This window comes from Dipodomys spectabilis, unplaced genomic scaffold, assembly GCF_019054845.1.
Source record: "Dipodomys spectabilis isolate Male_0828 unplaced genomic scaffold, ASM1905484v1 ptg000297l, whole genome shotgun sequence".
Classification (NCBI taxonomy): Eukaryota; Metazoa; Chordata; class Mammalia; order Rodentia; family Heteromyidae; genus Dipodomys; species Dipodomys spectabilis.
The window spans coordinates 3,152,100-3,296,278 of NW_024870974.1; the positions used below are offsets into that span (position 1 = coordinate 3,152,100).

The 144,179-nt window shown below is 40.2% G+C and overlaps 1 protein-coding gene across 1 annotated transcript; it reads left to right on the forward strand.

The window, feature by feature from the left end:
• The first annotated feature begins 336 nt into the window (after window positions 1-336).
• On the forward strand, window positions 337-66,036 carry Papss1 (3'-phosphoadenosine 5'-phosphosulfate synthase 1). The gene is made up of 12 exons (XM_042701729.1): window positions 337-478; window positions 14,575-14,689; window positions 17,555-17,790; window positions 22,205-22,343; window positions 26,786-26,904; window positions 32,436-32,549; window positions 34,838-34,949; window positions 39,393-39,598; window positions 40,920-41,055; window positions 45,628-45,896; window positions 54,487-54,716; window positions 65,306-66,036. The coding sequence occupies exons 1-12, from the start codon at window positions 410-412 to the stop codon at window positions 65,442-65,444; spliced, it is 1,884 nt and encodes a 627-aa protein (XP_042557663.1). The 5' UTR covers window positions 337-409; the 3' UTR covers window positions 65,445-66,036.
• Window positions 66,037-144,179: the final 78,143 nt, after the last annotated feature.

Consider the following 144,179-nt stretch of genomic DNA (forward strand, 5'->3'; position numbering starts at 1 on the left):
GCGCGTGCACCTTCCCCGGCAGCCGAGCCCGGGAACTCGCTCCCGCCCTCTGCGCATGCTCAACGCCCGAGACGGCGTGCGCGCTCCCTAGGGTGTGGGCGTTGAAGCTCCGCCCCCAGATCCTGGCTCAGGTCGCCTCCACCCACCTATCTTCTAGGTCTCTGAGGCCCGCGCGCGCGTGCGCGCGCCTCCAGCTCGGCCCCGTTCCTCTGGCCCGCCCTCCTCCACTGAGGGGCGTGCAGAAGCTGCACTCGGGCGGGTGGGGCCGCGAGCCCGAGGGCGTGCGCGCGCGCGCGCCGCCGCCAGCTTGGCCCCGCCCTGCAGCCACGCCCCGCCTCTCCGACCTGCCTCCCGCTACCCCGAGGGCGCGCAGAGCCCCGGTGTCCGCGCGCGCGCGCGCTCTGCGGTTATGGAGATTCCCGGGAGCCTGTGCAAGAAAGTCAAGCTGAGCAACTTGACTCAGAACGCGCAGAACTGGGTGAGCGAGGGCGGCCGGGGAGTTGGGGGGGGGGCGGAGGGCGAGGAGTAGGGGGTGGTCCGGGGAAGCCCGTTGCTTTCCGCCTGCATCCTCGGCAGGCATCCTCCTGGGGGTGGGCACCGGGACCGCGTCGTGTCCTGGCGGGGACGGTGGGTGGTGGCGGGGCGCAGAGGCGTGACGGCAGCGGCCGTGGGGTGTGTGTGTGTGTGTGTGGTGGGGGTCTCGATCGGGGCCCTGCAGCGCCGCCCCTTCCTCGTCCGTGGGCAGAACTCCCCCTTTCCCCCCCTCCGCGCCTCGGTTCCCACGGAGTCCCGGCGCCCCGCGGCCCCGGCGGGGGTGGGGGCGGGGGTGGAGGGGTCGTGGTGTTTGCAGCGGTGGCGGAGGCCGGGCCCTTCCCTCTGCACGACCCTGCTTCTCCTGGCTCTGCCGGTGGGGCTGGCCCAGGTTGGGGTCGATCTCCATCCACGGCTTTCCATGGCTGAGTTTCAGTGGGCCCGGGGGAGAGGACTCCACAATGTGGCCATTCATGAGCGGAGACGGGCCCTCCACTGAGGCCCTTTGTGTCTCTGCTTGAAACTGCAATGTCTGACCAAGAAAGAACAAAAACCAAAAGCTTAGTTTTAAAGGCTTGATCGGTGGTGACAGTAAGTGTGGCAAGACGAATGGTTTATTACGTTTGGCAGCGACTCACCTCTTAGGGTTGTGGGCCAAGGCTTGTGTCTTCAGAAGGAATTCCTCCTTCCTGAGAAAGCTAAGATGATAAACTCCTGAATGGGAGAAGGCCCCGCTTTGGACTTTTTGGAAAGACCCTTGTTTTAGCTTTGGATGGAAATGTTTATTTCCCAGTCTGACAGAACCTTGAAGAATGCAGTATTAGCAAATCAGCACTTGTCCACAGTGAGCCAAAGAATTAAAAAAAAAAAAAAGCAGTTTCAGGCACATGTCCTTTGGGAATTATTTTCTTGACCAATTGTGTTGCTATGATCAAGAGTTTTCACTACTTTTCTTTCCCCTTGAGAGAAGAGGTGGACTCCTGGCCAGGGTTCAGCTGCCAGCCGTGCCAGTCACCTGAGAGTCAGGGTAGAGTGAACAAGTAAGTCATGCTGCTTTGAATCTCACCTGATCAAGGGTGCACTTTAGTGTGTCCTTCACAGGATTTTTTTCTATTTAATGAGCAGTGATGATCATAAATTTGAGTGTGGTGAAGCCAACTGCCTTGAAACCCAAACTCAGTATTGCTCCTGTTACTTTGAGGAAATACGGATGACTAAACTGGGGTATTTGCAGGGTAATTTTTATCTACATTATCTACAACTCATTAACTATCATGCCACCTGCTAAATTAAAATGTATGTGGAGGACTATTGTAGACACGGAGATAAAAAAATGTAGGATGTAGTGTGTGCCTTCTTGTTGCCCATGGCCTTATTGTTGTATTGTAAATAGCAAGTGGCATTTGCTCTCTAATAAATACCTTTTTTCCTCCCTCAGGGGGATGGAATTGAGAGCCTTTCCACACAAGCAGGCTATCACTTCAGTCACATGCTTTTGCTTTTAGTTTATTTTTCAAAAAGGGTCTCTCACTTTTGCCCAGCTGGCATCAAAACTCCCTCCTGCTGCCTCCATTACCTGAATAGCTGAGATTAAAGGCAAGTATTATCATACCCTGGGGCCCCCTATGTTTTGAAACTTGTTATCTCTCTATAGCCCAGGTTGTTCTGGTACTCTTCAATCCTGCTTCCCTAGTGCTGGGATTAACAGGTGTGCATCATCACTTTGGGCTGCTGGCTCTTTATGGACCTCACTGAATGACATGGGCAGTTTTATTGCATTGAGAAGAGTTCAGCTATTTTGAGGCCCTTGGGAACTCGTGTAAGAATTATTTACTTGAGAGAAGAGACTTGTTTGACTACTATGGAGAGTTTGTGTTAGGGAGTGGAGATAAGGTGGAGTAGGTAGGGTGGAGCTGGGTTATGTGGATATTTCACTGCAGAGTTAAGACAGGATTCTATCGGAGATGTGATGGGGACAGAATTCTTTATTTTCTGAGCCTCCTTAATAGAGCACCTGCCTTTTACATACTTAAATCACTCGATGGGTCCAAGTGTGAAGAAGCCATATACTTTTATTGTTCCCATCACAGGATAAAATTGGTCATCCAGGAAGACCAGTTTACCAAAGAAATGCAGACACCATTAGAGCCACAGAAGTCCTGGAGACTGGAAAAGGTTATAGGAAGGGAAGGGTTAAATAGATAGGAAGTATATCTGGCACATGAGCACTATTTAAAGTGTTTCATTTATTTACTTATTGTCTTTAAGCAGTTGTACAAAGGAGTTGCCTTAAAATAGTTTATGAATATAATACCTCTTGATCAATATCACTATGAAGTGTTCTTGTTGATAGATGCAGTGTGAGCAGGTGAAAGGCAGGCTAAGGAGGAAGCAGGAGGAGGAGAGCAGATAAATTGAAACTCTTCAAGAAGATCTGACTAGAGGTTCAGGGCATGGGAGGGAGAGAAGAAAAGCAATGTTGAAGTTTTGATCTCAGGAAATGGGAAATGTGTGGCTTTCTGAGGGATGTATCCTAAGAGACAGGTTTAAAGCATGAGTCCTGGCTGGGTTTTATGATGTATACCTGTAATTGGAAGACTGAGGCAGGATTGTGGGTTTTAGGACAGCCTAGGTTCCTTAGCGTGACTTTCTCAAAAACAAAAGCAGAAATAAGAGGACTGTGGAGCTCGCTGCCTGGACTCTAATCTGTGCTCCATTGTTTTAATATGATTGTCACTTGAATTCTCTCTGTATTTTATAAGCCTGCTATTTATAAAATGGGAATGATACCATCACAAGGATAGTGGAAAATGAAAAGTTACTGATACTATTATCTCCATCTATTTCAATTGGTAAAAAAACCAAAGCCTGGTGCCTTTGAGGGACAGTCTTAGTCGAGATAGTAGATATAGAGAGATGGTGTCTAGTAGAAATATCAGCCACGGGGCTAGGAAAGTGGCTCAGTGGTAGAATGCCTGCCTAGCATGCATGAGTTCCTGGGTTCGATTCCTCAGCAGTACATAAGCAGAAAAAGCCAGAAGTGGTGCTGTGGCTCAAGTGGTACAGTGCTAATCTTGAGCTGAAGAGCTGAGGGACAGTGCCCAGGCCCAGAGTTCAGGCCCCAGGACCGACAAAGAAAAAAAAAATCAGCCACATAGGCAACTCAAAATTTTCTAGAACCCACATTAAAAAATAACAAGAAGGTGGTAAAATAACACATTTTATTTGGCCAAAATACTGTCATTTGAATATAAGCATTTCTTTAAAAAATTGTTATTATAAAGGTGATGGACAGAGGGGTTATGGTTACGTAAGCCAGGTAAAGAATACATTTCTTTTTTGGACATTGTCACCCCTTCCCTTGCTCTTTCCCAGAATATCAACATTTAAAAAAATACAAATATAAGACCAATACTACTTTTAATGCTTATAAGATTATTATCAAGCTATTTCCTTTTTTTTGTACTTAAAAGCAGGAGAATTTTCACCACACATCTTAGCTAAGATTAGCTAAATTTCAACTATTTAGTAAGTACAGAAGACACCACAGTGGAGAGATGTGAGTCAGGTTGAAGCTGGAAGTAAAGACTTGGTGGTGAAATTTGAATTAGAGACTATAAAGCGAATTAACGCAGGACCAAATTCTAAGCTTTGGATGCTATCTGTTGTTAAGGAGCAGATCAAGGAATTATGGGAAATAATGGCAAGAGGTAGGAGAATGTAGTGCTTCTATGGCACTGGGAAAAGCTTCCTGTTCAGTTGGACAGATGTAAAACTCGTATCTCCATATACATAAGGCTTTAATAGTCATACATATATATGCATATATGTGTACATACACACAAACACACATATATGGATAGTAAGGCAAAATCAAGAGTCATTAGAACATTAGAACATTAGAACATCCTTGGATCCAGTCTGACAATGGATATCATTCTATTGAATTGAATTGAATTATTCTCCAGTGGGACCAGGTTTCAACTGTTTGGTGCTGGTGGTGCTGTTTGCTGGGCTGGGGAAATTTTGAGCGAATCAGTGGTAACTCAGGTGTCCTTCATCCATTCTGCAGAATCATGTTGAGCTGAAGGCCTTCTTGGACTACTTTTGTGGGGGAACTAGGTCCAAATGTTCCACCAAATAGGCTTCAAACTGGCATGGCATTCTGAAGCATGCGGTGTTTCACTATCCAGGGTCTGCCTTACCTCTCTGAACATTCAGCCCAGCTGCCCTTCCCAGGTTTTAGAGAGGCCTATAACTATTTATCAGGGGCCTAAATCTTCAGAGCCTTGAGCTATTTTACCTCAACTTTGTGAAACACGTGGCTGTCTTAGTCACACATTCACACATTCATGTCACACATTCATGGGTTGAATTGCTTGTCCACTGCTGCATTATGTTGCCCACTCTGCTATTATCGTGTATGTGTAATCGTATTTCACTCTAGATGTTTTATGTCTATGCTGAGCTAGGACAGAACGGTGATGGAGGACAGACTGTTGGATAGGTTGGGTGCTTTGGATTGTAAAAATCCTCAGATAACTTAATATCTTAGAACTTGGCTTCAGTAAGGGGATAAACTGTGTATGTGGTAGGATTTAGATTGTAGTTTTCCACTTATTCATTTAGGTCACCTTGGGCATATTCCCTGAAGTCCTTTGTGCTTCCATATTCTTATTTGCAATAATGAGCATTCATAATAGGGATTATGAAACATAGTGAAGCTAACTATTGCATACCTCATAGAGTCACAGGGGGTTTAATAAGTCAGTATATTGAAAGCATCATGGTTCTAGCACACAAGTAATATTCCTGTAATTATTACTAATTAGCCACCTATTTAAAAGCTGCTTTGTATGTGCTTTTTCCACTTGCTGTGGGTGTAGTGAAAGACAAAAAGGTCCTGCTCTTATGGATTCTGCATTCTACTTGGAGAGTTAATAAGCAAATACATGATGGAGAAAACTTCCTATTACCAATCTTCCTTCCTTTTCCCGACCGATTTGTTCTTTTACATGTTTAGTTCTCTTTCATAGAAGGCCACTAGCCCATTCTGGAGTGTGGGCAAGACTGAGATGACACAAAATGCAATGGAGTGCAGAGGTAGAACACAGAGCATTGGCTGGGCTGTGATCAGGGGCAGGTATTGATCTTCTTACCCTAGAAGCTAGGAGATGATCTTTAAACGTGTACACACACACACACACACACACACACACACACACACACACACTTCCCAAAGAAAGGGAAAGCTCAGTTCTACAGAAGAATATGCCTGGTGTGTTGACTCATGCTGTGGTTTGTACTGTTGTCCCCAAAGGCACATGTACTAGATTCTTGATCCCCAGCCTGTGGCCCCCTTGAGAAGTGGTAGAATCTTTAAGAGATGGGTCCCATCAGTGGGGGTAGGTCCTTCAAGGGATTATTGAAATGTTGGACCCTTCCAAACTCTAATTTCTAGCTGCCATGTAGTGATTGAGTTAGCTTGCTCTCCTAAATACTCCTTGCTAGGTCTGTCTTGCCACAGGCCCAAACCTGTGCAAAGCAATCATGGACGGAGACTTCCAAAACATTAACAACCCAAACCCAAACCATTCCACAAAACCTTTCCTCCTCTTCTTTAGTTGGTTATCTCAGGTATTTTGTGATAGTCATGGAAAGCTGACTAATACCTTAGAAGAAGATGGGAGCAATGTTTTTCCAGTATGGTAGCCACTATTCACATGTGGCAACTAAAATTTAGAAAAAAATTCAGTTTTCTAGTTGTACTAACCACATCTCAAGCTCTACCAGTGTGGTTAATGAGACCCCAGGAATTGGGCAGGACAGTGTAGAGCATACCAACCTTTCAGTTCTGTTGGACAGTGTAGATTAAAGGTTACTTTGGGGTGGCTACCATTTTTTTTTTTTGTTGTTGTTGTTGCCAGTCGTGGGGCCTGAACTCTGGGCCTGCGCGCTGTCCATCAGCTCTTCAGCTCAAGGCTAGCGCTCTACCACTTGAGCTACAGCACCAGTTCTGGCTTTTTCTGCTTATGTGGTGCTGAGGAATCAAACCCAGGGCCTTATGCATGCAAGGCAAGCACTCTACCACTGAACCACCTTCCCAGCCCCCAATGGCTGCCATTTTAAAAAATACTTTATCTATGCATTTGTACATTCTTGCATTTTTGCTTTCTTTCCAGGATGAGAAAATTCGAGAGAAAGATGGAGGAGTGTGTGTGTGTGTGTGTGTGTGTGTGTGTGTGTGTGACAGAGAGAGAGAGACAGAGAGAGACAGAGACACAGAGAGAAAGACAGACAGCGACAGAGAGAGACAGAGACAGACAGAAACAGAGAGAGACAGAGAGACAGAGACAAAGAGAGAAAGAACTTTGGATTCTCAGTTTGGGGCTGTTTTGTCAATTTTAACTTTGGCAAGGACTCCTAGCAATGTGAGCCTCCCTTTCACATGGTCATTGAAGTGTCAGTGATCTTCCCAACCTGACTGCATCTTACACTGTATTTTGAGAAATGATTCTATGCTTAGTGGTTCTCAACTAGGTGAGGTTTCTGCCACCCTTAGAAATGGTTGGTGATTGGAAAGGCAGTTTTGGTTATTACATTTGGCATCTATCAGGTAAAGGCCAAGGTAGGCTAAACATCCTATAATGCATAAGACAACTCTTAAAACCAAGAATTGTTTGGTTCCAGAAGCCTTTAATGCAGATGTTGAGAAACCTTGTTCTAACCTCTGCTTTGAGTCAGAAGGAGGAAGACAAAAATCACTGAAGTCCAAACTATAAAAATAATAGTTGAAAATAAAATCTAATTGAGTTAGCATTTTCTCTTTAAAGCCAGCTTATCATTTACCATTTCTTGATTTGGCATGAATCATTATCCATATGGTATCAATACCAAAATGGAAAAGGCTTCTTCCTGAATTGTTTTGAAATTGTATTATGGTTGCTGTAGAGTCCATGGGAATTGATTCTAGGACCTTTCTGGATACCAAAGTCTTCACATGCTCTTGTCCCTTAAATAAAATATACATAATCTTTGTGGGCAAAGACTTTTTCTGTAGATGGTGGAAGGGTGCTCTTTGGATATAGCGCTTTGGCTTTTTTTTTTTTTTTTTTGGTTATGGGGCTTGAACTCAGGGCTTGGGCGCTGTCCCCGAGCTCTTCAGTTCAAGGCTAGCATTCTACCACTTGAGCCACAGTGCCAATTCTGTTTTTCTGGTAGTTTATTGGAGATAAGGGTCTTATGGACTTTCCTTCCCGGGCTGGCTTTGAACTGTGATCCTCAGATCTCAGCCTCCTGATAGCTAGGATTACAGGTGTGAACCACCGGCACCTGGCTTGGCTTTGGTTTTGTGTGGGCACAGGACTAATTTCTGTATCAGTGCTTCAGCTACAGCTCATCTCACTGGTGTCTATGAACGTTGAGATGGTTCACACTACAGGTGTTTGTGGAGATAGTAGTGGAGTAGATTTTCAGTGGCTCAAAATGGCCAGGAATTCATGGCTTGAAAATGTAGGGAGGGAAATGCAGAATGCTGATTTCAGCTGGGCCTTTGGCACTGGTCTGGGGGCAGAGCTGGACGGGTATATCATCACGCCTTTCAGGGTATACTCCTGTCTGCAGTGATAGTTGTGGCATCAGGAATGTTGATGACGGAAGGCATGCGTCCTCCAGGCCTGCAGTGGTGTGCGCTAGTAGCAGCGGTGTGAGGCTGGGGCCATGGGCAGAGGATGGGGCCTTAGACCTCAGGGTATGGAATCCCTGATTCTTCACGTATCAAGGGTAGCACTCCCTGCTGCAGTGGACCCTTTGTCCCATGTTGTACAGGACACTTCAGGGGGATGTGCTAGACCACCGTTGCACCGCTGAGCCAAGTTGTGTTAGTGAGATCGCAGTCATTTGTGTGAGAGTAGTGCTGGTGTTACATAGTGATCTCTGTTCCCTAGAGCAGAATGGACTCGACTGGTGGCTCCATTTTCAAGATGGCGTCAAGCTCTAGTAGCTGTGGAGAAAGGGGAGGTGGCAGACAATACGAGTTCATTTTCTAAAACAGAGGCATTGTGGAGACGCCAGATGGGGCTTCAAGACTGAGATGCAGTGGAGCGCTCCTGTGGCTAGGATTGTTGACACATGTGGTGGTGGCATCCGCTGGACTCTTCCAAATACTTTTTCCCTTGCAACATGGAGATGCGCTAGCCTAAGGAGCCAGGTTTGTCTGGTCTCTGCTTTGCACCTCATAGTATCCTCTCATCCCAGGGCTCCTTGTATAAGGGTCCCTCCCTCTACCCCTCACTCACTTCCTTGCTTTGCTGAGGTCTTGTGCTTTCCTTCAACCACTTGCCTTGAAATGCAGCTGTTTATTTGGTTCATTTGCTTTTGTTATTTAAAAGATCTTGCATTATTATACAGGTGATGTACAGAGGGGTTTCAGTTACATGTGTAAAGATGTGATAAAGAATATATTTCTTCTTGGACAATGTCATCCCTCATTTGCTTTGAACTGTGAAAAAAAAGATACAAATAAACAAAAATTCTTCTTGTTTTCTGTTGCAATCTTTTTCAGTGTAGTAGCAAGAACAACTAAGGTGCATTCTTTCTAGTGATTGAATTACTTGTGTTTTTCTCTTATCCATAAATCTCAGCAATTTATAGCTCATCAGATAATTTTATCTCTCCTAGTTTAATTTAATAAAAAAAGGAGCGAAAAATAATTTATAGGGCCCAAACAAATTAAGATGTATTAGATACAGGTTTCCTCTTGCCCAAGAGCAGAAGAATCTGGATGCATTCCAAAACAGAATGAGCCAGTGAAACAGGTTCTGCCAGTTTAGACAGCAAAACTAGTGTGGCAGCCTCCTTACCTTCCAGCAGAGACCTAGCTCCTTTGCCTCAGCCTACGAGGTTGAGAGTTAAAGCTAGAGAGAATTCTGCTTCGCAAGAGTCTGTGTCTGGAACCTGAGGTTTGTTTAAGTTCTTGCAAATGCACAGCTGATTTGATTCATTTGCTTCATCAGTTTATTGAAGAGAAATGGGTCTAGTTTCTCGTTATAATTTTTCACAAGTAATGATTATTTTTGTTATTAATTTCGTGTGTGTGTGTGTGTATGTGTGTGTGTGTGTGTATGCTGGTCCTGGGGCTTGAACTCAGGGTGAAGATGCTTTTTTTTTATGCAAGGCTAGTACTGTACCACTTGAGTCACAGCTCCACTTTGGACTTTTTGATAATTGGTGATTAATTGGAGATAAAGAATATCACAGACCTTCATGCTTTGAATTACAATCTTTCAATCTCAGCCTCCTGAGTAGCTAGGATTATGGATATGAGTTACCAGAAAGTTCCCAGCCTTTCACAAATAACTATTAACTCTACAGAAAAGGCTTGGCTTGTGTGGTGTACCTATTAGAAACACTGCCAGATTTGTTCCTTTGGGCCTAGATGATTTTTCTACCCCAGGGCATGAGTGATAGAAAAACTGAGATGGACAAGAGAGAAGTGTGGAAGAGAGCCTTAACTTCAGGTACTATCAGAAGTAGACCACTTTTAGAAAAGAGTAGATATAAAAGTTGAAGATATAGGGGCTGGGAAGGTGGCTCAGTGGTAGAGTGCTTGCCTTGCATGCTTGAGGCCCTGGGTTAGATTCCTCAGCACCACATACGAAAAAAAAATAAGAAAAAAGAAAAAAGAAAAAAAAAGCCGGAAGTGGCGCTGTGACTAAAGTGGTAGAGGGCTAGCCTTGAGCTGAAGAGCTGAGGGACAGCGCCCAGGCCCAGAGTTCAGTCCCCACGACCGGACCCCAAAGAAGTTGAAGATATAGATGGAAATGAAAAACTTAAAAAAAAATCTACTGACTCTTGGTGGACATCGGCAAACTTGCACAGTAGGAGTTTTCTAGTGCTTTTCCTCTTGTGGAAGTATGAACTGAACAGTGATCACAGAGAAGTATTTTCACAAGAGTTGGGAAACCAGGTGAGATATTGCAGCACCTGGATATGGCACAGAAATAAGGAAAGATGCATGGGCTGGGAAGGTGGCTCAGTGGTAGAGCGCTTGCCTTGCATGCCTGAGGCCCTGGGTTCGATTCCCCAGCACCACATAAGCAAAAAGAAAAAAAAGCCGGAAGTGGCGCTGTGGCTCAAGTGGTAGAGCGCTAGCCTTGAGCTGAAGAGCTGAGGGACAGCGCCCAGGCCCAGAGTTCAGGCCCCACGACTGGACTCCCCCCCCCCCAAAAAAAAAAGAAAAGAAATAAGGAAAGATGCATTTAAGAAGGTGGAAGACAAGAGATGGTTTTTCTATTACTTACACCTTCTCTCCCCTTCCTCTAATCCCAGGCCAGCCTGAGAGAGGGGGTGGGTGGGAGGGAGAGACAAAGAGAGAGGGGAAGAGGGAGAGGGGAAGAGAGAGGGAGAGAGAAATTAAAGAGGTTGATTCTACGTGCTTGAGACAGAGGGGAGGGGGAAGTGAACATTAAACTTTGCCTCAGATCCTAACACTGGGCCTATAGGCCAGTGAGACCCAGCACTAGCCAGGCCTGCCAGCAAGCCCTGTCCCAACATCAACCAGGACCTTGTGTCTCTAGACTCCAGGCTTACTACACTGCCAAACTGACCACAATGGCTTTGGGCACTGGACTAGCCTAAGTGGGCCCAAGTACTCAGCCCATCTTAGCTCCTGGTTAGCCCTTTCAAGCTGAAGCTCCAGGCCTGTTCTGTTACCAGGACAACTTGTGTAGGTAGGCCAGACATGTTACCATGGTTCCAGACTCTAGGCTTACCCCAAGTTCCAAACCAGCCTATTCAAGGATTCTAGCAGCAGGCCTATCCACAGACAGTGCCAAGTGGCTTGCCAGATCCAAATTGCTTGACTGGTGAAGTGGTTTCCCAGACAAAATCATTCTGAGAAATTCAGTCAGACTTATTTCAGTAAGTCCCTACTTTTCAGTGTGTAGACACCAACATTAAACAAGAGGAAATTTGAAAAAAACTAAAGAGACATAACACTAGTTGACAATTCAATTATTTCTACTTCTTGATGTTTGTGAATGGGTACATCTAAATAAGTTTATGTGGTAATATGTTTTTCTGGCCTTTTGTTTTCTTCATTGGGGTTTGAGCTCAGGGTTTTGTACTTGGTAGTTGGCATTCTACCACTTGAACCATGCCTCCAGCCCTGCTGTTTTGCTAGATGTTTATAAAATAGACTCTTGCTTCCTGCTCAGGTTTGTGCCTAAACCAAGGTCTGCCTAGAAAGTTTGTTGTGGCTGGGATTGTAGACGTGTACTACCATATCCAGTTTTCCTCTGTTATGATGGAGTCTTGTAGACTTTCTTGCCTGGGCTGACCTGGAATCAGATCTTCTGATCTTAGCATCCCACATAACTTGAGGTAGCCAAGGCTACTATGCTCAACAATTGATTGGGAAGGGATCTTTTGCTTACCATGTTTCTCTAGTTCTCAGACTCCCAAGTAGCTAGGACTACAGGTGTGAGCTACCAGTATCAAGATAATGATTTTATATTTTGTGAATACATATCACTAAGTGGGATAGTCATTTGGCCATGTAGTAGTTCTGTGATTAACATTTTAAGGAACTGCTGTTTTCCCAAGTGGTTGTACTAATTTATTTTCCCACAAGCGTTTGAGGATTCTAGTTTCCCCTACATGTACTGAAGAGATTCTAATTCCTCCAATGTGAAGAAATTCCATTTTGTATTTTTTTCTTTTCTTCTTCTTTTCTTTTTTTTTGTTGGTCACGGGGTTTGAACTCTGGGTTTGGGTGCTGTCCCTCAGCTCTTCAGCTCAAGGCTACCACTTGAGCCACAGAGCCACTTTCAGTTTTCTGGTTTATTGGAGATAAGAGTCTCATGGACTTTACTGCCTGGGCTGGCTTTGAACTATGATCCTCATATTTCAGCCTCCTGAGTAGCTAGGATTATGGGCGTGAGCCACTGGCACCCGGCCATTTTGTAGTTTTGTAGTTTTGTACAATAGAAACTATATTGTACTTATTACTGGTCTTGTTTACTATTAGAACTATACTGCTGGTGGGAAGTGGTACTTCATTGTGGCTTTGCTGCTTTGATCTACACTTCCCTGATGGATAATGATACTGAATATCATTTAATGCCATTATTGGCCATTTGTATATTTTCTTTGGAGGAAAGTCTTATGTAACAGTGTTATACTTTTTTTAATAGGAGAAGCTATTGAGGAGAACATCAAGCTATAAGCAGTGCGTTTCACTTTCTTTTTCATTGCAGAAAGAGTTATTTTATGTATTTCATGCGTGTATCCCTCCCTCAGCCCACTCAGAAGGCTCCTCCTCTACCACCTTCTCAGGACTCTTCCTTTTTCTTTTTTTGTGTGCTGGTTCTGGAGCTTGAACTCAGGGCTTGGGTGTTCCTGATCTTTTTTTGTTTTGTTTTGTTTTTTCTCGAGGCTAGTGGATTACCACTTGAGCCACAGCTGTACTTCTAGCTTTTTGGTGGTCAAGTCTCAAAGACTCTCTTGTCCATGCTGGCTTTGAGCTGTGATCTCATATCTTAGCCTCTTGAGTATCTAGGATTACATCCACCAGCACCCAGCCACAGGTGTCTTTCTTTTTTTGGGGGGGGGGGTCCGGTGTGGGGCCTGAACTCTGGGCCTGGGCGCTGTCCCTCAGCTCTTCAGCTCAAGGCTAGCGCTCTACCACTTGAGCCACAGCGCCACTTCTGGCTTTTTTTCTTTTTGTTTATGTGGTGCTGAGGAATCGAACCCAGGGCCTCATGCGTGCAAGGCAAGCGCTCTACCACTGAGCCACCTTCCCAGCCCAACAGGTATCTTTTTTATTTATTTATTATTGTGAAAACACTGTACAGAGGGGTTACAATTACATGGGCAAGATGAGTACATTTCTTATCAAGCATTGTAGCCTCCTCCTTTATTTCCCCTTCCCATCCCTTCCTCTCCCCGCTCCCCCACCCAAACCTCCCCCCCCACACCAAAGTTGTAAAGTTCAGTTTTCGACATAACGACTTGTACATCTCATTGTTGCAATGAGTCCACCTGTATCCCTATTTAAAATGATTTGTTTTTCCCCTTCCCTTCCACAAATTATACCGACGTGAAATACAGTGAAAGCAGGGGTTATACTGTGGGGGAGGGACATACAAAGCAACAAAGAAATAATCTTATAAATGTGTTAGAAACAATCGCATGAAAGAAAAAAAAACATTTGAATACATATCTTAGGGTTCATTTCCCTAACATCACCTTCTCTGGCCTTTTCTGCTTGCCAACAGGTGTCTTTCTTGATACCGTATTTAAAGAGGCATTCATCTTCTATCTCTCCTCTCTTAACGCTGTTTTATTTTTTACACAGTGTACATCCTTTCTCCTTGTCTTCTTTTCCCCCTCCTTTCTCCTTCCCCCCTTCCCTTTCTCTATCTTTTCTTTCTCTTCCTTTTCCCTCTTTTTTTCCTTCCTTTTCCTTCTCTTTTGTTTTGTGGCAGCATTGGGGTTTTGAACCCAGGACCTTATACTTGCTAGGCAGATGTTCTGCCACTTGAGCCACATCTACAGCCCTCACACAGTGCACTTACTACTGTTGGATATTATAAATGAGTTTTATTGATTTGCATTTTCTTCTGATAGATGGTAAGCTCATTTGAGAGTGAAGATCTTTGTTCACTTAGCATACTAGTTGGGCCTCTCAGTATGTACTGCTTGAAAGAGTGAATGAATGAATGTATGAAAGGAATAGGCACTGGAGTCCACCACCCATTAGTTATATAGTCTTGGGCAATTAACTTTTCTCAGGTTTGACCTCTTCATTTGTAAAACATAATGGTAAGAGTACCTGTGAGTATTAAATTATGTGGTGCATGTAAACTACTAAACATGGCTGTACTCTAAAGAAGACAGAGATCATCTGTTTTATCTCTCACCCTTCTTTGAGTATGTTTAACTATATGTTGGTAAGGAGTTTGTATTTGCCTTTTGAAGGACTCAAGTGAACCACAATTTTCCTCTTTTTTCTTTCCTTCCTTTCCTTTTTCTTTTTCCCAGGGGATGCAGAGGGCAACTAATGTCACCTATCAAGCCCACCATGTCAGCAGGAACAAAAGAGGTCAGGTGGTAGGGACCAGAGGTGGCTTTCGTGGTTGCACAGTTTGGCTAACAGGTAAGGTCAAGAGAGGAAAAAAAAAACAACGAAAATTACCCCTAAAGTTCCCCAAACAAAACAAACAAAAAACCAAAAACAAACCCAATATTTGTAAGCACATTTAAATATGAACTTTCTTCTTGCAAGGACAATACATAATTAATATACTGTAATTACAGTACAGTTAGATGTAATTCTTGTTGTTCTTATAGGAATAATATTAAATGAAGTAGAAGGGAAAGGCCAGAATTCATTTTAAAGCTACCAGTTAGTAGTTACTGCATTAAATTCTCTAAACTTTTGAGTGCAAATAAGACCCAGACTTTTGGGCTGGGAAGGTGGCTCAGTGGTAGAGCGCTTGCCTTGCATGCATGAGGCCCTGGATTCGATTCCCTAGCACCACATAAGCAAAAAGAAAAGAAGCTGGAAGTGGTACTGTGGCTCCAGTGGTAGAGCACTAGCCTTGAGCTGAAGAGCTGAGGGACAGCGCCCAGGCCCAGAGTTCAGGCTCCACGACCGGACCCCTCCTCCCCCCCCCCAAAAAAAGACCCAGACTCTGTTTCAAGATGCTAACAGTGTAAACTATTTGAAGAGAAAGAATGAGGGATAGGAAGTTCATAGAATCAGTGTGTATCTTTCAGCTTTTGCTTTAGTCTCTCTGATTTTTTTCCTGTGTTGGTTTTTCTAAACATCTCCCTTTGGGCTTAGCTGTGGCAGGATGATAAGAAGATAAATTGATTCCAGTTTTTGAAGTAGCTTAGAAATGATGAATCCTTTCACATGTAAGAATTGTATTTAAAACTGTAGTAGATCTTGATACACTTCCTACTAAAATTGTATCCAGTTTACCACACAGTGTGGGAGAGAGTCCCCTTTCCAGTGTCTGTGTCAGCTCTGGATTTATTAGTCCTGGAAACTTTGTTTGATGGTCAGAAATTTTTTTCTTAAGTTGCATGTTTCACTTCCATAGCAGTCTCACATTCTCCTTACCTTTCCTTCTTAAGTCTTACCTAAATTGTTAAATTGTTGCTTTTTTATTGTTCAGGTTTGTAACGCTTATATGCATTCTCTTGTAACAAATCTCTCTCTACCTTTTAGTTAGATAACTAACTTGATTCAATATTCAGTAGCCACAGCCAGTTCTTTTATTAGGGCTTGGTAACTAAGGATCCCTTAATTAGAATAAAGATATAAGAGCTTGCATTTCCTTGGTAAATAGTCTTCAAGATGATCCTCTGTTAGGATCTGAATTCTCTCAGTTTTTATATTTTATAACCTCTGGTTATCTTTTGCACAGCTTGACTGGGTGACATACTTTCTCTGTCTTGGAATTTTTAATACAGTATTTCATTTTCTTTTGGGATTTAATGTGGTTATGAAGTAGTATGAGGCTAGTTAGATTTTTCTATTCTCTTTAGACACTTTGTTTTTCCATTTGATGCCTGAGTATTCTTTTTTTCTCTACTTTAGAAGTTTTGCCTTTCTCATTGATGCTATCACCTGTAGTTGATTTTTGTCTGTGGTATGGAGTTATCTATTATCTGTTATCTACCTGCTGCCATCTAGATGGATCAGTTCTCTCAAATGTATGTATTGATTAGAGTATCCTTTCTTTGATATATAGTGTCAGCTGTTGTATATCAGGTCTCCACATGTATGTGGGTTTGTTGTGGGGGTCTTATCTGTTCAGTGATAGATTTGCCTTAACTGATACTTCTTTCTATAAGTCTTGAGATGGCTGACACCATAAGCTGAAGCACATACTTATCATCTCTCTGGCATTGTGGCCTCAGAGAATTTAGTAGCTGTCATCTCCCAAATAAAAGGACTACAGGGAAGCCCCATAGCTTTCCAGTCCTGCAAGTTACACATCACTATTTCATTACTTTTTGGGGGGGCTATAGCTTTCATTCAGTTAGCCCAGATTCAAGAGTGGGGTTTTAGATTGTGTTTTTTTCTTCTCTCTCTTTCTCTCTCTCTTTCCTTCCTTCCTTCCTTCTCTCTCTCTCTCTCTCTCTCTCTCTCTCTCTCTCTCTCTTCTTGTGAATATTGAACCCACGGCCTTATACTTACTAGGCAAGTGATCTAATACTTGGGCGATGTCACCAGAAAATGAGTCACATTGTTGAAGAGTTCATAGAAGTAGATATTTGGCTCTAAGCATCTTTGGGAAGTACAATCCATTAAATAAATATGTACTGTGTACAGCAGCTGCTATTCTACTCTCAATGTACCCATCTTCTATATTTCGTCTTCAGTTAGCCTTCTTTGCTACCTTGACTTCTTTAAGAGCATTGATACAGGAAGCTTTAGTATTTTGTCTCTTACCTTGTAACTTCTGTGGCCATAAATTCTCCTAAGAACTCAATAAGCTGGCAAAGCATTAGTGCACGCATCAGCTCTTCCCTATTTGTTGTTGTTTAATGAATAATCACCACTGGTATAGGAGTGTGGAAATGAGGATGTTCTTTTAAGGTTATAGCATTATAAATGGGTCCTTTTATCATGGTGGTCTGTGAGGGGGTGACTGTCTTGGAATAAGGAAGTAACTCCATAATTTCATTTACTTTTATCCTTTGTTTCTCTCCCTTCATTAAATATAATTTGAGTATTAATAAAAATTGGTATGTAGCTTTAGAATAATGTTAATAAGACAACCAAGTGAATGTCTGATAGTAAGACCCCTTTTGAAGTTTTACAGTGAGGGCTAGGATACCTTTGGGCATGAATATCAATAAGTTATTATATATAAACTTTAGATAGTTTTCATATATAATAATATGAATATAATGAGTATGATGGAGCTTGTTATATTAAGTCTTCATTACTAAATAGCTGTCTTTCTAACTTTCCACATGGACACTGTCTGGCTGTTTAATGTAGGCTTGTCTGGGGCGGGGAAGACTACCGTGAGCATGGCCCTGGAAGAGTACTTGGTTTGCCATGGCATTCCATGCTACACTTTGGATGGTGACAATATTCGTCAAGGTCTCAATAAAAATCTTGGCTTTAGTCCTGAAGACAGAGAAGAGAACGTTCGGCGCATTGCAGAAGTTGCTAAGCTCTTTGCAGATGCTGGCTTAGTGTGTATCACAAGTTTTATATCACCTTACACTCAGGTATGTGTTTGGGACAATCTGTTCTGATTTCATTGATCAAAAATGCAGTAGTAAGCAAAGCACATAATATGACATGAGTGTGTGGCTAAATCCTTTTCCCCCACATATATCCAAATAACCTGAAACTTATGTGTTGTTATGTGTGTGTGTGTGTGTGTGTGTGTGTGTGTGTGTGTGCCAGTATTGGCTAATGTTATACCAGTTGAGCCATCCCTCTAATTCCAGCTTTTTGCTGTTTAATTGGAGATAAGAGTCTCATAGATTTGTCTACTTGGGCTGGTTCTGAACTTTAACCCCTCAGATCTCAGCCTCCTGAGTAGCTAGGATTATAAACATGTGCCACAGGTGCCTGGTTATGCTGTAATTTTTAAAGTAAATCCAGTTTTGCTAAAACCTGCTGTAAAGGAATTCAAAAGATAGGCAAGTTGTTGAATTCAAGTCAATGCCAGCCTGACTTTTCAGTTCAGTCAACCTAGTGGGAATATTTGGCAGGTGTCAGACACCAGGGAAAGTCCAAATGTCTTTCAGGACTTCTTCCCTCATAGTTTTTTTTTTTTCCCCCTGTCCTAAGGCTTGAACTCAGGGCCTGAGCACTGTCCCTGAGGTTGTTTTTGCTCAAGGCTAGCACTTTAACACTTGAGCCACAGTGCCATTTCTAGCTTTTTGTGTTTATGTGGCAGTGGGGAATTGAACCCAGGCCTTTGTGCATGCTAGGCAAGAACTCTACCATTAAGCCGTATTCCCAGCCCCTCATAGTTCTTTGATCAGCTCTTATCAATGCTTTCTCTTATTTTAAAGACCACAGCAATATCAGATCACTTTTTGTATTTCTCTGAAGAAAGTCATGTGGATTTTTAACACAGGATTTGTTTCTCCTCTGCTAAGAAGGCACCCTGCTTCCTTCTGCCCTTCCCTTCTCAGCATCCGTTTACTTCTGTTTATGTTTTTGTATGTACTCTGTTGAGGTTACGGATTTCTCCTCTTGAATAGCTCCCCTCCTCCCTCAGGCTGTGTGGTCCTTCTCTTTTTGTACCTTGACACACCATTTTATAAGACCCCAACTTGTTGGTGCTTCTCATACTAGCAGTGATACCTAACAATGTAATTAATATCTATCATTTATCCAACGTTATGTACTGGTAAGTGTGGTGAAGAGCTCTTCACGTGAATTGATGCCTGATTCCCATCCTGCAGTATGAAAGGTAGATGGGAGGAGAGTAAGACGTTCATTGTTCAGTCGCAAATCCTCACATGAGTGACTTGTTCCCACGTATACGTGGTTGACTCATATGAGAACTTGTACTCAGGCACTGTCTTTATGACCACACTTTATCCATTGTGCTGCGCTGCCTTCAGATCTCAGTTTTTTCTATATTATCATTCTGTCTTATTTATCTTTGTAATCTAGATACCACTCCAGTTCCTGGCAGTGGTTGGTGTCTGTTAAACAACTGACTATTTTGTAAGGAAGCTCATATATCAAACACACAGTGGTTCAAGTAGAGGTTTTGGAGCTGGACACAAATAGGCTAAGTTGTCAGCTCTGGCTTAGCTTCCTCAGCTCAGGTGATTTCTACCTTACAGGGCTGCTCTGAGAAGTTGAGTTATCTTTGCAAAGCCAAGCACAGGATCTATTTTGTGATAAGTATTTAATATTACAATAAATAATAGCACATTTCTAGCACAGTAGCAGACACATTTTGATGGTTATAGAGATGTCATTTTTAAAATAAAAATTGAACTGGGCACTTCTGGCTCATGCCTGTAATCCTAGCTACTCCGGAGTCTGAGATCTGAAGATTATGGCTCAAAGCCAGCCCAGGTAGGAAAGTCTATGAGACTTAATCTCCAGGTAACCACCAAAAAGCTAGAAGTAGAGCTGTGGCTCTAATTGATAGAATGCTAGCCTTAAGCACAAAAGCTTAAGTATAGCCCTCAGGCCCTGAATTCAAGCCCCAAGACTGGCACAGAAACAAACTATAATAACAACAATAATAATTGTCCTGGAGCTAAAAATAACTTATACAAGTTCATTTAATTGAACCAAAGCAGTAGTCCTACAAAGTTTCCTGGAGACTACTTTTTGTTTTCTTGAAACCTTGGGATCAGTGTCAATATATTATCAGTTTAAAGTGTAACAAAGGAAATAAATAAGCAGAATGAGAGTTGTTTAGGTTCCTGAATCCCTGGATGTGAATGTGTTGCAAGGTAACATAACAGTGATGTTCTTGTACCTTCTGGGCATTCATGTGGGGCTCAGAAAGTGGAAGTCACTAAGGCCTTATTTGGAGATATGTCAGATGGGTCTTGGGTATCTAAAAGTACACAATGATCTGCCGTTTGGCATTCCTTGTTTTCATAGTGTGGAACTGCATCTGTAAAAGGCCTAAGCATGAGGTTTGGACTGTAATTAGGGCTTGCTGAAATCCTTGATAAAGTCTGCATTGAACCAGTTAATACAGGGCATGCAGAAGTGCACCTAAGGTGAGCAGAGGGCTCTGACAAAGCTGAAGTGACACCAGTATTATGAACTGGGTCAAGTAGGGGGAGCAGGAATGATGTGAAGTCACATTAGAGGAGTCTGTGGGGATAATGCTGTGAAACACAGCAGGAATTCTAGACTTTTAAGCACTGAAAGATACCTATGGTAAAGGGAAGCTTAAAAAAATAACATTAGGGGTGTGTGTGTGTGTGTGTGTGTGTGTGTGTGTGTGTATGTGTGTGTTTGAGTGTGTTTGAGATAGGTACTTGCTATGTAGTCCAGGCTACCCTTTCTGCTTCTGCTCTCTGAGTTCTGGGATTACTGGTATGCACCACATTATTAGTTGAATTCATTTGTTTTGAGTGGAGGAGCATGACTTGATATTTTCAGGAGCAAGAGCCAGTGGAAAGGGATAAGGCTGAACATTTCAGATGAAGTGGAGAGAAGGGGTTGAATGAGGTCCTGTAGGAAGCCTGGAGAGGGCTTGTGATTTAGATGATGTGAAAGATCGAGTGGCACAGAGAGTGAGATTCTTCGTCTGCAGATAGAATTTGCATGGAGTTGACTGAGAGCTTTCATGCCTGGGGATTTTTCTCTTTTGAAATAGGAAGAATGGTAAGTAGGCATGGTTTGTCAGGGCGTCTATGAGGAAGGTGGCCGAAGCTAACCTGAACTCCATTGGAAACAAGAATAGGGGACGTAGGCACAGACCAGCTTTGAAAAATACTGGCTGTGCTTTGGTGTAGAGAGTATGGAGGAACAGCTTGCATTTGAGAACAGCAAGGTGAGTGATATCCTCTGGGCTGAACTAGTAGAGACCAGAAGAGGGGGTTGACTTTCAAAGGAGAGTGGGTCTCGGGATGGGGGTGGAGGTATTTTAGACAAAGTGATGAAGAGTTAGATTTAAGAGTTGTGCAGGAAAATTAAGTTTGGGTTGTGCTAGATAGGAGACATGGCTATGGGGGCTTGTATGTGGCAAGGAAATAAACTAGGATTGTGTGTGTGTGTTTGTGTGTGTGTGTGTGTGTGTGGTTGTGTGAAGTTGCTTTTTTTCTTTTCTTTTTTCTCTTTGTTTTTTATTGTAAAGATACTGTACAGAGGGGTTAGAGTTACATGAGTAAGGTAATGAGTATATTTCCTATTGAGCATTGTTTCCTCCTCCTTTGTTTTTCTCCTACTATCCCTTTCCTCCCCACCTCCCCAATGAAGTTGCTTTTATGCCAGCTGAGTCTGAACATCGTATTGAAGAGAGGCCAGATGTCATTTGCATTCTAGCTGAACCTTGGCTCAGGTTTCCATAGAATTTAGGTGAAAATGCTGGATATGGCAGCACATACCTGTAATCCCAGTCACTCTGGAAGTGGAAATAACCAAGATTGTGGTTGGAGACCATTTGGGGCAAAAAAACAAGACCCCATTATAGCAGCTGGACCATGTATGGTAGACAGGTCTGTAATCTCAACAAGGTGGGAGGCACAGGTAGAAGAATCATAGTCTGAAGCTGAGCACAAAGCCACAAGGCCCTGTTGGAAAATTACTAAAGCAAAAGGGGCTGATGACATGGCTCAAGTGCTAGAGCACCTGCAAGTCGGACGCTCTGTGTTCATACTCTAGTACTGTCCAGAGAAGGAAAAAAGAAGGAAAGAATTTAGCTGATAGTTTTCATGGCACAGCCACTGTTTCATGTTTACTTTATTCAGCATTATGCCTGTTAAACTTATTATGAAGAGTGATTATTATTAACATCTTGGATTTCTTTATTCATTTCAATTTATTTTTAAAATATAAATTAACTTTTAGCTTGGTATGTTTTCACTATCAGCGGTACAGTCTTCTTTTCTTAGATATGAATGTGGCGGTTCCAGTTTGTGCGATCACATTTTTACTGTTTTTCTTTTTCTTTTGTTTCTATTCAAATCTCCTCTTTTTCAGGATCGCAACAATGCAAGGCAAATCCACGAAGGTGCAAGTCTACCTTTCTTTGAAGTGTTTGTTGATGCTCCTCTGCATGTTTGTGAACAGAGAGATGTCAAGGGACTCTACAAAAAGGCCCGAGCAGGAGAAATTAAAGGCAAGCAATAATTTCTTCCTAGTTTTCTCTGTGTTTTAGTAAGACATTTGAGATTTTGGCTCAGGTTTGTACTCTATGACTTCAGTCACAGCTGACTTTTTGGTCAGCTTAAGGGTCTCACAGACTTTCCTTCCCCAACTGGCTTCAAAGTGGGATCCTCACATCTCAGCCTTCTGAGTAGTTAGAATTATAGTTGTGAGCCACCTGCACCCTGCTGATGTTTGGTCTTTTTGCGTACAGGGCAGACTTATCTTTTCTAGAGATTGGAAGTGTTTACATGACACTTGAGAGACAATGGATGTTATTACAGTGTTCTCTTAGGCTCAGTGTTATTGGTTATATTGGGACCTTGCTTATAAATCAGAGTGGGGCCCGTAAGAGATAGTGAAATCCTTCCTGGTATTAGGTAGTTTCTAGCATTGGATTAACAGCTATTAGCGCCTTTACAATCTTTATTGTCATGAAAGTATAGGAAGTCCCATAATGATTAGGAAAAATACCTAAACTATAAGCTGACAAGGATAAGGTTCTTTCCTTATTTATATCATAGCATTTGGGATGGGCCTCTAATTCTTCTGTGTGGGACTGTGAATCAATATATTACAGATTCCCTCCTCCTTCGGTTTTAATGGTGCACTTGCCGAGTATCAACCGTGATGAATACAAGACATTGAAGGAGAAATTTAGCTCTGTTACTTATTTACTGGAAGCAGAGAGCATGCTGACATTTAAAGATTCAAGACAGATCACTCAGTGAGCACTGTTTAGGGATGATTGATTCATGAAGATCACTTTTCTTAAACTTCCCACCAGGGGGTAAGATGGCCTGTGACCATCTGAGCAGGCCCTGGGTACTCTGTGCATTCCATTTCTAGCCCTGAAAGTGCTTGTTAATCTGGGTTCTTCTGTGATTAGATCTGGGAGCACTTCAGCAGTTGAGGCGTGTTCTTTCTGTGTTGACGTGTAGGTTTGTGGGCGAGACTGATGTCCTTCCATGCCGCCTTGAGGTTCAGCTCTTGTAGTTCCTTTCCCCCAACAGGCTGGCACTTGGAAAGAACAGACTCTCCGACTGGAACAGTTTAAGACAGAGGGAGAGAGATGGATTATGGTGATCATGATGGTGACTTTCCATTGCAGGGTTTTGTTTTTTTGTTTTTTGTTTTGTAAACAACTGGCACAGAGAAGCATATGGTATGTTCAGGGTCCTCACATTAAGACTTTTCACTTACTTTAGTGTTATGATCCTTTTTGTAAGTGTGTATTGGTAAGGTTGGGTAGATTTATCTTGCTAGCTGGAATAAGCTAACTTGAGCGTATGGACACAATATTGAACATTTTTGTATCTTGAAAATTTAGTCACTGTAGAAGGTGTTAATGGCTCACACCTGTAATCTTAAGTACCTAGGAGGTGGGTTGGGAAGGTGGCTCAGTGGTACAGTGCTTGCCTTGCATGCATGAGGCCCTGGGTTCGATTCCTCAGCACCACATAAGCAAAAAGAAAAAAACCAGAAGTGGCGCTGTGGCTCACGTGGTAGAGTGCTAGCCTTGAGCTGAAGAGCTGAGGGACAGCGTACAGGCCCAGAGTTCAGGCCTCACGACTGGACCAAAAAAAAAAACCAAACAAACAAAGTACCTAGGAGGCTGAGATCTGAGGACGGTGGTGTGAAGCTAGACCTGGAAGGAAAGCACATGAGACTCTTAATTAATTACCCTCCCCAAAGCCAGAAGTGGACTTCTGACTCAAGTGGTAGGACACTAGTTTTGAACAAAAAGAAGCACAGGGACAGCACGTAGGCCCTGAGTTCAAGCCCTAGGACAGGCCCTAAAACAAAACAAACTACTTAGCCACAGTATGGCCCAAAGCATACCTATCACTGACATAGTAAATGCTCATTGGACAGATGAAAAGGGAGGCAGGAGAAAGGATGTTAAGCACATATAGCAGGGATTTTTTTTATTAGCAAGGTATTATTTGGGGATAAGAGGCAGAGATGGATAAGACCAAATCCAAAAGATCTCTGAGTCACTCTGGTTTGTATCCTGTTGCTGGGAGCAGGTTTATGTTTGTCTACTCTCCTTTTACTTTTCCAAGTGTTGGGTATATTCCTCAGAATACACATTGATACCTTGCTATTAAGGAGTGTATGTGTGTGTGGGGGGTGTGCACATGTGTGTGCTTATTCTCACATATTGGTTTACTTGGAAAATTAATAAATGAAACCAATACATGAGAATAGACTATAGTGTTATTTGTTTTGTTATTTATTCGTGAATTGTTGAGATAGGTTTTATCAAGTAGTCCAGGCTAGCTTCAAACTCAGGATCATCTTGTCGTTGCCTTCTGAGAACTAGAATTACAAGTATGTGTTGCCTATTAGAGTTGTTTACTTCAAAAAATCATTTATACCTGGGTGCTGGTGATTCATGACTGTAATCCTAGTTAGTATTCAGGAAGCTGACATCTGAGGATTGCAGTTTGAAGCCAGCGTGGGTAGGAAAGTCCACAAGATTGTTATCTCCAATTAACTTCTGAAAAGACAGAAATGGAGCTATGGCTCAAGTGGCAGAATGCTAGCCTTGAGCAAAAAAGTTCAGCACCCAGGCCCTGAGCTCAAGTCTCAGGAGCAGCGCGCGCGCGCGCACACACACACACACACACACACACACACACACACTAATTTACTTGTCAGAATGGTGTTTAACAAGTCTTCATAAAATGCTGTGGTGGCAGCCACTTAAGAATAGAAAGGCGGGCTGGGAATGTGGCTTAGTGGTAGGGTGCTTGTCTAGTATGCATGAAGCCCTGGGTTCAATTCCTCACTACCACATAAACAGAAAAAGCTCAAAGTGGTGCTGTGGCTCAAGTTGTAGAGTGCTAGCCTTGAGCAGAAGAAGCTCAGGGACAGTGCTCAGGCTCTGAGTTCAAGCCCCAGGACTGGCAAAAAAAAAAAAAAAGGACAGGATTACATAGATTATTGGACCTCTAGGTTTTATAGACCTGCATATACCATTTACTGGACAGTATAAACGTACGCTATTCTAATATCATGATTACTGCTCAAGTAGTTATAATTATATACTTGAATATAAGTGTTTTTTTTCTCACAGCATGCATTTGTCATAATTACCTGTGGGATTACTTGGCTAGGAGGAGAAGTTGTGGATTTCTGTAATGTTAAAGCCAGCTCTTCTAATCAAGGGCTTCTCTGGCTCTGAGATATATTGATGTTGCCTTGGGAACTTGTGTAATTCAGTGACCAAGCTCTGTCTGAGACTGGTGGAATTGTGAGAGTGGGACCTGGCCATTGCAGTGTATAGCTTGGGCTGGGAAGGTGGCTCAGTGGTAGAGCACTTGCCTTGCATTGTTTAGCTACACAGCTGCTCGGCTGGTGTTCTAACTAGACATTTCTTCCCAGTTATTGTTTTCTGTATATTTGTGAGCACAACCAGGAATCTTGGTAATGCAGTTTTTTTTAAAGTTTGCTTTCAGAACTTCAATGGTGCTTAGAAATCTGAAATAGAAAAAAAAATGAAGTAAGTATCTGTTTTTGAACTCTTTTGTTATTGGTGCCTAACAACAGTGGTTTTGAATTTTTGTTGAGCGTTCTTACCTAAGAGTGACCTAGGCTCTTTAAGGCAGACAGGCATTGAATAACTAATGCTGGTGTGTTGTTGGTGAGGGGAGTCAGACAGGAATAACCTATCTTGGCTCAGTGAGCCCATTTTGTTCGTTCCTTTCTCAATGATTACATGGTAATATGTAGTTGGGAAATTCTAAAGAGAGGCTAATACTTACATTGGTCACATCCAATTGTGGAATCTATTTGGTGATGTAGTAGCCTCTTATTTATGATTTAAGTAATAGTACTGTTAAATTGTCTTGATTCAGCATGGCTTACATGATCACAGAAACCTGCAGAGCTTTGGTTTGGCCACAGATATAGTCCTTGTGAGTATAATGGACAGATTGACTTAAGCTTTTATAGACCTGCGTATCAGTTTCTCCACTGAACCTTGTCAGGTTTGATTGTATGCACAGGGCTTAGGTCTAGGCCTGTATTCCTGTGGAATTCATTCCACTGGTATTCATTCCTTATGTCACTAACAATTTAGGCATTGAATTGGTTGGTTGACCAACATGTTGTGGCCAGAGTCTGGCAGGAATCTAACCTTGTGACTTGCTGAAGAGCAATGATTCAGTGTTCACTGATTTAGTTTTGTGGCAACTTTATTGGCTGTCCCTACAGTGAGTAGTGAGAACTGTCTGTGTGTGCTTAAAGAAGAAATACAAGTTTAATTGAAATCATCTCCTAAGAAAGAAGTGTCACTTTCATAACGCTGTAGCTGAGAAGGGAGCACAGATGGTAATTTCAACATGGATTTGCACTGAAGAAATGTTAATCTCCCTCCCCTCTCCCAATATCATCTGGTACTTTCTAAAGGTTTCACTGGGATTGATTCTGAATATGAAAAGCCTGAAGCCCCTGAGTTGGTGCTGAAGACAGATTCCTGTGATGTAAATGATTGTGTCCAGCAAGTTGTGGAGCTTCTACAGGAACGGGTAAGGGAATGCAAAAGAAACTAATCAGAGGGGCTGGGAAGTTGGCTCAGTGGTAGAGCGCTTGCCTTGCATGCCTGAGGCCCTGGGTTCGATTCTCAGCACCACATAAGCAAAAAGCCAGAAGTGGCGCTGTGGCTCAAGTGGTAGAGCGCTAGCCTTGAGCTGAAGAGCTGAGGGACAGTGCCCAGGCCCAGAGTTCAGGGACCCAAAAAAAAAAAAAAAAAAAGAAACTAATCAGAGAAGAATTATAAACATCTTATTACCACCCCTCCAAAAAAAAGATAGTATTACTATTGAGTAATACAAGTACTTTAAATTCTTTATCATAGCAAGAGTTTCCTGTAGGTGTCACTGTGTTATGGGCTATGTTAAACATAGACAACCTGTGAAATATCAGTGAACATTAAGTTCAGTAAGTTGGCGGTCGTGAGGGTGAGGGGTGTTGTCAAAAAGTCTTTTATTTCGTGAGTAATTTTGCCACAAATATGCCTAATAGAAGTCCAGTCATGATTATACTAGTATATTATTACCATTATATTATGAATTTAAAAAGGTTTTATGTTGGTGGTACTGGGGTTTGAACTCAGGGCCTGTGCTAGCTAGACAAGTGCTCTATCATTTGAGCCACACCCCTAGCCATCTGTGTTTTTGAGGTTATTTTCCCAGATAGGGTCTCAGTTTTTGCCTAAGCTAGTCTGGAACTACAATCCTCCTACCTATACCTCTGGCATAACAGTGATTATAGGCTTGAGCCGTTGAACACAGCACATATCATGACTTTCTATTGTATGGAAGAGGGTAATATGGCCTGGAACTTATCAGAGAATGATAGTGCTATATCCATGGATATAATTGTGGCAAGTAGAGTTTTCTTTCTTTGATACTCAGTGTTACTTTGAAGAGATTCTTCTGAAATGGATTCTACCTGGAGTTCTTTATTTAATGTCGTTTAGTAAGAAAGATAAAGTATTCCTCTGTCCATGAAAAACATGTTTTCAGCATGCTGTACAGTAGGTGTTTCAGGGCAGTGAGTTCTTTGGTTACCAAGGGAACTTTGTTTTACTGTCATATCTTGATGGTCTTGAGGAGCTTCATTCTCTCTCCCTTGCTCGCTCTTTCTTTATATGTGTGATATGTGTGTGTGTGTGTGTGTGTGTGTGTGTGTGTGTGTGTGTGTGTGTGTGTACAGAGAGAGAGATAGTATTGGGGTTTCACACTTAGTAGACAGGCACTCTGCCACTTAATCCCTGTACTCAGCCCATTCATTTTTTTCACACATTTCAGTCGGCATGCATTTATTGAAGAATGTAGAAGACACTGGTGGCTGGTAGTTCACACCTGCAATCTTAGCTATTCAGGAGGCTGAGATTTGTGGATTGGAGTTTGAAACCAGCCTGGGCAAGAAAGTCCTTAAGCACCAACCCCTCCAAACAACAACAACAACAACAACAACAACACCTGGAAGTGAAGCTGGGTGTCAGTGTCTCATGCCTGTAATCCTAGCTACTTGGAGACTGAGATCTAAGGATTGCAGTTCAAAGCCCAGGAAAGAAAGTCTAGGAGACTCTTATCTCCAGTTAATCACCAGAAAACTTGAAGTGGCACTATGGCTCAAGGTAGTAGAGTGCTAGCCTTGAGCAAAAGAGATCAGGGTCAGTGCTCACAACCCAAGTTCAAGCCCCACAACTGACAAAAACAAACCAAAAAAACCCAAACTGGATATGAATTTGTGGCTCAAGTGATAGAATGCTAGCCTTGACAGCATTCAGTCCCTGAGTTCAAGCCTCATAACCAACAAAGACAAAAAACAAAATAAAACAACAAAAAAAAGAATGTAGAAGACACTAACAAATAGCCAGTATATTTGGTGTAAAAATTTCCCCTAACCCTTGATTGGTCACTAGATGGCCTTCTAGGATTGCATTTTAACTCAGTTTGTTATGACATAAGGAAGTAGGCTTCTTGCTGGTTTTAATCTAAAGTGATATTTTAAATATTGGTTTTTAATCTTACCAGGAATCTAGATTTACTAGTGCTATAAATTATTTAAAAGTTTGTCTTTTTTTTTTTTTTTTAAAAACAACAACAAAATGGTTTTAGTGCTCTAAATGGATTTTATACTACATAAAAACCAGACTTTGTAGCTCAGTTTTAAAGTGTTGCCAGAATCTCATTTGTGTTCATGCTCTGGATGCATGTAGTTTAGATAATAGAAATGCAACAGTTGCATGAAAATATGAACGAGCCCTAGCATTCAAACCTGCTGAGCAGATTTGGCTGTAGAGAAAAGGTGCAGGGAATAACTTACAGGAAAACTTACAACTTTGGAATCACTGTGGTTTTGCCCCCATGTTAGGTTGGAGTTCTTAGGAAGAGTTCAATATGACAAGAGTTTTTGTTTTCTTGTAGTGAATGTTGCTTGTGCTGGCTGCGTTTCCAGGTGAAAGCAATTACCTGAGCTAAGGCTATAGGTTCGGACTAGGTTAGATCTTAGATGATGTACAATCATTAAAAAAAAAGTACACATGTTACATTTTAAAGCTAATATTTAAAACTCATAATATTTAAATAGTCTGGACTTAACACATTTAGAATTTACCCCTCACCGATGGTGGGAGTTAAGTTGTTTACGGATCCCTGCTCAGGACTGCTAAGAGCATCCCTTAAGCCCCTGATAGTCTTCCGTGTTAGGACTATAGCCTTTGAGATGGTCGGAGTATTAATATAGATTATTTTTTCTGGCCTGGTTTTTTTTGGTTTGCAATTTGCTGAAATAAAGGTTTTATATGGAAAAGATGAAGAAAAACATATTGTTGTTTCTAATAGCCAAGTGGAATGAATAGCTCATGTGTCAGGGCTTGGCATTCTGTTTGTCCAGATACTATGTCTCACTTTGAGGTGCTTTTGCTCCTTGTGGATGTTTAGTGCTTGTTTTGGAAAACTGAGATTTGTTGTAGAATATACTGGAAACTTGCTGCATTTGCATTTTTAAGATTCCTTTGGCATTCCTGCTTGAGTTATTTCTTTTGTCTATATGCATAGAATCTGTGTAGAACTCACTTCCACTGAGCAGAAACTGTGTGTCCCTTGATTTGTCGTTATGTTTGCATTCACCCCAGAAATACTTTATCATTCTAGAAGAGCAAAACTTTATCTTTCTAGGAGAGCAAAACAGTAGCAGACTCCTGAGTTTTTGTTTTAGTGTTGGTTAGGTACTGGGAAAATTTTGTGTCTATGATATGAGGCTAAAATTTCCTTAATATATTGCTAGACAGGAAATCTAAAAAGGGGAGAATGTGAGCTGTTTCTAAGAGGAAAAAACATACTTTAATTCAAAAACAAAATACAAAAAAGGTTTCTTCTCTATCTTGAAAAGAAAGTAGTTACTTTGTAGGTAAAGCAGGATTTAACTAAAAATGTCTTCATTCTGGAGCATGATATTTGTGCATAAACCACCTAAAATAATTTGGTTATGTTTGTAATACTACATTACCCTTTTTGTTTTCAAGAGACACTTAGATTTGTTCATAAGTTATTTGTATATGTGTGTTATAACAGTGCGGTTGGAAGGCAACTGTAGGCATCATCTAGAGAAACGTTTGTTACTTTGCTGTTTTTGTTTGGATGTCTGCAAGGGAAGTGGAGTCAGGGACCTGTGAGCCCATTGCTTTTTTGTGGCCAACTCCTGGCAGAGCTCATCACAGCCCCAGCTTTGTGCCTTGTGCATCACAGTGGTCTGGGCAGAAGTTAAGCTTCAGTTCAAACCTTGATGGTGGAAGTAAAATTGAGATAGGCTGGAATATTGTATGTGTAAAAATGTGAGTGACGTTAGTGTCATAGTGATAAAGGAACATACAAAAACTGGAAACAATTAGGTTTCCTGAAGTTTTGATTTTGAGTTAGTTTTGTTACATTTTATTTGAGGTCACTTCTTTTTTTATGAATATAGTCTATCTTTTTTTTGTACATTTTTATTGTAAAAATGCTGTACAGAGGGGTTACAGTTACACGAGTAAGGTAACTTCTTTTCCGTTTTTAATATGAAATGGTCTTCTTTGTCTCTTCTTACTAATTTTGATTAGAGATCTACTTTATTAGATATGAGAATAGCTACTTCTGCCTGCTATTTGCCTGGAAGATTTTGTTCTACTCTTTCTTCTCAAGCCAATATTTGTTTTTGTTGGTAAGATACTTTTTTTTTTTTTCAGGCAACAATGATCAGCTCTTACTTTTTTTTTTTTTTTTTGGCCAGTCCTGGGGCTTGAACTCAGGGCCTGGGCACTGTCCCCAAGCTTCTTTTGTTCAAGGCTAACATGCTACCACTTGAGTCACAGTGCCACTTGTGGCTTTTTCTGTGCATGGGTACTGAGGAATTGAACCCAGAGCTTCATGCATGCTAGGCAAGCACTCTACCAGCCCTCAGCTCTTACTTTTTAATTGAACTCCCAATTCCATGTATTTTGGTGGGGGAATTGTGACCATTATTATTCAGTGATAATATTGAAAAGTGTGGGCTAGAAGGTGGCTCAGTGGTAGAGCGCTTGCCTTGCATGTATGAGGCCCTGGGTTCGATTCCTCAGCACCACATAAGCAGAAAAAAAAAGCGGGAAGTGGCACTGTGACTCAAGTGGTAGAGTGGTAGAGTGCCAGCCTTGAGCTGAAGAGCAGAGGGACAGCGCCCAGGTCCAGAGTTCAGGCCCCACGACTGGACCCCCCCCCCCCCAAAAAAAAAAAAAAGAAAAGAAAAGTGTGCGATGTCTACCTGGCTAGAGACAAGTCCTAGTGTCTGAGGGTCTCTATAGAAATAGTACCAAGCTTGGGCTTGGCAGAGTGCCCAGATTTAGCTATCTAGTGGCTCTGGGGACTTGTAACCAGGCAGAGCCGAAAGCTCCGAGCATGGCACCCAGTGAGCCCCCAGCCTTCCCAGGGTGGACTGACCAACATTAGGATAATTAATTGGGCTTAGCACTGTGTAGTAGACATTGCCATTGCTGTGGAGGGAGGATTCCCTCCCCTGCTCCAGCCCCATAGGACTCAGTCTATGGTGGTGGGGCAGAGCTACTCAATTCATGGCATCTAGGAAGCAGAGTGAAGCAGTACCAGGCAATGACACTCCCCAGAGACCAACTTCCTCCAACTAGGCCTATCCCTCCAGAGTTCACCATGTCCAGATAATCTGTGCAGAATTTGAATTATCAGTACAGTAAGCCATTCAAAGGTCAGAGATCAAATTGATTTAATTCTCTCTTGCATATCCTCTCAGATACACCCAGAGGTATACTTAATTTGACATTTCTCAATCTTATGACAATCAAGATTAGCCATTACTGGCAGGAAAACCTTCGTTTGTGTGTGTGTGTGTGTGTGTGTGTGTGTGTGTGTGTGTGTGTGTATGAATATAGTATATATATGTATGTATATATACTGTGTGTATACACATATTACATATACACATACATATGCATCCAGTGATGTGCTGATTTTTTTCACTAAAGAACTTTTTAACCTTTAATTGCATTTCTGTTATGTAGGATATTGTACCTGTGGATGCCTCTTATGAAGTAAAAGAACTGTATGTACCAGAAAATAAACTTCACTTGGCAAAAACAGATGCAGAAACATTACCAGCATTGAAAATTAATAAAGTAAGCCCTACATTGCTTTTCAAACTAAATGTTACTTCTAAACAGTCATTAGTTTGGTAAATGTGACTTGTATCTGTGTTTGAGGTCAGGGCAGCAGTAATGGGGGTGATGGTATTATGGTGTGTATCATAATTTCCAGGGAAGGGAAATGTTTTAATTTGTGAAAAAAAATGATTCCCACATAACGATGGCTTTGATTTACTTGTAGCAGTAATACTTATTTTGAAATATCAAAGAACAAAGATTGTGTGAGATTTTTAGGCTTAAGAGGGAGAATGGGCTCTAAAAACATGAAGAAATACTAATCTATATTAATTAAAATGAACATTGCCTCCTTTAAATACGTTTCCTAATCTCCTGCCCCAAATTTGTCTCTCCCTTTCATATATTAAGAGTAATTCATGTATTCAGACTAGTTCTGTTGAATATCTTAGCTCTAATGATATCATTAGGTGCCTTTCACAATAAAAGATTACTGAGTTCAATGAAGCATGAAGAGAAAGGAGCACGCAATTTATTTTAAAATCTTAGAGAATTAAGTTGTACCATTTATGAATGTTTTAGAAATAGATTAAGAAGTAAGGACAGGAAGGATTGGAAGTTGGATTTCTTAGTCTTTCTAGTAAGACAACAGAAAGCCAAGAGACAAAGGGAAACACCCTATCTGAAAGTAGAGACGAAGGAAAACACAACTTCCTGAACTTGAAGAAAGACTCTCGTAGCTGCTCAGATTGCTGGTAGGTGGTGTACTTTGTGTGACTGGGTTGTTGACCAGAGCCCAGGACATGGTAGGAGAGGTATAGAGCAGAGTAGTTCCAGAAGCTGACTGTGATGAAGGAACTTTTTTGTCACTGACAGAATTCCCATGATGGACAGATACACAGACAGAGACAGACACACATACACATTCACACAATGAGAATGAGACAGATTGAAGGAATCAGGCCCACCAGACTAAAACCTGGAAAGACAGTGGCCTTTTCCTCAAGTAAGTTTATTGGCTATGCACAAAGATATCCTGCCATTCTTGCCCTTTCTCACAAGACATTTCCAAACACCTCACCCGAGGCAAAGGCTGCCTTTTACCTAGGATTTTTTTCAGGAACAAAGATGGTTTGCTGCTGTTAGATATCCTGAAGCACTGGATTCCAAGAGGTACCAGTCATAGTCACCACGCAAGGTTTAGACAAGAAGTACAGAGGAAAACTTGAAGTGCAACCAAATTCTCCATGAATGCCAGTTCTCTTGGGAGTTGAATCAGGGAAATTCTTTTCAATTATTTGATACTTTCAGTGGAATACATTGGTCAAAGTGCTTTGGGAATAAATAGGAGACTCATATCATTACACACTGTTCGGTCAAGCTGCCATCTTTTTCTCATTAGAGATCCACTGTTATCTGTCTGATTTAAAAAGAACATTCATCTTATATTAGGGACATGCACAGTTCATCTGTTCTTAATGTTCTGATATGTTAGAAAATCTGAAAGTTCAAGAATTAATGACCTTTGTAAAATGAACAGCACTCTGTTATGATTGCTTTTTTCTTTTTTTTTGCTATTCCTGGGGCTTGAATTCAGGGCCTGGGCACTGTCCCTGAGCTTCCTTTGCTCAAGGCTAGCACTCTACCACTTGAGCCACACCACCACTTTGGCTTTTTCTGTTTATTTGGTACTGAGCAATCGAACCCAAGGCTTCATGCATGCTAGGCAAGAACCAGTAAACTACATTCCAAGCTTATCTATTTTTAAAAAAAAATTATTTAAAGTTTTTTTTTTTCCTTTTCGGTTTAGGACAGTGATTATTGAAGTATAGTTTGCAGTCCTTCATTATCAGCATTTTCTTGGAATGAGATAGAACTATAAAATCTTGGGCCCTACTGAATTTAAAACTGAGAGTGAAGCAATCTTTTATTTTAACAATACTTGCAAAGGCGTGTGATGTGCAGTAAAATTAGAAAGCTACTGCCTTAGACGAGATTGTCCTTATGAGAAACACGTAGAGTATTCCTTACCTGACCCGTGGCCTTGTAATTCCTCTGTACATCACCTTTATAATAACAATCAATAATAATTTAAGAGAGTAGAAACACGTTATTTTAGTGTAGCATGTGTGTTTTCCTATGTGTATTTTCCTACTGCTTTCATTCTTTGTTAGAGTTGTGTAATCTCTAACCATTTTTAAAATGGGTGTTGCCATTACTCTCCAAACTAAATTGTAAAAGACTTTTACTATGTGGGTTTGTAAATGTATGTAATAGGGATTTTTCTTCGCTGTGTAATTTTCCAGGTGGACATGCAGTGGGTGCAGGTCTTGGCAGAAGGTTGGGCAACGCCCCTGAATGGCTTCATGCGAGAGAGGGAATACTTGCAGTGCCTTCATTTTGATTGTCTTCTGGATGGTAAGATAATTTCCATTCCAAGGTACCTTTCGTATGGGAGTGGAATTATATAGTTTCAGGGGTTTGTCACTGTTTGCAGATGCTAGTGGACACGTTAATAAAGGTAGCTTTCAGAGCTGGGAAGGTGGTTCAGTGGTAGAGCGCTTGCCTTGCATGCATGAGGCCCTGGGTTCCTTTCTGCAGCACCACATAAACAGAAAAAGATGGAAGTGGCGCTGTGGCTCAAGTGTTAGAGTGCTAGCCTTGAGCTGAAGAGCCGAAGGACAGTGCCCAGGCCCAGAGTTCAAGCTCCACAACCAACCAAAAACAAAAAACAAACAAAAGAAGTAGCTTTCAAAGGGTAAGTTATTATCAGCACTGAACATTTTGCATGACTGTGAAATCCTATTTTCCATTTTCCTGATTGTATTTCCTTGTAGAGGAAGAGGGAAAACCTGGTGATTAGGGCTAAAAATGGGCCCTAAAAGCACATATAATTCCCCAGTCCTCTCAGAAAGGTTCCCCTCCCAGGAACATTCACACCAAAGCATGCCACCCTGAAGCCATGGTCCAGCCTTCTAAAGGGGAGTCAAGAAATCCTGAAATAAAAGACTAAATTCAAGGCTCCTCCTATGCAAGGACTGTGCTGCCAAGTCAGGCAGAGGCTTCATCTCGTCATCTTCTTTTTTTTTTCACCACCACAGTAGATATAATTTCACCTTTACAATTTTTCGATTTTTTTTTTTTTTGGGGTCCGGTCATGGGGCCTGAACTCTGGGCCTGGGCGCTGTCCCTCAGCTCTTTAGCTCAAGGCTAGCGCTCTACCACTTGAGCCACAGCGCCACTTCCGGCTTTTTTTCTTTTTGCTTATGTGGTGCTGAGGAATCGAACCCAGGACCTCAGGCATGCAAGGCAAGCGCTCTACCACTAAGCCACCTTCCCAGCCCTCACCTTTACAATTTTTAAAGTTCTCCCCTTCCCTAAGGATTTCTTGTTGCTTCTTAGATACTCATTTCAGGATAATTTTCCGTTTTTGTAGAGGTCTGTCCTTTTAAATTCTTTCTATAGCTGTCCTTTGGTGATAAATGTGGCAAGTAGAAATGAACATTCTTATTTCTCCTTTTTCTTTTTCTTTTCCTTTATCCTCTTTCCCTCCCTCCCTCCCTCCCTCCCTCCCTCCCTCCCTTCCTTCCTTCCTTCTTTCCGAGTTGCGGCCTTATTATGTTGTCACAACCATCTACAGTCTCACTATGCTCCCTAGTTTGGGCTCAAATTTACAATCTTCCAACCTTAGCCTTCAGGTACCTAGGATGGTGGGTGTGTGCCACTATGTCTAGCTCCTATTATTTTATTTTATTTATTTATTTTTTATTGGTTGTGGGGCCTGAACTCTGGGCCTGGGCGCTGCCCCTCAGCTCTTCAGCTCAAGGCTACCATTCTACCCCTTGAGCCATAGCGCTACTTCCGGCTTTTTCTGCTTATGTACTGCTGAGGAATCGAACCCAGGACCTCATGCATACAAGGCAAGCACTCTACCACTGAGTCACCTTCCCAGCCAGACCTCCTATTATTTTAAAACATTTTTAAAAAGTTGCCAATGTAAGCCAGGTACCAGAGGCTCATGGTTGTAATCCTAGCTGCTCAGAGGGCTGAGCACTGAGGATCAGGATTCAACAACAGCCTGGACAGGAAAGTCCATGACACTCCTTATCTCCAGAAAACTACCAGCAAACTGGGAGTGGCAATGTGGCTCAAAGTGGCAGAGCACTAACCGAGTGAAGAAAGCTCAGGGACAGTGACTAGGTCCTGAATTTAAGAAAAAAAAGTTGCCAAAGTAAATAATGTCTTGGATATTAGAATTACAACTCAGCTACTTTTATGTTTTATATGGTTGGTAACTGAACCTGAGTGAGTGTACACTGAAAATAATTTGAATGTCACAAATCCGTGCTAAATTGCTAGCAAGTTTCTCTATTTGTATAACTACATTAAACTGGAATACAGTAATGTGTGCAAAGATAATTACTGGTCCTTCTTTGTGTTAGCTTTTGGTTGCTATGACAAGATGTTGGAGATAAAAACTTAAGGAATGAAAGATATATTTTGGCTTATAGTTCAGAGAGTTCAGTCTGTGGTTGGCTGGCTCCATTTCTTCTGTTGTTAGGAGATTTAGTTGCAGGGTAACAGAGAAGCCGCCACTTAAGAGGCCAAGTTATAAGTCATTATTGTAGAGCTGGAGGACTGCTGGTAGACTCTTTTCTCAAAGACATTTATCTAGGGGACGCATAGACCCAGGCTCCTTCCTTCACTTTCAGGCCTGTAGCGAGGCAGAAACATAATAGCAGAAAGACAGAGAGGAAAGCTGCTCCCCTCATGCTAGCCACAACCCAGAGAGTCAGAGAAATGGAAGGATCCAAAGGAGAAATAAACCTTTCCAAGTCTCTTCCCTGAATGATTTGTTTTCTTCAACTAGGCCCCATCTTCTAATAGCTATGAATTCTTGAATAAATTAATTTGTAGGAGATTAATGTCCTCATGATCCAGTCACATCTCAGTATTTCTCGAGAAACGTTATCATAAGAATATAAGGATTAAATAGACTTTAATTTTCTAGTTTAGGATTAATGATGGACTGACAGCTTAGTAATGACTCTGAGATCTTCCTGCTCATTTTCTATCTTGAACTGTACTTAGCTAGTGGTGCTACTTTCAAATGTGGCCATGTGGACATCAATGATAAGAAGGGTTGCTGTGTCTGCCACAAGTGCAATTTCCTCAGTACAAAAACTCAAGTAGAGGGGCTGGGAAGGTGGCTCAGTGGTAGAGCGCTTGCCTTGCATGCCTGAGGCCCTGGGTTCAATTCCTCAGCACCACATAAGCAAAAAGAAAAAAAAAAGCCAGAAGTGGCACTGTGGCTCAAGTGGTAGAGTGCTAGCCTTGAGCTGAAGAGCTGAGGGACAGCGCCCAGGCCCAGAGTTCAGGCCCCACGACCGGACCCAAAAAAAAAAAAAAAACAACAACAAAAAAACTCAAGTAGGAATTTAAGAGTACATTTACCTTTACTTTGTGGTGGTGTTACTGCTACTCTGATCTCTTTGAACTCAGAGCCTCGCCCTTACTAGGCAAGCTCTACCACTTGACCCATCCCTCCAGCCCCTTTTCACTAATTTTTCAGATTATTTTCAATTGTTTTTCTGTTACTGGGATTATAGGCGTATACCACCATGCACAGCTTCTGTTTTACTTTTCTAATCATTCATGCTAAGTTGATAAGAATAAAATGTTTTGCAGCTAAAGCTTGGGCACTGAGACCATGCATTTGGTCTTACTGATCACACATTTTCTTCTAAGTGAAGCAGCTAACCAGTGCTTCATTTCTTGAGTAGTGAGGTATTGGTTTGCAGTGACTGTATTTAAAAAACAGCCAGCTGGGTGCCATTGGCTCATACCTGTAATCCTAGCTACTCAGGAAGCTGAGATCTAAGGATTATGGTTCGAAGCCAGCCCTGGTAGAAAACTCTGTATGACTTTTTTTTTTTTTGTTGGTTGTGGGACTTGAACTCTGGGCTTGGGCGCTGTCCCTATGCTCTTCAGCTCAAGGCAAGCGCTCTACCGCTTAAGCCAATGTACCACTTCTGCTTTTCTAGTGGTTTTTATTGGAGATAAGAGTCTCACAGACTTTACTGCCCAGGCTGGCTTTGAACCTGGATCCTCAGAACTCAGCTTCCTGAGTAGTTAGGATTACAGGCATGAGCCACAGGCAACCAGCTCCAGAGACTCATATCTCCAATAAACTACTCAGATAAAGCTGGAAGTAGCTCTGTGGCTCAAGTGGTTTCTGGCCAGCCTTGAGCACAAAGAGGCTCAGGGGGAGCGCCCAGGCCCTGAGTTCAAGCCTCAGGACCAGCAAAATAAATAAGTAAATAAATAAACTTAAAAAAACAACAAAAATTTAGGGTATTTTTCTTCCTGTTTCGAAGACTTCTATGGATACTCACATATATTTATTCAGCTTGCCTCTTCAGGTATAGTTATTTATGTCCTGTTTTCACAAGAATTCAAGTTTTCTGCAGTATAGCTATGTGTCTCACTCATATGAGATACACAGTGTGCTTTTGGTAATTAGTTGTAACGCTCCTTAGGCAAGTAGCACCTTGTACTTTTGTAATTCTGTAAAAAGTTGTCTTCAAGGAGAACTTGATACATTGCCATGCAAGGATCACTATACAGTGTTGGGTCTTTTTGTTTGTTTGTTTGTTTTGTTTGTAACTGGGATTATTGATGTTTTCTCTGAACAAGTTTGTTCCTGCTTCTGATTTTCTGTGTCTCGTTCTAAGTGACGCTGTCACTGGGTGCATAAGCCTTTTAAAATTAGAAATGTGTCCACAGAAGAGGAAGATGAGTGGAAGGGAGGCCATTGCTAAGCAATCTAAGCTGTGTGTGTTTGTTCCTCCATGCCTGCAGGGGGTGTCATTAACTTGTCGGTGCCTATAGTGCTGACTGCCACTCAAGAGGACAAGGAGAGACTGGATGGCTGCACAGCATTTGCTCTGATGTACGAGGGCCGCCGAGTGGCTATTCTTCGCAACCCAGAGTTTTTTGAGCACAGGAAAGAGGAGCGTTGTGCCAGACAGTGGGGAACAACATGTAAAAACCACCCCTACATTAAGGTCCTACATACATCTTGCTGCATTTTTATCTTGACTTGCTGTGACTTCAGTACTGTAATGTGGGCATTGTTTTGTTTTGTTCGTTAGCCGTTCCATTGGCTTATTAATACTTTGCAGAACTTTGAGTGGATTTTAGATTAGTGTAATAAGCTGACTTGTAATTTTGGCTCAATTAAATATTCAGCAATTTTTTTTTTAGTTCTTTTGTAGTTGAGTGCTGGGGCTTAAACCTGGGGTTTTACTGGGCTGGGGATGTGGCTTAGTGGTAGAGTGCTTGCCTAGCATGCATGAAGCCCTGGATTCGAGTTCTCAGTACCACATAAACAGAAAAAGTGGCTCTGTGGCTCACGTGGTAAAGTATTAGCCCAGGTCCTGAGTTCAAGCCCCAGAACTGACCAAAAAAAACCCAACAACACAAACAAAAAATACTCTCTAGGGCATATGTGGAGTCTGCTCTGCCATTTAGCTACACTCCCCACCCCTTGCTTAGAACACATTTCAAAAAATATCTGCTGTATGCCCAGCACTAAAGTGGGTGCTGGAACTTGGAAACTAGGGCTGGGGTGTACTGTTTATGCACTTAGAGTTTAGTGGTGGGGCATAAATGGATCGTGAACTTAGAAGGAGGATGTGGGACCAGGCTGCACCACACCAGCGTGGCTTAATCATTTCTGATGTTTTTATGTTGTTGTTTTTTTCCCCCATGGTAGGAAAGTAGAGAAATACAATTAGTCTCCCAAAAGTGCTTTGTTTACTTTAAGTATTGTGTGTGGCATATTAGCTTTGAAGTCAAAGTTCTGGGATTTGTTTGGTATTTTAAAGTAGACTTGGAGCATTAAAAGAATCGAGGTGCATTGTGGGTAGGGGAAGAGGATGACCTGGTCTTGTAGGGTCCCAACTCCTCCTTTCAGATTCAGAGAAAGAAGGTAAGGAAAGCTGGATACAGTTTGATGAATTTGATGAATTTGTCAATGAATTTGAAAAGTTCATATGAATTTGAATTTGTCAGTGATCATTAATGCTTTAGCAGTTTAGGAACACAGAGGTATGAATAATCCAGGGCTACAAACTTCTGCTAGTCAACTTTGAACAGGGAGATGGCTTTGACTTTCTTATGTAAATTTTAAAAAAAGAAATGACAAAGTGCCTTCTAATAGTATAGCATCTCTAATCCTAATATAGTTGATAATCACAACGCGTTTACTGTTGCCTTGAAGATGGAGAGTAGTTTACAGCTGTATGTAGTTTATGAGAGGATTCTCATTACTGTTTAAATGTTGATTTCTATTTAAATAGATGATTTTCTATGTCTTCCTATTAGATGGTTATGGAGCAGGGAGACTGGCTGATCGGAGGAGATCTTCAAGTCCTGGACCGAATTTACTGGCATGATGGTCTTGATCAGTATCGCCTCACTCCTTCTGAGCTCAAGCAGAAATTTAAAGATATGAACGCTGGTAAGATGTAATGCCAGGAAGACCTAATGAGACTGCTAGGAAAGAAAGTTTCAGAAGTGTTTTTCTAATGTGTAATGTGGAAATAAGTAAAGGTACATGTCATAATGGAATATGTGAGGAAAAGTAGGGAGTCAAAACCAACCAGTGTAGTTTTGCTGTATTTGTCTAACTTTATCTAACATCGTGCAAATAACAAATGGACGATTTATTTATTGTAAAACCCCTGTGTTAAAGCTGAATGGATTGTAGAACAGCATTTATTTGGATAGTTCAACAGAACTTTTATTACATTTACTCCATTTAAACAGTGTTTGCTATGTGTCTCTGTATGCCAGCATGCCAGGTGCTGAGGCTCCATAAACCAATATAAGAGGAGCCTAGGATATACAAGAGAGAGACATTAAATAGTAACAGAAAAAAGTTGTAGTCATTACTTTTGCATCATTTCTAGGTTTGGATGAAATGGAGCAATATGACAAGAAGGGACATTTTAGATGCTGTTGTCTTCTACATTTTGATATGTTCCAAGGAAGACTTTTTTCTTTTTCTTTCTTTTTTTTTTGACAGTCTCACTATGTAGAAGAATGGCATAAACTCTCTAGTTTATGCCCAATACAGCCTTCCAAGTGGTAGGAGGGTAGGTGTGTACTACCATGCTTGTTCAGTACAGGACTTTTAGCTCAGAATTCTGCCATTGGTTGTGTGTGTGTGTCTATGTCTTTGTGTCTGTATGTGTGTGTGTATGCTGGTTATGGGGCTTGAACTCAGGGCCTCAGATGAGTCACTCACAGTGGTACTCTATAGTTCCCGCCCAGTCTGCTTTATTTATTCACATTCCTGCTTGCTTACGTGAGATTGGAGGGCAGGACCCCTCGGACTTGATTCTTCTTTTTCTCTGAAGTTGAAGCAAATATTGACTTAATATCCAGGAACTTCTCTGAGTGCTGCACTTGATAGTAACCTGTGGATAGTTTATTCTCTCCTTTCTGGCCTTCATAATTTGGGCTGAGTTGATAAATGAATAATAATTGATATGTCAGTAATGGCACCAGTTCTCATTAGTATATAACTTAGGGTTCATATAGAAGTCACTTCTGGACATTGAGGAGTGAGGGAAAGGGCTGCTAACAAAAAATTTCCATCCTGAAAAGACACTGGCTAATAGTGAAAATGACAGCATTAATTCAAACCTATCTTTTCCCATTTCATCTCTTTCTCATTAGAATGCTGTCATGTGAGGATAGAACTTTGAGAGTTCCTCTAGCTGGTGTGTGTGTGTGTGTGTGTGTGTCTGCTCCAGGCTAGCACTCTACCACTTGAGCCACAGCTCCATTTCCAGCTTTTTTGGTGGTTAATTGGAGTTAAGAATTTCATGGGCTTTCCTGAGCTGATTCTTAGATCTCAGCCTCCTGAGTATCTGGGATTGCAGTGCGAGCCACTGGCGCCTGGCCCTGTAGCTGTTTTCTGTTTATGAGAATATCAACTATGTGCACTCTTGTCCTTAACACTGTTTTAAGTTTTTGAACTGAAACCTGTCATCTATCTCCAGATTTCTTATTCAAAGAGATAATACGTTGAATTGTAACAGGTTTCTAGTGGACCTTCTATTATTTGCAGTCGACAAGAAGGTTTATTACAATTAACTACACTTTTTTTCTGGTGAACACAGCCACATGTAATGGAGGACTAGCTGAGACTACCTTAGTTTATTTATTTATTGCCAAAATTTGAATTCATATCTAGAGCTGATTGATAGTTAACAAATTAATGATTGGGGCTGGGAAGGTGGCTCAGCGGTAGAGTGCATGTCTTGCAAGCATGAGGCCCTGGGTTCGATTCCTAAGCACCACATAAACAGAAAAAGCCTGAAGTGGCGCTGTGGCTCCAGTGGTAGAGCGTTAGCGTTGAGCTGAAGAGCTGAGGGACAGTGCCTAGACCCAGAGTTCAGGCCCCATGACCGGCCAAAAAAAAAAAAACAAATTAATGATTGGCACTGTAAAGAGTTCTTATCATGGAATTATTATTGGTAATTAGACATTCTTAATATTACATCTATTTTTGCACACTTCTTTGGGAGTCAGGCAGTTTGAATTATTTGGAGAGTTTTGCACAATGAGTGATTGCATCTTTGGTTTAAGTAGCTGAGAGCCAGTTATTAGTCTGACATCAAACATCAAAGATTTGTAGTGCTGTTTTGTTTACTTTTCCACTTTAGACTAAGGCAAATAAGCAACAGACCAAGGAGCTTACTTTGTAGTTCTTGTTCATTCTTTTAGGAATCTAGTAACTCGTGCTACTGGGATCTAGGGAAAAAAGCGAGACTACTTTTTAGCTTCATTTCTTACCTTTTCCTCCCTCTTCTCTCATCCTGGAAATATTTTGATTTATGCTCTGTGGCTTTTGTCTTTTGTACAACATTTATGTAGTCAGTTTGGCTGTTTCTAGGCCATTCCATCGCTGGCAGGATGGGGAGGTCTGTAGTAAATATCCCCACCATTGATTGCAAGGCGATATACTTCCAGATGGCCCATTCTTTGAATCCTGATGATTGACCGATATCCTGGGGAGGAAGGATGAATTTTACTTAAGCCAAGTAAGGGGCCTGTTAGCATTTATTATACACAGAGTGTTGGTGTCCTGTTGATTGCAAAAGGAAGAGCTTACATAATTTCTTTCAGACTAGCACACGGCGTGCAGGGTTGAACAATTTTGACAAAGCTTTGTGGAGTTGCTGAATTGCAAGCTGTATTTTAAGTGAATGATTGGAGATGTTGGAAGGATATTTAAGGGTGTTTTCTAAAAGTCTGTGGGCTTTCTTGACTGTAAAGACCAGTGAGCTACAGAGACTAGTCCTGAAATTGATGGTAAGAGGCTTATGTGGTGGCACATCATAGCAGCTATATATGTAAATATATTTCCATTATTTTTTTTGTCTCTGTACTTTACCAACTTACTTTCTGCTCTTTCCCATGTCAATTCTGTACAGTCCTGTTAGGCTAATTTCCATAAGCCACTAATGATCATTTCACTTTTCACTTAAAAAACTTATGTGATAAGCAGTCCTTCCTAACTGGGTGTTCAGAATTCATCATGATAATCTTGAGCCTGGTTTTACATTTGGCTCCCTGCCCTGTATCTCTGACAAAGAGGGTGCTTCTCAGACATATCCCTGCTTTCCTACCTCCACATTTTATCTATATCTGTCTAAAAAAGCATTGCACTACTATTACATCACCTGTATCTCAAGGCAGAATAAATTTAAATGTTTGTATACTTATACTAAGACTTTGCTGTGCTTGGTACATAATGTCATAACAGCATTTCCTAGGTGAAAAAGAAGTTCTGCTTGTAAATAATGTTGCTTAAGGAACCAGGCACCAGTGCCTAACATGAGGATCTTGTAGTTCAAAGCTAGCCCGGCCAGGAACGTGTGTGAGGTTCTTATCTTCATTTAAACACCAAAAGACTGGAAGTAGCCCTGTGGCCACTTAAGTGAAAAAGCTCAGGGATAGTGCCCAGGCTTAGAGTTCAAGCCCTACAACTGACAGAAAACAAAACCAAAAAACTGAAGTGTAAAGACTTCCAATAATAAAAAGAATACAGTAAACATTAGGTAATAATAGGATTGGCAAAAAAAAAAAAATGTTGAAAGCTGTACTATAGTGTTTGCTCAGCCAGTGCTTCTGGAGAGGATTGGCATTGAAACCAACTGAAGACGATATCTCCTTTGTGGCTATTAGGGGAGGAAAGATGTTCTTCTCAGAGTCAAGCTTGGGTTAGCATGGTGGGATGGTGTGCCAGATGTTTGAAGGACAGTAAATACAAAACTTCCCTAAATGTATGGTCTCTGTTTTCTGAAATTACTCTGTACCCTGAAGAACCATGGCTTCTACCAAAAGTCTCCTGACAGCAAGCATCATGGAGGAATGAAGCCAGTGATACAAGCAGGAATTAGTTAACCACCTTAATTAATCTTTCAGTTTTTCTTGTTTGATTGATAGCAATGGTGCGCATAAGGGATATGAGTACCATTGCTAAGCAGTAATCTAAAACTAGGTATCACAAAACAAAATAAAGTTCAAGCTAACCAAAGCCAATTAAGTAGCTCAGCATAATGAGCCTACTTGGATAGTTAGCAAAATTTTGTAACTACAATTATCTCTATTGTTTTGTCTCCTTTCAATAAAGCATTATCATCTTGGGTCTTGTGGAGGAGTGGATCTGGTGGCTCTTTGAATCACAAGCCAAGAATTTATATGTGTTGTAAGCAGTTGAGCTGAGAGTTGAGTACAAGAAAGATAGTGTGGCCCTTATTCTCATTTCCCGTGGATGCACAGAATGATTGTTATAAATGTTTGGTTATTACATTGCATATCTGTAGGCATCTTTATGTACAGTAGAATATATACCATGATGTCCTATAATAATTGGAACAGTGTACAGTTCCACACATTTCTGATTCAGAGCACATGCATATATTTGCTTAATCCTAAGCATCAAGCTTTCAGAAGGCTTGTTTATCCTGTAGAAGATAGTGTCAGAAATCCTTAACTCTGGAAATTCTCTTTACAGATGCTGTCTTCGCATTTCAGTTACGCAACCCAGTACACAATGGACATGCTCTGTTAATGCAGGATACCCACAAGCAACTTTTAGAGAGAGGCTACCGTCGCCCTGTCCTCCTCCTTCATCCTCTGGGTGGCTGGACAAAGGATGATGATGTTCCTTTGATGTGGCGCATGAAGCAGCATGCTGCTGTGTTGGAGGAAGGGATCCTGAATCCTGAAACTACAGTAGTGGCCATCTTCCCATCCCCCATGATGTATGCTGGACCAACGGAGGTAGATTGCTTTTTACAATTGTCACTAAAGTAGTGCTGACCTTATTCCTGTTAACATATTAGTATCATCAGCTCATCTATTGATTTTTCTCTGATGGTCAGATCTATTCCAAATATGGGGCATATCTGAGTATTCTCTTGCTGTCAGGAATGTTCTCTAGCTGTAACCCCCAATCCTTCTTGGCAGGGGAAGGCAGAGAGAGTTTTCTGTCGCTTTTTAATGTGGTTCTTGGTCTTACCTGTAAGGATGGTAGATAGTTACCTTAGTCAGAGGCTAAGTGAGGCTAAGAAGGTATAATACAGGCCTTCTAATATCCACTAGGCATATTACAACATAGCTGCAACAAAACTGATCCTATTCCTATAACAAAGTCCTAGATCCTGGTGCAGATCTGGGCTGATTTTGCTTTTCCTGAATTTTGCAAGAGCTAAAGGGATATCAGTGAAAAGGGAAGCATGGTATCTAGGTCAGTCAGCTCTCTGTCACTATGACAAATACCTGAGAAAATCCACAAGGAAGGTTTGTTTGGCTCATTGGTTTGGACACAATTCATTATCAGTTGGCCTCATTGCTTTGAGCCTGTGGTCAGACAGCACATCATGGAAGAAGTGTGAAGTGGAATAGGACCATTCATATTATAGCTGGGAAGGGAGAGAGGTCCTGAGAGGGACCAAGGTCCTATTATCCATCTTCAAAGATATGACGCCAATGACCAGATAACTCCCATTAGGCTCCACCTCCTAAAGGTTTTACCATCTCCCAATAATGTCAAATTGGAGACCAAGCGTCTAACACATGAACCTTTGTGTGAACTTTTCATATCCAAACTATAGAATTTTTCCATTGGTCCATAGAAGCTTGTGTCCATCTTCCAATGCAAAATGCATTCAGTGTCTCAGAAAAGTTTTCAGAAAATGTTCTTCATCTGTTCTTTGATGAACATAAATGAGTCAGGAAGTAAATTGCTTCTTGGATGGGAGTGGGGTGGTGGGAAAAGTTTGGGAATTCTATTCTTAGTCCAAATCCAAAGGAATGTTTAGAATATTTAAAAATCTGTATATATATATATATATATATATACATATATATATATATGAAGAAAGTTTAAGTTTTTAGCTTCAAGGCAGGGTAGCTTTTTTTTTTTTATTTTGGTAAATATTTGTTGAATGATTGAATGACCTCCAATGAGTGAGTGACCTCAAAAATAATGGGTGGGAAATTCACAGCCAGTTTCTTGTTGAGTTTTCAAGAATGGAATGTACATTATTATTGAATTCCTTTTCATCTCTGCTTTAAAGGGAGATGAACTCACTTAGATTTATCTGACAGGCAAGCCTGGTTTTAAAGGATCCAAGAAATTTAGTGGTGCAAACAGTATGGTATCTTCCTCTAAAAAAAAACAAACAAAACCAAAAAAGAATCCAAGGGAATTTGATTTGGGCTCAAGCCTAAAATTTTTTTTATTGCTGCTTAGTTATTGAGTTGTGTACTCTGTTACCTCTTTATCCAAGCAAAACAGACAAAACCAACAGTAATGACAAGCTAAAAGATTAAAATCTATTCAACTCTTTTTGTTTGTTCAATCTAAATAATACATTGAAATTACCATGTCAGATAAAACGCATGTTCGTCCCTTTTTGTGAGTGTTATGTGTTCCTCTAGAACCCCATATGTTGACTGGAGACTTCTTGTATCTTAAGGAAGAACTCATTGTTTTGGAAAGTAACAGTTTTTTTCCATTAGCTTTTGTACTAGTGCTGATGACAACATTGCATCATCATCTTAAGGGTGGTGTGAAGTTCTTTTGAGTGAATGGATGAATGTTTTTTAACGTAAGAATGACCTAAGTAAATTTAGAGTCAGATACAAGTATTCATGTTTATTTTAGGTGTATATTTATTTTTGACAGGGACGAAGTTTGAACTTAAGGCCGTACTACTTTAGATAGACCTGTAGCTTCTTTTTTGCTTTAGTTATTTTTCAGTAGGTTCCCATGATTTTTGCCTGTATAAAAAAAGGTGGTTCATGGAAGTGGCGCTGTGGCCCAAGTGGTAGAGCACTTGCCTTGAGTGAAGAGCTGAGGGATGGCGCCCAGGCCCAGAGTTCAAGCCCCACGACTGACAAAAAAAAAAAAAAAAAAAAAGGGGCTTAGCTACTAGCTACTCAAGAGGCTGAGATATGAGGATTGTGGTTCAAAGCTAGCCTGGGCAGGAAAGTTTTTTTTTTTTTTTTTTTTGTGAGACTCCTATCTATAATTAACCACCAGAAAACTGGAAGTGGTGCTGTCGCTCAAAGTGTAGAGTGTAGCCTTGAGCAAAAAAGCCCTCAGTTCAAGCTCCACAACCTACAAAAAAGGGAAAAAAAAGTGAGAATGGGGGATAGAAAAGTAATACAATAGTCAGTGATGGAAAAAAGATACTCTCTCTCCTTTTCTCTCTTTTTTTGTGTTGGTACTGGGTCTTGAACTCAGTACCTGCATGCTGTCCATTAGGTTTTTTTTTTTCTTTCTTTCTTTTTTATTTTTTACTCAAGGCTAGCATAGTGCTACTTGAGTCACAGCTCCATTTCCAGCTATTTCCTGGTTAATTGGAGATAAGACTCTCATGAACTTTCTCCTGAATACCTAGGATTATAAACATGATCCACTGGTGCCTGACAAAGATATTCTCTAACGAGAATATTCCAGATGGTCATATAGGCTTCTTTGGCTAAATGGAGATTTTTATGTTTTCTGACTTCAGAATCAGGTATGTTTGTAAAGGAAAACTTAAAGAGACCTAAGAAAAATATTAAGCTGGGCTCACACCTATAATCCTAGCTACTCAAGAGGCTGAGATCTGAGGATTGCAGTTTGAAGTCAGTTGGGGCAGGAAAGTCCATGAGACACTTATCTCCAGTTACCCACTTAAAAAAAACAAAACAAAACAAAAGCTGGAAGTGGAGTAATGGTTCAACGGGTAGATCATTAGCCTCGAGTAAAAAAGAAGTTTAGGGACAGCGCCCAGGCCCTTAATTCAAGCCCCACAACCAACAAGAACAACAACAAAAAACCTTTTCTTTCTACTCTCTCTGACTTATATCTGTTTTCTCACATCCAGTGCCACAGACCCAGTTCACTTGTGTAGAAGATTGTGTACCTTTGGGAAATAGACTGAGAATAAGGATTGAATTCAGGATTTCTTAGGGAAAGCTCTTGAGATCAACTGGCCTTTGGATTGCCCAGTGTTTTGCTATGGACACTAGTACTGGCATGAAGATTTCAGACTATGTCTTTTTGTGTGAACACAATCTTTTTAACCTATGTTGGCCTTGATCCTGCTGATATCTGTCTGTCTCTTGAGTAGCTAGGATTATACCTTGCCACCTGTGTCTGGCAAAGTTAAGTAGTTCAGCAAATAGATTTCCCCAGATTGTTGCTGAAGAGGGGCAGTTAGAGCTAATATAGATGGACACCCAAGGCCAAGGTTAAAAAACTCAAAGCAGCCTGACTAGAATTAGGTCCAGGACATAGTCTTTGTTCATTTAAAGCCATCAAAACACCAAGCTGGGACTGAAATGAGTCTATGCAACTCCATTGCTGGGCAGCGACCACCTTATTGCACAGTTTGTCTTCCTGCAGGGAGGTAAGCATATTCTTTCTACCAGGGCTCATCATGGCCCAGCATCTTGAAATAGCCTTATCCTTGGCAGTTAGAGAGAGGACAGAGAAGTTGGCACTCTGGGTACCTACTCAGAGTTTGCAGGTTTTCTAGGGAGAGTATACAAGCATCTCCAAGTTTCATCTTCCTGTAATCTCTGCCAGGAGTGTAAATTAGGAGCTAAGAGGTTTGACTCTTGTCAAGAAGTCCTAGGTTTGGTACCTAAGCAAAAGGCAGTTTTAACTTTCTGAACTTGTAAGGAATAAACTTTAGAAATTCTAGTAAACATCTAATGTTTTGAACTATGAAATGGATCATCAGTGTTTATAACCTGGCAGGACGTAGCTGTTAGATTGAATGCCTTCAGAGAAAACTGTCCATTTCTTTTTCTCTAGTGCCTTTCTTATGTGTTTAACTTGTTTGTTGCCTTTAAAGAGAAGAATTTTATTGTGATTAAAAAAAAAACACCCTCATTTTTTTTGTAGCTTTTCCAGTGACATCAGGAAAAAGTCTGCCAGTAATACTTATTTGCCAACTCGTAATAATAAAATAAAAACAATGACTCTTCCTTTAATCGTTATTTCTGTAGGTCATTTAGAAGACATTGGTACCAGATTTGTTTCTTTAGCACAAATGCTTTTCAGAACAATGAACGTCTGTTAAGACTATTTGGTTATCAACAGGATGTTCCTCGTTTTCCAGTCTATAAAGATTTAATTGCTTGATCCCCAAATTCCATTTTAGGAATGGGGTAGTGGGATCATATGGCAGAGAGATTACGTTTCTAATGCTTAAAATGGTTCTATGAATGTACATTTTTAAAATCTGCGAGTAATTAATTACAATATAGGAAAGTCAGTGTGTCTCATATCATTAAATACCAAATCTATTTTTTTTAAGGAGTAAATAAGGCTTTTACAGATGTATAGCAGAAAAGTACTAAAAGTAAGATATAGCTGAGGATGTACACTAATAGCTATGTCTTGGGTTTATAAAATGCTAATGAGGATTATTAGTTAACTCTAATGGGAACTTGCTGGAAGTTGATACTTTTCTGTCATGAAAATGATGCAGGGTTAAGTAACTCCTTGGTAGAAACTGACTCTGTAAGTGAGCAGGTACCTTAGAACAGGGACAAGAGAAAAATACTGCCAAATGAATGCCAGTATATTTCTTAATTAGGTCAGGTTTTATACTAGTATCTGGAACAGTTAAGTAGAGTATCCGGTACAATATAAACCTGCCCTTCCTATAAGCACTTGGCATGAGCTCCCAGTAACCTACAGAAATATTAGTTCTTGAGATCTGAGCCTAATTATTCAAGTCATCTGCTCCCAAGTTGTAGTGGTAGCTTTGCATTCTTGGAGGTCTTTGGATGATTTTGCTTTCTACTTATTTATTTTAGTTACATGTTTCTTGTGTGGAACACCCATGATCACAAAATCTCATATGAGGGCTGGGAATGTGGCTCAGTGGTAGAGTGCTTGCCTTGCATGCATGAGGCCCTGGGTTTGATTCCTCAGCACCACATAAGCAAAAAGAAAAAAGCCGGAAGTGGCATTGTGGCTCAAGGGGTAGAGCGCTAGCTTTGAGCTGAAGAGCTGAGGGACAGTGCCCAGGCCCAGAGTTCAGGCCCACGACCGGACCCCCCCCCCCCCAAAAAAAAAAAAATCTCATATGAAATCTTTGTTGTAATATGTGAAACTTGATTATGTTTGCTACCATTTATTTTGAAAATAAACAAACATGGCTGGAGAATAAATGAATACTGCTTCTTGAAAAGATCTTGCATGGTCTTTAGATACATAGAATTAGCTTATTTATGTATTTGATTCATGATGCTCTACTATCATTTGTCCATGAATTGATTGTTTTTCTAAATTTGGACTGTGCATCCATCTGTATTTAATAACAACTATGAATTGCATTGACCTGAAAAATGTTAATTCTTCACATCTACCAGGTCCCTGTAACAATTACATTTTTCCGCTGTAACTCTTTTCTCTCATCTGTCCTCAAAATTAGAGCTGACCATTGCCCATTGCTCGGTAACCCCCAGTAAGGTAACCAAGTGTTCTGGGCTCCAGTTCTTTCTCGTGGTAAAAAAGTAAAAGGGAAGCGTTCTGGGAAGTTGGCTCAGTGGTAGAGTGCTTATCTCGCATGCATGAGGCCCTGGGTTCGATTCCTCAGCACCACATAGCAGAAAAAAGCCAGAAGTGGCATTGTGGCTCAAGTGGTAGGGCGCTAGCCTTGCTGAAGAGCTGAGGGACAGCGCCCAGGCCCAGAGTTCAGGCCCACAACCGACAAAAAAACAAACAAACAAAAAACAAAACAAAACAAAAAACCCCCCAAAAAGTAAAAGATTAAATGATTTGAGCTTCCTGACATACTAGAATTAAGTCAGTAATTTCTAGTTTTCCAACCTTTTGGTGTTGGAATGGTAGATGAAAATATTTAATAAGCAAGTTAACTTCACTTAAGTTCAGAGAACTTAGACTACTTTTAATTTAACTCAGTACAGTGGCTTCTGATTTCCATGGGGTAGAGAAGATTTTTCCATTGGAAGGGAGTTGCAAAGTGATTGATAAATATTCTGACTAACCACTTGATAAAAGTTGAGTATGAAATAGCAGAGGTCTTTAGTATGTATTTTCTTTGTAGGGGTAGAGAGTGACCAAAGTTTTTATGGACAGTTGGATCTGAGGGTAGATGGAAGCAGAGGTAGCATAGAGCACTATGTAGGGAAGCAGCAACTGTTGGCATCTTGTTTTGTCCGCTTTCTTATAGAACCTGCCATAGCTCAATGAAGTACTATTAGAGCTATAGTAGAACAAAACCCAATCTAGTTACAGGACTGTGAGGGTTTTTCACTATTCAGCTGGTCAGTGGTGGAAAAGAAGCAGCACAGTGCTAGGGAGGCTTTTTAGGGCCACATCTGGAAGTGTTGCATATATCACTTTGGCTGTATTCCTTGGCTAGCTAGACTTGGACCACATGGTTGCATTTCAAGACAGGATGGAAAGGGAAATACACACCATTGTGTGCTTACAAGGAAGGATTAAAAGACCAAGGTATATAGAAACAAGTATGTGGAAAACTAAGCAAGTGCAAAAAAAAAAAAGCCAAATGCAAACAAAACATCAAGGCAATTATTAACTCTAAAGAAGCAGTTGTTCAGGAAGGGAAACATAATAAAGCTAACATTTATTGTAATAAATGTTACTTTCAAGTTAGTACATTCTATTTTTTTCCTTAAAATTCTGTGAGAGAAATACTGTAACTCCTATCTTGTAGGTGATTTTACCAAAGATACTGGTAGTACTATGTTGACTAAATGAAATGAGAAGCAAGAGCCAGATAGCACCTTTTATATCATCAAATCTAAATGCTATGAGAATAATGTCTATATTATAAATTACTAAATCTTACCAGTTGAGACAGAGCAGTGTAAGCATGCTATTTGAAAGTGTGGAGTGAATACTAGTAGAAACAACGTAAAGGAACTTAAGAAAGAACTTAAAAAGGTGAAACCCAGTTTGATCAGGTTTGGACCAAGTCACATAGGGAATATGACATTATCCTTGTACTGCTTCACTTTTTAAACTGAGTTCATTAAACTGCCAGTGCCTGAGATAAGAGAAATTATCAAGAGAGATAAAATGAAAACAAGTCAATAACAATGTTCTGGTTATGCATTTTTAGTAATCATGGTTTATTCTTTATTTTCATATAGTACAGGTAGGGTCATGTGAACCCCTAAACTTTCAATCTTATGCTGAAAGGGGAACTAAGGCCAAATTTGTATGGGTTTATCCTAAAGTTTCTTGACCACATTGCTTAGCCTTTGAGGGTTTTCCTCTTTTCAGATGAACTGCAAATAATTCTGAAGTTTCAAATTTCCCACTGTGCTGTGTTAGACGATTTTTGTTTTTAAATGATGGGTTTAAATGTGAAAGCATAGGTTCCAAAGTTAGCTTGGGATGGCTGTTTACCCATAGTCATACTCTTGAACAGTAGGGACTTAATTACATGATTTTCTCAGTAGTAGCTTATGTAAGGAAGCATGTAGCTTAGGTCATTTTCTTCTAGTAGCTTTTTAACCTGTTAAATGTATGTCCAGAAAAGCTCTAAATGTGCATATGGCTCAATGAAAATTACATTCAGCACACTTTGAGTACCAGCACCTGGATCTCAAATCTAACATTTCCTGGAACATTTCCATCATCTCCAAAGCCCCTTATAGTTGCTTCCTCCAAGGTATAAACACTGCTCTGTCTTCTAACTTCATAGAGTGGATGTTGAATATTACAAATGATGTTTCATAGTGTGTAAAATCATGCACAGACACATAAATATATTCACATATCTCTTCTAAGTACATAATATAAATACATGCACACACATTTATGTATTTTATTTCTTGGGATAATTTTGTTTCTGGTTTCTGCAGAGGATACATTTAAGTTTATTAAGCTTCCCTGTTGTTTGACAATGATTATGTGAAAAGCCCATGAACGTATCCATTTACTGCTTCACATTCTTACAGATAAAAACAAAATCATGTGGTAGAATGCTCACCTGGAGCTGAAGAGCTTACCGACAGCACCCAGGCCCAGAGTACAAGCCCCATGACTGACAAAAATAAAAATAAAAAACAAATAAAAACAAAGTCACAGGGTATTGGCTCATGCCTATCTATAATCCTTAGTTATTCAGGAAGCTGAGATCTGAGGATCACAGATCAAAGCCAGCCCAGGCAGGAAAGTCCATGAGATAGTAATCTCCAATTAAGTACCTGCAAACCAGAATTGGAGCTGTGTGTGGCTCAAGTGGTAGTGTCAACCTTGAGTGGAAAAGCTAAGGGACAATGCTGAAGACGTGGGTTCAAGCCCCAAGTACTCAGTACAAAAATGAAAAAGCATAGTCATCTAATATGCAAGCTTCCATTCCAGGTTCAGTGGCATTGCAGAGCACGGATGGTGGCAGGGGCCAACTTTTACATCGTCGGAAGAGATCCTGCCGGCATGCCTCATCCAGAAACAGGAAAGGATCTCTATGAACCAACCCACGGCGCCAAAGTGCTGACCATGGCTCCTGGCCTAATCACTCTGGAAATAGTTCCCTTTCGAGTTGCAGCTTACAACAAGAAAAAGAAGCGAATGGACTACTATGACTCTGACCAGTAAGTTCTACATTCTCTGCACAATCTCTGAGACACTTTGGGGTCTAGTATGTCCCCCAGGGCTTAGTGTATTGTCTCCTTTTTACAGCTGTTCTGATGACAGGCTTTTGGTACTCAATTCAGAGAAAAGCCGATGAAGGAACTAATTTCTCATTATTCTAGAAATTAGAAGTAGAAACGAAAATTGAATCTAGTTTCATGCTTTCTTGTTTCAGGACTTTTGTGGTTCTTAAGGGCAGTATTGATATGTCCGTGCTCACTATGTCTGATGCACAAATTAAGTACAAATGATTGGTGGCAATAGTATATATTTATCTCCTTTTCACTGACAGAACTGCACTTGATTCTGTCGAAGATAGTATCTGTAAGTAGTACCCTCTGTAAGTATAAAAAAATGAGTTGTGATGTTGTAGAATCAGAAGTAACTAGCTCTACTCGTGTACTTGCTGTGTGAGGCGATGAGTGTTTACCATCTTGTTTCTTTATCTCTGGAAGGATGGCAGTGGACCAGGCAATTTCCTTCTGGCTCAGCATCTGTAGGGTTTTGTCATTTGTTATGATTGGGTTTTTGTTGTGTTGTCCAAGCTGGGCTTAGCCTTATCATTCCCTTAGCCTGAGTCTCCTGAGGAGCAGGAGTTCATGCCACGATGTCAGGCTGTACTTCTTGCAACCTTTAGTACATCATTTATGAGTATGAGTTTACACGTAGGAGTATAAATAAATAAAACATGCTTTAATTTCCACCTTGTGAGTGTTAACTCTACTGAGGTCCTAACTGAAAACTGGCTGTGTGGCCTAGGACTGTTTAATCTGTGAGCTCTTGGTCTTTCTGCTTACATTTGAATTGGCAATTGTTCCATATAAGGAATAATGCTCACTGTGACCCAGCCTACTTATTTGGTATGGTCTATTTTGTCACAATGAAGACAGGAAAGTGAATGAAATCTTTTGAAGATTAAAACAGTATTCTTTTTCCTAAAAGGTACACTGATTTTTTTCCATTTAATTTATTAGAGATAGATATGTTATCTGGATAAAAAAATACTATTATTGCTATTGGAGCTTGGAGGGTTTGTTTTCTTTTTTGGGGGGTCCGGTCGTGGGGCCTGAACTCTGGGCCTGGGCGCTGTCCCTCAGCTCTTCAGCTCAAGACTAGCACTCTACCACTTGAGCCACAGTGCCACTTCCAGCTTTTTTTTTTTCTTTTTGCTTATGTGGTGCTGGGAAATCGAACCCAGGGCCTCATGCATTGCAAGGCAAGTGCTGTACCACTGAGCCATCTTCCCAGCCCCAGGGTTTGTTTTCTTATATAAGGCCATAATAATGTTTGAGACAAGTATGCTTTTAGCTAGTAGTAGGCTTCTTTGAGTGATGTACTGTAGCTAAAATACAAGAAGGTCTGAGGAAAGTGAAGGAACAGAAAAGAAAGTCATAAGTGGGTCAGGCAGTGTAAAAGGACTTCGATGTTCCCTAGTCTAGGTGTTGAATTTAAGATCAGAGCTATTTTAGTCTGCTTGCTGAAGATCTCACATGTAACCCAGATCCAGGATACGTGTGAGCCACACCAGAATAAAAACAACTAACCAGAACCTTTTTATCTATGTATAAAATCAGGTTTGCTAGCACCTATGAATAGTTCTAAATCATATTAGGCTTATTTAGCTTTTAAAAAATATATGGGTATATGTGTCTGTGTATGTGTGTGTGTATGTATGTGTATATATATATATATATATATATATACATATATACATATATATATATAATAGGCAGGCATTTCTGTGTATATACACTATAATTTCACCATCTGAAAAAAATACAGCTAAACAAGTAGTATACTAAGATACATTAATTGACTTTTTCCACCAAGCTTGTGAAACAAGAATTTTAAGAAAAATATTAGCAATTTTAGTAAACTTTTAACTATATTACCACAAAAAGTAATTGAAAGAAATGTACATTATGAAGGAAAGTGAAAATATTTTGGGTACAGTTTGTCCTTTTGTGATTAAACTTATACAGGCCACCAAGGAAGAGTCTAATTTTCTTAGTCTGTGGAGAGTCCTACCCAGTGGTTAACTCTTGAAAGCACTCACCTAGAGCCCCTGAGCCAGGGTAACAGTGCCTTCCCACAGAGCTATAGAACACATGGTGTCAAGGAATACTGGCATGGAAGACCTTTTGCTTCTCATCCAGCATGCCACTTATGTGTCTAGTGTGCATTTAAGAAGCTCTGAACATTATCTTATTCTGAGAATTATCATGACCCACATTAGGTCAGTTAGATAGCAGCAAGAAGGAGCAAGGAGAGAAAAGTAGAATCATCCTGCCAGAAGCTGAATGCACTTAAGCAAGTTTCCATTTTGTTGTATTATGAAAGCAAAGCCAAATGAGAAAAGAGCTGAGCATTTCTCTTGCCCTTCTTTGATTGGTACATTTTGTTACTGTGGTCCCTTTTCATGGTCAGCTGGCTTAATCACACACAGGACCCCAGAAACCCATCTGCATATAGTTGACTGATGTGCTGGTAAGCCCTTGATAACTTTGATGTTTGGTTAAATCTGTATAGTATTGCTTTAAGTCTCTCTTTTAATCATTCAAAACTAAATAATTACATCAGTTCTCATAAGATTTTCCAAAGATGAATTCTATATTAGTTGCATGAGTGGCTCATTTCCTTGGAATTTTTTTGGGTTACCAAATCTTAATAAGTTATAACGTGGGAAGCTTTAAAACTGCCACAGTTTTCTAGCTTTTTGTATTTGTGTTCAAATATAATTAAGTTGATGGGAATATGTTGGAAAGTGATTAAAATTTTGTGGAAAGGCGATAGTCTTTGATGTAGTGAGAAAACACAGTTATTAATTATGCACATATGAGGTTGTCTATGTTTGATTAATGGATGTTACTCAATTCCAGCTTTTATGTAATTAATGATTTTGTAGCTTTTGATTTTATTAAATACCAGTGTAAGACAAGGCTTAGGGGGGGAAATTTCATGAAGATTTCAGGCAAGATATTATTGATAGGAACTATGATAAAATCATCTGTTTACATTTAGGAAGTTAAAGAGATACATATTAACTATATTAAGTACTCAAAGAAATACAGTTTTAGGACTACACAAGCACATTCTTGAAGATATTACAAACTTTGAGACTCTGATTCTTTTTTCTTTTTGGTTGGTCCTGGGCCTTGAACTCTTGGCCTGGGCACTGTCCCTCAGCTCTTTAGCTCAAGACTAGCGCTCTACTGCTTTTTTTGTTTATGTGGTGCTGAGGAATCAAACCCAGGGCTTCATGCATGCAAGGCAATCACTGTACCACTGAGCCACCTTCCCAGCCCTCTTTTTTTTTTTTTTTTTAAATATGTGTGTATCCTTCAAAACTTTTTCTCCTTCTTTTGTATGCTTTTCATGGGAAAGCCTATCTATTCACAGTTTCTGTGCTTGGAACTCTTCAACTTACAGGTCAATGTTTCCCAGTTGCTAACTTCGTGTGACAAATCTGTATAAATATACCATTTTAAAACAACATGGATTTTGTTGTTCTTTAGGTCAAAAGACTTGAGTGAGCTTGCCTGTCTTCTCTGGCCAGGCTGGGCTCTTCTATGAGGGCCTATTTCTATGAAGATCCTTGTTATTTGCAGAATTTGGGAGATTCCATGTTTTAGAGTTGTACAACTGAGGTCCCAACAGTCTTAGAGACTATTGGCAGAGCTTGCTCCCTGTTCCAGGGTGGGCGGGAATCACAGTAGGCTCTTCCCCGTAGTACCCTGCATCTCAGTAGCAGAACCTCCTTTGTGTGATATTGCTCTCATGCTTCAAATTTCTCTGACTTCTCTTTTGTTTCTAGCTGAGAAAATGTTTTGCTTTTAAAGGGCTTAATTATTATGTTAGGCCTACTTAGGTCATTGTTATGATTTTTAAAAGTTCAAGTGACTAGTTGCATCTGCAGAATCCATTTTGCTTTCCAGCAATATACCATGGTGATATTGATAGGTAAAGGGCAGCGGGGCCATTTTTGAGTTCTGCTTACCATACCAGTGGGCATTTCCTGCTTGGATTTTTTTTTTTTTGTTGGTCATGGGGCTTGAACTCTGGGCCTGGGCACTGTCCCTGAGCTCTTCAGCTCAAGGCTAGTGCTCTACCACTTGAGCCACAGTGCTACTTCCGGTTTTCTGGTTGTTTATTAGAGATAAGGGTCTCATGGACTTTCTTGCCTGTGCTAGCTTTGAACCATGATCCTCAGATCTCAGCCTCTTGAGTAGCTAGCATTACAGTCATGAGCCACTGACACTGGCTGCATTATTCATTTATTTATTATTTATTGAATCTTTGCCATTGTTAGAAGTGGAACCTGTAGGGGCTGGGAAGGTGGCTCAGTGGTAGAGTGCTTGCCTTGTATGCAAAGGCCCTGGATTCGATTCCTCAACACTACATAAGCAGAAAAAGCCTGAAGTGGCACTTTGGCTCAAGTGGTAGGGTGCTAGCCTTGAGCTGAAGAGCTAAGGGACAGCGCCCAGGCCCAGAGTTCAAGCCCCACGACCGACATTTAATAAAAAATGAAAAAACAAAGAAGTGGAACCTGAAGTTAGAAACCATGAGAGGTTGTCATTGTCCTCCAAATTCTAGAGTGATGAGTACTTAACAGACTAGCTAACTCTACTGGACAAATCTAGTGTATCAGGGATGGGTTCCTGGACAAGTGAAAAAGAGAATAATGACATTATAGAGAAGAGGGTTAGTGCATAACTAAGTCCTTAAAGGGACTGGAAAGAACAACAGAATAAACAGTGGATATGAGATAGTCAAGGACCAGATAAGGCAATTATTTGAAGGTCAGAATTGGAATAGATCAACATTTTTAAAAGATGGGCTTGTCACAGTGCAGGTTGGATATAGGCAAATTCAAATTTCTGGTAAAGAGGTTAAATTTAAAGATTCACTCATCTAGCAATTAGCTAAAAAGGTTGACTATATTCAAATAGTTTCATAAAAAAAGAGTTCTGAACTTGACAAGGTGATGATGATAAAGAGTCATTATTCCAAACCCTTAAGAGCTGAACATTGAAGCAACTTTACACTGCTGGGCCTACTCATAGTATTAGATGGGACAGGAAAAAAAAAGAAAAAACAACAAAAAACACACACAAGCCTGGGCCTCATTAATGTGCAGATCCAGTGGGACTCTGGGTGTGTCTGTGGTGGTGTTTCCAGAGAGGATTAGATCAGGAAAGCTCTGATGTAATGGCTCTTTTAATCTCTTGATAGAGTCATAATAAGATGGCATTATAGGAAGGTGATGAAAGGTAGGGTGAGGGGCCTGGTTGGAGGAAGTACTCACTGGAGCCTTGACACTGTCTCCATGTTGCCTGTCCAAAGCAATGCAAGCTCATCCCCTGTACCCTTTTTTCCATGTACTACGGAAGATTCTGCAGCTGTGAGCCAAAGTAACTATCTTGTTAGTTGTTCTTTCCGATATCTTGGTCACCGTGATGAAAAAAGTTAACTAATTCGCCACTGCCACTATTTTCGTGTGGTTTGCTCTTATTTCTTTTTAAAAACTCATCTATTTAACCCAGTGGAGCACAGTTGAGTTTATAAGAGAATTTGTGTCCTACTTTATAATTTACGCCTTTAATTTTCATGAGCACGTTTTCCGTGGGATGTGAAGTTCTTTGTGAGGGGGTCCACTGGCTCCAGAGCAGGGTCTGGTATGACACCGTTGGAGGTCGTTGCTGTCACGTGCAGGACAGTGTTGAATGATGAACCTTGCGAAGGCTTCACCCACGCTACAAAAATGGCTTCCTTATGGTACACTCAGGTCCTCAGGCATCACTGAGTGTGGGTAGTATTTGCTTAGCTAGTCTCCCTTTCCCCTGAAAACATGGAGTGGAGTTCCCTTTGTCCATGCCAGCAGATGCCGCTCTGTTGAGATCTGACTGTGATCTCCCTCAGGTGTGAAGTATAGTATGCCCCATTATTGACCTTCCTGCTTACTGTAAAGAGTTCTTGCTGTGAGTTCTGTGTCTCACACCTTCATGCCTTTTCTTCTGTTTTTCTTTTTTTCCTGTGACTTTGGGATTTTCTGTATCTTTTTCAGGCAAGAGTGGGATTCATATAAAAATACAAACCAACTTTTTTTTAGCATGCCATTTAGCAGCATTTATCAACCATGCATTATTGGCATTTGGATAAAAATAATTCTCTGCACTGGGGAGGCTGTGCTGTACATGATAGGCTGTTTCCCTGGTGGGGGCAGCATAGGATGGTAAAGTCATCATTGTTAAGAATTTTTGGATGGGGCTGGGAAGGTGGCTCAGTGGTAGAGCGCTTGCCTTGCATGCTCGAGGCCCTGGGTTCGATTCCCCAGCACCACATGAGCAAAAAGAAAAAAAGCCGGAAGGGAAGTGGCGCTGTGGCTCAAGTGGTAGAGCGCTAGCCTTGAGCTGAAGAGCTGAGGGACAGCACCCAGGCCCAGAGTTCAGGCCCCACTACTGGACCCCCCCAAAAAATTATTTTCTTAGATTGGCCTACTTCGAGACTGAGGGTCTTCTTGGTTAGTTTGTCATTCTGTAGGGTAAATAGATTCTTTTTTAATCTCCATGGATTCTTTTGCAATTATAGTTATAACTAACCTGGGCATTTTGAGCATGTTAGAGGTGCTGGATTTTGAATAAACAGTGATAGTCTAAACAATATAATAAACATGTCTAAATAACAGAAAGCAAATGATGAACACAGAAATCCTGGAAACAAATGTAAAGGAAATTAATGAATACAATTAAAGCCATGTCCTTGTTCACTAGAATTCAGTACATGAGTTCTGGTCTAACTCTTGATAATTAAAATCTTTGGACTATCATCTTCTAAAACTCTAGGAATGTATTAGTCAATTTTCATTACTGTAACAAAATTCCTGAGATAATCAACTTCAAAAGATGAAAAGTTTATTTTGGCTCAGGTGTTAGAGGTTTCAGCCCATGGCTTGTTGACTGTGATACCTTTAAAACTTCCTACTAGGTCCTACCTGCCAGAGGTTTCCACCACTTTCCACTGATGCCAAGCAGAGAACCATGCCTCCATGGGCCTTTGAGAAGCACTTTAGACCCAGATCATAGCATACATATTTTGCCTTTAGTTAAAAGCAGTACACAGGAAGTAACACCGAGAGCAATACTGCGCTTCTCCCAATAGACCATGGAGTCTGATGAGAGGAGAATGTAACACAACCAAACTTAGCCATTTATCTCGTAGCAAGGACTAAGAATTAGACGATTGGACATCTGAAAGCTTTTGAGATTAGCTTTTTAAAAGAAAAGGTCCATTCTTGAATAATCAAAGGCTTTGTTCTAGAAGATATATAATGATATAGGCTTTAAAAAAATTTTTGTTGGGCATAGGGCCTAGGGCCTAGGTGCCATCCCTGAGCTCCTTTATGCTCAGGGCTGGTGCTCTACCACTTGAGCCACAGTGCCACTTCTGACTTTCTGTTATTTAATTGGAGATAAGAGTCTCATGGACTGTCCTGCCTTGGCTGGCTTTGAACAGTGATCCTCAGATCTTAGCTTCCTGAGTAGCTAGGATTATAGGTGTGAGCCACCAGTGCCCAGCATGGTGCCCAGTGTCTGAAAGCACAGACGTTCTAAATTTTATACATAGAATATTTATGGATCCTCTTAGACCTGCCCATTGCCATTCAGTTTAAAACCCCTGTGTTACTGTATGATAGGTTGTAGATTTCATGACAATTTGTGGTGAAGGATGTTGAGTCAGTTTGGGGTGGTCACTTTAGGGAAACCATAGGACTTCGTTATTGACTAACTATCTAATAGAAGCTGTTCAGTAGCCTTTATAAAACAGAGGTGCTGGTAGGCATGACAAGTCATAGAATTTGGTTAAGTAGATTCTACGTCATCACATTTTTCATATACTTTCAATTGGTCTAAGTTAAAAAATAATAATTGTCAAAATTGCCATATATGAATCCAAACAGTGCTTATTATTATTTTTTAAATCTCTGAAAGAAAGCTGTAAATAACTTCATCTGGTTTCAAAGAGATCATTTTAAATCTCAGACTTAAGAAGGGCTGGGATAAGGTGAGTGACTAGTGTGCATGAGGCCTTGTGTTTTCCCCCTAGCACAAACAACGAAATTAATGTTTTAATACATTATAAATAACCTTCCTTCACATTAAGTGAACGGGTAACTAGAATCCCAAATGATTAATTTGATTCATCTATCAGTTATCTCCATTGGTTTTAGTTTCTGTCACAGGAGACGTTCCTTTGACTTACTTCCTTGAATTACTTATCGTCTAGTTAAGATCTTTAAGAAGCTGGGCTAATTGAATATGAACCTTCAAAAGCTACAACTGCAGGGCCATCTGCTGACCCTGCTCTTGTCCGTGTGAACAGCTTGAGCTTGTGGCTCTGATGGTCACATATGTGGATGGAGGGACAGCAGATGGTTGTAAAGATTTAAAATCGTCAGCAAGTGGCCAAGAGTCATTGCAGTGTGGAGTTCATCAAGATGCTGGCCACATGTGGTTAGTGTGTTTATTAAGGGTTCCACGTAGGCTGCTAGCTGTCATGTTCTATTTTTCCCTCTCTGCTGTTCTAACCCTTTCCCCTTTGTTTTTTAAGAGCTTGCATTGTGTCTGCTGTAGATTATAAGAAGCTGTAACCAAGTGGTTTTGAAAAAGGAAAAAACCCAAACATGCCCGTGTTTCTTTTTCCAGGTGCCTGGCAGGATTGGTTAACCAGAGCAATGAAATGATCCTAATTAGAATTGCTTTGTAGAGAAAGCCTAAAGTCCTTTATTTAGTAGCCCTTTCAGCTTCTGGCAAATTCCTGATTACTCATAGGTAATGTTTTAGGGCTAATTTGAAATCATACCAGAGATTTCTTAGCTTTTATTTGGTTGAATTATTTCTGCAAAATGATGACCATGTAAAGACGTACTGTTACGTGTGAAAATTAGAGAATGCTAATTATAGAGCATACTGGTGCTTGTATCAAGACATGGAACCTGGCTTCTGATCCAATGTCCTTACGTAACAGAGATGGAAGGACACACAAGAGAGAGGCAGAAGGAAATGTGTTTTGTGTAGCAGGGTGGAGTGAAACCAGTACCATGTGGAAACAAACTCTCATGTCATTTGGTGAAGAAATACTGTGGCATGCGGGGCAGATGGAGTGTGAAATAGCTTCAGGAAAAGAGGTACCCAGGGACCTTGGTTTAGAAAAGCAATTTCAGGAGGAATGCAGGCAACCTTCTGGATTTCAGATAGTTTGGCATTCTGAGGGAAAGAAAGGACTTAAATTGGTTTGGCTTCATTCCTTTAATCAAAAAATTCAGGCAGAGTTGTCCAGCAAGCTGCTTGCCTGTTTGCCTGCTTGCCTGCTTAATTCTTCCTTTTTTTTTTTTTGTCAGTCATGGGGCTTGAACTCCGGGCCTGGACACGGAGCTCTGGACACATAGAGCTCTTCAGCCTCAAGGCTAGTGCTCTGCCACTTGAGCCACAACACCACTTCTGGCCTTCTGGTCTCACGGATGTTCCTGCCCGGGCTGGCTTTGAACCACCATCCTCAGATCTCAGCTTCATGAGTAGCTAGGATTACAGGTGTGAGCCACCGGTACCTGGCTAGCCTGCAAGTACCTGGCTAGCCTGCAAGCACTTGATGTGTGTCACATGGCTTTTCTATTTCTGAAACTAAAAGTTTAGAATTTATCTCTCCAGGAAGCTTCCAGGTCCTAAGCCTTTCCTTACCCAGCCCAGCCCTGAGGTTTAGCATCTCTGGCCTAAAGATGTGACCGATGGATTCCCACGCAGGTTCTTGTTGTGTTATTCTTGCAAGGCAGCCTGATCTCTGTGCTGAGAAGGTTGAGCCCATCCAGCCTTAACCACCAGTGAAGATCCTCACTCTTCTTCTTCCTTCTCCTCCCTGTGTTCTTCCCAGTTCTGCTTCTTGGCTTTCCCCCCCCCCCCCCTTTTCATTTCCTTTTCTGTAACTTCCCTCCTTTCTCTCATCCTTGACATTTATTTTCTTTGGCCCATGTAGTTTAGACTCCCTTCCTTCTTTAATATTGGTCATATTTTTATTTCACTTTGTAGCTTCCAATTTTATAAGAATCTGCAATGAACTCAATAAAAAAATTTTCCATAGGAATTTTTTCCTAGTTCTAAGATGATAATATTCAATAATGTGATATTTTGCTTAATGACAAATTTGACATCGGATGGATATGTTTTATCATTGAACTAGTATAATAATCCAATAAGCACAGAGAGAAAAAGTACTTTTGTTGTTGTTGTTTTTGACAGTCCTGGGGCTTGAACTCAGGGCCTGGTCTCTATCCCTGAGCCACTTTGTGCTCAAGCCTAGCACTCTACCACTAGAGCCGCTTCTGGCCTTTTCTGTTTATGTGGCACTGAGGAATGGAACCCAGGGCTTCATGCATGCTAGGCAAGCACTCTACCACTAAGCCACATTTCCTAGCTCTAGAACAAATGCTTTTTAAAAAAATCCCACAGTAAACTTCCTCAAGCTGTGAAATAATTTTCATTTTATTTTCTCTCTTCAGCCATGAAGATTTTGAATTCATCTCAGGAACACGAATGCGCAAACTTGCTCGGGAAGGCCAGAAACCTCCAGAAGGCTTCATGGCTCCCAAGGCTTGGACTGTGTTGACGGAGTACTATAAGTCCTTAGAGAAGGCTTAGACTGCTAGCCTGTCGCCCACCTATGACACTTCACTGAGTACCACAGGAATCATAGAGTCACTGGTGGCATTTCTTTGTAGTTATGTGTGTCTGGATGTGTTTCTAAAACAGACTTATCTTCTTCCTTAACTTGCTATTATGTTGTTTATGCCTTACAAGCTCTGTTTTGAACTATGTAACCCACTGCTTGTTTTAATGTATCTTTTCCACTTATTCTACTTAATATTCTTATAATACGATTTTTAAACCTTGTCTTTTTATATTATATTTATGCTTCTGTCTCATGATTTTTTTTCAAGCTATCCTATTAGTTCTAACCAGTAATATATAGAATGTCACTTTCTTCCCTTAAGAAACAGAAGGGGAAAAAAAAAATCACTAAACAGTAAACTTGGCTAGAACTTGTTTCTGGGAATTTTACAAGACATCTGTAACAATTAAATTTTTTTTTTCTATATTGAAAATGTAAACTGCTTCTTTTTTGCCTTCCAGTTAATCATCTTTCAGCTCTTATCATCTGAAGTGTTCTTACGATCTGTGTGAGCTGTGGACAAATTCCTTTATTCAATAAAATTAATTTTTTGGCTTCTTATTTATACGATACCTTCTATAATCTTTCCTCCTTGTGAAAAAGTTCCCAGTAGAGGAGGGAAACTATAGGTACCTTTCAGGGGTACAGTATTCAGCCCTTCACACTGTGATACACAGTGAAATTCAAACGGCATGAGTCTGTATTGAATACTTTTTAGTGAGGAAATAATAAAGCATTCTTAGTCCATTTAAATACTGAACCGTCTTCTCCAACTATGTCTCTAATGCTCATTTTTCTTTCTTTCTTTTTTTTTTTTTTTTGCGGGGGAGGTCCGGTCATGGGGCCTGAACTCTGGGCCTGGGCGCTGTCCCTCAGCTCTTCAGCTCAAGGCTAGCACTCTACCACTTGAGCCACAGCGCCACTTCTGGCTTTTTTCTTTTTGCTTATGTGGTGATGAGGAATGGAACCCAGGGCCTCAGGCGTGCAAGGCAAGCGCTCTACCACTGAGCCAACTTCCCAGCCCTAATGTTCATTTTTCTTAGTAGTATGACTGACTGACTTTACTGTCAGTTAAAATAGCTGAAAAACATAAAGGAAAGATACTTTAAATTTTTAATTGTAAAGATACTGTACAGAGGGGTTACAGTTACACAAGTAAGGTAATAAGTACATTTCCTATCAAGGATTGTTACTTCTTCCTTTGTATTTCCCCTCCCATCCCTTCCCTCCCCACCTCCTCAACCTCCCCCCCCCCCCCCCATAGCTGTAACCTTCATTTTCAACATAGTGCCTTGTACATCTCACTGTTACAATGAGTCAACTTGTATCCTTGTTAGGAAAGATACTTTTTAACATTGTCTCTCAGAAAGTCACATTCCTGGATTTACATTTGTAATCCAAGCTCCCCCAGGCATGTTCCTATCCCCTTTATAGCCTCCAACTCCATTTTCATAGTGTTTGACCTGAGTGAGTTATTCCACTTTGATTCTGAGTTTACATAGCATATTTTCAATACTACACTGTACTTGTAAAACTAGGAAAGTCTGAAGGAAAGAATGATTGACAATGCTGTGGTAAATGTGGTCACAAACTAACCATGGATTTCACCAAGTAGTTGTCCTTTCTGACTCTAGTCCACACTGTGATCCCCAAACTCTAGTCCCCCCAATGAGGGACATGGTGACCACATGATCTCAGACCTCCATAACTACGGGATTAGCCACCCACTTGTGTATTCTCAAAAGAGAGCTAAGTAAAGGCAACCAGTAACTTCCACTAGTTCACAGGTTATTATGTGTTCCTTTAATCTCCAAATCTCATATATCTCATATAGGTGGAAATTTTACTTCTCCTCTTCCTAGTTCATAAAAATGAGTTCAAATCAATCTTTAATACATTCAACCCTTACAATAAACCTCTCCTGCCAAGTGGTCTTGGAAATCTAAATGGCATTTTTATCTATCCATCAGCTGGAAAAGTGAATGGAAAAATACTTTATTTTTTTTTAAAGGAGGAAGGAAAAGAAAGTGCAGTCATCTTGGCAGAAATAGGGTGTCTTAATTTGTCAGTTTCCTACTCCACCATGATAATCAAGACCACATATTGGAGTTTTTATTTCCATCCATGAGGGCAACAATTGTGTCTATATCTTGGAAGTCAGCATTCAGATATTTTATCAGGAAAAACTCGGAAGTTATGCTTCCCACATCTGGTATGTCTTTATTAGCACATGTGTATCCAGGAGTAGGGTTGGCTCCCAATGCCAGGAGGTATTTTGCCCACCAGGCCTCTTTTATAAAGTGTAGTGTATATTTCTCAGAGGGCTTGCAAGGTTCCTTGGTTTTATTTCCGTTTGGATTCCATTCCTTTATTCCACACAGTCTTGTTCTGAATATATAAGTTGTTCCAAAAATCATTTTGTCCACCTAACTCCCAGTCAGTATTTTTTTCTGGATTGAGATAAAAAGAAAAATCTAGCCTCTCAAGAGCTATCTAGGGAGATAACTAGGGGGCTGATAAAGGATTTCTCCTTTGTTAATGATGCTCCAAACAAGTGTTTCCTCAAAGAATTGTCAGGAGTTCTTGAAATCCTAAAGGATTTCATATAATTATTTAGAAGAACAGAGTAAAGTCACCACGAACAAAGCAAGAGAAGAACATTTTTTTCTGCTAATTTCAGTCTCTAGTTTTCTTTTCAGGGATTTGTTGTTTATCTGGACTTCTTCCAGGAATTCCTTAAAATCTCCTCTGTTGTAAGACTTATAATCAGTTAAGTGGGACTATAAAGAGGAAAAGTTAGCAAGCATTGTGAGGTACCTCTGCACATCTTCAGATTACTCCAAAGTTGATCCAGCTGAAAATCTTGCAACACTAGAGAAAAAGCCAGTAGAGTCTCACATAGTGCTTCTAGCCAATCAGGTGCTCTACCTCTTGAACCATTTCCTCAGCCATTTTTAGTTTAGTTATTTTGTGATTAGGGTCTTAGATTTATGCCTGGATTTCTCTGGACATGGATTCTCCTGTTTACACTTCCTGGTTAGCTGGAATGACAAGCAAGCATCCATTTGCCCAGCTTTGTCTGTTGAGATGAGCTTTTGAGAGCTGTTACCTGAGGTTGACTTAGACCACCATCTTCCTGATCTCAACGTCCCTAATAGCTAGGATTACAGGCATGACCCCCTCACTTAGTGTTATAGGATTTTTATTGTCCTTTTAGTTTCAAGGGTTATGGGGACTCTACTCTTTGAGGCCAAGTAGCCGTCTCATCCCTGACCATTTCCATCTCTTTCTCCATGGCTTTGCTACTACGAGGGTAAGTTATAAATATGAGAAGGAACATTTTTTTTCTCTCAAACTCTAGGCTTGGGCGTTGTCCTTAAGCTCCCTTTTGCTCAAGGGTGGTACTCTACCACCTGAGTCACAGCGCCACTTCCAGTTTTTTCTGTGAGTAATTGGAGAGAAGAATCTCACAGACTTTCCTGCCCATGCTGGCTTCGAACCTCAATCCTCAGATCCCAGCCTCCCTGAGTAGCTAGGATTATAAGCTTGAGCCACAGGCGCCCAGCAGAAAGAACATGTTATTCCTAGTAAAATAGCACATTGCAAGCTTCTCGCTGTTGACATTTCTCCCCGTAACTTGTTTCATAGAACACAAGGCAACCCTGCTAGCTTCCCTGGGTAAACTCCAGACGGTTAGCTTGGCACTATTGGGAAGTGGTGGAGACTCTAAGAACTGGGGCCTGATGGGCGCCCTCTGCTCATTAGCATCCTGACCCGTTCCTCTTCGGCTTTGGCAGCCAATGAGGTGAGCAGCTCCAGTCCACCCTATGTTCTCGCCAGGATGTGCTGTGTTGCTGTCACAGGAACCATAGCAACAGGCACCATATCCTTTGCCCCGCTGCGCAGATTCCAAAAATGGAGTAATTAGCTCAAGGTCACACACTGGTTAAGAGGGAATCTTGGGGGTAGGGACCCATGGTGTAGCTCATTACAGATTCTGTCTGCATCTAACACAACTTACCAAGGAAGGATATGGAGATGTCCAGAAATCCAGGTTAGCCCTTTGAGAGAGGTAGATGCTTAAGAAGACAATACCATAATAAAATGAATAATACATACTTGAACATTTACTGTACATCAGGTTCTTTTTGCTAAGTATGCACAGCTTATCTCAAGTGGACTTTATAGATAGGAAAACAGAAACTTTGAGAAAATAAGGTAGTTGTCCAAGATCCCAAACCTAACAAAAGCCAAAGGCAGAGCTAGGTTCATACTTGAGATCCCACAAAGTTGGCACACATTTTAAGCTGCTTGGAGCAAAACTGTGTTTTCTTCACATGTGTTTTCTTTTTCTTTTCTTTTTGTGCTGGTCCTGGGACTTGAACTCAGGGCCTGAGTGCTTTCCCTGAGTTTCCTTTGCTCAAGGCTAGCGCTCTACCACTTGAGCCACAATACCACTTCTGGCTTTTTCTGAGTAGTTTGTTGGAGCTAAGAGTTGCATGTCCTTTGCTGCCTGGGCTAGCTTTGAACCATGATGCTCAAATCTCAGCCTCCTGAGCAGCTAGGATTAGAAGTGTGAGCCACCAGCACCAGTGTCACATAATGTGCCTGGAGTTGAGACTCCAAGTGTTTCCTGCAGGTCATCAGATGACCTTTTAGATCAGAATCACCCTAATGCTGGACAAAGATATGAATCCCCAATAAATCCAGAGCTCTGGAGGAATCAGGGATCTGATTGGTGGACTATGAAAAGAGAATGCAAAAGCATGCATGGTCTACTGACCCCCAGCTTGAAACATGCCCTGTGGTACTGCTGTCCGAAAACTGAGTGGCTCAAGGGGAGGGGCATTGAGCTCCATCTTTTGATGTGTGGAACTGTGTGCCATGGGACTGTGATGACTGAGAGAAGTATGTGAGATGGGAGAGATTTTTGTGGTCATTGTTTCCAGTTTATTACAAATGGGAGCCCTTCCTAGCCGGGGGCTTGACAATGACCCTCTCACTTGCTCACTTATTATCATCCCAACCTGCAGGATTGCCCCTTTCCACGGAACAGAGGAGACTGATGCACAGAACCTACAATGTAGGTCTTGCAACGAGGCAAGAAGAGACTGAAATTCTTTTGTCGCATAAAACATCCTCTGCATTGCTCATAGCAAAGTGCTACAGAATTGTTGGACATTGAGATGTATTTTGCATCTTTGGTTTAAACAAAAACACAAATGTTCTGAATTTGCTTCCTTTTCTGTGATGACAGGTTGCTGTCAGTACGTGCTTCTACCCACTAAATGTTTTCTAAACGTATGCACATACTTTCTCCATTCCCCACATCCTCAGTGATGCTTTCACAATGAATGAGAATGTAATTGCTTTGCAAAATCCAGTCCTGCACTGAACAAAGCACTGGAAATCCAGTGCTTAAAAACGTTTTCCTTGCTATGTGATTTGATTTTCAACAATGCAAATATGGCACGTACACATTTTCTCATATCTGAGTGGTTAAATGTTGGAGACTGAAACTTCTATTTTAAATGGCCAAACTACTTGATAATAATAAGAAAATATGATACTTTCTGATTATTTTAAAAAGAAATGTGCTTATAATAGAGATAGAAATTTACTTGGGGTATTTTAGAAGAAAATTATTGAAAACTAGTGGATCAACTGAAAAATAAGCTCCAGGATTTGCAATCAATCATGTAGTTTTTATATAAGATCTATGTGTTGCATTTTTTTTTAAAGATGACAGCCATTAAAACAGTCAGGTCCTGGTGGCTCAAACTTGCCATCCTAGCTTCTCAAGAGGCTGAGATCTGAGGAGATAGAGGATCATACTTTGAAGCCAACCCTGGGAAGGGAAATCCATGAGACCCTTATCTCCAATGTACTACCTAAAAGCTGGCAGTAGATTTGTGGTTCAAATGTTAGAGCAACAGCCTTGAGCAAAAAAGTTAAGGGATAGCACCTAGGCCCTGAGTTAAACCCCAGTACTGGTATAACAATAACAACAACAACAAGACTTCAGTAACATTACAAATTACTGAACTGTGGTTTTTATTGAAGTGTAGTTTAAAATATAGTGAAGTATGTCTGTGTATATATTTGTGAAAATCAGGAATATTGATGTTAAAGTTTGGTATAAATATAATGCTCTGAGAAACAGTGTAGAAGTCAGAATTCATTTAAAATAGAAAGTACTTGGACTGAGAGTATGGCTCAAATGGTGGCGTGCTTGTTTATAAGCACAAGGTCCTGTTCACACCTCAGTGCCACCAACCCCCCCCCCCCCCAGTTAAAACAAGTTAAATATAGATTTAGTATATGATTCAGCTTTCAATTCCTAGATGTGTTCTGAAATAATCCATAATAAGAGCAACCAAAAATATACACCAATGCTCATAGAGGTTCTTTCTACTATAGACCCATGGTAGAAACAGGAAACACCTAAATACCATCAGCTGATAAATGGGTAAATAGACCATGGTATAAATGTACAGTGGAATATTATTCAGCTTTAAAAAGGAGTATATTTCACACCTATATCACAGCATAGATGAACTTTGTAAACATTGTTCTGGGCTAAAGGTATTGTGTTTGCCTAGCATGTTTGAGACTTTGAGTTCAAACCCCAGTGTACTCTCTCTCAAAGAAAAATTATGCTAATTGGATTAAACAAGTCACAGAAGGACATATTGTATATTGTATATATATTGTATAATTTTAATTATAGGAAGCATCTACAATAGGCAAATGCAGAAAGCAGAACAGTAATTTCTAGGGACTAGGGGAAGGGGAATATAGGGGTTTCAGGTTTAAGGGTTATAGAGTTTCTCTTTGGGACAATGAAAAAGGTTTAAACATGGATAGTGGTAGTGAATTTACTTAGATACTGTATTGCAATAAAATTGCCTATAGATATTTAAAATGGGTAAATTTAAGTTATGTATGGTTTATCAGTAAAACTGTGAAACACGTTTATGAGGATGTGTTCAAAATAGCAGCAAGAAAGGCAAGCATGGGATGGAAAGATGGAAGGATCATCGAGGGCAGGGAATTGGTGAGATCCACTTGAGAAATAGAAAATAGGCAAGTCTTTGGAAGCTATGTGATGGTCAGGGTGTGAGAGAGTAACAGACATGAACCCAAACTAGAAAACCCTTATCCAGTTTCTTTTTATTTCTTTGAGGTTGCTTTTAGTCATCCCTGGCTAATTTTTAATAATGACTGAGGAAAACTATCATCTTGATAGAAGGACGTCAGATTGTTTTCAGATGACCAGAAACCGAGGTTGTTGTACAGTTCTCTCCTCCTCCTCCTCCTCCTCCTCCTCCTCCTCCTCCTCCTCCTCCTCCTCCTCCTCCTCCTCCTCCTCCTCCTCCTCTTCTTCCTCCTCCCTTCTTCCTCTTTTTCCTCCTCTTCCTCCTCTTTTTCCTCCCTCTTCTCCTTCTCCTTTTGTCATATTGGGGTTTCAACTCAGGGTCTTGCTCTTGTTGTGAGACACTCAATTCCTGAGCCACATTCCCTCCCTGTTGAATTTTATTTATTCCTCAGACAGGGACTTGTCTGTTTGCCCTAGCCAGCTTGGACTGTGATCCTCCTACTTACACCACCTCCCATGTAACCTGGGAAACAGGCATAAACAATAATGCCCTGTCTTTGGTTAATAGTTAGGGGAAGTAGAGACTGTGTTAGCAGTTTTAAGGCCTGCTATTAAAAAAGGTGCACAAAGTTGGTGACTTTTGAAAGGAACAGAAGCTTATTCTGCAGTTTGAAATCAAGGTGTTGGCAGAGCAGCACTCCTCTTGGGTTCCAGGGATGGTCCTTCCTTGCCCCTGTCAGCTGCTGGTGGCTTCAGGTGCTGCTGGCTTCTCACCACATCACTTTGATATTTAGTTCCTTTGCATGGCCTGCATCTGCTTTCTCCTTTTCTGTCTCTTTTTATTGGACTTAAGAGCCCCCTTGGGCAGTCCAAAATTATCTTATCTCATGATCTTTAGTTTTGTTCCATCTGTAAAGACCATTTCCCCCATAAAGGTCACAGTCACAGGTTAGGTGTATTTGGTCATAAACGTATGCTTACCCCCCCTCCCATTTCTTTTCTTTTTTGAGAAGGTGAGTTCCCACTCAACAAGCTTCAAGATATTAAAAGAGGATTGGCATCTTTACAAAAGAAAAGAAAGCAACTACATGGAACCAGGGATGACTATGAAAGAGTCATACTGGGAATTCTGCCTGAACCAGAAACATAGTATAATGCTTTGATAGAGTTTCTGCTGAAATGAATATAACTTGAAGTCTAACAGTAAGAAAATGAATGAAATAAGTAATGTTTATAAACTAGCAGTTCTTATTAGAAATACACTGCCACAATAAAAAAATTCTATTGATGAAAATAAGACTTGAAAGACACACACAAAACATTAAAGGTGAATTTGGGTAGTGGAATTATAATAGATTGCTCCTTATGGTCTTACCTAATTTCTCCATTTTTCATTAATTAACATGTGTTAAATTAAAATTTTGATGTACAACTGTACATATTGGGAAGATCTTTTATATGATTGTGACTTTCATATAATTGTTTATATTTCAGCATGCAGTATTTCAAAAGCCCTACTCCTTCAAAGCTTCCTGTGAACCTTATAAAGAAGAATGATTCCTTGATCAAAGGAAAAGTCGAGGCACATAGCGTTTAGGTAACTTGGTTTAAGTCACACAGTCAGCAAGTAGAAGGGCCACATTTTAAAGCCATTCTTGCCCATTTTAAATTCCACAATTAACTTCCATTAAAAGATACCATATGTCTATATGGGATTACCATAACAAGACTGGCTACAAATAAGCATAGCAGTAACTAACTTCCTCTGAAAGAATGGAGGTAGCAATATCCAATGGTGAAATCAGGTACTGCCAAGCTAATGCCACACTAGCCAGTCATGCTCAACACTTTGGGGAGGACAATACAGATGCCACTGAGAATCTGCTGAATGCAACAAAAGAATGTGTGGGCACACACACGAAGAAGATATTATATATGTATATAATATATATATATGAAATATATATTTCATGAACCCTTCAAATTATATATATTATATGTATATTATATATATATGTGTGTATATATGTATATATACACACATACATATATAATTTGAAGGGTTCATGAAGCCTATCTAACTTTACCACATAGTCCAAGCTTCTGCCTGCAAGAATAGTGAATAAGACCAAAGAACCTTTTTTTCTTTTCTTTTCTTTCTTTTTTTTTTGCCAGTCCTGGGGCTTGAACTCAGGGCCTAGGCTCTGTCCCTGAGCCTCTCTGAGCTCAAGGCTAGTGCTCTTAAGGGGCAACAACAAAATGGTGAGACCAAGGACAAAGAGAAAACCAATTCAACAGTGAGACTCACAAGACAATATGTTGGAAATGAACTGTACAACTTGGTAGGGGGGAGGAGGGGAAGGATTAGGGGAGAGGGAAAGTGGGAATGAGGGAGGGGGCAACAAGTTCAACAAGTCCTCACCACATTACGAATGTAACTGTAGCCCCTCTGTACAGCACCTTGACAATTAACTTAAATTCAAAAAGACAAAAGAGCAATAGACTCTCACTGCAGATCTAAATGGCTATACGAACATTGCTTAATTATAGAGAATAACTGGAGCAATGGTTTCTTTTGCTTCCCGATCTCCAGAATCTTCACAATGGAGGCAGTAGAAATGGGCTTGTTTGGCTGACTAGCAGGAAATTTTCCAGATAGCAGATCCTAATCTTTCCCTCCCTTATCTAGAAAAGTAGAAGTCTTCCAGAGAGTTCCTCAAGACCAACCCATGAATCCCCCCTGCCCTTTAGGGTGTACAAACGGGAAGCCGAAGGCTCTTTGCCTCCACTTCTTCCCTGTGCATATTCCATGGATGAAAATAAAAATATGTAATGATAAAAGGGAAAAAAAGCCTCATGAGACAGCTCTAGGCATGAGATCAACCTTTCTCGCTCAGCTCCCCCTTGGCAAGTAGATGTGAGAGAACAAAGGAGACCCTCGAAGCCCTGAGGTGCTTCTTGCCAGGAAGCTTCTAGCACAGTACACCAGGCCAGATCATTTATCCATTTGGCTGTATTTAAACTCTTGGCTTCTTCTTCCAAAAGAGACTCATTGGATTATGACTATGAACTTATTTATATTGCCTCCCACCCACAATTCTTTCTTCTTCCTCGAGACTGAAAAGCTGGCTTAAGTTTGGTGATATTGGAATGTTATAAATAAAAATAACTATAATACCTGGCATCCCGCATTGCAGAATGAGCCAACTACATTGTGCTGTAGTACACAGTTAGGGGACTAGGCTGTAGTCCTTCCCTTGAGATTTATTCTCTCTGCACCATTTCCTAAGGCACCATCAACATCATCCAGCACTGGGCCTCACCAGAGGGGCCCAGGCTCTGACCAGGAGACAACGGAATTCCGCACAGCACTAGATGAAAGACCATGAAGAAACTACAAGTTTACCACACGTAAGTATTTTATCTCGCCAAACCTCAAATCCCTCTGAATATGTCGTGTTACAGGTGAGACTCTGAGAAGTGATGTGACTCTCCCAAACACACTTGGCTTTCACTCTTGTTGAAAAAAATGGAGCATTTGGCTTGCTTGTATTGATGAAGTAAGCTTTCTACCATGACCACCACATCATAGCTATCATGGACAGCATCCATGGATGAGTCTAAAGGCAGAATCCTTACCATGTGTCCAGTGGAGTCCCTTCCTGACCCATACTTGTGTGTCTCAGGTAGCTAAGCTTTTTGACAGTGACTTTAAAGAGAGTCAAATTCAAGTTTCTTTTTTTTTTTAGTATATATTTTTTATTGTAAAGATACTGTACAGAGGGGTTACAGATACATGAGCAAGGTAATGAGTCCATTTCCTACGGAGTATTATTATACTCTCCTTTATTTTTCCCCTACCATCCCTTTCCTCCTCCATCCCCTCTCCCACCCTGCAAAGTTGTAGTTTGTTTTCAACATAGTGTCTTGTACATCTCATTGTTACAAGGAGTCATCCTGTATCCTTACTTTAGCATTTTGTTATTTCCCTTCCCCTCCCCAAATTAGAAAAATGTATATACAAGATGCAGGGCACTGACATCAAATACAGTGACAACAGGGGTTGTACCATAGGGGAAGAACATACAAAGAAACAAAAAAATTACATAGTACATTATAAGTACATTAAAAACAACAGCAACAAAGACAAGATTCTTGGGTCCCTATCTTGGGGTTCATTTCACTTAGCATCAGGTCATATGGTCATATGTACATAGCTTTTGACCTCTTCTGCTTGTCCTAGACATATACTAATTATTGCAAATAAGGGAAACCATGGGACTTATGTTTCTTTGAGTTTGGCTTACTTCACTTAATATAATTTTTTCCAAGTCTTTCCATTTCCCAACAAATGGGGCAATGTCATTCTTTATGATGGAGGCATAGAATTCCATTGTATACATATGCCACATTTTCTTGCTCCATTCATCTATTGAGGGACATCTGGGTTGGTTCCATATCTTAGCTATGGTGAATAATTTTGCAATAAACATAGTTGTGCTGGTAGCTTTAGTATGGCCTTGCTTGTGATCGTTTGGATAAATCCTAAAAGTGGGATTGCTGGGTCATAGGTAAGCTCTATGTGGAGTCTTTTGAGGAACCTCCATACTACTTTCCAAAGTGGGTGAACAAGTTTACACTCCCACCAACAATGTAGTAAGGTTCCCTTCTGTCCACATCCCCTCCAGCATCTGCTGTTATTAGAGTTCTTGATTATAGCCATTCTAACTGGGATGAGGTAGAATCTTAGTGTTGTTTTGATTTGCATTTCTTTTATGGCTAAAGAAGTTGAGCATTGCTTCATGTGTCTATTGGCAATTCTTATTGTCTCTTCAGAGAAGTTTCTCTTTAAGTCTTTAGCCCACTTATTAATCAGGCGGTTGTTTCTTTAGGGATTTGTTGTTGGGGATTTATTTTTTTTTTAGTTCTAAATACATTTTAGATATGAGACCCCTGTCTGTTGTATGGCTAGTGAAGATCTTCTCCCAATTTGTGGGCTTTCTATTGATCTTGCTAGCTATGTCCTTTGCCATGCAGAAGCTCTGCACTTCATGCAATCCCATTTGTCCAACCTTTCTTTGATTTGTTGTGCTTCTGGGTCTTTATTAAGAAAATTTTGTCCTGTGCCAAGGAGTCCTAGAGTTTCTCCTGTCCCTTCCTGTAATGTTTTAAACAAACTTAACAGACCCATATCAAGCACAGATAGAAACAGTAATAAGAGACCTCCCACCCAAGAAAAGCCCAGGACTGGATGGATTTACAGCTGAATTCTACAAGATCTTCAAAGCAGAACTCACACCAATACTCCTCCAACTCTTCAATGAAATGAAAGTGAAAGTTCACTACCAAACTCCTTCTATGAAGCTATAATAACCTTCATCCCCAAACCAGGCAGGGACTCATCAAAGAAAAAGAACTATAGATCCATTTCTTTGATGAACATCGATGCAAAACTTCTCAACAAAATTTTGGCCAATCGACTTCAACAACTCATCAAAAAAACATATATGATCAAACAGGATTCATTTCAGCGATGCAAAGCTGGTTCAATATACGCAAATAAATTAATATAATTCATCACATCAACGAGAGCAAGGATAAGAGCCACATGAGATTCTTATCTTCAACTAACCAGCAAAAAGCTAGTAGTGGAGCTGTAACTCAAGTGGTAGTGTTCTAGGGTTGAAAAAGCTAAGGGACAGAACCCAGGCTCTGAGTTCAAGCGCACACACACACACACACACACACACACACACATTAAAAGATTTTAGATGTTTATAGGTAGATTTCTCAAGGTGAAATTAGTACATTAGAGAGTATTAGCTTAAAAACTATTACATATAGTTGGATCCAAAATTATTTTCTGAACTTTTTACTATATTCAGTGAGACACATAAACAGAAAAAGACACGTGCCCAGCAGCACAGTTCATTTCTGAGTTTTTAAAAAATTACTGGGAAAACACCAATATCTTTGCATTTCCCTCGAGTAATGAAGTGTCCTTTATTTAGCCTGCCTTCCCTGCAAAGGAAATCACAATCTTGCTTTTATGTATAGATTTATCATTGACACATATGTCCTTAAACACTAGAGTTCAGCTTTCCTGCTTATAAATGTTTAAATATGTATAAATACACTCAAGAGTGTTTGGATTTTTTTCTCTGACTCCTAATATTTGGTTTATATTTGCAAGATTTATTTATATTGTTGCTTGTAGCTATTAAGCTGGCCTTTTTTTTTTTTTTTTACTGCAATGATGTCTTTAAATGTGACAATTGAAGTAGGGTCCACCTCATCTCCTTCCTATATCTGAAGGGTTTAATATTTTGGATTTCATCTCAGATAAGAGAATAAGCAACACATTTAAGTATCAGCATTAGTTTAGACATCACTAATTCGAATGTTTCTGTAAGAAAAGAACAAATAGGGTTTGTGTGCGTGTTCCAGTTTTTATATGAAAACAACTGACTCAGCATATGGGAGATATCTATGCTTTTAATATTTGCTTCATATTTTCAAACTGCAGGGTCACCCGTGTGTGTGTGTGTGTGTGTGTGTGTGTGTGTGTGTGTGTGCATGTGTGTGTGTGTGTGTGTGTGTATGTGATCCCTTACCTATCTATGAAAGCCTTTCTTTTTCCCCGTGGAGAGATAAAAGAAGTTTTTCTAACAGATTACCACTACCTTTACTCAGTGTGATGTGTTTCTCTATTTAGAAAGAACATGCATATCTGTATTTCTATACTTTTGTAGCAACTCCCTTTGCTGTGATTACAAACTGATGCCATTCATTAGTTTGCTTCCTTGCTATGAACAAAGGCCATGAACAGTGCAATTGTTCACCAGATCCTGTAGATCGTATGTACATGACTGTAAAGCAGAGACACAGAAACCTTTTGCATTTACAAAATACAGAGAGCTGGAAATAAATGCCTTTCTTACCTTTTCACATGTCTCAGGCAGACTTACGTTTGTGTATTGACTCATGAGAGACCTATCCTTTATGCAGGTCATATTTGCAAACAGAGATACCTCTATGATTCAATGCAAATGTAAATACTATTTATGATTATTTTTCCCTTTAACTGTGAAGAATAATGTGTGTGTGTGTGCGTGCATGTGCGCATGTGTGTATCATGGCATAAATTAGAACTGCCATGAAATGAAGTCCTGGTTCCTTTCAGAGTATATCTATGGTGACATGGCATGTGTTTTGTCATGAAACAGAGAGTATCTTGCAGTCCTAGTCCATGTTCACACTTGTGTGTTCAATTTTGATCATGAAGGAAGAGGAAGCAGGACCGGCTGTGTATTACCTGCAGTGAAACCAGTCCTGCAATCTCTCTGCAGGGTAAACGGAACGTTTGTAAGTTGACTCTGGACTTCCCAGTCGTGGCAGCCAGCATCTGGGCCAGCATTCGTTACAGCACCACAACTCTCTGGGCGAGTCTGGCAGTGTGGCAAAGGTCTTCTGTACATCTCAGCAGCTCGGTGCTTGCTGACAGGAAGAAGGAAGATAGAGCGACCTTCACACTTTGTTTATCCTTGGGCAATCACCATTGCAACAGAACCCAATCCCCAAATGAGGAAAGCATGAGCGCCCGCTGATTTCCAGAGTGTAAGGAAGGAAATGGATACATCCGCATTCTCTTCAGCCTGGGTGATCTCTAGTAAATCTGCCACTGGAGTTAGGGAAACAGAAATCCACATCACCTTTTTAACATCAGTAATTCGTCTCTGTAACTCACGGGTTTTGTGCAGCAAATGGGGACGGGAGCTTATTCTCCATTACTTTCCACAGTGGGGAAGGTGGGACACTGTCTAATAGCAGGGGTACAGTCTATGAAATGCCTCTATTTCATTCTTGTGCAAGCATCATCAAATGTATTTACCCGAAGATGGTTGTGACGTTGATAGGTAATGGCTAGCATGAACGCGGAGGATAGACAAAAGCATTTCAACAGCCTGCAGTATTTCAAGATCTCCAGTTCTTCAAGGAAAACGTATTAGCTACCTAAGAGACATAATTGGTGATGGCAGGAGGAAGAGAGAAAACATTGTACTGTATTTCCAACTTCTTACACACAGGTGATGTCAGCCCTGTCCACTGAGCCTAGGGATAGGAATTGCTCACAGAACGACTCAGTAAGTACTTGAACCCCAAAGGCTGATGCTGCCGTCTTCACCCTAGAGACAACTCACTTTCAAGCTATTCAAAGTATGTTTATAGCAGGTGTTTGAACAGTTTTTGCACAAGAACACTGACTCCTTATTTGGACCCATTAATGAACTAACAGCAGGAGAAAAATTGTGAATTCTGCCTCCATTTTTGTATTTGTCATTGAGCCATTCTTTTTTTTTTTTTAAACTATTTTTTTTTCTTTTCTTTTTTTGGTACTGGGGATAGAACCCAGGAGGTTGCACTTGCTAGGCAAGTGCTTTGCCACTGAGCTACATCTTAGCCCAAACCATTCTTTCTCTAGTCATTTGACAATCATCTTGGATTCCAAGGAAGATAAACCTGATAGATAACATTTCATGACAAGGGGCTGAATTATCCCTCAGGAGTGGAAGAATCTTGCAGAATAGAACACCCCAAAAAGGGACGATGACCTATAATGAGAAGGCTGCAATCTGGAACTAGATTGTTCACCTAAAGTGAAGATGGCTGTAACATTCACTCAGGAATCCAGAGAACCATAACACCATGAGCCACCAGGCTATATATATGGGGACCCTTTGCTCGCTGCCCCTCCTTCTTCCCTCTGGTTAAAACTAACTTGTCTATACCTGAAGATATCTGAAGATGAGTTGAAGCACTGTCTGCCCATGGCATGGCCAAACCACAAAACAAATAATCTCTCTTTGCCCTTCATCATATGCTTGTAATCCATCCATCTTTCTCTTTTCTCTCTCCCAGGGTTTGAACTCAGGACAACACTATTGCTTTACTTGCTTGCTCTATTGGTGGGAGAGCACCAATAGAGCCGTGCCTCTAGCCTGTGCTTTTTTGCTGATTAGTTTTGAGATGGAGTCTTGAGGACTTTTCTGCCCTGGGCTGATTTCAAATTGTGAATCTCTAGGTCTCATCCTCCTGCATAGGTAGGCTCCCAGATATGAGCCTCCAGTGCTTGGACTTCATCATGGTTTTTCTTTTTGTTTGTTTGTTTGGCATATAGAGGGAAGTGTCCAGGCCTAACACATTCCTTTCCTAATAGACTTCCCTCTCACTTTCACTGCGTTGTGTGTCTTCTCTAGCTAGACATGAGGACTGAGGTAGACAGCTGTGCCGACTCTCTTGGCAGTCTGCTGCACAAGGATGATGTGTCACTCTCCCTTCACCAGATTCTTTCAGTGGAACCCAGGCAGGCATTATGTATATTAATAGGTTAGAAAGTGCTTACAATATTGCTTCCTGATCACCAAGCAAGAGTAATGGTTATGAGCAGTTGGTTTTCATGAAATACATATGGGTACTTTCTCTCTGTTACCATTCTTCAACTTTTATTTTTTTTTTCAACTTTATTTTTTAAGTGTTTGTAGAGTCTGGCATTTAACAATAGTATTTAGAATCACAGAATTTGCCCACACATCATTTTGTTTAAAACATCGTGATGCGATTTAGGGATATAAATATAAGTCCTTTCTACGTAAACATCAGCCAAAATAAGTTGTGTTGAAAGATACATATGTTCTCTAAAGGTTGTATATTAAAACCAAAAGATGTTCTACCATAAAACATTTGCCAGGGAGATGTTCTGAGGAGCAAGGCTGTACAAGATTCTATTTTAATTACTCAGTCATGAATTGATTAAATTCTGGTATTTGAATGTTTACAATCACTGGGTGGTCTGTAGGAACATTTTATACTTGTAGATATGCAGGTGACATGTCTTTTCCTTTTCTTTTCTTTTTTCTTTTTCTGGTTTGTCATGGGGCTTGAACTCTGGGCCTGGGTGATGTCTCTAAGATCTTCAGCTCAAGGCTAGCACTCTACCACTTGGGCCATAGGGCCACTTTGGCTTTTTCTGTTAATGTGGTACTGAGGAATCAAACCTAGGGCTTCATGCATGCTAGGCAAGCACTCAACTACTAAGCCACACTCCCAGCCCGCAGTGCCATTTCATAACAGAATTACTTTTCTTTATTTCTGTTCTCCCTAACAGTCTGAGTTCTTTAGCCCAAAGTAGTGCAATATTTAGTCCTTCCATTGCTATAAGAAAATGCCTGAGCCTGGAAGAGGAGTCCAGTCCCAGCTTTTATGTTCAACTTGTGAAAAGACCAATGCATTTCAGGCAGTTTGTTCATTGTTAAATGACTCTCATTCTTAGATAATGAGAGTCATTATTGTTGCTGAAGAGGTAACAGTAATAAATGGACAAAATTTCTGCATTGGCCAGGCACTAGAGGTTCACGCCTGTAATCTTAGCTACTCAAGAGGCTGAGATTTAAGGATCTTGAGTCAAAGCCAGCTTAGTAGGAAGGTCCATGAGACTTTTATCTCCAGTTAATCAGCAAAAGGTTGGAAATGGAGCTGTGGATCTAGTGGCAGAGCACTAGGCTTGAGTGGACAAAGCTAAGGCACAGCTTTCAAGCTCTGAGTTCAAGCTCTGGTACCAGCACAAAACCAAACAAAAAACAGGATTGTATGAAGCTCTGTCATGCCAACCCAAGAACAAACATTTTGAGGGCTAAGTCCTTTGAACAAGGCTGGGCAATTTGTGTTGGTAGTGTTGCTTTATATATTATAAGCAATATGTATTTCTTTTTTTTTTTTTTTTTTTTTTTCATTGGAGAATGTTTTATTAAAATAATCAGGAAGTGGGGAGAGGTTGACCTGGAAATAGAAGAGGGTTTATTAAAGACAAAGAGGGATGCTGAGTGCTGGTGGCTCATGTCTGTAATCCTATCTACTCAAGAGGCTGAGATCTTAGGATCATAGTTCAAAGCCAGCCCAGTCAGGAAAGTGCACGAGATTCTTTTTTTTTTTTTTTTTAAATTTTATTTTATTTTATTTGAGAACATACTGTACAGAGGGGTTACAATTACATGGGCAGGATAATGCATACATTTCTTACCAAGCATTGCATCCTCCTCCTTTGTTTACCCTTCACCTCCCTTCCCAGCCTCCCCCCTCCCTCCCACCCAATCATACCCCCCCTCCCCCCCCCCCCCACCGACATTGTAAAGCTGGTTTTGACATGACATTTTGTACTTCTCATTGTTGCAACAGGTCCACCTGAATCCTTAAACGACTTGTTTGTCCCCGTCTCCTCCACGTTATACTGACATCAAATATAGTGAAAGCAGGGGTTACACTGTGGGGGAGGGACACACAAAGCAACAAAGAAATAATCTTATAAATGCATTAGAAACACATGCATGAAAGAAACAAAAACATTAAAATACATATTTGAGGTTTTGTTTTCCTAACATCACATTATCTGACTTTTTCCGCTTGACTCATACCTATACTAGATATTGCAAATAAGGGAAACCATGGGACCTATGTTTCTTTGGGCCTGGCTTACTTCACTTAATATAATTTTTTCCAAGCCTTTCCATTTCCTAACAAATGGGGCAATGTCATTCTTTCTGATGGAGGCATAGAATTCCATTGTGTATATATACCACATCTTCTTGATCCATTCATCTACTGAGGGGCATCTGGGTTGGTTCCATGTCTTAGCTATGGTAAATAATGCTGCAATAAACATAGTTGTGCTGGTAGCTTTAGTGTGGCCTTGTTTGTGATCATTTGGGTAAATGCCCAAAAGTGGGATTGCTGGGTCGTTGGGGAGCTCTATGTGGAGTCTTTTGAGGAACCTCCATACTGCTTTCCAAAGTGGTTGAACAAGTTTACATTCCCACCAACAATGAAGTAAGGTTCCTTTCTGTCCACATCCCCTCCAGCATCTGTTGTTGTTAGAGTTCTTGATTTTTGCTGTTCTAACTGGAGTGAGGTGATATCTCAATGTTGTTTTGATTTGCATTTCTTTTATGGCTAGGGATGTTGAACATTTCTTCATGTGTCTATTGGCCATCCTTCTTTCTTCTTCAGAGAAGCTTCTCTTTAAGTCTTTCGCCCACTTACTTATTGGGCAGTTGTTTCTTTGAGGATTTGTTGTTGGGTGGTTTAATTTTTTGAGTTCCAAGTATATTTTAGATATGAGACCCTTGTCCGTTGTATGGCTAGTAAAGATCTTCTCCCAGTCCGTGGGCTTTCTATTGATCTTGCTAGCTATGTCATTTGCCCTGCAGAAGCTCTGCAACCTTATACAATCCCATTTGTCCAGCCTTTCTTTGATTTGTTGTGTTTCCGGGTCTCTATTCAGAAAATTTCGGCCTGAGCCAAGGAGACCCAGGGTTTCTCCTATTCCATCCTGTAATGTTTTCAGAGTGTCTGCTTTGAGTTCAAGGTCTTTGATCCATTTGGAGTTGATTCTGGTGCAGGGTGATATATAAGGATCTAGCTTTAGTTTTCTACATGTAGTTAACCAGTTTTGCCAGCACCATTTACTGAAGAGGCTGTCTGTCTTCCATTCTATTGTTTTAGCTCCCTTATCGAAGATTAGATGGCTATAGGTCTGTAGGTTCATTTCTGGGTTTTCAATTCTATTCCATTGGTCCTGAGGTCTGTTCTTATGCCAATACCAAGCTGTTTTGATTACTATGGCTTTATAGTAGAGTTTGAAATTTGGTATTGATATTCCTCCAGCAGTATTCTTTCCGTTGAGGAGTGTTTTTGCTATTCGGGGTCTTTTATTGTTCCATATGAATTTTTGGATTGCCTCTTCTATTTCCTTGAAGAATGAGGGTGGAATTTTGATAGGTATTGCGTTGAATTTGTAGATAGCCTTGGGCAGTATTGCCATTTTCACGATGTTAATCTTTCCAATCCAGGAGCATGGGAGGTTTTGCCATTTTTTAAGTTCTGTGTTGATTTCCTTTTTCAAGATTTTAAAGTTTTCATCATAGAGGTCCTTCACTTCTTTAGTTAAGTTAATTCCTAGGTATTTTATTTTTTGTGAGGCTATTACAAATGGAGTTGCTTTCCTAATTTCAGCCACACTTTTCTCATTGTTGGCATACAGAAAAGCCATTGATTTTTGGGGGTTAATTTTATAACCTGCTACTTTGCCAAAGTTTTGAATCAGCTTGAGTAATTTGGGAGTGGAGTCTATGGGATTCTTTAAATACAAGATCATGTCATCTGCAAAGAGGGAGAGTTTTATTTCTTTCTTTCCCTATTTGGATCCCCTTTATGTCTGCATCTTGTCTTATTGCTGTAGCTAGGCATTCTAATACTAGATTGAAGAGAAGTGGAGAGAGTGGGCATCCTTGTCTTGTTCCTGAGTTAAGAGGAAATGGCTTTAGTTTTTCACCATTGAGTATAATGCTGGCTGTAGGTTTGTCATATACAGCCTTTATTGTATTGAGGAATGTTCCATGGATTCCTAATTTTTCCAAAACCTTCATCATAAAGGGGTGTTGGATCTTGTCAAATGCTTTTTCTGCGTCTATTGAGATAACCATGTGGTTCTTATTCTTGCTCCTGTTGATGTGATGAATAATATTAATTGATTTGCGTATATTGAACCAGCTTTGCATCCCTGAAATGAATCCTGTTTGATCGTGGTGTATGATTTTTTGGATGAATTGTTGAAGTCGATTGGCCAAAATTTTGTTGAGAAGTTTCGCATCAATGTTCATCAAAGAAATGGGTCTATAGTTCTCTTTCTTTGATGAGTCCCTACCTGGTTTTGGGATGAGGGTTATGATGGCTTCATAGAATGTGTTCGGTAGTGAGCTTTCTCTTTCAATTTCATTGAAGAGTTGGAGGAGAATTGGTGTGAGCTCTGCTTTGAAGGCCTTGTAAAATTCCGCTGTAAAACCATCTGGTCCTGGACTTTTCTTAGCTGGGAGGTCTCTTATTGCTGTTTCTATTTCAATGCTTGATATGGGCCTGTTAAGATAGTTTACCTCATCTTGGTTTAGTTTTGGCATGTCAATATTTGCTAGGAAGAGGTCCATTTCTGTCAAGTTCTCAAACTTATTAGCATAAAGTTTTGAGAAGTATTCCCTTATAATGTTCTGAATCTTGCTTGTTTCCGTGGTGATGTTTCCATTCTCATCTCTGAGTTTATTAATTTGGGTGTGTTCTCTTCTTTTTCTGATAAGATTTGCTAAGGGTCTGTCAATTTTGTTAAGTTTTTCGAAGAACCAACTCTTTGTTTTGTTGATTCTTTCTATAGTTTTTTTGGATTCTAATTCATTTAATTCTGATTTAATTTTGATTATTTCTTTCCGTCTACTGGATTGGGGTTTATCTTGCTGCTCTTTTTCAAGGAGGTTTAGATGTGTCATTAAATTGTTAGTTTCAGATCTCTCCAATTTGTTGATGTAGGAGCTCAGAGCTATAAACTTGCCTCTGAGTACTGCCTTTGCTGTGTCCCAGAGGAGCTGGTATTTTGTGTGTTCATTTTTGTTGAATAGCATGAACATTTGAATTTCCTTTCTAATCTCTTCCATGACCCACTCATGATTCAGCAGTGTGTTGTTCAGCCTCCATGTGATACCGGACTTTCTTTGGTGGCTTTTGGTGTTGAGTTCTAACTTTATTCCCTTGTGGTCAGAGAGAATGCAAGGTATAACTTCAATGTTTCTGAATTTAGACAAGTTTGCTTTGTGGCCTAAAATGTGGTCTATTTTAGAAAACGTTCCATGTGCTGCTGAGAAAAACGTGAATTCTGATGCTGCTGGGTGAAATGTTCGGTAAATGTCTGTTAAGTCTAGTTGATCTATGCAGCTGTTTAGATCTGCGGTTTCTCTGTTGAGTTTTTGCCGAGTTGATCTATCTAGTGGGGAGAGTGGTGTGTTAAAATCCCCAACGATTAATGTCTTTGGATCTATATGGGATTTGAGGGAAAGTAGTGTTTCTTTGATAAATTTGGGTGCTCCATTGTTTGGCGAATAGATATTTAGAATTGTAATATCCTCCTGAAGGAGAGATCCTTTAATTAGTATGTAGCGACCTTCTTTATCTCTTTTCATGAATTTTAATTTGAAGTCTATTTTATCTGAAATTAGGATTGCAACTCCCGCCTGTTTATGCGGTCCGTTTGCTTGGAAGATTTTGTTCCAGCCTTTAACATTGAAAATGTGTTTGTTTTTATGGGCAAGATGTGACTCCTGCAGGCAGCAGATAGAAGGGTCTTGTTTTTTAATCCAACTAGACAGTCTATGTCGCTTAATTGGAGAGTTCAGTCCGTTAACATTAAGAGATAGGACTGAGAGGTATTTGGGAGTTCCTGCCATGTTATCTACCTTCTTGGGGGCTGCGAAAACTGGGTTCTTCCTATGGTTCTTGGATTCTCAGTTTGGGTGCAGTTTCTTGGCCTTTATTGCGGTCTTGTTGGTTTTCTATGTGTAGGACATCTTTAAGAATCTTTTGTAGGGCTGGTTTGGTGGAGATGTATTGTTTCAATTTTTCTTTGCTATGGAAGGTTTTTATTTGGCCTTCAGTTATGAAGGAGAGTTTAGCTGGGTACAGTATTCTTGGTTGATAGTTGTTTGTTTTTAGGGCATGGCATACATCATTCCAGGCTCTTCTTGCTTTGATTGTCTCTGCTGAGAAATCTGAGGTGATTCTAATTGGTTTCCCTTTATAAGTGATTACCCTTTTCTCCCTGACAGCTTTAAGGATCTTTTCCTTGTTCTGAGTTGATCCTGTGTGGATTATAATGTGACGGTGGGATGTCCTATTCTGGTCTGGTCTATTTGGGGTTCTAAAGGCTTCTTGTATCTGGACAGGCCTATCTTTTTGCATGTTTGGGAAGTTCTCTGCTAGGATCCTGTTAAACAGATTTCCTAGACCATTAACTTCTGTTTCTAGGTGTTCCTCTACACCCATTATCCTTAGATTAGGCCTTCTGGTGGTGTCTTCCAGGTGTTGGATAGATCTATCATATTTCTTGGACTTGTCTTGGATGGTTGTATGTTCTTTCTCTATAATATCTAGGCTGTCTTCAATCCCTGAGATTCGATCTTCTGCATGGTCTAACCTGCTGTCAAGACTCTCTACTTTGTTTTTTATCTCTTTTCCTTCTAGTTGGTCAGCTTTGATGGCTTCAAGTTCTTTGTTGAAGCTCTGTTTTAGGTCTTGTATGAATTTCTTTACTTCCTTAATTTGGTGTTCAGTGTTTGTCCTCAAATCACTTAGTTGATTGGTTATGGTTTCTTTGGGCTCCCATTCCTTCTGTTGGGTTCCATTCAGCATTCCCTTTGTGGTCTCCCTGACTTCCTTCAGCTCTTTGTTAATGGATTCCATGAATGCCTTTAGTGATCTTTGTGTGTTCTCTACCTGGTCTCTCAATTCCTGTATTACTCTTTGATTAGCTTCCTCCCGTTCGTGGGATTCCTGCAGATCTCTTTGAGTGTTCTCAGCCTGCTCACGCCATTCCTCCCTTTCTCTTTGAGTATTCTCAAGTTGTTCACGCAAATCCTGTATCAGTTTTTGAGTAGCTTCCTCACGCTTATGATATTCCTGTATAAACTTCTGGGATGCCTCCTCTCTCTCCCTATCACACTCATACAGAGTCCTTTGTACGTTGTCAAACTTTTCATTTATCATGTTTGCCACCAGTGTTTGTAGAGCTGTTTGGGAACTCTCCTCTGGATTATTCATTATCTGTTCTAACCCCTGATTATCAGGATTGGGAATTGAGATACCCGAATTTGCCATTTTTCTTGTGTTTTTCCGGCTTACTCTGCCCATTTGAGATGAAGATAGCACCAGTTTTGTGCTAGAACACTATCTTAAGGCAACCATCAACCAAAGTTTGCATTTGTACAGTCAATAGTCTACAGATACAATCTAGTTCAACAGATACATCTATTCGACATCAAACAACTATATGTTAAAGAACTTCGAACCGCAGAGAAGAATTTGGAAAGCCAGAAATTATTAGGGTTAGGAAGAGATGTGGGTAAAAAATAGGAATAGATTGGTGTGGGGAGGCACAGGGAGAGTTAACTATGTCCTAATCACAATGCAGGAAATAGGTTGGGTAGGATGTAAGTAGAGAGAGAGAGAAAAAGAATAAGGGAAAGGGGAATGAAAAGAGACCAGAAAAAAATAGAAACGTAAAAATTAATGTTATTTTAGAGATTAAAAGACCATCTATTTATAGAGGAATATGAATATGTTGAGAGAAAGGGAGGGACATAGAGGAGATGAGAAAAACTTTAAAAAAATGCTTAAAATATTGTATAGGTATAAAGTACTGCTATTAGTGAATTTAAGTCTCAGAGGTTTTGAATTGAGTAATAAGTTTGTGGATTAAGTGTGTACACAATGGGGGATAGGGTCTACTGGTTAACTACGGGTTTATCTGAGGATGTGCAGGACAAGAGTTAAGTCACATAAAGATGAACAAAGAGGAAAAGATGGAAAGGATAGGAAAGTGAGAAGAAAAGATCAGAAGTTCAGTAGAGCTAGAAAAAAAAACAAAAAGATACTTAAGAATGAAAGAAAAAGAGAAAGAAGACAAGAAAAGAAAAGAAAACACACATTCACGTATTCCTAAAATAAAAATTATAAGAGGAGAAAAAAAAAAAGTTAATGGAAAACAATTATTTTTTCAGAAGAGGCAAAAATTAAAGATTAATAAAAGTTTTAGAAAAGCAAAAAAAAATTTATATATATATATATAAGGTAACAAAAAACGAAAAAAAACAAAACAAGAAAAAGAAAAAAAGAAAAGAAGAAGAAGAAAAAAAAAGTTCTTTGATTTTTTTTTTTTTTTTTTTTTGGGAGGGGTGGGAAGTGTCCTGTATCTCCCTTTTGTCTGTAACCAGAGTCTGGTTGGAGTCTCTGGTCAGCTTGAGGTCCTGTGGCTTGATTGGTTTCTTAAGTCAGTTTGTTGGAACAGGCAGGAAAATGCTCTGCTTTACCCAAGATTTTGAGATCCCCCTCCCAGGTTAGTTTACTGGGAGGGTGATCTGCTTTGAGAATCACAAAAGAGGGGGATGCAGTGATGAGGCTAGGTTCTGGGTAGAGTTGAGGCCTTTCAACGAACAGTAGCTTTTCCCTGGGGCTATTTTGTGAAAAAAAACTCACAGCACCCAGCCTGGAGCCATTCTCAGGGTTTCTGTTTTTCAATTGATTGTGGTGGCTGCTAGAGGGAGGGGCAGCCTCTGGCTCTGGCCACCCAGCGAGGAGAGCCACTCCAGTGGCTGGTGCCTGAGCTGGGCGACCCCTCCCTGGATGGAACTGAGTCTGTGAGGTCACCTCACCGCCAAGTTCCTGTGACCTGCCAAATGACTAGCTCTATTCCAAGGCCTGAGCTGGAGCTAGCCGCTCCTCCGAGCTTTGTCGGTATCCAAGATGGAGATCACCGGTGCTGGGGGGGGGAGGGGTGGCCTTCCCTCCTCTGCTCCCAGAGGAGTGAGGAAGTGGGGCTTCTACTCACGCGGAGTCTTGGATCTCGGGTCGTCTCTGGTCTGCAAAGTGCAGGATGAAGTTGTCCGCTCCTTGTCGGTTCTTGCTGGTGTTGAGTAGAATCCGCTCGTCCGCTGCGTCTGGCTCCTTCGTCCCGGACTGCGTCTCAGGTATGCCTCCGCGGCGGTGGTCGCCGCTGCGACCCTGCCGCCGCAGCGGCAGCTGCTCAGATGTGTCTGCTTGGCTTCCCCTCTCTTGACTAACTCTCTGTCCTGTGATGGCACGCTTGGTGTGATTCTCTGGCTTGGGACTGTTCACTGGAACTCTGAAACTGTTTTCTATGCAAGAGCTTGTTCAGATTCCAGCTTCTCCTCCGCCATCTTCCCGGAACTCTCAGCAATATGTATTTCTACACAAATTATTTACTAAATTAAAAATGATTTTAACTTAAATATCTAGCATCTTGCTGGCACTGTTAAGGAAACTAGAGCTTTTCTTTGAAGTTTGGAAAAGATGACTCAAATTCTAGTACTAGTAAATCTATCCCTAACTATAAATAATAACATACAAATTTAATTTAATGCAACAAATTTATACTGAATGTTGTATAGGGAAGGATTATATCTTTCTTTACAAAGGTTAAAATGCTTTGCAAACATTAGTTTGCCACAAAGAGACACAGGGCATGATATGTAATTTGTCACATCAACTAACAAACTTGACATACAAGTCTCGAGATAATTCCTGTCTCTGATCACAGTACATTTGAGCGTACAGTAGAGAAAACTTACTATCTATACCATGTAACATTTTCAGTGATGACTCATGTATAAGAGTGTCTATACAATGTGGTTTTCATTATAACTTCAGTCCTCATCTGCTAGCAACTTTCTCCAAATTTGATTTTTTGGGGTTAAAATTTTCCATGCCTGGTTTAAGCTCAAAGGTATTTAAGAATCATTTTTTTAAGTTGCAGGGAAATTCTTTTGCTTATCATATTAAGCTCTTCTAACTTAAATGTGGACCAGAGGAGAGAATAAAAAGGAAAGATTTTAATATGAATATGGTACTTCTGTATGCATACAGAACCATAAAAAGGTCTGCATGGTCTATACCTAAGATTGTCTAATCCAGTTTATTTTGTAAATAACCAGAGTATGCTTGCTGTTATTTGCTATGCCTTATTGCAGGGACAAGTTCTCTGAATGGAAACAGAAGATCGAAAAATCCTTAGAGATTAGATACTTGTGACAGCAAAATATCTGTGTCAAGTTTGTTGGTTGCTGTGACACATTATATACGATGACCTGTGACACATTATATACAATGGCCTTAAGATGTGGCTCTTAAGATGGAGCTCAGACCTTTATCTTGTCCTTCTTACCATTCTTTACCCTGTGGAACAAATGTATCATTATCTTGAGAAATCAGAAGTGGCTTCTGATCAGAAGATATAGATGATGATTGACTTTTTCTGGGTTCACATAAAAAAGATGTCCCTTTAAATTTAGTTTAGTCATCATATTGCTGAACAAGTCTCAGAGCTGTCCTGCAAGGATCACTTTTGTCCTAGAATATCTTTTGTAAATGTAGCTGTGAGTGTAACATCTTCTCCTCCTCCGCCCCCTCCCCCCTCCTTTCCCCCCTCTCTCCTCCCCCGCCCCCTGCCCTGGCCCTGTCCCCAACTCATATCCAAAGACAAAAAGTGAGTGCAGCCTTTATGGAGGTCTTTTTGAATGAAGAGAAACAGCATTCCTGAGAAGAAAAAGAAAGGGAGGAAGGCACATGTAGAAATTCTTTTGGGGCCCAGACAGGAGAACCTGACATATCCTGTTTCTCATAGCCTCACGTGTCATGATTTAGACTGCATTCTCATCCTAAATATCATTAGAAAGTCTTCATTTTTGAAATTATGTGACTTGAGAAAAGAACTAACAAGTTGCCTCTAAGGCACTTAAAAAGGTGACATTATGTAAATCCTCTTTTTGAAGATACGCACCCACGTGCGCGCACATGCAAACGCACACGCACAATTGGTTTGCCTGTCTAGGTGTTTGGCTGTCTATTCTCCTCTTGGAGGTCTCTCATGTACATATATACATATACCCTCATGTAACTTCAGAATTTTCCACCAGGAAACAAAGGGAATCTCATAATAAAAAGCAACATTTAAAAAAAAATGGATTCGTGCCAAGATACTGGATCACTGTTCTTTTCAGTTGATTTACCTTAATGATTCTGTCAGGCGAAAGCCGTCACAAATTCTGAATAATGTCCTGTTCAATCACGCCGGTATACCTGCCTCAGCTTTGCGTGGCAAAGTGCCAATTTTCCTGTTCCACAATCAGTGACACAATGAGATCAGTTACTGCTGAGGGAAAGTAATTAACAAAAAAACTCATGTTTTCCTTATAAAACTTATGCTTAGATAAATTTTACCCGGTTAACTTTTACCAGCTTTCTTCCATATGTGTGTGTGTGTGTGTGTGTGTGTGTGTGTGTGTATGTGTGTGTATGTGTGTGTGTGTAAGTGTATGAATAATGGGACTAGAACTCAGGGGCCTTGGAGTCTTGCTTGACTTTGGTTGATGCTCTACCACTTGAGCCACAGCTCTGCTTTTGGCTCTTTGTTGATTAATTGGAAACAAGAGTCTCTCAGATTTGTCTACTTGGGCAGGCCACAAACCGTGATCTTCAGATGTCAGCCTCCTGAATAGCTAAGATTACATGCAAGAGTTAGTGGAGCCTGACCACCAACTTTCTTTCAAATTGAAGCCTAGTTTACCTTTTCTTTCCTCAGTTTAGATAGAGGTTTTTGACAAAGCTTGGGCAGAGAGCTGTGGGTTAGTTGGTAGCTCTCTGGCCTGATATAATTCGTATGATAGAAACTTCTTGTAATCTGCTCTGCAGAGTATGATAACCACTACCCACTGTGACTCCTGAGCTTGGGAAATGTGGCTAGTGTGGCTGAAAATGAAGCTTTAGACATAATGTTTAGTTAACTCAAATTTAAAGAGGTACCTGGCTAAGGACCATCCTAGTTCAGAGCTCTGGTATATGGAATTTAACTCTTGAACATTTCACTGGGATTTTGGGAAGATGCTATGACTCCTGTCATCTATGACTGCTAACACGCCACCACACACCCAGTGCATATAAGCAGCCATTTGCTATCTTTTCTCAGGACTCTGTGGGTTGGCTATACACAGCTTGGCCATTTCTTACTGGTCTTTGAAAGGGTTGTGGTCAGGGGCTGGATGGGTTTGGTGCCATTTGAACAATTAAGAAATGTGCACAATGACTTCCCATTCCACATCCAGGACCCTGACTGGATTTGGCTGTCACAGCTGGAGACTGACCAGGCATCTTCTCTGTCTGTCTGTCTGTCTGCCTGTCTGTCTGTCTGTCTCTCTCGCTCTCAGCAGTCTCTGCATATAACTAGCTTGGCTTTTCTTCCAGTATGGCCATCTCAGGAAATTAAGATCCTTACACCTTGTCTGGATTCCCCAGTATGTTAGAAGAATTCAGAAGTAGGAGCTGTTTGTGTTTTCCAGCCTTGGTGATGAGCCTAGTATCTCTTCTATGAGCGCTTCTTATAGCAAGCCCCAGATTTAGAAGGTTGTGGATTAGACTTATATCTCTGGAAAGGAAGGAAGGTGTGTGTGTGGAGGGAGTTTCCAAAAATGTGGCTACTCCTAGATTTCCACAGTTACTCTATGGAGACACATTTTATCCTAATATAACTAGAGGAAAATGGAAAGGCAAACATCTCTCCTTTCCTTCTCTAGCCTGACCAATGGAGATGGTTATCTAGAGGTCAAGAAATGACAGTAATAGGGAAATTGTGTGCTTTTGATAGGTCTTTCAAACATGACTAGAGGGACATGGGGACCTCAGTGGGTACACAAGCTTAGTGACCTGTCTAAGCTAGCTCTGATTTTATGAGAAGAGCAAACACCATGTCCTAAGGTCATTTTCATGAACTTCCTCATTCTCAGATATTGAGAGCACCAAATTCAGGCCCCAGCTCCTCTCCACGCCCCACACAGGTAAGTGTTGTCTTTATATCTGAATAAGTAAGGACTATCCGAATTATATTTAGATAGTAGAGTTTCAATGTCTTTTTTTTTTTTTTTTTTTGGCTAGTCCTATGGCTTGATCTCAGGGCCTGGGCTGCCCCTGAGCTTCTTTTTGCTCAAGGCTAGTGCTCTACCACATGAGCCACAGCTCCACTTCCAGTTTTCTGGTAGTTAATTGGAAATAAGAGATTCATGGACTTTTCTGCCTAGGCTGGCTTTGAACCATGGTCCTCAGATCTCAGCCTCCTGAGTAGCTAGGATTATAGGTATGAGCCACCAGTGCCTGGCTCAATGTCTATTTTTTTTTTCACTTCTTTGGTCATACTATCTTCAGTATTAGGCTGTGCTTTTTCTTAAAAAATGATTAATAGCCCTAAGTTAACAAGGACTCATCAGATTGTTTTTTATTTCTCCCCTCCCTTCCCCTTTTTTCTTTTCCCTTTTTCTTCCCTTCCCTTCCCTTCCCTTTTTCTTTCTATTTCCTTTTTGTTTTCTTCTTTACTTTTTTTTAGAAGTTGAATTCAGGGCTGTGTTCAAAACTTCATTCTTTTTTGTTTTTGTTTTTGTAATAAAAAGGCGAATCAGAGGTCAGATGTGCATGGCCCTTGACTAAAATTCATTAATTTTTATAAGCAGTTCTTTTTATGGTCCGTTTTGGACTATGGGCTTGGGCACTGTACCTCAGCTCTTCAGCTCAAAGCGAGCACTCTACCAGTTGAGCCACAGAACCACTTCCAGTTTCCTGGTGGTTTATTGGAGATGAGAGTTTTACAGCCTTTCCTGCCCTGGCTGGTTTGAACCTCGATCCTCAGATCTCAGCCTCCTGACTAGCTAAGATTACAGGCATGAGCCACCGGCACCTGGCTTATAAGCAGTTCTTAAGGTCCATATATGTCTTTGAATTTTTCATATTGCTGTAGAGAAAAGTTTGCTTCCTTGATCTCTCATTTAACTTGTCTGTTGAGCATCAGTGTTCTTCAACTTTAAAACATCTGCATCTTTATGAATATCCTGTTATTACTTAGCTTCCACCTGTCTTGTCCAAGAGAATTGTGTTCAGATAACATGTCCTTGAAGGCTAACTGCCTACTAGGACTGCTGTTAATTATTTTGTCTTGTTGATCAGTGTTAGTCAACAGTGCTCATGATCCCCACATGATGGTCCTGATTAGGTATCTGTGTCCTATAATTTTTCCTTCCACCACATGGAAGACCTTTAGTTTAATTGGGATTGCTTCTGTTGACAGTTGTCCCACTGTCAAATGGCCTCCTAGAATCTTTTGTCATAATGCTTTGATTTGGTTTTCTGCTCTTTATTCCTTAGATCTTCATGTTGGAGAGTGTATTTTAGGTAATTGCCTTCAACAAGGTTTTAAGATCTTTCTTGCAGAAGGAAATCTGGCTTCTTGGATGCACACTGATCAAAGGGATGCTCTTCTTGTCGCTCTTTGGGGGCCAGATGAAGGCGTGACTGGTACCCTGCACATGCTTTGTTCTGTGGATGCTTTCCACTCCTCGGCCATCACCTCTGTTCTGATCCCATGCTAAGTCACATGTCCTGTTCCCTTGGGCTTTGCATGGGTCTGCTTCAGTTCTATTTGCTGTGGCTGCTTTGACTGAGGGCTCTGCCCTCTTTATTACCAGGAGTAATGGCTCCTGGTACCTGGTAAGACTGTCTGACCACAAAGAGAACTGGATCAACAAGGGTTGGAGGTGTTTGACAGAGCCTGAAACTCAAGTGTGACTTGTGATCTCCTCCTCCCACGAGATGACAATGCCTCTACTTCTCCATTCTCACTGTTAATATCGGATTCATCAGCCAGTGACCTACGCTTCCTCCCCTTGACTGCCAGAGTGACTACGTATCACTGGTTGCATGACACGCTGCTTCCATTAGCATTAGCACGAATTCAGTTACTCTACCTTGGATGGTGTCTACTTGGCAGACTTACCTCTTCTTCTTCATATGCTCACTCAGCTCCAGCCATTCTAAGCTTTAAGAAACTTGAAATCACTTGCTTGTTGTGACTCAGGGCTTTTCCCCAGGCAACCTCTCCCTCTTTGGTGAATTACTTCTCCTCATTGTTTTGGTTAATTCTAACACTTCTTTCCCTGTAAAAACTTTGATTCTACGTAGGTGGTCAGGCCCACCTGTGATAGCCACTCTTCTCACCATTTTTTTTCTACCATATCAGAACACACATCACATGGCTTATTCCTTACTAGTTTCTCCCTATCATGCAGGTAGAGATCAACTGCCCTGCTTACCATCATATAATACCATCATAAAAATACATGCCCTCAATATATTCTACAGCGTGGGATCAAAATAGGTGCTTAATATTTACTGAAAAATTAAAAATTCTGTACAACAGGAGAATCACCTATATAAAACCTTAGACACAGACAGACCAATGCCACATGATGTCACGCATAGGTGAAAGCTAAAGAAGTTGAGCTCATTGGAGCAGAGAGGGAATAGGCCTGGAAGAGTACAGAGGCATGAGAGGGAGGTTGTGACAGAGGCTTAAGTGCTATCCTTGGATAGCATAGAAAGGTGAATACTGTTCATATAGTTTGTTCCATAGAATATGGTTTATTGGGTAATTTAAAATGAACTAGAAGAGAAGATCCCAAAGGTTCCCAACACAAAGAAATTATAGTGTCTAATGAGATGGAAATTCTGGTTACTCTGGTGTGATCATTGCATGCTTTATCACACTGAACCTTATAAACATTCACACTTCGAAAGTGTCAATTAAAAAAGCAAAAAATTGAACATGAATCTCAAATATTGTAAAAAAAATACTTACCTAGCCTAAACAACACCTTCTTTCCTTCCTTCCTTCCATTCTTTTTCATTCCTTCCTTCCTCCCTACCTCTTCCTGCTTTGTTTCCTTTCCCCTCTCTCCCCTCCCTCAGATCATCTTTCCCTTCCTCCTACCCTCTTTCTTTCCTTCTTCCCTTCCTTCCTTCCTTCCTTCCTTTCTCTTTCTTTCCTTCCTTCTTTCTTTCTCTCTTTCTTCTCTTTTTTTTCTTTCTTTCACAGGTGTATGACCTGAGAAATAATCACTTTTCCACTTGAACCACTCTTCAGAGATTTTACTTTCATCAAGCATAAAAGTTTACCCTGTTTGGGGCTGGGAAGGTGCTTCCCTTGCATGCCTGAGGCCCTGGGTTAGATTCCTCAGCGACACATAAGCAAAAAGAAAAAAGCCGGAAGTGGTGCTGTGGCTCAAGTGGTAGAGCGCTAGCCTTGAGCTGAAATGCTGAAGGACAGTGCCCAGGCCCAGAGTTCAGGCCCCACGACTGGACCCCCCCCCCAAAAAAAAGTTTACCCTTTCATCAGCTTTACAATAAAGATATTAACAATAAAAAAAGCTTATTGTTCTCCTTGCTTTTCAGTGCTTGGGCCTTTGAACACAGGTTATAATTCGTTGCCTAAAATCTTTTTAGACATTCATAGTACACAGGTACAAAGGCAGTCACAAGTCAAAGATGATGAAGAGAAGGGAGCTCTTCTTTTGTAGCAGCCTTCACCCCCATTCCACATTGCTGGACTTCACTTTGTACACATCGTGCCTGGCCAAGCCCCGGCACACATGAAAGAGTTTCATTGGCTTTTAACAAGCCATATGGTAAGAAGCATCTACAAATATTTCTTCTGATACCTTCAGGCACTACTAAACAGCTGGTACTAATGAATAAGAATGGCCAGTGAAATCATGGCATATCCTTGCTAGGAAGGAACAGTTTATAGCCAAGAGAATTACAGATTAATAAGCAAGAACACACAAGCATAGAAGGGATGTGTGATTCCTGCATTTCGTCTCGATCTTGCCACCTGTACCGCTTAAGGCAGTTCAGTGCTGTGCTGATTAGCAAGGATTGATGCCATTCCTGCTGATGGAAGTCCTGCAGAGGAGCTAAGACCACCACTTTTAACACCCACCCAAAGCATTCAGAGCCAGTGTCCATCATAAGCTTCAGGCGGACCATGAACAGAGGCTAGTTAAAAAACAACAGTGAATTACCTAGCACATGTAACTGTAACCGCTCTGTACAGTATCTTCACAATAAAAACGTATTTAAAAAAGAAATACTTATAAAAAAAAACAGTGAAACATTTTGTAATGCGTTCTGTCTAGCTTTTCCTCTTTCCCTGCATAAAAATTTATTTCCTCCCACTATATACACTAAATTTTCTTTCCTTTTTTTCTTCTGCTGGTCCTTGGGCTTGAATTCAGGGCCTGGGCACTGTGCCTGAGTTCTTTTAAAAAAATTTATTATTTTATTTTATTTTTATTTTTTTGCTCAAAGCTAGTTCTCTACCACTTGAACCACAGTTCCATTTCTGGCTTTTTGGTAGTTTATTGGAGACAAGAGTCTCACAGATTTTCTTGCCTCAGATCTCAGTCTCCTGCATAGCTAAGATTACAGGCTCCTGGGCTACATTAACATTTTTATTATGTTGTGACCCAATTCCTATCATAACACAGATGGAAGCATTTCCCTTGTCTGCACGGGATCCTTTTCAGCTTACTTGAAGCTTCCCACAAAACTCAGCACTTCCACTTGGTCATATAAGAAAGAATAAATACAAATGAGATTAAATCAAAGCATTTTCATTTTGAAACAGCCTGATTATCATAACTCAAGTGTTTTCTTCCAAGTCGTGGCATTGAAATTCATTAATTTCCTTATCCATTTCTAAGTGTGATGCTTGTTTCTCCAGTCCTCTTCTTTTTCCAGTCCTGGTGTGTGTGTGTGTGTGTGTGTGTGTGTGTGTGTGTGTGTGTGTGTGTGTGTGTGTGTGTGTGTGTGTGTGTGTGTGTGTGTGTGTGTGTGTGTGTGTGTGTGCCAGTACTGGGGCTTGAGTTCAGAGCCTGCCTGCTGTCCTTTAGCTTTTTCATTTAAGGCTGAATGACACTTTGGTACTTCAATCACAATACCATTTCTGGCTTCTTAGTGGTTAATTGGAGATAAGTGTTTCATGAACTTTCCTGCCCAGGTTGCCTTTGAATCTCTATCCTCAGTTCTCAGCCTCACAGTGTGAGCCATCAGTGCCTGGCTTGTTAATTCTTTTTCACTGGAAAGCCTGGCTGACTTTGACTAACAAGGCTTAGAAAAGAGATCTTTAGAGTAGAGATTTTTTTTTTTGACCAACAGCAGATACAATAAAAATTTCTCTAGTTCTATATTATACTATATTTAAAAATATTCTATTCAGGGCTGGGAAGGTGGCTCAGTGGTAGAGTGCTTGCCTTGCATGCAGAGGCCCTGGGTTTGATTCCTCAGCACTACATAAGCAAAAAGAAAAAAGCTGGAAGTGGCGCTGTGGCTCAAGTGGTAGAGTGCTAGCCTTGAGCTGAAGAGCTGAGGGACAGTGCCCAGGCCCAGAGTTCAGGCCCCACGACTGGACCCAAAAAGAAAAAAATAATTCTATTCAATCTAATTTTTAAACATATGTGACTTCTTTTTTTTATCTTTTACTTTATTAATTTCATTTATTTTTGTTCATGTGGTACCAGGGAGTTGAATCCAGGGATTCAAGAATGCTAGGCCAAGCACTCTGCCACTAAGCCGTATTCCCAGCCCTTAAACTATATTATTTCTAGTTTATCTTCTTTCTTTTCATAGACTATCTCTTTGTCTCTTATCTTCTATTTGTTTCCAATTTGGTTTTGGCTATTTTGTGGCTCAGATGACATATTTTCAGGTTTTAGAAAAAATTAATTCTTGAAAGGGAATTTGAGTGTGAGCTTCTTAATGCAGGACCTTTTGAATAGTTGGGAAAAAAGGGAGTAGAGAGAAATTATACTCAAAGCATTTAACCTGGATCTGCACACATCTAGTGTGGGAATGTCCTCCAGTCTTCCCATGCAGCTAATTCTCAAGAATCACTTTCTTCTTTGGCCCTTAGACTGAGCTAGGCTATTGCAAAAGAATCATCCAGGAGAGGGAAGACAGACAGGGCCCAGACACATTCTCAGGGTTTGGGGGCTCTAAATTCCACTGGTCAGCTTTCAGGATAAGTCACGGACTTTCTTATGACCTGTGGATGGAATATACAGCTATTTGGCTTTTGACTGGAATCCATTAAGTATGTGATCAATGTTCTCAAATTTATTATCATCATTTTCATAGAACCGACAAAGGGATTTGTTTTGATACACAGACAAACCAGAATATGGAAGAAATACATAAAGCTAGAGGGTATGTGGGAGCTGAAATTGAATTGGGGGAAGGAGCCATGGGAAATAGATTGAGATCTAAATGGTGAAGGACAAAGGAAGTCCAGATTGAAGGATCTATGGGAATGAGAGCTGAAGTTGACTGTACATAGTATATAGTAATAGTAGTAGTAAATACTTAATGAGGACTTTCAAAGTTTCTTTGTGATCCACCCTCAAATTTATATGGAAATACCTAATTGCTAATTTGATGGTATTAACAGGTGGGACCTTGAGAATAGTTTGGTCATGGAGGTAGTGCCCCATGGATGGGATTAGTGTCCTTATTAAAGAGGACACTATGAAGAGCTGTTACGCCCCTACAACCATGCAGGGATATGGAGAGAAAGTGTTACTCTGGACCAGGAAAGTGACCTGCTGGTGCCTTGATGTTGGACTGCCCCACTTCCATCTTTAGGAGGAATGAATTTATGTTATTTATATGCCACCTGGTGTAAAAGGACTAAGACAATTATTTGCCACATATCAGGAGTTTATGTAGCCTTTTAAGAATCTTATAGATACTATTTATATCTTATATAGGTAGGAGTCATGAAAGAATAAGAAAAAAAGGTCTCTATGGATGAGTGCTATGATTTGAATGTTTCCCACTGAAACTTAGGTTGGTGTTTAATACTTACTATGAGGCATTAAGTGTGTGTTGTTTATGGGAGAACTTAACATGGCTACATATATATGTATATATACATACATACATACATGCTCACATATATATATACCCCCACCATATATATATATATATATATATATATGGGGGTAGAGGTTTTTGGAAGTAATTAGGATTATATAGGGTCATGATGAAGCCTCATGGATTAAGAAGAGAGACCAGAAGTTTCTCTCCCCCACTTTCCTCTCTGCTTCTCCCCCTTCCCCAAATACATGTCTCATCTCTTACCATCTGCTCTGACTTGGTGCTCTGGTAGTATGAAATTCATCACTATGCTGGGTGCCATTCACGAATACATGACATATAATAAAATCTTAGATATTCAGGAAGTGGAGTCCTGGAGGATCATGGTCTGATGCCAGCCTGGACAGAAAAGTTCTTTAAGACTCCAACTGCAACTGACCAAAAAAAAAAAAAAAAAACTGGGCTGAAGGCATGATTCAAATGATGAGTGCCATCTGTGAGTAAAGTGAGCATCAGGCCCTTGATTCAAACCCCAGTACTGTTGAAGAAGACGGAGACGAAGACAAAGAAGGAGAAGAAGGAAAGGAGGAGGAGGAGAGAGAGGAGGAGGAGGAGAAGGTAAAGAAAAGAAATGAAAAGAAAAAGAAATAACAATAAAAAGGAAAAGAAGTCTATAGTCTCTCCCCAAACCTTGGACCAGAACTGTGGGGCCAAATAAACTGCTTTTCTTTTTGGAGGGCTTGAACTAAATGCCTTGCAATCTCACTCTGCTTGTTTGTAGAGTAATTGTAACATAGAACTGTGTGTTTGAATGTGTTTAAATATGATCAATAAATACAATCAGGTTCAACTTATGAAAAACTGTTTATTAAACTCAACTTTATGCTGATTATTAGTCATACTCAAAGCAATGGAAGTTAAGAAGGCTAAACATAACATGACAGGCTGCTCTGAACCTACTATGACAAAGTGTATTTTGTGGTCCAAAACATTACTCAAGACAAAGAATATTTTAAAGCCAAAAATTATGTGTAAGGCAAGATAATTGTGAGCATGTATGTATTGAATAGACAACTTTTAAGGTTATAAAACAGGATTTTTTAAGAGATAAAAGAAGGAACACACACACACACACACACACACACACTGTGGATTAGAGACTTCAAAGCAAAAGAGGTCAAGTGGACAAGAAGAAAATAAGGATATAGACCAGCCAAGGAACATGATCAATAAGGTAGATGCTTTAAAATATATAGAATACTACACACTGATAACAGAGGATGTTATTTTAAGCCTGCATGTTTCATTAATTTAAAAAAAAATCACATTTTAGGCTATAAGAAAAGTCAGTAAGTTCCATAAAGGAGAGCATTTTAAATTATATTTCCTAGTTATAATATAATAAACCTAGAAACTTAAAATGAATAAAAAACAAGAAGATAAATATATTTGGATGTTAAAATCCCTTTATTAGACAAGTCTTGGATGAAAGGGGAAACACAAAGAGAATTTATAGAATTTCAGGAAAATAATAATAGTGAAGACTACATCGCCACATCTGTGAGACAGATTCAAAGCAAGGATCAGTCAAATAAACACCTGCATAAACACAAATAAAATAATGGAAGTAGATAAATTAAATCTTGCCGAGAAAGTAAAAAAACAAAACAAAACCAGAAACACAAACAAATGAAAAAAGTTTAAGAAAAAGGACAATGGGGCTGGGAAGGTGGCTCAGTGGTAGAGCGCTTGCCTTGCACGCATGAGGCCTTGGGTTCCATTCCTCAGCACCACATACGCAGAAACAAAAAAGCCGGAAGTGGTGCTGTGGCTCAAGTGGTAGAGCGCTAGCCTTGAGCTGAAGAGCTGAGGGACAGCGCCCGGGCCCAGAGTTCAGGCCCAAGACTGACAAAAAAAAAAGGACAATTGTGAATTAGAATTTAATGAAGTAAAAAACAGAGAAACAGCAGGTTAAATTAATATAATAATTCTGATTCTTTGAAAAATTTATTAAAATACAAAAGCTAGTAGCCAAATTAGCAAAGAAAAGTACAGATATAAAGGATTACAAGAGGGAAAATATCAATATGAAGGATATTTACATATTATAAAGACCAATTTGCATATATTTAACTCTGGGCCTGGGTGCTGTCCCTCAGCTCTTCAGCTCAAGGTGAGTGCTCTACCACTTGAGCCACAGCACCATTTCCAGTTTTCTGGTGGTTAATTGGAGAGAAAAGTCTCATGCCTTTCCTGCTCGGGCTGGCTTTGAACCACGATTCTCAGCCACCTGAGTAGCTAGGATTGTAGGCATGAGCCATTAGTGCCTGGCCAATTTGCATATTTCTATGCAAACATACTTGAAAATAAGATTACTAGACTTAAAGTAAAAAGTTTCAGTAGACCAATATTCCTAGGAGAGATAGTTATCAAAGAACTGACACATAAGCAAAATGCTATTTACCTTACTTGAAACCATGATTTAGGAATAGAACTCACTATATTTTTAAATAGTTGTACATTGGGGATAGTTAGCTTAAACTAGAGCACTATCAATGATGAAATACTGGATCTTTCCAAAAATGATACGTACTGATATCTAATGGCCATCATCAAAATCTTAACACACAAGTATTTGCATTGGTTAGTCTTTCAATGAAAAACACAGCTTGTTTTCCCCTTTCTTTGACTTTTTCTTTCAAATGTTTGAATTTGGTGAACCCTTAATGTGTCTTGTTAGACACTTTTGCCTGTAATTCCTTAAAACCATGTGTGACTACATCCATATGCTTTTCATTCATTTACAATCAAATCATCAAAATACAGCCTTTAAAGAGTATTTGATTTCAAAGAACATTTTTAATAAGCATTTAAAGCCCTTTGAGAAATAAAAACGGGATACCACATTTTTCCAAGAGTAAACACAACACAACCAAAAACACACTCATGGTCAAAGAAATCCTAGCTTCTGAGTTTTCTTTCTTTTCCATTCTTGGCTAAATGAACCATCCTCTATCTCCCTTTAACTCCTAGTGAAGCGTGAAATGTTTTGAGATGAGGAAGTAGTATTTTTTTTTCCAAATTACTATTTTAAAAATCTATTTAGCTACTTTTTGAGCTGCTCCTGTTAAGACAGGAAGTCCAAATGAGTAAAAGAGTTTTAATGGAAGAGTTTTAAAGGGAGAGCATCAGTAGCCCTTTTCTCCTGAATTAAGACCTGACTCATTTCACAAAAGGTCTGTAGAATGATACTAGAAATTCCTTCATGATTGAAAAGACTATACTACATGTCTGCAAACACTTACAGGGGTAGTTTCCAAAGGCAGATATATTTCTTGGTTTATGGAGGGCCTAGGTGCTACTGTCCACTCACTTATGCTATTGCTTGTCTTTGTGGCCAGTCACAAAGTCACTTGTCTTTGTGGTCTTTTAGGGAGTGATAGTTTTTAAACAGCGCAGGAAAAAAGTTGTTTGGGGCTACAATTTTGTGTTCAAGCTTTTGTGGGGAATTGATTGTGAAATCAATGAAGAAATAGCACGTGACCTTTTGTGGCCTCTTGTTGGGTAATATTTAATCGTTAAGCAGCGATAGTACATACTTCCCCCCTCTCTCCTAATTTTTGGAGAGGTGTCAGCTGAGGTTTTCAAGTAGCAGAATAGGATATGGGCTGCTGAAGACTGAACAGAAGTTCTTTTTTTCATATCATTAAAAACAATGGGGTTATATATATATATATATATATATATATATATATATATATATTCACTGGCAGGAGAAGATTAAAGCTTTGCTATTTACAGATGCTAATATGAACACTGTCCCTTATGTGGGAAGCGGCCATCTTTTCGGTCATATGAAAATGTCTCTATCTTATAACTTGTCACCATTCTGTACCACTATTTCCCAGGAGTGATATTTCTTGGAATTATTTGCTTCTTGACTTCCAGTGTAACTATCATCTTTGTTGTTTGTAACCAGCCAGGGCATGAGTCCCTACTAACAGAGTTAAGGAATAGACCCCTTTTGAGTGGAAACTTTCCACTGACTTTACCAATCTCCTCCAACTGTAACTGTTCCCAGCCCCATTCCCAGACAGCCATGAGAAGAAGGATGTGTACCTTTGCCTCCCCACCCCAAGGACCTTTCACTGATGGTGTGAGTGTTTTCTAACTTCATTATATTACCCCATCACTCTGGTAATCAACTGTAAAGAAAATATGAGTCTGACTCCTTAGCAACAAGCAGAAGGGACAGTGTCACCCCTAGGGTTAGGATAAAATCTGATCAGACTTCCCTGCCAGGTATGACTACCTACCTCTGGGGAGAGTGGCAGAGCATCCTTCTGTACAGAAGTAAAATGCCTTGACGGAATCTCCTGTACCTCTTGTGTGTCTATTCATTTTCAGACATTGGAGGGTTGTTACATGTTTCTAATGCTCATCTCCCTCACATTCATCTAAAGTCAAGTCTCCAGCCAACATATCCTGGATCCTACCATTTCTCCTCACACTCATTCACATCAGTTAGGATTCCTCAGAGAAGCAGAACAAAAAGATCTGGACATTTGTAATTTTGACTCAAAGAATTAGAAGAGCCAACCGATTCCCGAAGGATCTACTACTGGTGACCTAGAGCCCCAGGAACACAATGGGATAGTTCAGTACCGGTTCTATTTAGAAGGAAGGTAAGCTCAAAACTCAGAACAAGCCACTGGTTCAGTTTGGGTCTTAAGGTAAGAAAACCCTGATGTAACAGTGTGAAGGCACTCAGGCAGGAGACTGGCCCTCTTATCTACAGAAGAGTTAATCTTTTCATTTTGTTTGGGTCTCCAATTTATTAGACAAAGCCCACCCATGTTAGGGGTAGAATATGATTAGCTCAATCTACCCATTCTAATGTTAATTTCATCCAGAAACCCTCTGAAATACACACTTAGAATAATATCTGTCCATGTAACAGGACCACAAGGCCTAGCCCATATTGACATAAAATCAGCCATCTTAGAACTATCATCAAAGCCACCATCTTACCTTGTCTGACTATTGCAAAAATCTCTTAATGTCTCTCCACACTTGCCTCTTTTAATTCATTTTCCACACTGTAGCCAGGAATATATTAGGTTATAAACCAGATAAATTAGCATCTTTGCAACTTCTCATTGCTTTTAGAATGCATGTAAACCTTCTGCGACTCTTGAGTTCTTGCCTATGTGTATCACCGCCTTCTTCCCAACAGGAAAAGAAGAATATTTATCTCTTGTGATGTTAGGAGATTTAAAGGAAACATATTAGAAAAATTTAGCCTGATGCCCAATAAAAGATAGTTATTCATTGGCAAAATAGAGTAGCTAGTGATTTAAGGAAAGTGTGTGTCAGGAAGAGTGGAGAGGGAAAAGGAGGGAAAATGATGGGGATAGTGCCGATCAGCTTATTAAAAATGAGCCAGGGCCAGTGGCTCGTACCTATAGCTACTCAGGAGGCTGAGAGTCAAAGTCAGCTGGGGCAGAAAAATCTGTGAGACTCTTACCTCTAATTAACCACCAGAGAAGCTGGAAGTGGAGCTGTGGCTCAAGTGGTAGAATGCTACCCTTGAGGAAAAAAAGCTCAGGGACAGTACCCAGGCCCTGAGTTCAAGCCCCAGAACTAGCGCGCATGCGCGCGCGCACACACACACACACACACACACACACACACACACACACACACACACACACACACACGAAACAGCAGCAGGGTGCCAGTGGCTCATGGCTATAATTCTAGCTACTTAGGAGGCTGAGATCTGAGGATTAAGTTTGAAACCAGCCTGAGTAGGAAAATTCGTGAGACTCTTATCTCCAATTAGCCATTAGAAAGTCCAAAGGGTAGCTGTGGCTCAAGTGGTAGAGTACCAGTGATGAGTAAAAAGCTAAGGGACACACCCAGCCCCTGAGTTCAAGTCCCACTACTGTTACCACACCCTGCCCCCCCCCACACACCATACACCCATACACCCATACACACAGAGTGATACAGGATTGAATTTAGAAAGCAACTTGCTAGGAAGCCATTCTCCTCTGAATCCCTTGCTTCCTTTAAGGCACAGTATTTGTTTCATTTAAGAGTAATGCCTAGTATACTTCTTAAAATACATTCTTACTCTTTACACTCTCTCTCCTTAATGTTGACAAAAGGATATTGGTGAGAATGTTGAGACAGCTCTGCACTTGTTTAACCAAGTAAGCTGCCTGGAAACCTGATTCCTTACTAGATTTCAAAAATTCCTCCTGCGCACAAAGGTGAAATGCCTACGTGCCTCTGATCATATCAAATAAATTTTATGGAAATGAACTTGAGGAAATGGAAACAAGAGTTTTTTTCCCTTTGTTTTTGTTTTTTTTTTGTCTTGATTGCTCATTTAATTGTTTTGGAAGGCAATGGGAACCACAGAAATGGAGGGACAGAGGGTAAACAAATGCAGCGCTGGTGCTCACTGGACTCTATGTTGAGAATGAATGATACAACTTGTGGGTAGGGATGGGATGGGAAAATTGGGAGAGAGAGAGAAAGAGAGAAGAGTTGTCATTGTCCAAAAAGAAAGATACTTTTCATCTGATTTATGTAACTGTAATCCCTCTGTACATTGCCTTTATCATAACAATAAAAAATGGCTTTCTCAGCTTCTTCACCTGGGCCTTTAAGCGTCATTGGTCCTAGGGCTCCAGTTAGGTTGAAGGTGCTTGAATTAGTGGTATTATGAAAGTAATGTAATAATGATTCACTTACCTGTCAGTGATTTGATGTAGCTATCATATATGAGAGTTCAGAGCGTTAAAAAATGTGTTACCCAGCTATTTTGCGTTTATGTTGAGATTTTTAAAATGGCCTATTAGTCAGTTGCCAGCAGCTCAAGCTTATAATTCTAGCTACTCAGGAAGCTGAGATCTGAGGAGTAAGGTTCAAAACCAACTTGGGCAGGACAGTCTACGAAAATCTTAGCTCTCCAATAAACATTCAAGAAATAAAGCCAGAAGTGGAGCTGTGGCTCAATGGTGCTAGTCTTGAGCAAAAGAAACTTAGTACCCAGTACCCAGCCTCTGAGTTCAAGCTCCAGGATTGGCAAAACAAACAAATGAACAAACATAAACCACTTTTATTGAGTGTACCCTTCAAAGGGAATTCTGTCTTGCCTCTTGTAGATTTTTTGATTGTTAGATCCTGGGGTTCCATGAGAAAAGTTCTACATTGGGCTAATCCATCCATCTCTTCTTGAAGGTCCATACAAAATGGGTCTTTTCTTGGACTCTTGGAACAGTCTCAAGTTCCCAGAGAATTGTAAGTAGTATTGTGAGTAGTTAATCAAAGAAAAAATTTCAGGCTTGAAAGGCAGGAGTGGAGTAAGGCAATAGAGTTGTGGCTCAGGGATTTGGGTGAGCATCTGGCTGGCTGAGCACCCAGCTCATTTGGTCTTTTAACTTGTTTCAAGGGTGCAGTGCCAACCATTTTTTAATAGTTTTTTAAAAAAAATCCTATTCATAATAACCTTTTAAAAAGTTGGGAGCTCTCTTTGAACCAGCTTTGTCCCTTCAATTTGGTAACGAGAACTTTGTGTGTTTCTAATGGAACTTGGAATTTCTTGAAGATCTTGACAATCTCAGTAGTTAGTGTTAGTGATCTAGCCAATGGTGACCAGTCAGTGATCTTCTGTCATTTGATGAGGCCGTGTCTGTTTACTTAGTTCTTAGATGACAGTTTTGGCAAATTGAAAGACCTGAGGTACTGAGCAGAAAACATTGTCCACAGGGCCTGGATTTGAACCTTAGATCCTGGGAATCATTAGTGTGTTCCCTCAACCATACTGTTATTTTCACGGCTATAATAGTCTTCATGGGATCACTGTTTACACATTTATTTCCGTACTGTACAGCTATACTTAGTATAGTGCACAACACAGTAATTATTATCCACTATTACTATTGCATAGCAACTACTGTAGATATATTTCACATACATCATCTTTAGCCAAGAATTAGGATTACCTGTTAAGAAAAGGAGTCAGGTGGTTAAGTGCATATATCTAACCAGAGGCTGACTTGTGTATCTGATCATATAAACAATATATGTCAAAATGAACTCCAGGAAATGGAAACAAGAGATATTTTTCTTTGTTACTGTTCTTGTTTTCTTTTCTTTTTGTATTGTTTGTTCATTTATCTGTCTTTGGAAGGGCAAGAGGGGGCATAGAAATGAAAGGCAAAGGGTGAATGCATGCAGCAGTGGTACTTACTAGATACTATGTTGAAAATGAACTACATAACTTGTGGGTGGGAGGGAAAAACTGAGAAAGGGTGAGAGAAGGGGTGACATTGTTCAAAAAGAAATGTACTCTTTATCTGACATATGTAACTGTAATCTCTCTGTACATCACCTTTATAATAACAATTTAAATAAATAAAATCATTTGGGCTTTCCAAAATTTGGATTTTCCCATTCTGGGAATCATGTACTTACTTTCTTGTCTACCAGTAGTTTTTAAATATGTAGTGAGAAGATTTCTGGAGGGCCCAGAATTAGTATGGAGATGCTACAATTCCACAGAGTGCTGAATCTTATATAGAGACAAAATATATGATATAGTCTACACATGTATGTCCTACTTTTATCTATATCTTGTGACTAAAATTCAGAAACATGATGTTTTATTTATTTATTTTTAAAATTTTTTTTTTATTGTGAAAATACTGTACAGAGGGGGTACAATTACATGGGCAAGATAGTGAGTACATTTTTTATCCAGCATTGTAGCCTCCTCCTTTGAGAAACATGATGTTTTTTTTTTTTTTTTTTTTTTAAATTTTATTTTATTTTATTTGAGAACATACTGTACAGAGGGGTTACAATTACATGGGCAGGATAATGCATACATTTCTTACCAAGCATTGCATCCTCCTCCTTTGTTTACCCTTCACCTCCCTTCCCAGCCTCCCCCCTCCCTCCCACCCAATCATACCCCCCCTCCCCCCCCCCACCGACATTGTAAAGCTGGTTTTGACATGACATTTTGTACTTCTCATTGTTGCAACAGGTCCACCTGAATCCTTAAACGACTTGTTTGTCCCCGTCTCCTCCACATGTTATACTGACATCAAATATAGTGAAAGCAGGGGTTACACTGTGGGGGAGGGACACACAAAGCAACAAAGAAATAATCTTATAAATGCATTAGAAACACATGCATGAAAGAAACAAAAACATTAAAATACATATTTAAGAAACATGATGTTTTTAAAGACAATGGATTTATTTTGAAAATGTTCATAATACATGTATGTAATCATATATACTTTGATCATATTTATTCCCCACTGCCATTCTTTTTTTTCTTTTTTATTATGAAAATATCGTACAGAGGGGTTACAATTACATGGGCAAGGTAATAAGTACATATTAAGCATTGTTGCCTCCTCCTTTGTTTCCCCTTCCCATCCCTTCCCATCTACCCACACCTTCCCCCCCCCCCCCCCCCCCCAGCCAAAGGACATAGCTAGCAAGATCAATAGGAAGCCAATGGATTGGGAGAAGATCTTCACTAGCCATACAACAGACAAGGGGTTTATATCTAAAATATATCTGGAACTTAAAAAATTAAATCCTCCAACAACAAATCCTCAAAGAAACAACTGCCAAATAAATAAGTGGGCTAAAGACTTTAAGAGAAACTTCTCTGAAGAGGAAAGAAGGATGGCCAATAAACACATGAAGAAATGCTCAACCTCCCTAGCCATAAAAGAAATGCAAATCAAAACAACATTGAGATACCACCTCACCCCAGTTAGAATGGCTATAATCAAGAACTCTAATAACAACAGATGCTGGAGGGGGTGTGGACAGAAGGGAACCTTACTTCATTGTTGGTGGGAGTGTAAACTTGCTCAACCACTTGGGAAAGTAGTATGGAGGTTCCTCAAAAGATTCCATATAGAGCTTCCCTATGACCCACTGCCATTCTTATTTCCTTCCCCATTCCTTTCCTCTTCCTCAAATTGTTCCCTTTCTAATCTCATGTCTTAAAACAATTTAAATCTAAATTACACACAAGGAAATAGTTAGTTGCTTTTTCTGCGCCTGGCTTATTTTGCTTAACATGATAGTTTTCCTAAGTGTATTCTGGTAATTAAGGGAAAGTTTGTTCATTAATAAGGACATGTAATCAATTGTGTCCTCTCGCCATGATGTATTTTTCTCTCCAATTTCAAAAATATAATGATTCTTAAGTGGAAATATATGGGTATTTTTGTAGCTAAAAGACCTCTTCTACTTGAAAAGACCTTGACATAATGAGTTACATGCATTTGTGAACCTCTATGGTTATGCCTGTCCGGCATTACCTACCTAGTCCACACTTGTTATACTGAATTGAGGTCTCCAGGATTGGAGAATCTGTAGTGTTTTTTTCTCAGTTACAATGGAAGAAGCTAAGGGAAGCTCTACAGAGTATCTTGTTTGTGGACATACACTATAAATATCTTCCAACATTTTAATAGTGGAAAAAAACTCCCAGAGGAAATGAAAACAACAGAATTGGCTATGGAAATGTGGATACCTCAATTGCTAAAACCTTTTTTTTTTTTTTTTTTTTTTTTAGGATTTGAGAAGTGTGATTTCTATTAAAGACGATGAGAATCACATGGCCTTCAGTCTGGGAAAGTGTGTGTGAATTTCTCCCTCAGGGGTCAGATGAATTATGAGCATTTGAGAAGAGGAAATTTAGAGTTAATTTTCTAGCTCACCATTACACTGGAGACTGGTGAGGAGGAGGAAATCCTATTATTGTATGGGAGAGTGTGCAGGATGGACAGCTAGGTAGGTTTTTACGTGTGTCTCCAGTGATGTGAGGTTTCATGAACAAACAATTTGAAATGTTTATCGAGTCACTTATTTAATTTTCAGCCTCACATAGATCTTGGACCATGCATTGTTTGTAATTTGATTTTCTGTCCGGCTTCAGTGATTATTTAAATCAAAGTTGTTGACTGGTAGAATTACAGTTGAGTGAGTAATGACAGAATCATCTTCATTTAGGACAAGAGTTTCAAGTATTCCTTTTTTTTTTTTTTTTTGGTTGATTGTGGGGCTTGAACTCTGGGCCTTGGCGCTGTCTCTCAGTTCTTCAGCTCAAGGCTAGTGTTCTACCACTTGAGTCACAGTGCTGCTTCCAGTTTTCTGGTGGTTAATTGGAGATAAGAGTCTCATGGACTTTCCTGCCTGGGCTGGCTTTGAACCTCAATCCTCAGATCTCAGCCTCCTGAGTAGCTATGATTATAGGTGTGAGCCACCCGCACCTGGCTTCAAGTATTCCTTAAGATTAGCTCAATATAGAGTATAGGGTGTGCACAGATGAGAGAGGAATTATCCAGATGGAAACAGTGAACTGCTTTCAACAACCTAAATCCATCTCTTCACCCTTCAACTCCACTGTGGCCTTTGACTCATGCTGAAGACCTTGATCTATTAAACATACTTTAAAACTGCTATTTTAAAGCCATTCATGTCTTCTACAAGGATGAATGTCCTATTTAGTCATTTCCCAGATTTTCATTCTGGTGAAAACTTTATTGTGCACATCCTTTCCTACCCTTCTTTTAGAAGGAATTATTTCATCCAATAGAAAACAGCTCTAATCGAGTGAGGAATGAATTTCCAAGGACTGAGTAACTTACTGTCTGGATCTAAGCAATGAAAGGTTCTGGGAGGAAGGATTAAAAACTATAGTAATGTAAACCAAAACACACCTAATTAAATTGATAATGAAAATCACTGCTGCTTTGTGTTGAGTACATTGTCTGTATGCCAATCTATCTACATTTTAAAAACTAATTTAAGCCTCTTTTGTTGACAAATATACAGTTATTTTTTGCATAATATCTTTGTACATATATTAATACTTTAATTCTGTGTGTGTGTGTGTGTGTGTGTGTGTGTGTGTGTGTGTGTGTGTATGTTTTGGTGATCCTTGGGCTTTAACTCAGGGCTTGGATTCTATCCTTGAGTCTCTTTGTGCTCAAAGGCAGCGCTCTACCGCTTAAGCCATAGTGCTACTTCTGTCTTTTTTCTGAGTTTATTGTCCTGAGATCTTCAGCTCGTTAGATTGGTCACAGGTCTCTCGAACTCAATCACGTGGAACCATTTAACCAACATTTGATTGTGTCAGCCAATCTAATCAATCCTTTCTTATCATTCTCCATACCTTCTATAGGCTCCATTCCCCTACAGAACTTTGAGGAAGACAAAGTTACTCCTCCAGGTGGTATCCTTGTGAAGATTTCTATAATAATTTATGTTTTTGTTACATTTAGAATCCCTGGGAAGTAAATTAACTACGTTGGTTCTAGAGTACAAGTTGAAGGAGAAGAGGAATCAAGGGCTGATTTTACATCATTAAATAAGTCAGTATGAGGGATCTGTGTATGTAGGACACTTGGACAATCATGCAGTTTAATAAGCAATCTCTATTATAACAATGGCATAGTAATCTTTGTTATTGTTGTTTGTCTTGTGCTGGCAATTATAGGTAGCATCGTGTCTCTCCTCTTAGAAAAACGTATCTCTCCTGAGATCCTGTTCCCCTGCAACTGCTTCTCCATTTCTGCTTCCTATTAAGGAAGAACCCCTGGGAAAGATCTCCACTCTCCCTCCTGAAAGAATGCCACTGTGCAAATCCTGTAGCTAAGTCTTATGGTTTCACAGTGTGCTTCTTCTCTCCCTTCTAGAAATGCTCTTCTCTAGGTTTCTGGGATGCTGTACTCTCCTCTCCTGCTTGCTCTCCTTCCTTGCTGGTTCATCCTTTTATCCTCTCCATCCTGAAAAGTCATCGTCCAGTTCTTGCCTAACTTCCCTACATTTATTATTATTATTTACCTTTCTCTATCTCCTATTCTTCAGCTGCACTGGCCTCATTAATTCTGCCTCACACTTTTCCTACTTGCCGTCTCTCCTTCTGGTACATTTTTCCCTTTACATACCAGCAAGGCTAACTTACTTCATTTAGTCTCTGTTGGAAGAATTAGGATTCTGTGCCTCCTTGTTCTGCTGTATTTTTCTTCAAAATCTGATCATGATCTGAAATGGTATGGTTATTTACCCAGCTTATCTGTCTACTTCCCTAAATGATGCTATTCTTCAGAGTATGGTCTTGATCTTTTGTATAACACTGTATTTCTAATGATGAAGAGATTGCCTGCCATGTATGTAGGGCCGAAAGATATTTAAGAAAGTAATAGACTTGGGAGGACTTGGGAGATTTCAGATCTGTGGGAAATGAAAATGAGTTATGTTGATTTTAGTTTTATGCAGCTCAGTCACACGCTTTGGTTCTCTTAACTTTCATTTCTTTAGTTCTCTTGTGGTAACTGAGATTTGATTTTGAAATTTTTGAAACACAATCTTGATTTTATAGCATGGTACATTGCCTCCAGGTTATTGCTATGTATATATCCTTTAACTGAGAGTTTTCTTTGTATAATAGGTATACGTTTGTATATAGGTATGAATCCACAGTGACATGTTTAGGTTAAAATTATATATTTTAACTTAGCACAAACATAGTTAAGTGTTAGGGTTAGGAATCACTTAACCCCCAATGATGTGTTCTTAACCAAGAATACATGTTAAATTAGTGCTACTCAATCAGGAAAAGGGGGGTCCCTTTTAAAACAATAATGGGAAAGTTTTATATATTACTTTCCAGTAAGATAGCTAAAGTCATTCACAAGAGCTTCTTGGGAAACAAGTCTCTAATTTATTAGTTCCATTTCTATTTAAAAGCATGCTCTCTCCTCTTCAGTGACACCAGTAAGTAAAGCAGATGAAACAAAAAAAATCCAAAAAGAATGATTAAAAAAAGATACATCTTCATTACTTTGGAGAAGAGAAGCTCAGGTGTGATTATACATAGGCATTTCTCTAAGTCAGACATGTCATTATAACCTCTCTAGCCCTTTGCATCCACCACCTCGCCAGGAGGGAGTCATATTCTCTATTCTACTTAATGCAGCAGATATCCCGGCCGTTACTATCCTAGTCTCTTTTATACAACTAGTCCTGGAAATTGTCTAAAGATGCATCACTTCTGTAAACAGAAAAAAAATGAGTTGAGAATCAAGAGAATTGTTAGAAAACAGATCCAGCATGTTCTGTGTGGGAGTCATTATAGTTCAAATATCTTCTCTCTTGTCAGCATGCAATATTCATTCAATCTAACCAAATTTGGATAATCAGGAAGCCTCAGAACTCAGAGGTATTCACAACCTAGTTCTCTAGGTATTCAAATGTAAAACAGATGCAGTAGCATCTTCCTGCAGACAATCCTGTCTAATCAGGAATATAAAGCAGTATGGGCATTGTACATTTAGCAGATGGTTTAAAATGCAAGTGAATTCTCAGAGAATAAGCAGGCACTTTGTGAGACATGATAAATAGTTCTTTCTGAGATGAGTAAGTATGGTGAACATATAACTTCTGGTCACATACTGTTTGATTGCCAGATGATGCCTAACTCCACCCTATCCCTCATCTTCAACCCATCCTTGACCCCACCCTATTCCAGTTCCCTACTTAATCCCTGCTTTGTGACCCAGGGGGGTGTTGTAGCTATAACACGGTGAAGTTCAAGGCTGTGGACAGACTTTGCTGTGGGACAACATGTCTGTTTCACACATTACTCGTTACAGAAACAGCTGAAAAGTTTAACAGTTTGTTTCTTGGGCTGTGTTAAAAAAAATCCTCTGTGTGACACAGCTGCTTCAGTAAGCAGCTGTGTCAGAAGAGCCTTGTCAAAAATGTCATGTATGCACATATTTTTTCCTAAACTGTTTTGGACAAATCATGCTTTTCTATACATTTCTTGTCTCCACAGGTAGATAGTCATGCATACTTTATAGCATATGCCTGGTAAACACATTAACTAACTGTAAGCATAAAACTCTGACGTCAACTTGATACATTGCTGTTCCAATGAAGCTACCTCACCACATTTGGCGAGTCTACCGATGTAGGCTATCCCAGGCCCTAGCTTCTGGTTCTGAACCTTATAAACTTAATATTTAGAGCCTAATATGCAAATCGGACCGGAATTGGTTTTGTCTGAAAAGCAATCCTTTTGATGAGCAAGCACCAGAGCATAAAACATCACATTTTATTTTGGCTAGAACCATAAATTCAGTAACTGGTGGCTACTCTTTTTTTTTTTTTTTTTTTTTTTTTACCATTTTCAACACAATGAACCTTTAAATTTGTATTTTTTGTTAGTGCATTATATTATAAAATGGAAATCAGTGCAGTAAATTTTTAATGATTCTCATGGAGTCATTCCAATGCTATTTGAAAGTTGAACTTAGTAAGAAGAATGAGATGGAGCTTAACTGTTCTGGACAAAATTTCTTTTTGTAATTTTTGTTTTGTTTTTTGTTTTTGGTTGTTCATGGGGCCTGAACTCTGGGCCTGGATGCCGTCCCTCAGCTCTTCAGCTCAAGGCTAGCACTCTACCACTAGAGCCAGAGCACCACTTCTGTTTTTTTCTGCTTATGTGGTGCTCAGGGCCTCATGCATGCAAGGCAAGCACTCTACCACTGAGCCACCTTCCCAGCCCCATCTTTTGGTCATTTTTGGCAGTACTTTGGAATGAATTCAGGGTCTTCCCAGACAGGTGCTCTGCCACTTGAGCCACACTTTCACTCTTTTTTTTTTAAATCTATCTATCTATCTATCTATCTATCTATCTATCTATCTATCTATCTATCTATCTATCTATCTATCTATCTATCTATCTATCTATCTATCACCGGTCCTGGAGCTTGAACTCAGGGCCTGGGTGCTGTCCCTGAGCTTCTTTTACTCAAGGTTAGCACTCTACTGCTTGAGCCACAGTGCCACTTCCCACTTTTTTGGGGGGTAGTTTATTGGAGACAAGAGTCTCATGGACTTCCTGTCCAGGCTGGCTTTGAACCATAATCCTCAGATCTCAGCCTCTTAAGTAGCCAGGATTACAGGTATGAGCCACTGGCACCAGGTCATTTATTATTGTTAGTATTTTTTAGTAGGGTCTTAGTTTTTGACCATGCTGGACTGGACTGTGATTTTTCTATTTATACTTCTCTAAGAGACATGTATCACTGTGTCCAGCTTTTTATTAGTTAAGAGGGTTTTGCGAACTTTTGTCCAGGTTGGCTTTCATATTCAATCCTCTCATTCTCTAGCTAGTATTACATGCACGAGCCACTGTACTTAGCCATATAATTTTTTTTTCCTGCTAGCCATGGGGCTTGAACTCAAGGCTTGAGTGCTGCTCTCCCTGAACTCTTTTTGCTCAAAGCTAACACTCTACCACTTTGAGCTGCAGTGCCATTTCCAGTTTTCTGGTGGTTCATTGGAGATAAGAGTCTCACAGAGACTCATCAAGGCTGACTTTGAACCATAGTCTTCAAATCTCAGCCTCCCGAGTAGCTAGAATTACAGATGTGAGCCACCAGTACCTAGCAAAACTGTTAAAGGTTACTTTTAGTCAGGATTAAAAAATCTCTGTCAAATTCTGTTTCTAAATTTCTGGAATGTGCACCAAGTTGGGTGAGCATGTACACCTGAATGAGTCACTCAACCTTTCTACAGGGTCTATTGTAATTTAAATCCCAAACTTCAGTGTTGTCCATGTGGTCACATCTGGAGGTAAAGCCTTGACTAGGTGATTGGGCTTTGAAGCCTGATTTTTATTTTTTTGTGAATGGGATTGAGGATTATAAGAGATAAAGTATCTCTTATAAAAGATTCTTTGGGCTGGGAAGGTGGCTCAGTGGTAGAGTTCATGCCTTGCATGCATGAGGCCCTGGGTTCGATTCCTCAGCACCACATAAGCAGAAAAGGCCAGAAGTGGTGCTTTGTCTCAAATGGTAGAGTGCTAGCTTTGAGCTGAAGAGCTGAGGGACAGTGCCCAGACCCACAGTTCAGGCCCCATGACCAACAAAATAAATAAACAAACAAACAAATAAAAGATGCTTCATCCAGTGTTTGGCTAGATTGCTTTCAACTTTCGACTATGGGAGGATACAACATCCTCCATTACACGAAATGCAGCATCAAAGCACCTTATTATAAAGTAGAAGGCAAACCTCACTAAACAAGCCATGGAACCTGCTGCCACCTTCATCTGGCACTTCCTAGCCTCTGAAATGGTGAGCAATAAACATCTGATTGTTTAAAAAAAGGAATTACCCCCTTTGAAGATATCCCATTGCAGTAGTGTAAATAGAATTAGGATGGGGCTGGGAATGTGGCTTAGTGGTGGAGTGCTTGCCTCTCATGCATGAAGCCCTGGGTTCCATTCTTATACACAAATATAAACAAATAAATAAATACTTTAAGAAGAAGGAATCATTTTTTCCATCTTCAAAATTAGGATGATAATATTTGCTACCCAAAGCTACCCAAAGGGAGGATAAATGTAAGATCTTTCACTTGAGGGTAGATAACTCTACATTTACTTAATTTGGCAGTCTGGAGGGGCCTCTGTACCCTTTCCTTTCTCATACGTAGCCTTGAGTTAAGATTTTTAATGTGAGTTTTTCTCCTCCATGTTTATGATCCCTCAATTTTCTTGGCATGATCTGATTGCCATTAGAGGTACATTCTTGAGTAGAGGGTAGAAGTCCATATACCTATACTTCAGCAGTTTTAAGATGTTTGAGTAGCAACCAGCCCAACCAAGCTCATGGCAAGTATATATGATCACTGCTGCTGTCTCTCCTTCATACCTTTCGCCATCCTCTGGAACAGGCCTAACCTGAGATCTTGCTGGACAGAATAGATTTCATCCTGATAACTCCATACAGCCTCATACTAACGAGATCCTACATATGAATTCCCTTTAGAGAAGGCTGTGTTAAGAGAATGGGGTAGGAAGCACAGTAGGATCTCAAGGTGCCATATGAGTTGACTTGGAAAAATGAAAATAGGAGTGGAAGTCCTTTGTAAGTTCTAAAAATTCATCATACTCAGTTCTGTTTATTTTCTACTAAACTACAGCCTGTGAAAGGAAGTGATCTCGGGAAGTGAAAATGGAAAGTTTGCTTTCTTACCCCTAACACATGGAGATCTTTATAGCACATTCATCCGGTCCTAAATATTCTGGAATTTTTGACTGGCACCCAACTTAGTGAAAGGCCTCTGTGGAAGATTAATTGTTATTCTGTTTGATATATAAATTTGATGAATGAACTTCAGTTGAATAAACTTTCCCATTTTTGATGGTGTCTACATCAGATAAGCTATAACGGTGTGCTCAACTTTGACTACCCATTGGGGAGCTTTAAAAATACCCGACTGATGCCTAGGTCTCAACCCTAGAGATTCAAGTTTAATTGGTCCAAGTCATAGCCCAAGGAACAAGAGTTTTAAAGTTCCCCAGGTGATTCTAATATTTAGTCAAGGTTTAGAAGCACCGGTCTAGATTAAGGATTAAAGTGCTTGAGCTAAGCCTATTATTTATATAACCTGGCAAAAATCTCTCTTCCACTCAGTTCAGTGAGCAATGACTGAGGAGTTACTCTCATCAAGGCCTCTTCCTTTAACCCTGTGCTTGCTGGTTTTGAATAGTTATCACTGGGGAGATGCTAGCTCAGATGTGATTAGAAGTAATTTAGTCCAAATACACTACAATAAAGAGAAATACAAATTGGTGAGAGAATTCAGAAATGTTAGTGCTACTCTCCTTTATAACTAACCAAAAAGGTGAAACAAGTATCTATAATCTTTAGGAGGCTGAGATCTAAGGATTTGGGTTCAAAGCCAGCTAGGGTAGAGAAATCCATGAAACTCTTACCAACTATTAACCAGCAAAATGCTGGAAGTGGAGATGTGGCTCAAGTGGTAGAGCATCAGCCATGAGTGAGAAAGCCAAGAAGAGCACAAGGTCCTGAGTTCAAGCCTCAGTAACAGCACACAAATATCAACTAGTAATACAAAGATTCCTAAGTTTAAAAATTCCTAATAGAATGAAAATACACATTCATTGATTATGTACCAGGGTGAGTATTAGATGACTGAGACACTTGTGCATGAATGTGGACATTCTTGACAAAATTGTATGGATACACTAAAAAAATTGCTTTATTTCCATATGCAACTTATCTCATATTTTAGTGACTATTAGCTATTGAAAAAAGACTTTCCAATGTATTTCCCTGTGTGTCAAGGGATAGAAAATGTCTTTGGAACAAACTAATACAACTTCATGTTTCTGTCACACCATATAGTTTTCTTAAGAGCTTGGGTTGTATGTAGTTAGTTTAGAAAATGTCATGATCAGCATCTAACATTAAATATTTAAGTGGGTAAGAAAAACTATGCTTCTTTAGATAAGTTAGTCAATTCTCATTGGTCTTTTTTTGATGTTAGTCCTGGAGCTTGAAGTCAGGGCCTAGGTACTGTCCCTGAAGCTTTTTTTGCTCCAGGTTATCACTCTACCAGTTGGTTCACTTTTAAAAACCAAAATGTGTTTGGTCAGAATTTCATCTTGGCTCTTATTACAAAAATAAATAAGTCTACAAGTTATCAAAACATGTATTAGATGACTTTTTACAATAACTTTTATTTATTTTTCTTGTGTGTGTACCAGTACTAGGGCTTGAACTCAGGGCCTGGGGGCTCTTTCTTAGTTTTTTTTACTCAAGGATGGCTGGCCCTCTATCACTTGAGCCACATCTTTGCTTCTGGCTTTCTGCTCTTTAATTGGAGTCTCATAGACTTTTCTTCCCTGGCTGGCTTCAAACTGCAATTCTTAGATTTCAGCCTCCTCAGTCACTAGGATTATAGGTATGGGCCACTGGTATCAGGCCTAAAACAACTTTTTAAATAGTTTTGATGTAATTCAGATACATGTTTACAAGTGAAGTGAGTGCAAGCATATTTTGTTATATACAATTGCTAATTCTGAATCAATTTATTGTATGGATTTCAGAATAATCAATTCATAAATCTGGAATGAAATGCCTTTACTCATACAGTAGCCATGGTTTAACAAAATGAGTATTGATAGTCAAACATATTAAAGGATAAAGAGTGTATAACAGGATAAGAAGCAAATGTTCTAGTATGCAAAGGGTTATTCACGACTTCAAAAGTGATATTGAAGCAAAGATAAGTGCGTCATTTTTTGTGTCTTTTCAACAATAGCAATTTAAAAATTCTTCACTGTATGTTTTTATACGTCTGGGGCTATTCTGAGAAGACAACTTAGTGGATCAGCTGGGAACTGCATTTCTTAAAGTTATAGAATATAGTCTGCTCAGCAAATAATGACAGAGTAGATGGGAGTACTGGAATTTCAGCTTTCTCGCTCTCTAAATCTATCTCTCCATATAGATGGTTATCTATCTATCTATCTATCTATCTATCTCTATCATCTATCTGGCACATTATTTTCCTGTCTTCAACTCTTATCCCATATGTTTTTAAATTGTTATTTTCCTGGTCTTGATTAAAACTTCCTGGATGGTCAGTATTTAGTTGAGTGTGTATATGAATGAATGAGTAATTAGAGGTGAATGGGTATATATATAGATGATGACACTGTGAGAAACCATGCTAATATTTCCTCTGAGAGAGTAGGTCTTCTTTGAAGTAATCTTTTTTCTTGAGGGGGAAAGAATCATTATACTATTGTTCATAGTAAATATGGCCGTGTGTGACTGTAAATTAGACTATTGGGGAGTATTAGGATCAAAACAATGTGGGCTTGTTTTACCTTGTATATACTTAACAACTTTCACATGAGGACAGAACCTCCCATTAGACAAAGAATGATTAAAGGCACAAGCTGAGCAAAGAGGATTTAAGCTAATGCCCTCCAGAACGTGGCAGAGAGAATCTTATTTGTTCAGTTTGAGGGCTGCCCTTTGTGTTAAATTCTTTTTGGTTTAACATGCATTTTCCTTGCTTTCTAATTCTTCAAATTGAGACATCCCTCATAAATGTTGTTCAATGGAAAAGACATTCATCTATGGAAAGAAACCTGAACTGGAGGCTTGTTTTCAGGATTACCCTACAGGATTTTCTACTTTCTTAGATTGCATAAAATGACACTCAGAAATAATCCATGTAAAAAACTTGGAAAAAATTATATTAAGTGAAGTAAGCCAGGCCCAAAGAAACGTAGGTCCCATGGTTTCCCTTATTTGTAATATCTAGTATATGTATGAGTCAAGCGGAAAAGGTCAGATAATGTGATGTCAGGAAAATGAACCCTTAGATGTGTATTTTAATGTTTTTTTCTTTCATACATGTGTTTCTAACACATTTATAGGATTATCTCTTTGTTGCTTTGTATGTCCCTCCCCCACAGTATAACCCTTGCTTTCACTATATTTGATGTCAGTATAACTTGTGGAGGAGATGGGGAAAAACCAGTTGTTTAAGGATACAGGTGGACCTGTTGCAACAATGAGAAGTACAAGTTGTCATGTCCAAAATGAGCTTTACAACGTTGGTGTGTGTGTGGGAGGGGGGGCTGGGGGGGGGGGAGGAAGGAGAAGGATTGGGATTGGGGGGGAGGGGGGAGGCTGGGAAGGGATGTGAAGGGTAAACAAAGGAGGAGGCTGCAATGCTTGGTAAGAAATGTACACATTATCCTGCCCATGTAACTGTAACTCCTCTGTACAGTATGTTCACAAATAAAATTAAATTAAAATTAAAAAAAAAAAAAGAAATAATCCATGTATAGGGAAAAAAATCCAGGAAGTTTACTAATAGTGAGCTAAGAAATATATTAAGTGATACATAAACGTGAGCTTACTCTGGTAGAAGTGTGTAGAGCGGGAATTTAGGGGTACTCACAGACCATAATATTTCAGAGGACCACAAGCATGAGGGGAGAAGCAGCCAGAAAAACAACTCAAACTTTATAACAGCAGGGCCTTCCAAACCCTCCCCTCCCAGTCTTTCTTCTTGGCCCAGGCATGAGTCAATTTCTGAGCTGTCCTATTGAATTTCACCTTTTGTCTTCTGCAGAATACAAGTGCCTTTGCCTGCCTTTCTGGGAAAAATAAAATAAAGACCTTGTAGAGGACATCAGCAGTCAGAACAAACAGGGAGTTGAGGCGGCAGGATGTTGTATCTAAGAATGATTTCTGTTGTTTATAACGGAAAACTCTAACAGGGTTAATAAACAAATGGGATTTACTGGCGTGTGTTACTGAAAATGTTCCTAAGTAGAACAAGTTGCAGGTGAAGCTTGATCTGGCCTCTCATACTGCTTCTTTGTGACTTACTGAGTTTGTTCTCAGCTTTATTCATATACAGCTCATAGTGACCCTAAGATAGCTTCATTCTCTAGACTTTGCTTTTCTTTTTGGTGATAAAAAAATCAATTCATGACTTAATATTTTATTTATAATTGACTACATTCAACATTAGTGTTTAACAATGAAAAAAAAACGCTGGCCATTATAAAATATCCAAATACTTCTAGTAATCACAGCTACATATTCTCTGCCACACTAGAGTCCATTTCATAAATAAGCTTTGGCTAGAACATTGGAACAAGTTTAAAATTTTTGATGGAGTATTTTCTGTGCATAAGTCATGTCACCAGCAAACACAATTTGACAGGACTCTGTCATGAAGCTATCTGTGTCTGGACTTTCTTGATAGGGAACTTTGATGATGATGATGATGATGATGATGCTTTCTCATTATTGGTCTATTCACATTTTCAATTTCATCATTATTCAATTTTGGTGGCATGCAAGTGTCTGGTATGTGTTCTGTTCCTTCAAAATTACCAAATTTCTTGTTATAGAATTGAACTAAAAAGTATCCTCTTTTGCATACCCATGCAGCCTTTTAGAATGAATCCTCTTGTAATTCTGATTTTATTTACATGAATTTTCTTTTTTATTTTTATTTTTTGTGTGTTTTGAAACACACACAAGACTGGACAATCATGTCTCCAGGCCAGCCACGAGCAAAAATACACATCCCAAAAGAAGAGAGTGGGTATTGGTAGTACATGACTGTTATTCCAGTTAGAGAAGAAAGCTTAAAATGGAAAAAAAAAATCACTGCACAGAACAAAATGTGTTGTATTCATACAGTGGAATACAAAGCAACCTATTTCTTGAGTAGATAGATAGAGTTGAGAGCATCTGTCAGGGCCACTGTGGGCCATAACTCCAAGGGAATGACTCACATGGGGTAGCATGTAAATGAATCTTGGCTCAGGAGAGGTCCCAGGTGGTGGGTGACACTGGCATCCACAATCCCAGAATTCCTAGCAGTGATGAGCAGGATGATTCCTGTGTTTGGACCAGAAGTCCCATATCCACCTTTGAACCACTCCTCGTCTCAGGAATGCAATGCCTTAGACATAGGGAGACAACACTGTAGAAACACGAGTAAGCTTCTTTGGAACCCCAAGAGTTTCTTTTTTTTTTTTTTCTTTTTTTGGGTCCGGTTGTGGGCCTGGGAGCTGTCCCTCAGCTCTTCAGCTCAAGGCTAGAGCTCTATCACTTGAGCCACAGCGCCACTTCCATGGAACCCCAAGAGTTTCTGAAAGATACTATTGCTAATTCTTTTTATTGTTTCCTTATTGATGGGATATTTCATGATATTTTGACACGTGCATATGGTGCAGTTATCAAATAAGGACAATTAGGAGATCCACTACTTTCAATGTTTATCTCTGAGGCGAGAACATTCAAATCTTTTCCCCTAGGTTTTGGACATATATAATAATACAGTTCTCTATAGTCACTCTACCATGTAGTTGGGAGACCACTACAATGTCTATTTACTAACTCTCCAATTTCTCTGGTAACTACTATTATACTCTTGATTAAGATCCTACACAGGAGAGAGGTCCCATGGCATTTGTTCTGTGCCAGGTTCAGTTGATCCTATAGTAATTGAATGGAAAACTGGTGATTCTTTTTAGTAATGAATGAATGGAGATAATGATAATGGAGATCCCAATGAATAATGGCAGCTGCAAAGGAAATCCAAAATAAGTTGCCTTAGATGGTTTGGATGAGAAGGTTTCCGTCTTCTCTCTCCTTTCCTGTCCCTGGAAGTTGTTGTCTTCATTACACTATTGAAAATGCAGGTGTTGGCAGATGGAGTAAGTGATCCATAGTTTGATTGCCTTTAAAAAGCAGTAATCGAACTGGGCATCGGTGGCTCATGCCTGTAATCCTAGCTACTCAGGATGCTGAGATCTGAGGATTGCACTTTGAAGCCAGCCAGAAGTCATGCTCAAGTGGTAGAGCTGCTGTCCTTGAGCACAAAGAGGCTCAGGAACAGTGCCCAGGCCCTGAGTTCAAGCCCCCGGTCCAGAAAAAAAAACTCAGTATTGAAGAGATGGTCTTCCAATCTTTTTTATTTGTACACTAGGAGAAGGATGGTGACTGGGACAAGCTGATAAAGGGAGATTATCCCTGGTGCTTCATTGTGTTTGTTCAGTCTAGTTTTATTTGTGTGTGTGTGTTTTTTTTTTGTTGTTGGTTGTGGGGCTTGAACTCAGGTCATGGGCTCTGTCCTTGAGCTCTTTCACTCAAGGCTAGCACTCAACCACTTTGAGCCACAGCTCCACTTCCAGTTTCCTGGTGGTTAATTGGAGATAAGAGTCTCATGGACTTGTCTGCCCGGGCTGGCTTTGAACTGTAATCCTCAGAGCTCAGCTTCCTGAATAGCTAGGATTACAGATGTGAGCCACTGGTGCCTGGATCTTATTGTTCTTTCTTTCTTTCTTTCTTGCTTTTCTTTCTTTCTTTCTTTCTTTCTTTCTTTCTTTCTTTCTTTCTTTCTTTCTTTCTTTCTTTCTTTCTTTCTTTCTTTCTTTCTTTCTTTCTTTCTTTCTTCCTTCCTTTCTTTCTTTCTTTCTTTCTTTCTTTCTTTCTTTCCTTCCTTCCTTCTTTCCTTCCTTCCTTCCTTCCTTCCTTCCTTCCTTCCTTCCTTCCTTCCTTCCTTCCTTCCTTCTTTCTTTCTCTCTCTCTCCCCCTCTTTCTTTCTTCCTTCTTTTTTTCTTTCTCTCTCTCTCCCTCTCTCTTTCTTTCTTCCTTCTTTTTGTTTTGTCTGAGACTGACAAACTCCATACCTGACACTTCTGCTCATTGGCACTACCAACAGCCTGTCTAGTTTTAAGTAGATCTAACTTCTCAGAATTTGGAATCAGGTTAAGTATTAAGCCTACCTTAAGGTCCAGAGATGATTTTTTTTCTCTATGTTTTCAAAGAGATTTTGGTAAGGAAGTACGAGGGACTTCTTCCAAGGAAGAATAGCCAAACACTTTGGTCTGCTGGGTGACACTATGTACTTCCATGATTGTCATCACTCACCTCTCTATTCTTACTTGTAGGCACTAGTTAGGTACCTTGAAAAAGTAGGAGGCGTGCCAATGACAGATGTGCATCCAAATCTCTCATGGGCCACTCAAATCCATCTATCAGTCTCTTGTGTTTACCCTATCCTGTTATTATTGATTATTTCCTCTTTCTATCTTGGTGTGGGACAATGACACTCATCTCACCACCCAAGACAGACACAGGCGAACAATTCCATTTCCACTTCTCAGTCATTCATTCAAGCATAATTAACAATATGTCAACTAATCATCTATATTTATCATGTGCCCTTAAACATATAGAGGATTCTTAAGTGCTCTGCATATCTTAGATTCTCCTGTACTGCTTAAGCTTTCTTGAATATGAGAGCGAGAATGTGGAAAACATTCCCATTTTACGTTCTGTTCCATAGCCAGCAATCACTTTCCTCCCTCTGGCCTATATTTATATTATGGGGAGTCTGCCTCTTCTTTTAAGAGGAAACGAGGCAGACAGCCTCAGCTCTCATCCTTCTCCCTTTAATCCTCCCTTCAGGCCACCTTTCTCTGACTATGTCCCAGACTCATGTCTCTGATTGCCCATAACATGACATTATTACATACTATCCTGTTTATTAATCTCTGAGGTATCTGGTCTAATAATTCTAGTACAGAACAGCAGAAATCATATGCATGTCATATGGATGGCATGTGTATTTTCATTGTCCATCATTAAAAATTTAAAAAAAAGTTGCTCAAGCTTTTATTTGTGTATGTGTGCAGTAAATAAAACAACCGGACCCTTGGAGAAAACAGAATTGTAGTTTCACTAGAGAGAGTCAAGAACATGGGTGTGCTTGCTTTCCTAGTGAGATAAAGCAGCAAAAGCATCTAACAAGGACCTTGTGTATGGACCAGAGCACACAGACCTGTAAATGCTTATGTGGCCTTAGAGAGAGTGTTGTAGGTCAAGGTCACAAGAAAGAAAGCAGCTTCACAGGCATCAGGGAAATAGTAACTATTAACCGACAGCAGACATTTCAGAGAATAGCATGGATCCAGAACTACTTCAAAGAGAACTGGCCAGGAAATAGACAAATAATGAATTCAAATACGTCTCACATTCCGGAAATTCAAAAGCAAAGTCTTCAGATATTTTTCACTAAGGTAGATTTTGAGCAATTATTTCATTTCTGGAAATTGCCCCAAGTCTCTTCATAGAAAAGGAACCATTATTTGATCTTTGATGTCTTTGATACATGTACATGTACTGTTGGAAACTTGGGAAAAATTAAAAAAAATTCAAATCATAAAAATGTAAATCATGCCTCAAACAATGTATTTTCTTTTTTTTTTTTTTTTTTGTTCACAATATGCCCATGCTGTCATTTCCTCTGTGGAGGCTGGATGGAATGAGTTTTTTTTTTTTTTTTTTTTTTTTTTTTTTTATTGTAAAGCTACTATACAGAGGGTCACAGTTACATGAGTGAGGTTATGAGTACACTTCCTCTTGAACATTGTTACCCCCTCCATTGTTTTCCCCCTACCATCCCCTCCCTCCCTCCCTTCCCCGAGGTTCTTTTTTTTTTTTTTTGATTGTGATTAAATGATTACATAATTTCAAAGTCACAAGTTCATTCTAACTTCCCTGGAGCAAATTGTCTACCACAGTCTGTAATATATAACAGTGTTCACATGTTATATACCATATTTGTGATCAGCAGCATGAGGATATTTAGTAGTGGTTCAACCAGATGAGCGGGAGTTCTTTGTTTCTTAAGTCCTGTTAGTTTTGTCGTATCACTAACCTTTTGGATTTAGCATCCACTTATGAGGGAGACCATGTACCGTTTGTCTCTTCGTTCTTGGCTTACCTCGCTCAACATGATTCCTTCTAGCTCCATCCATTTCCCTGCAAATGCCATTATTTTGTCATTTCTAATGGCTGCATAATATTCCATTGTGTATAGATACCACAATTTTTGGATCCATTCATCTGTGGTGGGGCACCTAGGTTGTTTCCATATCCTAGCTATTGCGAACAGTGCTGCAATAAACATGGAGGTGCACGTGTCCTTGTATATTGGTTCCTGTTGTTCAGGGTAGATGCCTAGAAGTGGTATGACTGGGTCGTAAGGGAGGTCAATCTTTAGCTTTCTAAGGACCCTCCAGACTGCTTTCCAAAGTGGTTGTATAAGTGTACATTCCCACCAGCAGTGTAATAGGGTTCCTCTTTCTCCACATCCCCTCCAGCATTTGTCGTTGGCTGATTTGTGGATGTGGGACATTCTGACTGGGGTAAGGTGGTATCTCAGGGTTGTCTTTATTTGCATTTCCTTCACCACCAGGGATGATGAACATTTCCTCATGTGTTTCTTTGCCATTTTTATTTCTTCATTTGAGAAGTCCCTCTTTAGTTCCCTTGCCCATTTAGTAATTGGTTTGTTGGGTTTGGGAGGGATTAGTTTCTTGAGTTCCCTGTATATACAGGATGTTAACCCCTTGTCTGATATATTGCTGGTAAATATTTTTTCCCAATTAGTTGGTTGTCTTTCTAGCTTAGTTGCGATAGATTTAGCTGTGCAGAAGCTTTTTATTTTAAGGTAGTCCCATTTGTCGAGTCTCTCTCCAACTTGTTGTGACCCTGGGACTCTGTTCAGGAAGTTCCTTCCTGTGCCTATTAGTTCAAGTGTCTCTCCTACTCTGTCCTGCAGTAGTTTCAGAGATTCAGGTTTAATGTTAAGGTCTTTAATCCATTTTGAGTTGATGTTGGTGCATGGTGATAGGCTGGGGTCCACTTTTAGTTTTCTGCATGTGGCTGCCCAGTTTTCCCAGCACCAGCGGTTGAAGAGGCTGTGTTTCTTCCATTGTATGTCTTTGGCTCCTTTGTCGAATATCAGCTGGCTGTAGGCCTGTGGATTTATATCTGGATCTTCTATTCTGTTCCATTGGTCTTCGGGTCTGTTTTTGTGCCAGTACCATGCTGTCTTTGTGATTATAGCTCTGTAGTAGAGTTTGAAGTTCGGCATGGATAGCCCTCCCATATTGTCTTTATCCCCTAGAATTGTTTTGGCTATTCTAGGTCTTTTGTTGTTCCATATAAATTTTTGGACTGTTTTCTGTATTTCAGTGATGTACGTCATTGGGATTTTAATAGGAATTGCATTGAATTTGTATATTAATTTTGGAAGTATCACCATCTTTACTATATTAAGTCGGCCTATCCAGGAGCATGGGAGGTCTTTCCATTTCCTAGTGTCTTCTGCAATTTCTTTCTTTAACTTTTTATAGTTCTCATTAAATAGTTCTTTTACATCTTTGGTTAGGTTAATTCCTAAATATTTTATTTTTTGGGAGGTTATTGTGAATGGGGTTGCTCCCTTTATTTCCCTCTCTTCCTGTGCGTTATCAGTGTATAGGAAGGCAACTGATTTTTGTGGGTTTATTTTGTATCCTGCTATTTTGCCGAAGTGACTTATGATTTCTAAAAGTTTGGGGATGGAGTTTTTGGGATCGTGGAGGTATAGTATCATGTCGTCTGCAAAAAGGGATAGTTTCACTTCTTCTTTCCCTATGCGGATCCCTTTAATGTCTTTTTCTTGCCTTATTGCCCTGGCTAAGGGTTCTAGGACTATGTTGAAGAGGAGTGGAGACAGTGGACATCCTTGCCTTGTTCCTGTTTTTAGGAGGATTGGTTGTAGCTTTTCCCCATTAAGTATAATATTGGCTATTGGTCTGTCATAAATGGCTTTTATTGTTTTTAGAAATGTTCCTTCTATTCCTATTTTCTCCAGAGCTTTTAGCATGAATGAATGTTGAATTTTATCAAAGGCCTTTTCTGCATCTGTGGCGATAATCATGTGATTCTTGACCTTGGCTCTGTTGATATGCTGGATTACATTTATTGACTTACGTATGTTAAACCATCCCTGTGTCTCTGGGATGAAGCCTACCTGATCATAGTGTATTATTTTTTTTATGTGTTTCTGGATTCTGTTAGCTAGAATCTTGTTAAGGATCTTTGCATCTGTGTTCATCAAGGAGATTGGCCTGTAATTCTCCTTTTTGGTTGGGTCTTTGCCTGGTTTGGGGATGAGTGTGATATTGGCTTCGTAGAATGAGTTTGGGATAGCTCCCTCCTTCTCTGTTTCTCTGAAGAGCTTGAGGAGTATGGGTATTAGTTCTTCTTTAAAGGTCTTATAGAATTCTGCTGTGAATCCATCTGGTCCTGGGCTTTTTTTTGTTGGAAGACTTTTGATAGCTTCCTGTATCTCATTATAGGATATTGGCTTATTTAATTGGTTAACTTCTTCTTTGCTCAGTTTGGGTAACTTGTATTTCTCTAAAAATGCATCCATTTCCGCCAGATTTTCTTCCTTTAGAGAGTATAGCTTTTGAAAGTAGTCTGTTAGAATTGTTTGGATATCTTGGGTACGTGTTGTGATGTTTCCCGTGGCATCCCTAATCCTATTAATATGGGTTTCCTCTCTTCTTTTTTTAATTAATCTTGCCAACGGGCCATCAATTTTGTTTATTTTTTCAAAGAACCAGCTTTTTGTTTGGTTTATTTTGGTTATGGTTTTCTGATTTTCTAATTGGTTAATCTCTGCTCTCAATTTGGTTATCTGGCTTCGTCTAGTAGCTTTAGGTCCCATTTTTTCTTGTTTTTCTAGCTGTTTTAGTTGCAACATGAGATTATTTACTTGGTCTGTCTCCATTCTCTTGATGTGGGCACTGAGGGCAATAAATTTGCCCCTCAGGACTGCTTTTGCTGTGTCCCACAAGTTTCTTTGTGAGGTGTTTTCATTTTCATTGAGTTCTAGGAAATGCTTTATTTCTTCTCTGATCTCTTCTGTTACCCAGGCCTTGTTAAGGAGTGTGCTGTTCAATTTCCATGTATTAGAGAAATTTCTGCGGTATGCTTTGTTATTGAGAGCTAGCTTGATTCCACTGTGGTCAGATAGGATACAGGGGATTATGTCGATCCCTTTGTATTTGCTTAAGTTCCTTGAATGAACTATGATATGGTCTATTTTGGAGAAAGTTCCATGAGCTGCTGAGAAGAATGTGTACTGTGTTGTTTTAGGGTGAAATACTCGGTAGATGTCAGTTAATTCCGCTTGAAGTATGGCCTCACTTAATTCGGTAGCTTCTTTGCCAATCCTCTGGTTGGTAGACCTGTCCTTTGGTGAGAGTGGCGTGTTAAAGTCTCCTAGTATTATCGTATTGGGATCTATTTTATTCTGTAAGTTTGAGAGCATTTGTTTAACATATCTGGGTGCACCGATATTTGGGGCATATAAGTTGATGATGGTTATATCCTCCTCTTGGATTGTTCCCTTTATTAATATGTAATGTCCGTCCTTGTCTTTCTGTACTGATTTTAATGAAAAGTTTATTTTGTCAGATATCAGGATAGCTACACCTGCTTTCTTATTGGGGGAATTTGATTGGTAGATCCTTTTCCACCCCTTCACTCTGAGTTTGTTTGTATGTTTGGCTGAGAGGTGGGTCTCCTGAAGGCAACAGATGGATGGGTCTTGTTTTCTGATCCAGTCCTCAGTTCGTTTTCTTTTAATTGGCGAATTCAGCCCATTTATATTAAGAGAAAGTATAGAGAGATGCATTGTTGTCCCTGCCATTCCGTTTTCCTAAGTTTTTCTTCTTTCCTTTCCTCCTGTGCTTGCTCAGTTAGACTTTGAGTAATGCCTGTTTGGGGCAGGTCCCAGTTCCTGGTTGCTTTCTTCAGGTTGTGTCCCCCCTCTTAGAATTCTTTGTAATGCTGGCTTAATGTTTATGTATTCATTTAGTTTTTCTTTGCTATTAAAAGTTTTCAGTTCTCCATCGAATGTGAATGCTAGCTTTGCCGGGTATATCAGTCTGGGTTGGCAGTTATTGGCTCTCAGGGCTCGTATGGTGCTTTCCCAGGCTTTTCTTGCATTCATTGTTTGTGTGGAGAGATCTGCAGTGATTCTAATTTTTTTCCCGTTGTAGTATAGCTCCTTCTTCATTTTTGCTGCATGCAGGATTGTTTCCTTATTATTCAGATCCATCATTGTTACTATTATGTGCCTAGAAGTGTTTCTCCTGGGATCTTGCTTGTTGGGTGTTCGATAAGCTTTTGTGATGTAGTTAAGATGGTCGTTTTTGAGGTGGGGAAAATTTTCATTGACTATCTTGTTAAATAGGTGTTGCATTCCCTTGCTCTGGAATTCCTCACCTTCGTCCACTCCGATTATGCGAAGGTTAAATTTTTTAGCATTATCTGCTTGCTCTTGAATTTCCCTTTGGTTTAATTTGAGTGATTTTTCCATATCTGTCACTTTTTGGTCCAGTTGGTGTATTCTGTCTTCTGTATCTGACACTCTACCTTCCATTTCATTCACTCTGTTGACCGTGGCTTCTATTGTGGTTTGCATGGTGGAAATGGATCCCTTTATGGATTCAATGTTGGTTCTCAGAGTACTGATCTCACCTCTCAATGAGGTGATATCAGTATGCATTACCTCTAATTTGGCGTTTATCTCACTTCTTACTGAGGTTTGTGCAGCTTCTATTTTTGCATCCAATTTTTGTTTGATATCCTGTATATCTTTTGATAGTTCATCCTTGTGCTCTTTCAATTTCTGATCCATTTCTCGCTTTATTTCTTGAGTCATTGCCTCCAGCAACCCTTGGATGTAGTTTTTGTCTTCCATTCCTGCTTTGCTCCCACTGGGGCTCTCCCCTGCGTGGCTGCTGGCTTTTGAGGTGAGCTTGCTGTCCTGGGTAGTGGTAAACCTTGTGATTTTTCTCTGTGATTTTCGCATGGGGGTTCAGGAGACTGCTCTTCAATCTTGTTTTGGTGTGTCTGTCTTTGCTTGGTTGCTGATTCTCTATTGGTAGAGAGAGTCTGTGTCTGATCTGGATTCTGTTGGGAGCCTATTTCCAGCTGCTATTCACTTAGGATTCTCAGCTCTCTGCTGTAGCAATTCCCGCCTTTGGAAGGGTTGAGCAGCCTAGACTGCTTGTGTTTGCTCCTGCGGGTGCTCTTGGGAAGATCAGATGCTCTGGATGCACTCTCCCAAATACTGGAGTCTGCTATGGGCTCCTGATGTGTTTTTGTTTGTTTTGGGCTGGTTGTGGGCTTGAACTCTAGGTTTGGGTGCTGTCCCTCAGCTCTTCAGCTCAGGGCTGGCACCCTACCATTTGAGCCACAGCCCCACTTCTGACCCTTTTTGCTTTGTTCAGGCGCCGGTCCCCTGGCCTGGTTCCGGCCCCAGCCTGGAGCGCGCTCGTTAGGCCTGTGCTAATGTGTATACCACCTTGGTTATGCAGCCTGGAGGACACAGTTCAAATTTCTTCTACTGTTGGTAGTCTTGACCCAGGGGCACTGTTCCTGGCTTGAGCATTTAAGCTCCCTTCCCGGGGCGCTCTTGCTCTGGCCTTGCCAGCAGAGTGTGCTCCACCGGTTGGTGGGGCTCTCGAACAGTTCCCAGTTTTAGTGGGTCCTGTGGTCCGGGTGTTGGGGTAGGGAGTCTAGGTCAGGGTCTGGGGATTCCCTCCAGCTCTGGTCTCCCTTGATGGATTCCCTGTCCCCTGATGGGTACTCACCCTGTAGGTCGTCAGTTGTTGTTGCAGTCCGTCAGTTGTTGTTGCAGTCCGAGTTCAGTTGGGGTGGTTGCGGGCTGGGTTGGGCGGCCCCCCGCCGGGTCGTTGCGATCGCGACAGGTCCCTTTGTGGCGCTGCTGGTGCCGGGCGGCTTTGGCGGGATGGAGCCTCTCCGCTCCGGTGGAGAGTGATGGGTGGGGTGGGATCCTCCTGGAGACTCCCGGCTGGTAGGTTTCTCTGTTCCTGGCGATCCGCTGTTCTGCAATCCGGTACCTGGTGATCTGCAAGCAGCCCCCTGTGTCTCTGTGGCTCCGGCAGCCCCCGCCGGGCCGGCTGGCCGGCGGCTTGGCGCACTGCCGCGCGGCCAGTAAAGGTTGGGGGAGGGGTCTTCGCTCTTCTCTGTTCTGAAATTCTTCTTTTCCTCTCTTTCTTTTTTTGTTATTTTCCACCTCTGGTTTTTCTCTGAGTGTTCGTCTTTTTGTTGTTGTCGGTCTCTTGGGGAGATTAAAGGTTGGAACTCGAACTCTCTTTTTGGTTGGAGAGAGCTGTGGCGTTTCCCTACTGCCCCGTCGCCATCTTGAGAACTCTCAAACAATGTATTTTCTTTGAAAGGTAGCATTTCATAAACTTCCTTCTCTCCCAGGTAAGTAAAACCTTTTTAACTTTCAAAAGTATGTCCAACATTTCTAGGTTTTTAAAAACTATCCCTCAAGAGGATAGCCATGCAGGGAGTAATGAATAATTTCTATGATTATATTAACTTTACAGTAATTACAATTAAATATGAAGAAAGTTATGTTGAGTACATAATAAATAGAAGAGGTCTTTTTTGCAATTTTGGAGTTTTAGGGAACTTCATCTTAAGTAAATCAAACAATTAGGGCCTTTAAAGTATAATTATTCAAAGTAGTTAAAACAAAATAATTAGACTTGTGGCTATTTCATTTCTTAATCTTGACATTTGCAAAAATCATTCCCAGGACTACTTATTTTAGCATGAACAAAATAAAATGGGCATCCATCTTTCAGAAAATAAACATGATACTGGCACCAGTCATAATCAGACTTTGGGAGTGGGCTTATGGTATAAAATGACATACAATCTAGCTCTAAGCATGTTACATCTGTGTAAATTTGAATTTGCTTTTCCTTAGATATAACCTTGCCTGGAAAATCTCCCACAGGGAGGCAGTGTGGTCTAGAGAATGAACACCCATTATAAGCCTTTGCCACTGTCTTTGTAGAATGAGCTCTCAAGTCTTGGTATGTTTACAAGTCCCCTTTCATCATTGTAGTCACAAAGTCACCCTTTTTAACCTGTGAAACTGATCTATTTTGTCACATCTTTTGATGAGAAATGTGTGTGCTTGACTGCGAGGGGCTATTGCTCACGTATGTGTTCATGATTGACTGGCAAAGCTTTGTTAGGAGCTGGTAGTACAGGTACCTTGCTTGGTGCGTGGGATGAATAGGGGCAAAGTTGTCTCAAGGATTTCACAATCTAAAAGCACAAAGAAGACACGTTGGAGGTAAAGAATGCTCATCATAAATGTGACTTTGGCACTATGTGAGCATGAAGAAAAGGTACTGGAAAAGTTGAGGAAGCAAACACAGGGAGAGTTAACTGGAGTCACTGAGAATGCCACTGTATTTGGAATATTACACACTTGGGAACATGTGTACAGGACAATGCTGGTGCTGGCTAAGGGAGACCAGCATGTGAGTTTAGATCTATTGCGAAGAAATTAATAGCCATGAAAGATGCCGAGTACAAGATGACAGAGAAGACAGGAAGATAGACAAGAAGATAGAGAGCTTGCTACATAAATCCATGTGAAAAACGGTAAGACTTGACGGAAGGACCTTGTAAGTGAAGAAAGAGGAAAAACGACCTCATTAAAAAAATTCTGGGTGAGGGTATACTTTTGTGGCGAAGTGCTTGCCGAGCAGGTGCAATGCTCAGGGTTTGATACCCAGTACCATTAAAAAAAATACTTGTTTGGGGGTCAGTCATGGGCCTTGAACTCAGGGTTTGGGTGTTATCCCTGAGCTTTTTTGCTCAAGGCTAGCACTCTCTTACAGAGCCACTTCCAATTTTCTGGTGGTTAATTGGAGATAAAAGTCTTAGGAACTTTCCTGCCCAGGCTGGCTTTGAACCTCAATCCTAGATCTGAGCCTTCCTGAGTAGTTAGGATAGTAAGTGTGAGCCACTAGTGCCTGGCCTAAAAATACTTTACACTGCACATAGTGCCATGTATGGTCCAGTGACAGCAAGAGGTCTAGCTTGGTCTGTGTGTGTGTGTGTGTGTGTGTGTGTGTGTGTGTGTGTGTGTGTGTGTGTTGTCAGTCGTGGGGCTTGAACTCTGGGCCTGAGCACTGTCCCTCAGCTCTTCAGCTCAAGGCTAATGCTCTACCACTTGAGCCACAGCACCACTTCCAGCTTTTTCTGCTTATGTGGTGCTGAGGAATTGAACCCAGGGCCTCATGCATGGAAGGCAAGCACTCTACCACTGAGCCACCTTCCCAGCCCTGGTCTTTATTTTCTTCTGGTTTTAGTGCCTAGGTGGGAATTGGACCACTGGGGTGAAGAAGGAAGTAGATGTGTTAGTTTAGTGCTGTCTATGAGATGGTGGTAACTGAAGCATGCAATGTTTGGAGCTGCATAGCTGCCTGCTGAATGCTAGTTCATGCTAGTTTCCCATGTATTTTCCCCCTGTAGGATATCTGTAGATGCTCAGTAGGCATTGGGCGCATGAATCTGGGCTGGAAATAGGTCTGCAATTGATTTACATGGTGGTTTTAGCTACAGGAAATTTCCCAGAAAAATGAATGTAGCATAAAATATGATGAGGCAAAGGGCTGAATTCTGGAGCAAATCAATATTAGGACAGAGTCCTGTAGAATCATTAAAATATGTTGTTTTCAATTCAGTATTACATTTCAAATGTCTTATTTCAGTATGTGGATGGAGATTGGATGTTTGACAGAATTTGACTTGAGAAACATCCCCAAAAACTTTGCAAAAGCAAATGAAAACAGCTTTTTTTTCAAACCGAGGGGGGGAAATAGTAGTATAATTTTGAGATAAGTCACTCAGTGTAACAAAAGGGCAACTGAATTGCTGATCGCTATTGGTTCTAAAATTGTACCTACTAATAAACTTAAATTCTAAATGGGAAAAACTGGGTGTGCTTATCATGTTAACCATCTGGATGGATTGTTTTTCCATGTGGAGCGGTAAGTGAGGCAGTTGTTCTGTTGTTGTGTTTTTGCTGTTATTCTCCTTATTGTTTGTTCAACTTAGTCCTCTAAGTAAAGAACCTATTATTCGTAAGGTCTTTATTCTACTCTTGTCCTCATTTTCAAATCGGGAGATCTATCTCCAGCTAATCTTCTCTCTGGGAGGCTTTCTTTTGTTTCCCTTCAAAATAAAAGTTTAGGGTCTACATATAAATGAAAAGAAAATACAAAAGATACAACTACTGGCGTGTGTGTGTGTGTGTGTGTGTGTGTGTGTGTGTGTGTTGGTGCTAGGGCTTGAACTTAGGGCCTTGGTGCTGTCCTTTAGCTTTCTAAGGTTGAAGCACTACCACTTGAGCACAGCTCCACTTCTGGCTTTTTGCTGGTTAATTGGAGATAGGAGTCTCACAGACTTTTTAAACTGTGATCCTCAGATCTCAGCTTCCTGAGTAGCTACAATTACAAGCATGTACTACTGATACCCAACTCTGCCTATATTTTTTTAAATGCTATGATGGTGGACAATAAGGCCCTGCTTGGCTAGGAATTAAGTTGAATTCTTAGGACAAAGGAGAGACAGAAAACATCTAGAGGAGGCAACTAGGCGGTCAGAAGAGTCAAGTGATTCAATTAAATTGGAAGTTGAATTTACTTAATATATAGAAAAATGTGATTCTCATTCAGTTTTGAAAGGAAAAGAAGAATGGAATTGGTTATCTCTCTTTTCATTTTTATCCTTGAGTCTATTTGAAGATTCCCCTGATTAGAGACTGCTCCATGGACAATAACGTCATTACACTGCTGCTGAGCTGTCCAGAACTTCAATCATTTGAAATCTCATGATGGATCCTGACCACAGGAAGACAGTCCTCTGGTTTGCTTCTTCCTCTTCCTCTTTTCTGTTCAGAAACAAAATATTACTGCAGCTCATTTTCCTCACCCTGATACCAATCCCACATGATTATATATGCCCAAGTAAGCTGTTGACTCAGCTGATTTAATAACCAAATCTATGCTAGTACGTTTATGCTTGAAAAGGGAACTTGACAGTTGTAGAGGGAAAAGCCTTTATCCTATAACAAGCTTGTCTTAGTGTAGGTAGAGATATCGGGGAACTGTTGTAAGCATACAACAGGATTATACAGACAGATAACGGATTAATTTGCTTAAGAAAAAGTTGGATCTTCTTCAAGTCACCCTTGTACTTAGAAAATTAAATCAGAGCTTTACAAACCAAATCTGCTATGGGTCACAACACAGGAAATTAATTTTGACCTATAAATGTATATTGAGGAAATCAAGCTTGTGGAGTTAACATGAGTAAGATTTCTTTTTGTTCAACAAATTTACTCCTTTCCTCTAAGATTTTGCTCGTTATTCCATCAGTGTGTTTTTCTCTCTTTATTTCCTTCCTTTCTTCCTTCCTTCCTTCCTTCCTTCCTTCCTTCCTTCCTTCCTTCCTTCCTTCCTTCCTTCCTTCCTTCCTTCCTTCCTTCCTCCCTTCCTTCCTTCCTTCCTGTGTTTCTTGGAATTACTAGGAATTGAACGTTTTTGCGCTTTCTAAGAAGGCATTCCACCACTTAAGATGCACTTCTAACACTATTTTGCCTTGATTAATTTAGAGATAGGGTTCTGCTTTATGCCTAGGTTGGTCTGGGCTATGATCCTCCTACTTATACTTCTCTGAATCACTAGGGATGACAGGCATTCACCACTGTGCCCAGCCATTGTGCTTCCCCGTAGTTGGGATAATAGGTGCATGCTGCCACTCCTAACCATGGGTCAATATGGAATCTCATGAACTTTGAAGCCTAATGGGTCTCAAACTCTAATCCCTTCATCTCTGCTTACCAAGTAGCTTGGATTCCAGACTTAAGCTATCATTCTCAGCAGTTTTTCCTTGAAATATTTACAAGCCTTGTTTCATGTCTTTCCTTTCTTGGGTATGCCCACCTTATTTGAAATAGCATCCTGCCTACCATTTTTCATGCCTATTGATATTTTTCATCACACATATATACACATATACACACACACACATATATACAAATTCTCTGTATATATCTCTATATACATAGCTATCTATCTATCTGTCTATCTATCTATTTATCTACCTCTGTATATATATACAGAGAGAGAGTTTGTTTGTTGTTTTTTTTATTGGTCATGGACTTGAACTCTGGGCCTGGGTACTGTCCCTGAGTTCTTTTGCTCAAGGCTAGTGCTCTATCACTGAGCTATAGCATTACTTCCAGTTTTTGAATGGTTAATTGGAGATAAAAAAATCTCATGCGTATGTTTCTGTCCAGGCTGGCTTCGAGCTGCGATCCTCAGATCTCAGCCTCTTGAGTAGCTAGGATTACAGGCGTGAGCCACTGGTGCCTGGCTCACTAAGTATGTTTTAAATGAGTGAGTAGTGGAGTTGAATGGTGGGAGTCCTAATCCATTACTCTCTACTCTGCATAGTCACTTTAATATGGCTTTGTGTTCATCTCTTAACTCATTAAGTATTTTTTATTGCCCTCCATACAAGTATTTGATAGCTCCATCAGTAGAATGGGAGATTTCTAGGGCTGATGAGTCTGGAATATGGACTCTTAGTTGGAGTTAGTGGGAGTCAGGGGGACAGGCTAGCAGACCTAGGCTTTTGATTTAGGGGGCTGGTGTTGGAGTCTGTGTAGCTGCATGGTGAAACACTAGTAGAGATTTGGAAACTAGTGACTGTGTGACTACATTTTAATATACATTTATGTTAACAGTGGTTTACCCAGTTTATTAAAGCTTCTTTTCAGTATTTCCCTACTCAGGATAATCCTTAGACCTCAATCTTCAAATTTTGTGTTTGTTCTGCCATAGAATGCATTATCACTGTTCCTGCTTTGGGCCATAGGTAGTACACAATAGTCTCTGAGGGAGGAGCAAACAGGATGAACAGGATCTGAATGGCAGTCTGTTGGCATGTATGTGTATCAGATTTTCTGAGAGTAACATTGGAGGTCAAAGGTGAGGGTCTGAGCATTAGGGGAAGTCTTCTCAGCCTTATAGCTGGTGTTCCCACCCCTAGTTTGACCTAATAAAGAATGGAGATGTATTAGAAATCCAGTCATTTGGGGATGGGAAGGTGGCTCAGTAGTAGAGTGCTTACCTCACATGCATGGGGCCCTGGGTTCAATTCCGAAGTACCACATAAACAGAAAAAGCCAGAAGTGGTGCTGTGGCTCCTGTGGTAGAATGCTAGCCTTGAGCTAAAGAGCTGAGGGACAGCGCCCAGGTCAAGTTCAAGCCCAATGACAAAATAAATAAATAAATAAATAAATAAAATCCAGTCATTTTTGGATTTTATGTTTAAGACCATGATGTTTATTCCATGGGTTGTAAGAGTGGAAGGCTATAGAAAGGCACAAAAGACCCATAGGAGATACAGTGGATAGAAACATTTCCAATCTTTGATCCTCTGGCAATAATAGAGTATTTTCAGGAATATAAGTAAACTGTTGACTTCAAAGAAAGCAAAACATTGGAATCTATTTCTTTTTGCACATGTGTGTTCATTATCAAATGGAATTCTGTGTGTAAAGTACTTTGTGAAGTACCTAGAAAGCAATAATTACAAGAAGTGGTAGTTATTATTACTGAATACACAGTATGGTTGATAAGGAAATCTTCACATTTCTTTTCAAGTGAGTCTAGTCCGTGGGACAGAAACAAGATTTCTGTAACACACATGGAATCTGCTGAGATTTTCAGAAAAATAAAGGAAATCAACAATGATCCAAAGAAAACTCTCTTAAATTGTAGTTATACGCAGTTTCATCATTGGTGCCATTTAAGAGTTCATCAGAAACTTCTATTTTCATACAGACTTAAAGTTGGTAATGTTTGAAATATATTTGATCCAATGCATCATTTTTGAAGCTGCATGTTTGGAAGCAAACTTATTCCACATGTTATTAATTATTTTACACATAATTAAGTACTTCCCACCAGTGAAGAGCATTTTGTAGATTTATTTTCCTTTAGAAATTGAAGTTGCTTTGGGTTTAGTTTTGGACTGAAACCGTAACCATGTCTGCTTTCTTTGGACAGGAGCACTACTTGTGGCTATTGTTTTACTTACCCTTGTATCTCCAGTCATTAGCTGAGGTCCTGACAAACAGTAGGTGCTCAATATTTATGGGATGGATGAAAGAACCATTAGATGACCTCTGATTGTTGATGTGATCCTAGTATGTGTATTCAGAGGTCATGATTTTAAAGAGGTATTCCTTCATTAGTATTTTATACTGGGTTATAATGGGCTTAATCATTTTCTAGAGATATTATAATAAATTACCTTGAGCTAAATGAAGTAAATCAATAGAAATTTATTCTCATAATTCTGGAGGCCAGAGATCCAAATTTAAGGTGTTGGCAGGGTTATGCTTCTTCTGATAGCTCTAAGGGAGAATCTTTTCTCATCTCTTCTAGTTTCAGGTAGCACTAACTGCACAATTCTAGTTCCTCTGTACTGTATTTACATGGCTTCGCCTCTGTCTTTTCCTATTCAGTTACTTATAAGGACACTTACCTCTGAATTTAGGGCCAGTCTGGATTATCTCAAATAAGATTGTTGACATCATAGATTATATCTTCAAAGATCTTTCTCCAAATGAGGCTGAACTTATACATTCTAGAATGTGGGTATCTTTTCTAGATTCCCACCTTTCAGCTTCTCTGCAGAGGGTTTGTAGAATTCCCAACATTCATAGTGGGTCTGTCATTTTTCTGTCCAGTTTCTTCACACAACTCTGAACCTGAGTTTTCTGAAGTGTTTGCAGCTAAGAGGGGGTAGGTTATGGGTTGTGTCTACAATCTAATTTAGAAAAAAAGGTGGGAGAAAATGAAGTCAGTATTTCAGCTACAAATGGAAAAAAATACAGTGAATGTTGAAAGCCGGTGGGTGGGGAGTGGAAGTTGAGCAAATGCTCAGGAAGTAATGTTACACCCAACTCGACGAGCTCTGTGTGATGTATTAGAAACAGGGATTTGATACATAGTGACCTGAGTGATGACAAATGCAAGAGTAGTGGTGACGATGGTATCGAGGGGAGTGATTTCACAATAATCTCAGCATTTCACTCTTGGAGAAGGTAAGAAGGTTTATGGAGAAAATTGACAAGTCGTGAAAACAAGGCCAGAGACTCTTGGGACCAACAGTTTGAAATAAAAGCTCCATGAAGAATACTGATCGGGAAAGAGACCTAGGGAAGATTGTGGCTTCTACATTGAAACCATCTGTATTCGATTTGGCAGTAGTAAAATGCAAGGTCTTGGAATGTATAAATATCAAAGAAATAGTACATCAGTGGTAAATTATTCCAGAATTAAATAACGAGCCAGTGAGAACACATTCTGAAATTATTGTAATCCTGGGTAGCATTTTATTGAAAGGAAATGATGGAAATGATGGAAATGTTCAACAGGTGGCAGCTAAAGGGACCTTTTCATTTAATTCATTTTGGCGAAGGAGAGATAAAAATATTGTTGAAAAATGAGACAATATTGTCTAAGTGAAATAATTCTTGGAAAAAAGGAAAAAGTCACGGAGTAACAAGACAAAACAAAACAAAAGCATAAGAAGGAAGAGCTCACTGTATAAATTAGAAATAGACCTTTTCTTTCTCAGGAAGACCTTAATAAATAAAACATTCAATGTTCTGGTGAAAAACTCAGTAGCAATTAGAAGAGAGTTCTTTTTCAATGATTCAACTCTACAAGACCTAAACATTGAAATGAGATTCTAATGCTTTGTGAAAAGCGAAATAAAAATTTATAGCATTCAGTGGCAGACAAGGCATACAAAAATGTATTTATAAAAATGGAAAACACCTGCAACGCTGAGAGTGAAGAAAAATTGCATTTATATTTGGGATCTCATGGGAAAATTGTAAATCTGTCTTTTCCTGGTCATTGGGAATCTGTGTGTGTCTTTGTGAATTCATTGTCACACTGAGGTAGATGACATCACAGAGTAAAGATATAAATGAAGAT

Excerpts from the sequence above, each read along its gene's own strand:
- Papss1 (XM_042701729.1), top strand. The coding sequence starts at position 410 with ATGGAGATTCCCGGGAGCCTGTGCAAGAAAGTCAAGCTGAGCAACTTG. Across the intron at positions 479-14,574 it reads CTCAGAACGCGCAGAACTGG|GGGATGCAGAGGGCAACTAA; the intron begins GTGAGCGAGGGC and ends TCTTTTTCCCAG. Across the intron at positions 17,791-22,204 it reads TTATATCACCTTACACTCAG|GATCGCAACAATGCAAGGCA; the intron begins GTATGTGTTTGG and ends CCTCTTTTTCAG.